Consider the following 144179-nt stretch of genomic DNA (forward strand, 5'->3'; position numbering starts at 1 on the left):
AAACGCTTATCCATATTCGAAGTTGCCTTCGCCCTAGACGTGAAAGGTTTAATTTCTGAGTGTTTGGTCCCAAATCTCTCTTTCAATTATTTGATTTGATTGTTTTGTTTATTATTTTCCTTGAAGTTACTAACGTGTGTATTTTGTTATTAGAAAGAGATACGAGGCATCAAAGTAAGTACTTTAATTGTTTTTATTGATGTTATGATGTAGAAATCATGTTTAGTTTGTTATTATGATATTCATAGTATCATGTCTAGGGTAACTTTAATATTAAATATGATTATTGCGATGCTTCTTATTCTCTTCCTAATATTTATGATTGTTAGTATCATGTTAGGGTTAAAGATTTGATTTTTATTGCTTAGTGACATGCTAGGGTTTGTTATTAATCTTGTTAGTATCATGCCTAGGATCTTGCTATTTTTATTATGCTTTAACATCAATATTATTATAATTATTATAATAATCATTATGATTATTATTGTTTTGATGATTATGAATATTATTATTATGATTTATATAAATGTTATTATGATGATTATTATTATTATTTATTATTATTGTTTTGATGGTAATGATGATTATTATTATGTTGCTTGATATTATTTATTTTTATTGCTTGATCACGCTTTTTATGCATGTTTAAAGGGAATTCGTACTTGTAATCACGCTTAATAAGATATTTAATAATCTTGTTTAGGGTTAATATGATTATAATTTCAAGTGATCGCCAATAATAGATTTATTTGTGCATTAATATTCAACCAACATAGATAAACAGGTTTAGTGTAAACCTACTGATTATATGTTAGTCAGAAAGCGCACATGAATACGATCAGAATAAAGTAGAGGCCTATTATTAGGGCAGGTTCAATCTCTTATAGGTTGGATTTGTACCTTCATCCCCGAACCCTTATTTGGTTCAAGACCTTATGGAGTTGACGATCTCTTAGATCGTTAAGGGGTGTAACCTTCACCGTGTGAACGGTTTACAAGTTCCTAAAACTTGTTGGCGACTCTTTTGCTCTATCTTCTTTCCCTTTGGACGCCACCGTACTTTAGTGTATGATCACAGCGGGGTTCAAGCTAGGGGTTTAACGCTTGAAATTTATTCCCTACAAGTGGGCACCTCAATCATCTTAGCGGAATTTCCCTCCATTTATTAAAGAAAGTAGTAAAGCCTTCATTCTCTTTTTGTCTTAGCATCTCAAGTTGTCTATAATCGGTTTCAACTTGAATATTGCACTTGTACCTATCGATGAAAGCGTTTACTATTGATTCCCAGGTAGAGGTTTTCTCTTTGTCAAGGGAGAAGAACCATTGTTGGCAAACGGTTTTAATAGATAGAGAAAATATAGAGGGAAACACTTTCTTATCAATACCCTTAATACTCATTATTGTTTCAAAAGCTCTTAGATGAAAATAAGGGTTGTCAGTTGCCTTGAATTTTGGGATTTCGTGGGCATTGAACTTATGCGAAAGAAGTTCTTTATCCACTAAGACCCCTTATGAACTAATGCCCTGAAATTTATAGTCACTAGATAGCTTGCTCAAGCTTTCTTGCATGAGGTTCAATTGTTGTTGCTTCACAGGGTCATCAATTTTGAGGGTTAAAGCCTTTAACACCTCAGTCACGTTATTCAACTGACTCCTAAGTTCATTAACTTCCTCTTGAGTTGCCATTATCTTTTTAATCTTCCTCTTTTGACGAATTGGTTTATCAAAAAGTAAGACTTGAATAAAGAGGTTATCCTTGATTAATCGCCCTTCTCTCCTCGACTAAGAACTGTGGAAAGGGAAATTAGGGATATTCATTGTTAATTATTTGACGCAACTCTATTCAACATGAATAGATAGAAGAAGGTAGGAAGAATTAAGGTTGTGATATGGAGAAAGCATGTAGAGAATGGAAAGATGATGTAGATGAAGAGATATAAAAAAAATTAGGAATAGAATGTACCCCCAATTCAAATGACGGAAAAGACCGACTCATGCATGAACATAGTCATGGTGTGAAAAGAGTGTGTACAAAGTGTGTGCTAAGACTAGTGAGTGTAGGTGACATGTTAAGACTCGTGTCATGACTATGTGACTAGACTCAAGCAAATATTAAGTTAAGACTTCACGTATATGCATTCAACTGGACAAACTGTGGTATTTTAGTCATAACTTTTGATCTGTGACTCTGATTGGGATGAAACCAACGCCAAATTAAAGATAAATCTCGGGGCTACAGATCCATAGTTTTTAAGACTCGTAGTTCTTCCTAAAACTCAGTCTATGACCAAAACAAGTTGACATTTGTGCAGTATACGGGAATAAAAATCCGGGTTGACTTAAAGGGACTATGACTCGATTTTAGACATATTTATAATCTCAAATTAATTAACTAATTAATTAAAAAAAATTCCTTTAGTTATTAATTAGTTTATTTAGGCTTAATCACAAGTCAAACCAAACGGTTAGGAAGAAACACATAAAGTATGCACAACAAATAATGCATAATTAGTCAAGTAGGCACAATATGATGCAATGAGTTTGCAACCTAACCATGGATCTAGTTCTCTAAAGTTCGGGATATGGGTTAGTCAATAGAGGGTCCATGGTTAATTGTCCGGATGCACCGCGCGGAAGCCTAACCGTGAAGGGTTGGCGCGAGTGGATGGGACACCGCGAGTTAAGAAAAACTCGCTTCCATGGTTTGGTGAATTCGACATTCTCGGATGTACCCTTTGTTGCTCAGAGCATTAAATCAGGTAGATGGAGCATGAATTTCCAGAGGGCTATGTCCATATGTATAACACATATGGGTTTCAGAAAAGTGAGAAAAACTCAATCAGGAAGTAGGATTGAGCAAACAATATGAAAACCTGGTCGAAATTAGAACGCATATTTCTGGCTCGGTATTGGAAGAATTTGGCGCCAGCAAACAGAGCTTGGCGCCAAGTTTTAGCTGTAGCGCCTGGCGCCAATGTTGGCGTCTGGCGCTACAGTTAAAAATATGGCGCCAATCCTCTAGTCGTCGACGTTAATTCCTACATGCCTCAGCAGCTTTCTGTGCTCGATAAAATTTTCCAGTTTTGCGCATTGTTATTTCGGTCCTAGTTGTGAAAGATATTTCTCAAATTTCCTGCGTGTAAAATCCAATGTTTTAACTCATTACGGATGGTCCTTCCAATGAGATCTTTTTTATGCATATGACAATAATGTTAATCAAAATTACGCACATGAAATACTTAGAACGTTTTGAGTCTCATCCACTCATTCTAAATCATTGCCGAAACAAATTCAGGAATTAAAATAGAAATCCTCCCCAGTGGAGTCACCAAAAAACTGTAGGGAATATTTTCAAGCGTTACATCCCTAGCTTGAACCCCACTGTGATCATACACTAAAGTACGGTGGCGTCCAAAGGGAAAGAAGATAGAGCAAAAGAGTCGCCAACAAGTTTTAGGAACTTGTAAACCGTTCACAGGGTGAAGGTTACACCCCTTAACGATCCAAGAGATCGTCAAATCCATAAGGTCTTGAACCAAATAGGGTTCGGGGATGAAGGTACAAATCCAACCTAAAAGAGATTGAACCTGCCTTAATAATAGGCCTCTACTTTATTCTGATCGTATTCATGTGCGCTTTCTGACTAACATACAATAAATAGGATTAGCCCTAAACCTGTTTATCTATGTTGGTTGAATATTAATGCACAAACAAACTATTATTGGCGATCACTTGAATTATAATCATATTAACCCTAAACAAGATAAATAATTATCTTATTAAGCGTGATTACAAGTACAAATTCCCTTTAAGCATGCATAAAAGGCGTGATCAAGCAATAACAATATATAATCAAGCAACATAATAATAATAATAATAATAATAATAATAATAATAATAATAATAATAAGTTATAATTAAAATAATAATTATAAAAATAATCATGTTAAAACATAATATTAATAGCAAGATCCTAGGCATGATACTAACAAGATTAATAACAAACCCTAGCATGTCACTAAGCATATAAAAGTCAAAGCTTTAACCCTAACATGATACTAACAATCATAAATATTAGGAACAACATAGGAAGCATCATACTTTTTAATCATACTTGATATTAAAATTACCCTAGACAAGGAATCATAATAACAATCTAAGCATGATTTCTATATCATAACATCAATAAAAACCATTAAAGTACTTACTTGGATGCCTCGTATCTCTTTCTAATAACAAAATACACACTTTAGTAACTTCAAGGAAAACAATAAACAAAACAATTAAATTAAATAATTGAAAGAGAGATTTGGGACCAAACCCTCATAAATTAAAACCTTTCACGTCTAAGGCGAAGACAACTTCGAATTATGCTAGGTGTGTCTAGTGCTAATGTATGAGGAATTGTGTTTGTAAAAAGCTAGGCTAGAAAGAGAGAAATAATCAAGAAATTATCGATGAGAGTTGATTATTGAAAAAGGGTAGATAAGACCTCTATTTACAGAGAAAAAAGAGGGTCAAAAAATCAAGAAAAGAATCCGAATTCGAATCGAAATAGAACTCGGTGGACAACAGTTTTTGCGGATTTTGTTTTTATCATATCTTTTGATCTAGAAATCCAAATAATGCATATAATATGTAGTTGAAAAGCTATTAAAGTCTACTTTCCAAACCAATTCGAATCAAACTAAAATCTTTTATAAATAAAAATAAATGGCCGAAATAGTAGGACGGTGTCAGTTTTGGATAGAGTTTCATATCTCATTCATATCTTTTTCGTTATAGCTCAGATTTAATATTATAATATATCATTGGAAATATAATTTCAAGATCTATCCAACCATATAAAATTTGGATAAATATTATGAGGCACGAAATTAAAATCAGACTTTCTTTGAACATCTTTAAATTCGAATAGAATTAGGATTTAAGAAAAAGGAAAGTTTTTATTTAACTCAAATTCTTTGATTTTATCTTTTTAAAAAGGATAATTAATATCTTTTAGAAACTTATAGAAGCTTCTAATTAATCCTAATTAGTTTAGGAATAGGATTAAACCTTTGGACCCTCTACATGATCATTGGGTCGTAGGTAAAATCCGGTTTGGGCCCAGTTTAGTATTTTGGCCATAACTTCCTCATTATTCATCAGAATTGGGCTTATAATATATCGTTGGAAAGGTCTTTTCAAGCCCCATCCAACTACACTATTATTGGACCCATATCATGGACCAAACTAAACTGGAATGCACGTTTTTCAAAAAATAAGGTAAGAAAAGAAATATTTTCAAAAACAGAAAGAAGAGATATTTTAATAAAAACATCCTCATCACTAGACTTTTCACACTTTCGCTTTGTTCGATAATAAAATGACATGAAAGGTATTCATCACTGGGTTTGGTTTTGGGGAGACACATTTGGGTGTCTACACCTACACTCACTACACTTACTAGTCTTAGCACACACTCTGAGTATATGTCACCATGACCATGTCTTAGGTTCATGCATGAGTTGGTTTTCTCCGTCATTTGAGTTGGGGGTACATTCTATTCCTAATTTTTTTCATATCTCCCCATCTACATGAGTTCTCCATATCACAACCTTCATTCCTTCCTACTTTCTTCTATCCTTGCATGTTGAATAGAGTTTGAATAAAATAATTAACAATGAATATCCCTAATTTACCTTTCAACAACACTTGGTCAAGAAGAGAAGGGCGATTATATATTAATCAAGGACAACACATTTATTCAAGTTCAACTTTTTGATAAACCGGTTAGTCAAAAAAGAAAAGCTAGGAAGATAATGGCAAGTCAAGAAGAAGTCAATGAACTTAGGAATCAATTGACTAACGTAACTGAGGTGTTAAAGGCTTTAACCATCAAAATCAATGATCCTGTGAAGCAACAACAAATAGATCTCATGCAACAGACGATATCCAATGACTATAAATTCCAGGGCATCAGCTCGCAAGATGTCTCAATGGACAAGGAGCTTCTTTCGCTGAATTCAATGCCACTGATATCCCTAAATTCAAGGCAATAGATAATCCTTATCTTCACTTAAGAGCCTTTGAAACTATAATGAACATTAAGGGGATTGATATGAAGGTCTTTCTTTCCTTGTTTTCTTTATCTCTTGAAACCGTTTGTCAACGATCGATGGTTCTTTTCTCTTGATAAAGAGAAAACTTCTACTTGGGATGCTATTGTAAGCGCTTTCATTGATAGATATAAATGTAATATTCAAGTCGAAACCGATTATAGACAACTTGAGATGCTAAGATAGAAAGAGAATGAACGCTTTACTTCCTTCTTCAACAAGTGGAGGGAAACTTCCGCTAAAATGATTGAGGTACCCTCCGAAAAAGAATCTGTGAGGATGTTTATCAAGAATCTCCAAGAGAAGTATTTAAAGCATTTGAATTATCAACATAATTTGAATACTTTCAAAGCCGTCTATGACATAGGAATCGAGATTGAAGATGACCTCGCAAAGTAAAAAGCTACTAACAATAATAACCACGGTAGCTGGAAAGGAAAGATGAATGACAATCCTTCTTCCTCCGAAAACGCCCACTCTAGTAACAATGTTAGTAACTTTGATCTCAGTGAAGTTTTAGCCATGGATAACCAAGGATCTAAGAAGCAACTAAGGAAAGACTTCACTCCCATTGGGATGAGCTACGATATTGTCTTCGATCGACTCCATGCCAAGGAACTCATTACTCCCATTGGACATATTCAAGATCCCGCACCTGAAAAGAGATTGCCTAGTTAGAATCCAGATGCACATTGCAAATATCATCAAGGTAAGGGTCATACTATTGAGATCTTTGGAAGCTAAAGGAGGGTATCCAACATTTGATCGATAATGACAAGCTTCCCATGCCTCCAGCTAGCAAGAAGAGCGAGTGATGATAAAGTAAACGACACAAGACAAGAGGCGAGCTTCAACGACAAGATTTCATGACCTCTTTTTTCTATTTCTTTTTCATTCTTCTTTTCCCCAATAAGTCTAGCATATGCACCTTTTTATTTTCCTTAGATTTTTAGTTTTGTATGTTTCTTTCTATTCCTATAATAAAATGAGCATTTATTTTCCTACATATGATCATTTCATTACATCGTTTTGCCATATCATACCTTTCATCCTTCAAACATACAATCATTTCTTGTCAAACCACTTTGATCCTCGTCTAACGACAGACCTTTCATTTTTCAACCCACATCTACTTAACCTTGGGATGGGACAGTGTGCAACTTATGCAATTTTTAAAAGCTTGTATGATTTCAAAAGATTAAAATTGATACAAAAATAAGCAAAAAATAAAAGTGTACAAAAAGGGCAAGTGTTCCAATGTCTTTGACATGAACATGTCTTTGATATGAACACGTCTCAGATTGCGTCTCTTATCGAGTGCTCAGTACCGTGCCTGAGAAACATGAATGCCAAGTGCGTTATAGACCGCATAATCGGGATTCCCCACACATATAAAAAAAATAAAATAAATGTTAAAGCAAAAAAGAGAGCTAAAAAAGAATAGAAAGCGTCAAGTATAAAAAAAAATATAAAGATTCAAAAGCAAGGTTGCACACCTTGGGGGTTTATCTAGGGTCTTGAGCCTTTATCCCTTTCTTCTATAACCTTTATCCTAACCACGTTACAACCCTTATAAAGACCTTTTTGAGGTATACACACACTTGTGCGAGATTCGGCTAGAGCTACGTTCGGCCTGATTCCTAACGGATACGTAGGCAACCTCACATCGAGGTGCAGCCGTAATAAAAATGCATTCACATTCACACATCATGATCATATCAAGGGGTCTCCTATGCTCATCTCTATCTACTTAGAGCTAGACTTGGGGGCTTGATCCCTACATCATTAGCTTACCTAGCCTAAGAGTCACCGCCATTTGACTCTTTTCAATATATTTTTCCACACACTTAGCCCTTGCGGCCTAACTTTAGTGTCACTATCACACATACATGACCAAATATACTTTCCTTAGGAACCCTTTGTCATGAAATCTTAACACAACACTGAAGCATGCCTCGTCATATCGACATCAATCATCATTACATCATAAAGTATGAAGTACTTAGCCTCCGCGCCTAAGTCACCTAAATACTTTCATTATCAAGTTAACTAGGATAGTCTAAGATATTATAAATCCTTGTACTGTGAGAGACAACATTAACAGATTAAGCTCATTCAACATGCACCTTTAAAAAATTCGCTTCTTTCTCTTTTCTCGTCTTTCTTTTTCGAGAGAAAGTCGGTACCCTCCACAAAAATGACGAATTTTTTTTTTTGTATTTAACACAATCACATTACAATGCACACACGAGTCATGCACACATTGATTCATGTCGTGTTATCGCATTAAGTCAACACTATGCACACACGAGTCACATGAAGTGAGTCATCATTGAGTCAAGTTTATACCTTGAGTCATGTCAAGTCAATGAGTCAAGCAACACTAAGCCTTAGGCCAACCCTAAGATAATTAAAGAGATGAGCAAAGTCCTATAGTCAAAATATAAATGCAGGTGCATCCCAGTAAGCAAGAGCATTCCCAGATTTTTTCGAAAAAAACCGCGAATATGACATGATATTCTTCTAAGATGAGCGGAGTTTGAGCAAAAATACACGGACCGGTAAATTAGAGATGAAAAGATTTAATATACAAAATATTTGAGCAGATTTGGGTGAAAGAAAACGACCAAGTTCAAAGTTCGAAGCAAAACCGAGCAACGAACAACATCAGCATGGGCAAAATAGGGAAGACCCGACTCCAGCGCTAGATGACAAGGCTGTCGCCTGGCGACAACATCTGTCGCCTGACGAAAGAAGAAAAATGCGGCGCCAGAGTCTTCCAGTGGGCGCCAGTACGATGACACAATGTGTGGCCCCTATATTGGATTATGCGGACCTCATACAACAATTTTGGGTTCCTTGGTACGCCAGTTAGCCCCTATAAGCAATTTGACATGATTTAGTAATCGGCTCGGTTACAATCACATTAAGTGATCAACCTGATAAAATATTGTCTTACTTATCTTAAAGTGCCTAAACATTGGCTCATAGAAAAATCACCAACATAATGGTTCATAAAGTGATAGAAGCACCGACATACATGTTGATAATTCAAAAGCACCGACATAATGGTTCACAAAGAATTCCTATGATAGAAGATTTCCAAAAATCAATTTGAAGACTTTAAGAATCATAGATATGGGTTCTTAAGAAAGATTTTCCAAAGATGGAAAGGTTGATTTGAAGATTTAAGATAACAAATCTTTCAACAAGGGGGGGATTTAAGAAAAGTCTCTCACTTAGATTTGAGAAGGGCAGTTTGAGATAAAGCGAGCTCGATAGCTTTCACTATGATTGAGGAGGTTAATATTTGATTTGAGAAACGAACGATTCAAGATGAAGCAGTCTTTGATAGCTTTCTCTAAGATTATGGAAGTTATCACTAAGATTTGAGAAGATAGCACGAGATGGGTGGTCTTCGACAGCAATCGCTAAGATTGTGGAGGCTGTCATCAAGATTCGAGAAGATAGCACGAGATGGCGGTCTTCGACAACATTTGCAAATATTGTGGAAGTTGTCACCAAGATTTGAGAAGATAGCACGAGATGGGCGGTCTTCGACGACATTCGCTAAGATTGTGGAGGTTGTCACCGAGAAGAGTGGTTCGTTATGAGGAGGTCTTCGATAACTTTTGCTATGATTGGGAAGGTTGTCACTATGGTTCAAGAAAAAGGCTCGAGATGCAGAAGCAATGATTGATAGCATTCCCTAGCTTATGGAAAGATGTCACAAAAACAGCAACAAACCAGTTACCTATAGAGACGTGTGCTCGACGATGCAAGATACGCGTTTCTTAACTCTCTTATTTGTTTTAACTAATGCTAGTTTGAAGGTATTGATGTTACAAGAATGATTTAGGATCGCAAAACGTTCTGAATCATTCTCCGTCCCTATCGCTACTTTGACTTTTGTTTTTGAAACTCGTGTTTCTCCAAACTCATTCAAAGTGGGAGCTTCTGTAGACACCCATTTGTGTCTCCCCAAAACCAAACCCGGTGATGAGTACCTTTCACGTCGAATCATAATCGAATGAAGTGAAAGTGTGAAAAGTCTAGTGTTGCGGTTAGTTTTTATTTTGCTTTTCTATCTCTCTGTTTTTGAACACCTATTTTAAGAAAACAAGCCAATCCAATTTGGTTTGTTCCATGGAAAGGGTCTAATAATAGTTTAGTTGGTTCAGGTTCAAAAAGAGCTTTCCAACGATATATTATAAGCCCAATTTCGATGAATAATGAGGAAGTTATGGCCAAATTACTAAACTGGGCCCGGTTTGATATTTATATGCGGCCCAATGATCTAGGGGAAGGTTCTTCTGAATCCTAATTTGATTAGCATTGATAAATTGACTTTAATTGACTTTTAAGAGTTTTAATCAGAATAAAAGAAGTGTTTTTAAGGAAAATACAATTTTACCCTCTCGTACGGTTAAATTTTATCAAAATAAGAAAACACGTGGAAAATTATTTCTAGCGCCATACGACAACTCTGTCGCCTGGCGACAGACCTGGCGTCTGGCGACAGATCTGGCGTCTGGCGACAGATCCGTCGTCTGGCGACAGGTGCGTGTTTGGCGCTACGGTCATGTTTTATTCTATTTGAAACTCTGATTTCATTTTTTATCATATCAAGCTGATTTTCTCTATAAATAGCCTCCTAAAACCTCCGTTTTCAATCATCAATTCTTATGAATTCTCTCTAATTCTCTCTATCACCAACTCTCATCAAGAATCTCTTGATTACTCTCTCTCTCTCTCTTATTCTAGACTAGCTTTTTCCACACAAAATTCCGCATTCACAAGATCTAGACACACCTAGCCAAGTTCGAAGTTGCCTTCGCCCTAGACGTAAAAGGTTTAATTTCTGAGGGTTTGGTCCTAAATCCCTATTTCAATTATTTAATTTAATTGTTTAATTTTAATATTTTCCTTGAAGTTACTAACGAGTGTATTTTGTTTTTAGAAAGAGATACGAGGCATCCAAGTAAGTGCTTTAATTGCTTTATTGATCTTTTGATATAGAAATCATGCTTAGATTGTTATTTTGATTCCTAGTATCATGTTAGGATGTTTTTCCTAGTATCATGTTTAAGGTAACAACTAAAAATTCCTAATATCAAGTATAATTTATGTGATGCTTCCTATTTTCTTTCCTAATAGCATGTTAGTATCATGTTAGGGCTAAAGCTTTGATCTTTATATGCTTAGTGACATGCTAGGGTTTGTTATTAATCTTGTTAGTATCATGCCTAGGATCTTGCTATTATTATTATGCTTTAACATGATTATTTTAATTATGATTATTGTTATTATTAATGATTATTATTATGTTGCTTGATATATATTACTACCTCCGTTAATTGTTTTGTGCAACTTTGAGTGGGTTCAAGGTTGCCAATGCAAAAAAATGGAGGGCATTGATTAAAAGATAGTTAGATGGAATTAATTAAATGTGGAGGAGAGAGAATAAATGGTCCCCCCATGTGCTTTAGTGGAGAAATCTGATTCCCATGGTAGGAAATCAGATTCCGTCCCTTTTTTTATCAAAATTTCAAACATTTTGAAAAATTGGGTGGGTTTAAAATTCCCTCCACCTTTTAAAAAAAAACTAGCATTCAATTCTTGACATGAACATAAATAGAGCAGCAATCGGCATTTAAGAGGATTATAAAAGGAAGCCCCCATTGTCAACCAAGCTTTGATAGTTCAAAGCATTAAATACAACCATCATCAATGTTTTAACATAACAACCAAATGTTTATCCCAAAAGTTAGACCCTAAATCCAAAAATTAGCCCCCATTAACCCAAAAAATTACAACCGAGGCTACATTAGTCCTGCACAGAGATATCCACCATCATCAAGAGTGTTGTTGCTCGTTCTCTATGTACACAAAAGTGTAGGGCAGCTTCATCTTCACAAAAAACTTCATCTGATCTGCCACCCCTACAGCATCATCAACAACCTGAAAAAGGAAGGAACCCCAAAAATGGCAGATTTCGATGAATCTTAGCAGTTTGATATCGATCAATTACTGACAGAGGAACTAATGGCAGAAATTTATTTTGAAGAGGAAGAACAAATTCAAGATGAAGACATAGATTTCTATGATTCTGACAATGAAAACATGCAACATGAAAAAGAGTCTACAGAAGGGACTCAAGAAACAAATGAGCTAGGTTAGCAAGAGACCATCCATCAAGATCAAGATCAACAACAAGGACAGAATCATGTAACAACTACAATCAACAGAAAACAGCTTACCATGTATCAGAGAAAAGAGATTGTTGATGCAATGTTGGTGAAGATGCAAGATGGAGCTTTGCCAAGAGGATATAAAATGCAACTTTCCACACAATTCAGAGTGCATAAATGAACAATCACCAGAATATTCACAGACATAAAAAAACAGATGGCGGAAGGGAATATGATTGATGTCAGGACAAAGAAGTATGGCTAGACAAGTCCAAAGCCAAGGGAATTCACATATGAATTCCTACAAGCAGTCCCTCTTTATTTAAGGCGGACAGAGAGGTCATATGCAGCAGCACTCAACATTTCACATGTCACTTTGTACTACTTGAAGAAAAAAGGAAGGTTGAGAACACACACAACAAGTTGCAAACCAGCACTTATAGCAGATCGCAAGATAGCTAGAATAAAGTGGGTTTTAAGTCATATAAACCCTGTTGAAGGAAATCAGGACCCCAATTTTGAAGACATGAGTTATTCCATTCACATAGATAAGAAATGGTTCTACTTGAACCCTGACAAAAGGAGGTTTTATCTCCTTCCAAGTGAAGAGGATTCATACATGGCACAACAGTCAAGAAGATTCAAGTTAAAGGCAATGTTCATGGCCATTATTGGTAAGCCATTGTATGGCATAAATGGTGAACTACTACATGATGGAAAGTATGGGATTTTCCCATTCACAGTCCAAGGCAGAGTAAAGAAATCAAGCAAGAATAGAGCAGCGGGAACAATGGTGACAAGGGCCCTTTAGAATGTAAACAGGGAGGTCATAAGGGACATGTTACTTACAAAGTAATTCCAGCAATCAAGGATAAATGGCCTGAAAGTCTGCCTAAGAATGTTGTCATACAATGGGACAATGCAAGGCCACATCAAATACCAAGAGATGAAGAGTTTGTTGAAGCAACAACATCCAATGGGTTTAGTATTCAATTTGTGTTCCAACCAGCTCAATCTCCTGATATAAATGTGTTGGATTTAGGTCTTTTCATGTCTATCCAGTCCTTACAGTATCAATCTTTTCCTAAGAATCTAGATGAGCTAGTTGAGAAGGTGATTGAGTCATACGACTCTTTCAAGCCAGAAGTCAATAAGTACATATGGGTCACTCTACAGAGATGCATGATCAAAATACTCAAGGCACAAGGAGGGAATAGATACAAAATTCCACACATGAACAAGAAAAAACTTGAAAATCTTGGCATTCTGCTAAATCAAGTGTATGTTCAGAAAGAGATAGTGCTAGAGGCTGTAGAGTACTTGAACACAATGTTCATACTAGCACCAGAAGAGACTCATGAAGCAGCAGAGACATGGAGGTGGATGCAGATTAGACAAGGGTACACATCAACTCAGGACAACAGCATATACTGCCACACATAACCATCTGAAGTTTTTTTTTTAATGTTTTGCAATCTAAATGAATAGGTGGTTAGGTGTATTTTGTGTGTTAGAGTGTCATATACCACTAAGGCAGTGATGTGAAAGCCCAAGTACTCATGTAATAGGCTTTTTGTAGCCACATTTTGAATGGAATGAAAATGGTTATAATGTGAAGTCAAAAAATCCATTAGAAGTTCATAAGTTTGTTGAATATAACAACTCAAATAAGTTTACCTCAACATCACTCACAAAATTGTGATTGATAGAGCAACATACTTGTTCAAATTGAAATTCAATGGAGTCCCTTCATATGGATTACACAATAACAACATACTCACAATAATAAAGGGACTCTACACCGAGTACTACAAAGGCAACAATGAGGGACTCACATTCAAGGTGTTCTCTTCCACAAAGGTCATTGAGAATATTATATGCAACACACAAGCCAAATTAGCCTCATCATTCATCAACCATATTCCCTTATAGGCCAAAACTAGTTCTAACATGGTGATCACACAAAAAAACATATATTTAGGGCCATTAACACACATCAGACCCAACATTTTGTCCACAAGCCATCATACACCAACAATCAACCAACAAACAGATACCACAACAAGAATAAAGCCAACAATTATACCAAAAATTAGCCAAAAATACTCCAGCAACAATATTCAGTCACCCATCAACACCCACAACCAGATTCAAGGCCAAAAATAACCAGATCCAACAAATTATCCACAACCCATCAACAAACACAAATAGCAACATTGAACACCAAAAATCAATCATTAAATTGGACTTCATCAACCACAATATAACCAGCACACAATCAAACAGATCCATCAATAAATAGGGACTCAAATAAAGTAAAGAATAAATTAGGGTTAGGAATCGTTACGAGAGCAGTCACTTAGAGGATTGAACCATAGGGTTCACCCGCCTCACGTAGCAGTGCACAACAGGGATAGAGGAAGAGGCAGCCTCTGGTTTCTTGGAGGGTGGTTCCTCATCAGCCTCCTCATCAGATGACAAAACGATGTACTCGTTGTCAGGGAGCCAACGCATCCTACGCAACGCCACACATGCCGCCTTCCTTGAAGTACGAACCTTTGGTAGTGGTCGTTCCCTCTCTAGATATGGGCTTAGTTGGGGCCACAGCACTCCCCTCTCCACTCTCAGCCACCAGATCTAGAGGAGCCTCAGAGAAATCGAGTGACTTCCAACGGGACTCACCCAGTCCTTCCTCCCTCTTCTGCCTTTCTTGCTCATCTAGGCTTTTAAGGACTTGACCCATAGCTCTGTAGGTGTATAAGGTACAGTAGGGACCTGTTTCACTTGACTCATAGAACTGATGAGGGAAGGGAGATCCAGTCTCAAAGCAATGGATGAGATTGGAGATCAGATTCTCCTCTCCTTTGTCGTTGGTTGCCATGTAAGCATCCTTTAAAGGATCCAAGTTAACCATTGTTGAGGAGGGAGTTGTGTTTGAGAAAGATCGAAGGAGAGAGGAAGTGGGAAATCGAAGAAAAGAGGAGAGAGGAAGTGCAGATCTAGAGAGAGGAAGTGGGAAATCGAAGAACACAGGAGAGAGAAAACCCCAATTGATGAACTAGGGTTCATCTGGAGAAATCTCCAGAAGAAATAGAGAAGATCAACAATCATCATTAATTGAAGGTGGTTGGGAATGTGAGTAAATGAGAGAGTTAAGGGGAATTGGGGGTAATAAATGGAGGGAATCATTAGATTTAGATGATGTGATTAGATTAGGTTAATGTGATTAGATTAGAGTAAGGGCAAAGATTTTAAAAAAAGTTAGTTAAGTAAGGGTAAAACTGTCATTTTACACATTTTTCCTTACAAAAATAGGAATAAATCTGAAAGTTGCACATAATACAAAACATCCCGAAATGACAAAAGTTTCACATAACATTTAACGGAGGTAGTATATATTTATTGTTATTGCTTGATCACACCTTTTATGCATATTTAAAGGGAATTCGTACTAGTAATCACGCTTAATAAGATAATTAATAATCTTGTTTAGGGTTAATATAATTATAATTCAAGTGATCGCCAATAATAGATTTATTTGTGCATTAATAATAAACCAACATAGATTAAACAGGTTTAGGGTAAACCTATTGATTGCATGTTAGTCAGAAAGCGCACATGAATACGAGAAGAATAAAGAAAAGGCATATTATTAGGGCAGGTTCAATCTCTTTTAGGTTGGATTTGTACCTTCATCCCCGAACTTCCAAGCATGGTTCCAGACCTATTGGAGTTGACGATCTCATGGATCGTTAATGGGTGTAACCTTCACCCTGTGAACGATTTACAAGTTCCTAAAACTTGTTGGCGACTCTTTTGCTCTAGCTTCCTTTCCTTAGGACGCCACCGTACTTAAGTGTATGATCACGGTGGAGTTCAAGTTTAGGGTAATGCTTGAAATATTCCCTACACTACCGTATCGTGGTGCATTTTGCCGTGTCACGGTGCATTTTGCCGTGTTGCGGCATTATTTTTAGGGTTTTTGTCTTTTTAGGGTTTCGTGTGTTCCCTGTGCTCATTTCCTTTATAATTAATACCCTCCTTTCCGTAGTTTGGGGCATCAAATCATTATCTCTTCCTCTCTTTTACACCAAAAATCATTATATTCTCTCTCTCCCATATTCTAAGCCTTAAATCTGTATTCCTAATTACACCATTCTTATCTTAAGCACTCCAAGGAGTCCATACTTAACCCGAGGTTCCGCTCTTAAACCAAGGCGTGAAAGGTACAAATAACTGAGGATTTGGACCAAATCAAATCTACATTTATTTAATTTAATTTTCATTTGATTTATATTTTTTCATTGAAGTTACTAATAATTTATTCATGATGTAGCAATTTTAAGGAACGCGCAGAATGTGAGTAATTATTTAATTTAATTACTCTTATTTTATTTTAATATTGCTAGCATCATGATTGGGTTATTTTATATTTGATTTGACTAACGCTATTATTGTTAAATTACTTCCAATACTAATGTTTATTTTATTACATTTATTGATCACCATATTGCATGTTAAAGGGAATATGTTATTGAAAATCACACCTAATAAGATAACTTGGACGACTGGTTTAGGTTTCTTTTTAATCTTATTGTTTAATCAATTGATCACTAATATTTTAGAATTATATGTTGCATTAATATTAAACCAACTTAGCATAATAGTAGTTTGGAGCGAATTGAATCTTTATTTGCATGCCTTTGAGATCGCAAGAATCACTTTTCACTATAAGAATCGAGTAGAGGCCAATACGGGCGAATGTGACTCCATGACTCACTTCGTACCATCATCCCCGATCCTCCTTTTGTGGTTCCGAACCATATGGAGTTAGTAATCTCATGGATTATGAATGGGGTGTAACCTTCACGAGTCAATCGTTGTTTCCTATCGTTATCCCTTTATTCGTGGTTGCCTTTTATGATCCGTGAACGGTTTACAAGTTCCTTAAAAACTTGTTGGCGGCTCCCTACTTTCCTTGTCCCTAATCGTTGTCCTTAATCGTATATGTCAATTCCAACTTCCTATGATTGCCAAGCATATTCACAACATGCTTTTAACGTAGGCGCACTTCGAATGACGCCTACAACGTCTTAAATCATTCTCCGTCCCTATCGACTACTTTGACTATCGTTTTCGAAACTGGCATTTCTACAAACTAAGTCAAAGTGGGGGCTTCTGTAGACACCTAAAAATGTCTCCCCAAAACCAAACCCGATGATGAACAATCTTTCACCGCCATTATTGGTCGGGTTTAGTATTTAATCCCGAGAGTGCTTAAAAAGTCATATTTAATTAAACTCAGTTTTTAAAAAGGTCAACAAATCATTCTTGATGTTTAGTCAAAGCATAGTTTAATTTTTATTTTGGCCCAAATATTTTAGTTCATTTTTTATTCTTTTTATTTATTTTATTTGTTATTTTAGCCCAATTAATAAATAATAAACCAGAAATTGCCCAAAATTATGAATCGACACTTAAAAAGGTTGAATGTAATTAGGGAAAAATTGTATTTAGACGGAAAAAGGGACACAGGGTCCGCCGCATCACGGAAAACTGTGCCATGTCACGGAATAATCTGTCACGCCACGGCATTGTTCCCCGTGACACGGGATAGTCCCGTGTCTTTTCCGCGTAAACCCTTCACGCGTTTTACTTCCCGTAGGTCATATATCTCCCGCGTCACTCCAATACATGCCACATCACACAACATTTTCCCGTGTCACGGCAATTTTTTCCGTGTCACGGCATATTTTGCCGTGTCGCGGCAGTGTTTTTAGGGTATTTATCCTTTTTAGGGTTCCGTGTGTTCCCTCTACTCATTTTCCCTATAAATACCCCCTCATTTCTGATGTACGGGGCATCAATTAACTCTCTTTTCTCTCTTCTATGCTCTAGCCTAAACACTAGCCATCCTATTCTTTCAAAATTCCTTCCTTAAGCACTCCAAGGAGTCCATACTTTACTCAAGGTTATGTCCTTAAACCAAGGCGTGAAAGGTAGAACTGTTTGAGGGTTTGGCCCAAATCAACTCTATTCAATTTAATTTAATTTAATTGTTGTTTTATTAATTATCCTTGAAGTTACTAACTCGTTTATTGTTTTATAGTTGCAAGCAAACTAAATCAAAGTAAGAATTATGTTCCTTTTATTTCTATTATTTTTCTAACGATTTTATATTGTTGGATTTATTGTTAAATTGCATCCAATATTAATGTTTATTCTATTATTGTTATTATTGATCACCATATTGCATGTTAAAGGAATATGTAATTGAAAATCACGCTTAATAAGATAATTTGGACGGCGGGTTTAGGTTCCTTTTTAATCTTGTTGTTAATTAAAGTGATCACTGATATTTTAGAATTATGTGTTGTATTAATATTCAACCAATTTAGCACAATATTAGTTTGGAGCAAATTAAATCTTTGTTTGCATGCCTTTGAGATCACAAGAATCACTTTTCACTATAAGAATCGAGTAGAGGCCAATACGGGCGAATGTGACTCCATGAATCACTTCGTACCATCATCCCCGATCCTCCTTTCGTGGTTCCGAGCCATATGGAGTTAGTAATCTCATGGATTATGAATGGGGTGTAACCTTTACGGGTCAATCGTTGTTGCCTTTCGTTGTCCCTTAATCGTGGTTGCCTTTTATGATCCGTGAACAGTTTACAAGTTGGCGGCTCCCTACTTTGCTTTGTCCCTAATCGTATTATGTCAATTCTCACTTGCTATGAGTGTCAATTATATTCACACATGCTTTAACGTAGGCGCACTTCAAACGATGCCAACAAATATTTAAATTTTTATCAAAAGACATTATTCTCTATACATTATTCTGATGTTGTCAAAAAAAATGGTTGGCTTCTTCCTTTAATTTTACAAGCTAAGAGGCACACGTTACACATGTATAATATAAGAAACTAGTGTGCGACCCGGGCGTTGCACCGGATTACCACTTTGATTAAATTGTTTCTTTGTGAAATATATTATCATCTTTTTTGACATGATGAAATATATTATCATCGATTATGTATGTTATGTATAAATGTTAAAAATTACGTTACTAATTGATAAAGAGTATAGAAAGATATTTTTAACACTCTATTGTTTTTGAAATGTTCATTTTATTTCTCTTTTTTTTTTAACTGCTTATCTCATATTTCCAATTTAATTGATGCATGTCATTTATAGTTATATTTATATGTATATAGATGGCATCAATTGTTATTGGCTAAGATGGTAAGGAAGTAGGTCTTGTTTCTTTGAGGTCTAGTGTTCGAAACCCATCAAAAGCTTTTTAATGCTATGAGAGGGGAATGACGTGGCACATAAACGATTTTAGGAACGCTTTCTAATATATATATATATATATATATATATATATATATATATATATATATATATATATATATATATATATATATATATATATATATATGTAGGGGGAAAAACAAAGAAATTAATAGACGTCCACCATCAACCTTGAATCACCAACCATGTGTAATATGAGTTGTGAAACTAAAAAAAAAAAGCATGGGAAAGAATGAAAAAAAAAAAAGAAAAAGAAAGAAAGAAAATCAAGTGTGTTTTAAATTTTTAGGGGGGTTGAGATTAACAGTTGAAGATATAAATTTATGTGGAAGAAATGGAGTGATTATTATAGGTTAGTAATGAACTTATGATATGATTTATTTATTTTGTTAAAAAAAATCTTAATTTTTAATTGTATTTGTAATAGTAAACAAAAAGTATTTTTGCAACTTGAGAAGGGGTAATTTAGGGATAATGAAATTTATCACCCAAAAGACGTTTTCATTTTATATAGGATATATGATAATATTTATAAGTTTTTATTATATTTTATTATTGTTTTGACAATTTAGTAATTGGATGTGGTTTGGTGACGATTTAAATTACGTCATAGAAAATAACTATCGGAGAAAATATTATATTAATAAATAAAAAAACATATAGCAAAGAAAGCTTGAAAAATCGGATATTTCTAATAATATACCAAAATTAGAATTAAATCAAAACTTATTCTTTTTTTGAAGGAAAATAAAAACTTGGTCGTAAATCAAGTTTGAAGTAATTGTGTCCTTGTCACTTGTGCAATCATTGAATATATTACGAATTGAATTATAAACATAATTAGTACGTTACTTTGAGTCTTCATTATATCTAAGCTAGAGGTAATAATGGTCTTTAGACTCATAAAATAGATCAAATTCTAATAAAACAGATCCTACAAGGCCAAGCTTCATTATAAGGGTTGAACATAAGAGGAAAAGCCCATAAAATGGGCTTTCCCTTGGTGTGACCAACCATATAAGGAGTAAGAGGGGTTTTGGGCTTTGGGCTTTAACCTAATTAATATTAAGAATATATAATTTGTTGTTGCCTAAGGTTTTATGCAAAGCAATCAATTATGCAACCCTAATTAGCAAATACTTTGCCTTAGCCTCTCCCCCCCCCCCCTCTCTCTCTCTCTTTCTCTCTCTCTCTCTCTCCCCCTCGCCCTCCTTGCTGATCATTTGTTTGTGGAAGGTGGTAGACATAGTGGTTCGTTGTCACTCGACCAATCCAATACTGGTAGATGTATGTGCATCACAAGCTTGTGTGTTAAGTAGAGGAATCGCATTTGATGCTTTATTATCCTTGGAGTCCAAGCTAATTGTAACATGGAATTCACAAATCAAAGGTATATATATTTTATGTGATTTATTATGTGTGTATGCCTGTTGATATTGGTTAGGTGATACGAATTAGATGTGTGAAATTCCTCTTTGAGTACCTAAATTTCTATAGGTTTGACAGCAACTCGAAAACAGTAGGTTACGATTAAGCAATTCTCAACCCGGGGGACCTAAGGAAACCCGACCAAAGTGACCTGTGTCCCAAAAGACCCGATCTTACCGACTTGATAAAAAGTAATAACTACAATACATTCAAAGTACCAACACGAGGCATCGCCTAGATCATACAATATAATACACCAATTATTATTTTGTATCAATTATGCAAAGGAATCAATATCATAGTTTTTGGAGAAATATATTGGATAAGATATTCAATCAATACATTTCCTTGCCGCGAGAATTTAAGGATTCATTATTCAAATAAATTATTTTTCTTACTTAATATTTTGGTCGCTTTAATTAACATGATATCATTTTTATTTTTACTCTTTTTCTAGATCACAAATGAATCAAGGTGATTCTTTCCTAATTGGATTACCCTTGACTTGTACAAATATCGAATTAAGATTGTTGTGTTGTTACCTCAATAGCTAATAAAGTTGAGCCTCATACAAAGTGTGGGTTATCAATAGACAAAATAATGATACGTGAGATGAGGAGAGAGAGATGGAGAGAATTGACGAATTTAATTAAAAAAAATAAAGAAATCATTTGTTACATATAATGTGTAACGACCAATTTTAGTAAATGTTGCACATAATATGAAATTGAAGTAGTTTATGAATATGTATTTTTCTATTTTTCTTTATTATTTTTATTACCAGTTAAGAGACAATCTATTATATAATTTTAAAAAAATAAAAATCAACTTTTCATACATCACTCTAAACCTTAATCATCTAATCATATTAACTTCCTTATTTTTTTTTATTTTTTTTAAAATAATACAAAATATCATAACTTCCAATAACAATACGGTAACTTCTCCTGAATATACAATAAATAACAAAAGTTACTATTCATATGTCCCATGCTTTAGCACATGTATGCTTTAGTATAAGTAATCTATCAAGCTCGATTTCTCTATTTTTTTTACAATATTATCTCTTTAATTCTAATTTAAAAACTATTAGTGGGTTAAATAATTGTTGATAAAAATATAATTAAAAAAATGTGTTATTAAAAGAATATGATGATGATGTCACATAGGCTAAAAAATTAAATTTGACTTCCCTAAAAAAAATTAAAAAGAAAAGATGGTAGTTTTTTTTAAAGATGGTAGTTTTTTAATTAATAAAAGAAAAGGAAAAAATAAAAGAGGTATTTTAAAAAAGTAAAATTTACCACCTAAAACCCCCTTTTCAGTTTATATATAAGACAAGCTAAGAGATACACGCTACGTACGCGTGTGTAAATTATAAGAAATTAGAAAAAACACGTCCGCCATTAACCTAGAATCACCAACCATGTGTATTAGAAGTTGTGAAACTCATAATACAGAAAAAAATATTTACTAATAGTATGATGAGAAAGAAAAAAAGAAAGAAAGAAGAACAACAAAAAAAGTTCCATAAATCCTTTATATAAAGTGAAAGGGGGGTTTTGGAAGATATTTTTCACTTTTCCAAAATACCCCTCTCATATTTTTAATTTTTTAATCCAAAAAAAAACCTACCATCCTTTACAAAATTACCATATTTTTTCAAAAAAAATTTCATCTTCCCTATTTAAAAAATTTTTTTTGAAATTTTTTTTTAGGGAAGTCAAATTTTATTATTCCTATACATGACATCATCAACATTTTTTTTGAACATATTTTTTATTATCTTTTATCAACAATTTTTGTTTTTTTATAACATACACTGATATTTTTTAATATTAGAATAATTAAGGAAATAATATTATTTAAAAAAGTAGAGATTTGAGAGCATAATAAATTACTTATATTGTGAGCATTATTAGGAGGAGCTTTTTCAAAAAGAAAAAAAAAAGAAAGAAAATCAAGAGCAATTTCATTTATTTATTTTTTAGAGAACATTTGAAGATAATAAATTTTTGTGGAAGAAAAGGAGAAGTTATTAAAGCGTAGTTATGATTGGTCATTTACAAAAATATATTCTTATTATTTATAATTGCGAATAAGAGAGATAATTTTGCAGCTTAAGAAGGGTAATTTGAGGATAGTGAAATCTATTACCCAAAAAGCCCTTTCAATTTATTATTATTATTATTATTATTATTATTATTATTATTATTTTATTATTATATTATTATATTATTATTATTATTTCTCAAAAACAAACGAAGTCATACAACCTAAAAAAATTAGTGGGAAATCGAGATACAATCTGGGCCCCCACTCTTCTAGCTACAGCAAATCCTACCCCAATAAATATATGCGCAATATCATGCGCCCCAATGTCTTGCGTCGTCGAGAAAATTTGAATTCCCTTAAGCAATGCAACAACCTTCTTCTCTAATTTCCCAAGTGAAAAAAAAGGAGAAGGGAATGAAACCATATCCAATCGTCTGACAACTAGATTCATATTTGACCCGCTTCCGATGAGCCGCATTAGCCACAACCTGGTTAAGAACAAATTCAGATAGCCCAGACTGTGTTAAAGGAGAAGACCTTGTCAAGTCAACACAAACATCGTGACCACGATCCCAGGAATAAAGTAGCACATGTGCAGGTCTGAGGGCACCGTCAATCCCTCCGGACAACCCAATGTCAGTCTCCTTTCTCGCTGAAATCCCAGATCGATACCAAACATCAGCAAGGGTATCCTGAACAACATTATGCTGATGCTTAATACCCACCATACCAACACACGAGACCGCATGATCACCTAAAATATCCCCAGGAAAAACCCTTGAACAAGCTGAACACAATGTCGATATAGAGAAAAATAGAACACCCAATCGGTAGCACAACACACATCAGTAAGTCTTTGGGTTCATCGTCTGACCCAACCCCAAAATAGGGACTGCCCGAAGCCAAGCAGAGGTGTGATCACCTGCTGTGATTTCCACAAGGCTGTTTGTCGAGGAGATAAAGAAAAGGTGGATTCTGCAAAAGCGGTTACCTTTGTAAAATATATATCTACCAACTTCATAAGTTTTGAGGCAACGACCTCACTAGGATTACTCAAAATGTCAGGCTCCACCGTTCGATTAAACAGAGTCGATGCATCCTCAAAATCTCGACCAAGACCAACAATACCAGCATGACGAAGAAGCTTAGTTTGCAATCCAGCAGACTATAATCGAGATGCAAGAAAAGCATAATGACGAACATCTCCTGCGGAATAAACACTAAGGCCTCCAAATGCAAATGGTAAGGTGGCAAGACTCCACTTCCAATCGCCAAACCCAGGCCCGAAGCCTTAACAATACACTCCAAGGAAGAACGAAGAGCCCCGTTGAAAGTGTGTTGAACCGCCTCAAAATTACTAAGAGGACAAGTACGCAAGGCGAAGTAAAGTTTATTATTATTATTATTATTATTATTATTATTATTATTATTATTATTATTATTATCATTATGATTATCATTATCATTATCATTATCATTACCATTACCATTACCATTACCATTACCATTATCATTATCATTATCATTATCATTATCATTATTATTATTATTATCATTATTATTATTATTATTATTATTATTATTATTATCAACAAAAACCTATAAAGTCATCTGAATTACAAGAAATTAGTGGGGAGTCGGATACAATCTAGGCCCCCACCCAAATAGTTATAGCGAACCTGATCCTGTTGAAGATGTGAGCAGTTGCACGAGCACTAATATCCTAAGTCTTAGCGAACGTTTGAACCCAGTCAACAATGCAACAACATCCTTCTCTAATTACCCTAACGAAGAAAAGAAGAAAGGAACAAAAACATAGTCAATAGTCGTACAATGCGACCCATACTTGTCCCGCTTTTGCTGAGTGCAACCGACACAACACGAACAGGAAGGAAGTCATACAACCCGGATTGTGTAAAAAGAGTAGACCCCATCAAGTCAACACACACATATCAAAACCTCTATCCCAAGAATAAAGTAACACATTTGCTGGTAGAAAAGTCTCATCGTTCCCTCCATTCAACCCAACGTTAACCTCTTTTCTTTTAGATTTCTCAAACAGAAAACAAATATCAATAAGGGTATTACAAACAATATTATGTCGATGTTTAATATCCACCATTCCAACACAGTACAAGTAACTGCACGATTCCCATAATTATAAATATCTCCATCAAAAATTCTTAAACAAGCAGAACATGGTGTCGAAACGGAGAACAAAGGAACACCCAATCGGTAGCAAAGAACACAACAATAAGTCTTACCATTCATAGGTCTTGTTCTTTTGAGATTCTGACATAATAGAGTAGGGATCCGCAGAGTAGAGTAGTCATACAGATGTCAATGGGGTAGGGCAGGGCGGGGCGGGGCTGAGGTTGGCCTTCCCATCTTCATGCCCACCTAAAATTTTCATCCCCATCCCCGCGACGAGTCCAAAATTCATCCATATCCTCGCCCCGATAGATGCAATTCCAAAACCATCCCTACCCCATCCCCACTTGGATATCCATCCCTACTAGTTTTTGCCCAGTGCAATGCACGAATTTATAATAATAAAACTTTTATATAATAAAAGTTAATTAAAATGAAATTAGTTTAAATAAAATGTCTTATAAATTATTTTTTCTAAAATTTGAATTTATTTAAGGTCTACCTTAAAAAAATTTTGTTAGATAACTTTATTCTTATCATGTTATTGTTTAATGTAAAAATAAAAAAATAAAAAAATATTGAAGGGAAAATTTTTGTCATGTGTGCGATACGTGTACTTTAGGAATAATGCTGGTGATTACTTTAGTATAGATTATTATTATTATTATTATTATTATTATTATCATTATTATTATTATTATTATTATTATATCTCAAAAACATACAAAGTTATACAACCTATAATTAGTGGGAAGCCGAGATACAATCTGGACCCCCACTCCTCTAGCTATAGAAAAGCCGATCCTAGTAAACATATGAGCTGCAGCAAGCGCCCCAATATCCTGAGTCTTCGAGAACTTCTGGATCCGCTTTAGCAATGCAACAACGTCCTTTTCTAACTCCCAAAGAGAAGAGAAAGAGAAAAGTAGGAAGCCATATCTAATTGCCGCATTAGTCACTACCCGTCCGGGAACAAAATCAAAAATCCCAGACTGTGTCAAAGGAGAAAACCCTGTCAAGTCAACATAGACATCACGACCACGATCCCATTAACAAAAGTAACACATTTGCAGGTTTGTGAGCCCTGTTGTTCCCTCCAGATAACCCAATGTCCACCTCCTTTCTAGCTGAAAATTCCTTACCGATAGCAAACATCAACAAGGGTATCCCAAACAACATTATGTCGATGTTTAATGCCCATAATACCAGCACAAGACACCGCGTGATCACCGAAAATATCCCTAGTAAAAACCCTTGAACAAGCATAGCATGGCATCGTGATAGAGAACAATGGAACACCTAACCGGTAGCACAACACACATCGATAAGTCTTGGAATTCATCGTTTGACCCAACCCCGAAATAGGGACCGCCCTAATCCAAGTAGAGTTGTGATCTCCTTGCTGTGATTTCCATAATGCTGATTGCCGAGGAGTTAAAGAATAAGCAGATTTTGCTAAAGCTGTAACCTTTGTGAAATACATATCTTCCAATTTCTTCATGAGTTTAGGGGCAGCTACCTCACTAGGATTACTCAAAATGTCGAACTCCACTATTCCATTAAACAGACCCAGCGCATCCTCAAAGGCTCGTCCAAGACCAACAACACCAGCATGCCGTAGAAGTTGTGTCTGCAACCTAACTGACTGCAAATGAGAAGTAAGAAAAGCATAGTGACGAACATCACCTGCGGAATAAACACCAAGCCCTCGAAACGCAAATGGTAAGGTGGCAAGCCGCCACTAGCAGTCGCTAAACCCAGGCCCCAAAGCATTAACAATACGCTCCAAGGAAGATCGAAGAGCCCCATCGAAAGTACACTGAGTCACCTCAAAAGTACTAGGAGGACAAGTACGCTATGCAAAGTAGAGTTTAGAAACTCCTGTACATGCCCTAAGTAACAATAGCTCAAACTGAAGATCATCCAGCATAGCGACCTTATCCATAAGGGCAATGGTCTTAGTCACCCTCTACATCACAAGCTCACCACTAAAACTAGAATCGGAACTAGCAGGACCACCAGGAAACTTAACACCATGCAAAGGTCGAGCAATTTTAGGTGGAAAGACACCATCATGTCTGCTTTGAGGGTCTTCAGTAGGCTAGAAAACTTCAGTTTTTTCCACGTTAAGATGTAACCCATAACGAGGCCCTTCCTCCATAATCAACTGTAAAACCTTCCCCATCACCAACGTGTCACCAATAATAGTGTCGTCATCCAAATACCAAGCCTGAAAACATACATCAAAAGTCTCTCAGATTTTACACACCAGGGGTTGTAAAACCAATGAAAAAAGCAAAGGACCAAGGGGATCACCCCTTGAGATGACCATAAGGTTTGGTCCCCATAATATAATCTGGCTAGATTAGAATAGCATAATTCAACCCATCGTGAAATGCCTGGACAACGGCGACGTACTTCATGTAACATGATCGAACGATCAACTAGATTGAAGGCGTTTTGAAAATCCACCAACAACATAGAAAGACCAACGTCAGAACCACGACCCTCCATCAACTGATTCACTGCATGATGAATTACCTCACCAACTGAAGAGACCCTAACACCAAATTGAAGACCATCAAAGTAACTCCCTAAAGATTGACAAACCATAACAACACCCACCTTCGAAACTAGACACCGCCAAACCGTACCCACAGCAATAGGACGAATACCACCACTGGGCTTATTAAGTGGTGTAAGAGGAGCATTAGCAATATACTCTCCTAATTCCATAGGACATCTTCCAGCTAGAAAGAGATTAACCACCCCGGTAATAGAGTATTATTATTATTATTATTATTATTATTATTATTATTATTTATCATTAAATTTAAATATTTGTAAGTATTATTATTAATTATTATTTTTACTATTATTATTAAATATTAAATATTATTATTATTATTATATCTCAAAAACAAAAGTCATACAACCTACAATAAATTAGTGGGAAGCCGATATACAATCTGGGCCCCCACTCTTCTAGCTATAGCAAAGCCTACCCTAGTAAAAATATGAGCTGTAGCACGTGCTTCAATGTCTTGCGTCGAAGAGAACCTCTGAACTCGCTTAAGCAACGCAGCAGACTCTTTCTCTAATTTACCAAACGAAGAAAAGGTGAAGGGAATGAACCCATATCCAATCGCCTGACAACGAGCCTCATACTTAACCCGCTTCCGATGAGCTGCATTAGCCACAACCCGTTCAGGAATAAAGTCAGATAACCCTTATTATTATTATTATTATTATTATTATTATTATTATTATTATTATTATTATTATTATTATTATTATTATTATTATTATTATTATTCATTAAATATTATTGTTATTGTTACTGTTACTATTAAATATTAAATATTTATTATTATTATTATTATTATTTTTATTATTAATAATTACTAATTATTATTAAGTATTATTTATTAAATAGTAATTATTAAATATTAATTATTATTATTATTATTATTATTATTATTATCATTATTAAACATTAGTTATTATTATGATTATTATTACAATGGTTTCAAATGTTAAGCCTCCAATAGTTAACTATTGTAATAACTCGCAACTTTAAAATCAAATTTGCATAGTAATGATCATGGCATAATCTGCAATCAACCCATCGTACCAGCCTACCAGGTGTTAGGAAATAGATGAGAATAAAAGATATAGGCTATGTTTTTCATATAGAGAACAAAAGTTAAGTCAAATTAGTCATTAGTTTGTAGGTTCATGTAGATATTTCCATTCTATTTGCATTTATAGGCAGCATATTGACTTAAGAGTTTCTAGTTAATGTAGGTTGTTTTTTCAAGTAGTACCTCATTTTCTTTGTCCCTTCAAAATGTATGACACTTCAATGTTTTGCAGGATATTGACATGTTCACAAAAGTAAAGGAGTTACAGAGATTTAACTCTCAGGACCTCAGTAAGTTGTTAAAGGACTCTGAAAACTTCTCAATTATCCATATTACAGCAAATGGTTTATCTCTGCAGGTGAGTTGATTATCTTAATTTTCACATTTTTGTAAAAGGGGTTTGGTAAGATGGGGTTTGATTGGTTAAAAGTGACAATATATATATATATATATATATATATATATATATATATATATATATATATATATATTACAATAAATGATTTATCTCTGCAGGTGTTGTTTGGTTGCACATAAAAAATGGCATGAAAGAACTGAAATTTTTTATGAATTTGAAAATGAGGGGCTTTGTTTGATAGACCATAAAAAGTGAAATCTGGAAAGTATACAATCATGAGAATTCTCAATGCCTATAAAACATGGAAATTTGATTACCAAGGTCTCGCTGGTAACTCAAAATTCTCATGATTTGTAAATACCTATATATAAATTTCACAAGTTTAGTTAATTCCTAGAACATTTAATGTGGGATTTTAAATTTCCATGAGATACAAATGCCCATAAGAAATCAATTCTTTTGTAAACCAAACAATACCTAAGTGAAGAAAATGAAGTTTGATTGATCACAAACTCACACAAATCAATGGTGACCCTCAATTTTTGAGACACGGAAATGGTGATCACCCTGAAAATGAATTATAAAAACGAAATTATAAATGGGCTAAAAACCCAGCTTAAAAAAAGCGCGCTAGAATTTATTTCGTGAAATAACGAATAACCAAAACGAAATAACATAAAAACATACCCTTATATATAAAAATACGGAGGAAAAGCATATCTATTTTTCAGTTTCAAAAAATCGCTCTTCTTTTTTCTCTCTCTATTTCACTATTTGAAACTCTTGAAAATTCTTAAATTGCATCCATCGAAGACAAAAATTCTCCTCAAGCATGCCCAAAACTAACCTAAAATACTTTAAACGACATCAAGAGAAGTAAGTATTTGATTAATTGTAAATTATTTTTTTATCAGCTTTATTGTTCTTCATCAATGGCGACTTTGAGAGCAATCGGAGGTAAATGCAGAGCTTTAATGGCGGCCGCGAAGGCTTCTACTGTTGCTTCTATTGAATCTTCAGCTACCAAGACGACTGCTGCTAAAAATTATTTTGCTAATTAGGGTTTAATTTTTGTTAATTTTTGAGTTGTTGCATTTAATTTGGTGTAGGAGATGATAATGAAGATGGAGATAAACAATGTGCAGCAAAGTTGAAAAAACAGAAGAGAAAAACTAACAATGATGATTACACAGAATGGGATTGCGGATTACAAACTAAATATGTAAGTACAACTCATGTTATTTTCATCAATCCTTTTGTTATTTTATTTTTCTAATAGATTTTGTGTTTTTTATTTTTCAGGAAGTGCAGCTCAAGCAGCTTAAAAAGCCATAAGTGCAGTAATATTATAATTCGTATAAAAATAAAATAACATGAAACTTTAAAATAAATAACATTAAAAAGATTCAACATAACATGATATATTCATGCATTAAAAATAACTTGCCCACATAAAATAACATGTAATTATACACGAGCTAACATATTCTAAAAATAAAATAATATGAAACACTAATCAGAATAACATGAACTAAATAATACTAAATATAATTACCTTGCCCAGTAATGCTCAAACTCTGCTTCTGTATCAGTATACTTCAAGACATAGTTGAAGATACTGTTAAATCCTTTCAAAGCTTTTAAGTGAGGAATATTCTTTGTTGCATTTTTACCAATATGCCAAGTACAAAGACGATGACAAGAATTAGGGAAAGCAATAGAAATAGCTTTGGCCATTGATTGACATTGATCCGTCATGATAGTTATAGGCTGAATTTGTCCCATAGATCTTAGAAATGTATTGTACAGCCAAATGAAAGAATCATGCTTTTCATTCAAAAGAAACCCAACTCCAAACATGACATTTTTATTGCGGTGGTTCATTCCCACAAACGGAGCACAAATCATGGCATATTTATTGGTTCGATAAGTTGTATCAAACACTAGCAAATCTGAAAAAATTTCATAATCTCGTTTCATAATCCCATCTCTCCAAAAGAAACTAATGATGTGCCCTTTCTCATCAAGCTCCAAATCATAGTAGAAGTCAGTCTCCTTAGCTTGCCTCTCAGCAAACATCTTTAACAACTGCTTAGTGTCACAACCTTCAATCTTCTTTCTCTTCTGCTTTCCTACTGCATTATAAACATATTTAACAACACAACCAACTGATTGAAAACCACCACTCTCTTTCCTAACAAATCGATATGCATCACTTACACCCATACCATTGTCTTTCCAAGAAGTGAACATATCCAATTGATCCTTACTTACATTTCTTTGAGATCTTAACCAATGTCTTTTATCAACATCAACCAATTTGTGGTTGTGGTCCATAACATGTCTTTTACAACGATGGACACCTGACTTATCAACAGCAAACAGTACATGAGCTTTGCATCCAGTCCTAAAATCTGTCTTAGTATATCGCTTTGGAAGACTTTGTTTTTTAAACCCTTCTTTTGAACAAACAAACTCCCTTGCACATACAGTCCCATCATTTCGAGGCCTTGTCTTCCCTTTCCGAATACTAAATCCAAGCCTATAAGCATAATTGTTATACAGATTATATGCTTCATCAGCATCCTTGACTTCAGCATCAAGCAATTCAGATGTATCTGCTTCTGAGTAAACGTGTTGACCAACTGAAAGAATCATCAAATATGCAAAATAACAAAAACTTCTTTTAGAATAACATATATACTTCATTAAAATAACATTTATTTGTTAATTAATCTGCATTACTAAAAATAAGATAATAACATCAATTTCTTAAAAAATGACATACGTTACTTACAAAATAACATCTAGTTCATGCAATTTAAAATTTAAGAATAACATATACTTTATTAAAAGTAACATTTAATTATTAATTGAAAAAAGAGAATAACATCAATTTCTTTAAAAAAAAAATAACGTAAGTTATCTACAAAATATCATCCAATTCATGCAATCTACAATTTTAGAATAACATATACTTCATTAAAAATAACTTTAATTTAACGTTACTGAAAAAAAAAGAATAACATCAATATCTTACAAAAATAACATATAATTAAAAAAGATAACATCCAATTCATGAAAATCACGATCAATTGATTTGAATAAAATTTAAAAGCTTCACCTGCTGATGATGAATCAAATTCATGGTCGTCCACTTGCTCTGCAATGATTTCCGCATCAAAATCAACAAGAGCAAATTCAGTACAACAAGCATCATCGGCCTCAATACCTAGCAAATTTCGCAAAATCATATTCAATTAAGAAAAGTAATTGATGAAAAGAGGAAAAAGAGTGATTGATTTGAGAGAAAAATCGGAGAGAAAAATTTGCAATTGAAAAAATAGAGGGAAAAAAGTATATCAAGAAGGGAGAAAATTGGGAAGAAGTGATAATGGAGAAAGAGCAGGTTGATTATATACTTAACGCCCCAGCAGCAGAAACGCCGTTGTTTTGGAACCCGGAGTACCATGCTGACGGTACTCCGGGAGTAACATAGAAATTGCGTAAAATTACCCTACTTATAACTTTATTTTCATCTTCATCCCTACCAAAACCCTAACCCCAGCCACCCCATCTCAATCGAAACCCTAATGGAGGTGGTTTGGGTCACGGGTTGTGGCTTAAGTCTTGGCAAAGGAGAGAAAGGGAGGGTCGTCATGGGTTTGGGTTTCGATCTAGGTGGGGGAGAAAGAGAGGGGGATCATGGGTTTGGCGTTCTGGGTTGGTGGTGGTCGTGGTCAAAGGACAAAGAGGGAAGAGTGATGACCTGGGTATGGGGTTCTAGGAAGGCGGCGGTCGGGAAATCGGAGGGGGTGAAGGGTCGAGGTGGGGGATAGGATATCGGGTAAGGTCACTGATGGGGGGAATGATTCCTGGGTGTTGGGAGTGAAGGGGAGGGGGAAAGAGTGGGCTAGCAGCAGGTAGGGGCAGAGGTGATGGTGGGGGTGGCTGGGTTGGTGGTTAGATTATTTTTTTATTATTTTTTTAAAATAAATCTAACCATAATTAATTAATTTTAATTCACTATTTATAAAAATAAGGTTATTAGTGAGATAATTTTCTTTTATAGGGTCAATTTGTACAGTTCATTTTCAAAAAGGTCACCATTTCCATTTCTCACAAGCTAAGGCTCCTCATCAAGAATTTCAATCAAAAAAAAATAGAGGTGAAATAAAAGTTTTATGTAGGGACAAAATTATTACTACCCCTGTTTCTTTTTTGTTGCAACAAATGATTTTTTTTTATCTCACAAATAATACCATTTTGTTACAACTAAAATGAAAGGAGGAAGTAGATGGAGTAATACTTATTTGGGGACGGATGGAGTAATATTCATAACCTCCCTTAGTTTCAAATTGTTCTGGGAAATTCAAAAGGGGCCTCAATGTAAGAAGTGATTCAATTTTCTTCTTAAGTTCTACGAGAGTACTAGTATAGTATATTACAGCTTAAATAAAGGATTAAAAGTAGGTTTGCATCAAAATTTACCATGATATTTATTGGTTTTGTCAAGTGACATACGCTACAAAATAGAAAGATTACTTAGCCTATTTTACGCTAGCTATTGCTCTGTTTGGTAGGTTGTAAAATGTTTTACATCATTTTCTCTTTCTTTACTTAGCAATTTTTTACCTTTCCTCCTATCTGTCCTTTCCCTTTCCCTTCCACTCTTTTTTCCCCAATGTATTTTTACAGTTTATTATAAAATGTTGTACATAAAATTTCATTTTACGCAAAAAAAGGTTTTACACCCTACCAAACAAAGTCTATAACCCTTTAGTATTGAATTTATTTATTTATTTATTTATTTTGCTGGAAATTTTCCCAGTTGTGATCCCTCTTTTTAAAAGTTACATAGTGTAACCTTCAAGTACAATTGAATATCAGTAGTAATCTTGACGTTATCCTACTGTTAACAGTCACCATTAATGGGTCCACTTTGTAGTTTTTTTTTCTCGATATGCTTGCTAGAAAATTCTGTTAAAGGTTTTAGGGACCACTTGACTCTTATGAATTCAAATTGAATCCATATTAGGAAAAAAAAAAGCAACCGTAAAAGCCTCAATTTCGAATTCAGATTTTTGCATTTAAAATTAAAATTCATAAAACAAGTCTTTTACGTTTATTTTTTTTATTTATTATTTTTTTTTTGTCAAATATGAGCTCAATTTGATTTCTTATGGTTTAAAATGACCCATAAAATCTTTAACAAAACATTTTTTTTAGCACTTAAATCGAGAAAAAAAAAATTTAAAGTGCAAAGGAGGCCCCACTAACGGTGACCGTTAATGATAGGAAAATGACAAGGTCATCATTGATACTCCCTCCGTTTTTTTTATTTGCATCACTTTTCATTTATGGATGTTTTTTTTTTAACAAAAACTTTTGCATGTCTCCGGTTTACAATAATTTTATTGTACATCGAACATTTTGCGAAAAGTGACCTTTTTTTTTTACAAAAGTGACCTTTTTTCACATAAAATGACTCATTTTTTTCATAAAAGTAATCATTTTTTCACAAAAGTGACCTTTTCTTGCATAAAAATTAGTCTCTCTACCCACAAAATGTACCCTTTTCATTCATAAAAGTTACCTTTTCAATTCACAAAAGATATCTTTTTATGCTCAAAAGTTACCCATTTTATACATAAAAGTGACCCATAAAAAAACTGAATTGAACCTTTAGCATCTAATGACTTCTTTGTACTCTTCTTCTTCACCATTGCAGAATCAAACACTATAAAAAAGTGAAAACAAAAACAAAATAAAAAAAATGGTTATCAAACCTTCATTACAAAACGCTGAACATGAGAAAAAACATTCTTCATTACAATCTTCAATAGGACACATTTTCACTATAACTTTTTTCTTCTTCAAAGATTTTTTATTTACCAATTGAGTTGATTCTACTAAAAAAATTAACATGAGAAAGAAAAAAGGAGAAAAGGTAAAATGAAAATGCAATGAAGAGGAGGGAGAGGATAAGGAGATTATAATTAAATAAAAACCACAAATATACTCATAGAAAGGAAAAAAGGAGAGAGAAAAAATTTAAAAAGAGTTTTAGGAGCAGAAGAAAAAATCAAAAAGAGATATAAATTAAAAAAAAGTAAAATAAAAAATCTCAAAAGCTGACAGTGAGAAGAGGGCAATAATTCCTCAAATTGGGCCGCGCCACACAATAAGTATTGTACACCGGCCATTTTTTAAAATTTGAGTTTTTTTAAATTCATCATTTCTATTTTTGGTGACTTTATACTACTCCTATTTTATCATTTATCTCTTTTACTTTAAACTCTACACAAATTATTTTATCATTTTTCTCTCTTTCATTTTCCCCACTTAAATACGTAGTAATAAAAATAAATTATCCACTCTCACATACTTCCTCCGTTTTTTTATTTGCATCACTTGTGTTTGCACAAAGTTTTTGGAGAGTAATATAATATTGTGAGTAAGTAAATAAAATATTATTAAAGTAAAAGTAAAATGGGTACCATGAAAAAGCAACTATGTGAGAGATGATATATATTTTTATTATTTAAGTGGAGACCATAGAAGAGAGAGAAATGGTTAAATAATTTGAGCGGAGTTTAAAGTAAAAGAAATAAATGAAAAAATATAGTATAAATTTACTAAGTATAGAAGTGATGCATTTAAAAAATACATCCATAAACAATAAGTGGTGCAACTAAAAAACAAAGGGCTTTTTCTTTTATGTCTTCATCTTACTTTTACTACGGTATAATAATTTATATAAAGAGGCACATATGGGAAAAGTCAATATTGTAGTTTTCTTTCAGATTAAAAATTTCCCACTCTTTGACAAATTTCCAAAGGTTGAATATGAGCCAAATTATGTGCTACATTTTTACATGAAGGGGATTTTTCTTTCAGATTGATATGCACAAACTCGCTCGACTCCTTCCTTCACACCTTACTGCTGTGCTATAGTCCTCCCAAGGAGACGAAGCCTCATTGAAACACTTATTATCTGGACTTCGGCTTTTATATTCTTTATGTGAAATAGCTACTCGACACTCTAAGCTTAAACAGGTCAGTAACATTTTGGTTAATATGTAACCTTTCAATTGTATACTCCTTTTGTATTGTCCCCTATAAATGTTCTTACTATTTTAAGAGTATGCCCCATTTTCTCGTAATGAGAAACTTGTTTTCATATGGCACGTAAATAAACCAACAATTTTGTTTAATTGTGGAGCCCATAATGATGAAAAAGCTGTTGATTTATTTACGAAAATACCCTCATGAGAAATAGGAAATTTTGTTGTGCCCACAAAATTCGTTAACAGGGAATTTCCCGAGCTGCCTAATAATCCTTTTGTTAGAAACTTAAAAAGTTTCCTTCATTTAAATGAGTTTTTGGAGGAAAACTAAACCGATTTTTTCAATAGGTTAAATCATACTAAAACATTGAGTTAACATGCATGGTAATGATTTCGTGTGTGTTAACAGTTGTTTCATTCTACAAATCTTGCTCGACGATATGAAAGTGTCAAAACAACTGCTTGATTTAGTGTTCTATGTACTCATTTTCTGCTGTAAACAGGTTCTCTACCTTCATTAACTCGATTAATTATGTTCATGATAATTCTACATCATATCCAAAATGCTGCAAGGAGATTCTTTATTGTTCCATTAAATCTTTTTACAAATTCTCAGTTTGGATTATGTTCCTTAATAAGACTTGTGGTCTATGTTCTGGTTATGTTATGATCATTTGGTGGCCCGATATCAACAGCAATAACATATATGATGTTTAGAACGAAAAAGAACTAAAGTGAAATACTTCCTCTGTTATATATTATTTGCAATTTCAGAGTATTATTTGTGAGACATAAAAAATTTCAAAGTTGCAACTAATATGTAACGTAGGAGGTAGAAAGAAGATCTAAGTCAGTGCATCTCAACCTTCTGCCTTCTTGTTGCTCCTAGTACTGGTTAATGTATATATTGAAATTTCAAATAATGAATAGCTGTTTTATAGGAAACAATTTTGAATTCTTGTATATATTTATTTATTAGACTATTCGATGATGCAACTGATATGTGAAATTGAATTTACTCTTGCATGATCTAGAGATATAGTTATGCTGGTGCTATACCACTTCTGTACTCGGCACTTGTACCTTGTAGTATGTATCTACTCACTGCTTGCATTTCGTCACAATGGAGTGATCTCACTTATGTTCTCCAGGCACATCCTAAGGTATAATGTTGTACTCCGTCAATTTGATGTTAAACAATTCAAAGCTGATAACATTTTGACATTAAGAATGGCTAAACAAGTCTTTCTTTAAAGGCTGACATATATATAGATGCAGCCTTTGGAGCAGTTCGCGTGAATATCAACTTCCTTCAAACAAAGTTGTCAGCAAAGGAGAATGAGTTTCACTCGAATTCTAGTCTAGGCATTGAAAAGGCAGTCAACTTCTGTTGCCAGCAATGTGAGGCTTCTTTGTAGTTTCTCCAGTCATTATTCCAAAATAAGTCTTTTCAAGAATGCCTTCTCAAGAATAAGGTTTTCACTATTTCTATATTTAAAAAAAAAACATTTATTAATCTATTATATTATCCTGTTCTCTTTCAATCATGCTTGGTGGCTGGCTTTTTTCAAGTAGAACCACATCTAAGAAGTACCATCTCACATGAATATGTGGCAAGGATGACTACACAAGAAACAAGGAGCTTTCCATTTGCATATCATTGTGTTTTCATTTTAAAGTAGCTATGGTGTTTTGTTCGAAGCACATATGAGCTTCGCTTGATTTGATGGTTCCTGACGCATGTTTAAACATTTAAATGTAAAGGACAAATTTCATGTGTCTAGCTTCTCTTTGATGTCACATTGGTTGTTTTCTTGGGTTGTTAAATATTGCAAAGGAAGCATGATTAATAGGCTCATTTTTTCCAGTGTTCTTCTCTAGTATACATTTTTTGTCAAGGTATGTATCCAGGGAGCTTTGACCGTGATGATATTTTATGTTATGACATTTAGATATGAATGGGGGGTAAGAGGAAGCTATGGTGAAGTTGCTGGTTGTCATAATATCTAGAAGGATCAGACATCAGTTTATTAAAAAAAATGAATGAAAAAGAAAGAAATTTCGTACTTGGCATTTGTAATCCTTATGATATTTGTTTGAAGTGATTTTCTTGCAGATAGGTATTATTTTTATTACTGGAATTGGACCACCATGCTTTAATATTTCTTACAAAGTTTTGTATTATGTATCAATGTAGGAGTTATATATGGGAAGGGAGGAGTCCTTCGGCTAGTTCAAGCTACCTTGAAATTGAATATCTCACCAATTCTCAAGGAGCCTCTGGCTGTGGTAGCTGCTGTTTCTAGGCTAAAAGCTCGAGTTCTATCAATTGTAAGTCCAAAAAGTGTAGATTTCTCCAAGTGATCCTCTAGAATTGGACTTATAATTCCACTTCAGTTAGTTCAGTATCTGTAGTTTGGCTGAAAATGGTAACCAGTGAACTTCAGATTTGCAATTGCTAAGAGGGCTATTGATTTGACTTGAGAAGCATTGGCTTTTTGCAGCTGCTGCATTTTTGTGAATCAGAAAGCGTATCTTATCTGGATGAGGTTGCCAGCATTCCCGAAAGCCTAGAGCTAGCAAAGTGTGTTGTTGTAGAGGTATTTTTTAAAGCAATTTACATTAGTCACATATGACTTTTAAAACCAAGGATCTACTATATTTCGCTAATGATCCATGAATTGACTAGGTTATTACATTGCTGAAGACCATGCTTAGCAGGGATCTTAAACTACGTGTGAATCACTCGGGTAAAACACACCCAAGGGGGCTTTTGCAGCTCAATATATTGCGCCTGACAGATATCTTCTCTGATGATTCAAATTTTCGTTCCTACATTACAACATATTTCGTGAGCTCTCTCATGCCTTATTGTTTTATTAATTATTCAATAGTACACTTAACATATGGTTTCCCCTTTACCCATAGTCGTTTTCAATTTATACTTGGCGATTTGGCATGTTTAATTTGTACATGGTTATTTGCAGAAATAGGGGCAAAATTTGCCATATAACATGTTTCAAACTTATTATACTTTTATATTAATTGTCTTATAAACCACTTTGCATTTATATATTCAATTTGATGCCTAATTTTCTCTATTCGTGTCATGCACATCATTTTTTGTCCAGGCTGAATTGCTGGCAGCAATCCTGTCAATTCCTTACCAACAGTTTTTGGCTAGTTGGTGTTCATCTGACTTGCCTATAAAGGAAGAAGATGCTTCACTGGAATACGAGCCTTTTAATATGGTTGGGTGGATTTTGGACTCGTCTTCAATACTAGATATGATAAATGTAAAAACATATGAATCTAACTATATTCCAACCAACAATGCCCAAGCATCTTATGCCCTTCAACGAACTTCTCTATTGGTTAAAGTGATTTCCAATCTTCATTGTTTTGTGCCTAAAATTTGCAAAGGTCAATTTTTCTTAATCTAATTTTTTTTCATGTACATCAAAACATTCATCTAAAAGTTCATCAACTTACTATTATTTGTAGTTAACATGTAACTTGTGCTTTCAATCTAAATTACATACAAGAGAAGAATTTATTTCTTCACAAGTTTCTTGAACGTCTGAAGATGGATTGGCGCGATCCAAAGGTTGGATTTACATTCATCCCTGCACCTCAAAAAGCTGCTACTATATGCAAGAATCTATGTAACTATAACTCCCTGACCACCTCTTTTAGTTTTTGATATAAAAACTTCTGCATAATTTATGAGTATCTGGTATAATTTGTGTAGGTTCATTATTGAGTCATGCAGAATCCTTAGTCCCCACTTTTCTTAATGAGGAGGATGTACAGCTATTAAGGTAATTTGGCGTCTTACATGCAGTGTGTTAAATGATCTAGTACCCTAGAATTTGCTCCTTGTGCTTCTATTTTCTTAACCAATTCTCTACATCTACATCTACTAAGCAGGTTTTTAACCTGAATGATCTATGTTAATTCTTCCTTGCGCGCTACTTTGGCTATCTTTAGTTAAGTATGCCAATGTGGAGATGAATTATAGCTCAAAGCAAAGAGTCATAAACCATGAAGACATTATGTTAAATAAATCATTCGTTCCGTTTTTTTATTTTCTGTTGCAGGCTTTTTTTCTTTCGATTGCAGTCACTTATTGGCCTGGTTGATTATGAAGTCAATATAGGACTGGTAAATGTCGTGTATCTTTGACATGAAATGGAAGGAACTGTTTGCAAACCTGACCTACCTATCTTGACTGCACAATTCTTGACTGCTGTTATAATTGCTTTTCGGAACTTCAATATTCGAGAGGTTGTACAGCTTCTCTTCGAGGGACTATTGGTTTTGATCATAAGTCTCGACACTCTAAATTGAGAGAAGGTAATTCAGTTTTTCCAGGAGTGGACGATTCTTGCATTATCAACGTTGAGGATATTACTGAAGCAGATGATGGTGCAAAGCATGATCAAAAGACAAGTAAAGGTAAAGCTATCAAGGCTCTAGCTGAGTGTATAGTCGAGACTGAAAAGGAGATTTATAATGTAGAGACAAGTAGTGGATCAGATTCAAGCACTACAAGAGGACAAAACCCCAATGAGAAAGTTGGTGATGATGAATATACATCGCCAAATGAGCATTTACATAGAAATGAAGGTGGAGGTGTTCAACAAGATGAAAGGGTTGAAAGTGTACATGGCGAAGAGAGTCAAGTAAGGAAACGTAAGAGAAATTTAATGAACAATATACAACTATCGTTAATTGAAAGGGTGTTGCAGGATGAACCTGATATCCATAAGAACATTGCTTCTTTACAATCATGGGCTAACATATTAAGTTCACATGTAAGAGAATTTAAGCTAGGTTTTTTAAATAATTATTTGATGTTATTATGCTTTTGATAGATGGTTTATATATGTGATTATTATCTTTGGTCCTTGAAGGGTTCAGAAATCACATCTTTACAACTTAAAAATTGGTGAGCCAATTTTCCCTTACGAGGTCTATATACATTATCGACTACCTTATTTGTTTCTGATTAAAACTTAGAGATGTCTGTTTTCTCTTCAGTTGTTTATCCTGCGTTGTTCAGCTAGATTATTAAGATGATGCCCCTCCTTACCTATCCTAATTCCACTCTTTATAATATGTGCTTGCTTAATTGCTGCTAAGCGTTGCTTAGTTCACCTTATTTTTGTTTATCTGATCTGATCTGAACTTAATTTTTCTAATTAATTCTAATCCGAACTTGAAAAAAAGTAAAATATAATGTGTGCTATGATCCATATCTAATAAATCCTTGGTAGACTATTAAGATAGCAATGCTTTTCATTAATGGTAAGCTTTGCATTTCTTAGTTAACAAAGGTGTAATTTCCGGAAGCCTAGGTTTGTGTAGATATGCCATATGCAGGATCTTATTTTAGACTTTGATATTTTGTTTGGATAAAATGATGAGAAAGAAAAGAAGGGGAGGGAAGAGAAAGGGAGAGGAGGGAAAAAAAATGAGTTTTCTATTCAAATCGCATCATTGTTGGAAAGATCAAATTTTTACAATTTCATCCCTTCATTTCTCTCCCTTCCAATTCCCCATTTGTTATCCAAGTGAAAGATAATTAATCCCTCCATTTCTCTTCCCTTCCTTTTCCTCCATTTCCTTCAATCTAAACAAAGTATGAAAGTGCTTCTAAGCCCAGCGATACCTCATATGGACTTCTTCATTCAGGACCTAACTACACAATAAGAATGTAAACCTTGAAAAAAAAATGAGGGTCAATTAAGAAATTATGATTGATGATTTTGTGATTTTTCTAATAGAACAAACCAAGATATTCAATCACATACTACGTAAGATTAACCACATAAATATTCAGCTTTAAAGTCAAAAAAATAGCTAGAAGAAAATACGGGTACAAATTTTATACTGAATATTAAGCAATTAAGTTACTCCCTCTATTCTCGAAAATTCGACTCACTTTCCATTTGCCAATATTTCATGTGCGTCTTAGAACATAAATATATTTAGTTATGTATAAGTTAAAATTTATTTATGTATAACTTGTGGCTTCTTGAGTAAGCCTTGTGCTGGTAACCCTTGGTGAAAGTAAGGATAAGTCAATGCAAAAAATCAGAAAACGCAAGAGAAAAACTATTTGTTGCCAAACATTCCACCTTTGGATCGTCCTCTAATTTGGAAAGCTTGTTTTTGACATCAAATGCTTCATTTTGGATGGTCGTACGTTGTTTTGATCATTGGTTTCAGAATTGTTGTTGGACGGTCTTGGCATTTTTAGCTGAATTTTACACCTTTTGTTCTCTATTTTTGATCTCTTATTGTTTGGTGATTGTTGGTGGGTTGTGAATCTTTGTAGACTGATTTGGGGTTATTTTTCCCTCATTTATCGATAAGAGAATTATAGGGTGGACTCTTAAATGATCCTGTGGTTTTTATCCTTCACATCAAAGGGGTTTTTCAAGTACAATTCGTGTGTGTTGTTATTATCATTTCTTGGTTTTGCTATTGCATTATCACTGTTTTTATGTGTTAATTTAGTCGTGTGAAAATTTGGGTTGAACGGATTAAATTGTTATGTAATTGTCTTGTGTGTGACATTGTGGATGTCATAGTGACCCCTTTCTGATCCTTACACCAAGGATGGTCACCCATTATCGGAGGAAAATTTTATAGTTGATACACAAGTTGGGCCCTTTGTGCAGACGGCTTTGGATTCTCTTGAGAGTCCTATGGAGGACCAGACTGCTTCTGCTGCTGCTAATGACCACAGTCCTGTATCGGTTGTACAAAGAGAGTTTAGGGATAAATATGAACCCAAGTCTTGAGACTTCCTACCCCAAAAGTTCAAGCAGATTAAGCATCCAAAACGAAGGTCTGGCTACATATACGAGTTGTGTAAACTTTCTGGAAGTTCGAGCTATTTTACTTATTGATTCCCTAGGGAAAGACATTGCAAAAGGAACTGTATATCAGAGTTCTTGTATAGCATCTTTTACGCTTTGTTTGGACAACAAAGAAAGAAGGAAAGGGAAAAAGGAAAAAGGGAAGGGAAAAGAAAGGAAGGGGGATGTGAGCTCCATTTTCCCTCCAAATCTCTTCAATTTTGGAAGGATTATGCTTATTAAATAGAGAAGGAAAATGGATCTTTCCCTCTCCTTCCCCTTCCTTCCCCCAATTCTTTATCCAAACAATAGACTTTATCCCCCTCCCTTTCTCTTCTCTTCTCTTCTCTTCTCTTCTTTTCATTTCCTTATGTCCAAACAAAGTGTTATTGAAAAGGTGTGCTCTTAACAATGGCATTTCGTAAATGACTAATGTTCGATTATATCCTAGAATAATTATCATGTATGCTTCAGAGTTCTGACCCTAGTGTACAGCTCTTCCATCTTATATCTATGATCATTACCATTTTTGCTACTACCTCCAGACCGTACTATATGTAACTTTGGGGGTATTATTTTTTAGATATAAAAAATTCCAAAGTTGCATAAAATACAATCTGGAGATAGTATTTATTTGTCGTTTAAGAGTATGTGGGTTAAATTGCATACTATGTTTTAGGTAAGATAATCAGTGTCAAACTGTCAAATGGCTGAAGAAAACGAGGAAGTATAAATGGAGTGTTGTGAGACATGGTGAAATGTCTCACAACTATTAAAATAACATAAAAGTATAAGGAAGAGAGAGAAAGGAGGAGAGAGATAGGAAGAGTAAAAAAGGTGATGTGTGCTCCACTAAAACTTTTCAGACATATATCACGTGCAAAAACGGACAAAAATTTATGAGGACAATACCACTGAGTTTATATTTTGTTCCACTAAAACTCTAGTGGAGTTTTTGAAGTAATACTGAGACAATATTTTTTACCACTGAGAGTGTATTTTGTACCACTGAAACTGTGATATTATTTGATAATTCAATGAGACAACTTTAAACTGGCGCCTAAAATGCCTACATTACCCTTGCGAGACATGACTTTATTGTCTCACAACCCTCTATTTGGAAGCCCTCGAAAAAAAATCACTTACACTCCTCGTTCTCCTAGAATCTTCGTAAAAGGCTAATGAAAAAAAAAAAATCAACTCTTAAAATTAGACAGTTGGTTAGGTTGGGTTTGGGTCACTAGTCATTTTGGAACAGATAATTTTAGATCCCGAGTCATAAATTGCTCAACCCTGACAGGTGTTTTGGGGTTCAGGTCAACCTTACGGGTGAATAATATTTTTTTTTAATATATAATTTATTTATGTGTTATTAGTAATATCCAATTTTTCAAGCTTGTTTTGCTATTTATTTTTCAATTTTTTAATTGAATCTTCTTGCCAATATTAATTTAGCCATTACATTTACTACATAATTTAAACATCATGTTTTATGTGCAGTGTGACCGCTCGTCAAAAAAGTAAAGTAATCTATGAAACACTAAACCAAGAAACCACTATAACAATGTCCGAGTAATCCCTATAACACTAACAAAGTAACCTCCCATTTTGTGTGTCCAGCCACTTATAAAAGTGGGTGTAATTTATATCTTGATATAATTCCTTGATATCACTAACTTCAAATTATATAGTCCGTATTTGATGATGTTACGAAGTAATATTTATGTGTATATAATATCTTTGATTAAGTAATAATATCCTTATAGATCGAGTTGTCTATTATCTCCCTAACCTAATTTAAATCATTATGTTATCTTCAATAGTTATCTTTTGTATATAGACTCGTATTTAAAGTTTATTAGTGTAATACAATCAACGATGTTGGTTATACAAAATCTGAATTAAACATCATCTGATAGCGAATAGTGGCGGTTTATGTGGGCTATGCGGTCAATGGCAGCGTGGGTAATCCTGGGCACCGTGCCGTGCCGGGCCGCCGCGGGCCGTGCCTGGCGGGCCGCAGGCTGGTTCGTGCCGTGCCGGTCGTGCCGGCGGGCCCAGGATTTCGTGCCGTGTCGTGCCGGCCATTTTCACAGGCCAGCCCACGGCACGGCACGGCCTCGTGCCTGGCGGGCTCGTGCCGTGCCGACCACGTGCCGGGCTGCGGGCTGGCCTGCGCGGGCTGGTGCAGTTTTCATTTTTTTTTTTTTTTTATTTTTTTAATGACAACATTATTAATTAATAAGTTTATAATGTATATAAGTTATAAAATTATAATTATAAGTTTTATAAGGTAACTTATAAGTTTATAACTTATAAGTTATAAGTTATTAAGTTATGAATTTTATAATTATAAGTTGAATATTTATGTTTTATAATTTGTATATTCAATATTTATATTTATATATTTACTTTATACTATTACTTTAAAATTTAATGTTTATGATTTATTAGTAATTGGTATAATTTTATTTTATTTTAATATGAATTTACAAATTGTAACAAAACGGGGAAAAAAGGCAAATTGGACTTTGGATGTGAATAATGCGTACTTTATATTATTATTACTTGAGTTGAGAAAATTATACAATGATAACAATGATAAAAATCATACAATGATGGTATTAAACAAAAATTGGAAAATGATAAAATTGATATTTTTAAAATCGTACAATATACAATAATTGTCTATTCTTCTTCTCCTTCTTCTTGCTCGTCTTCGTCTTCGTCTTCGTCTTCGTCTTCGTCTTCGTCTTCGCCTTCGCCTTCAAGGTCATCAGCTAGTTGCATAGATTGGGAACTAGCCGAACCTGAACCGGAAGCGGAGGTTCCTTCTTCGTTGTCGTTGTGGTCGTAAGAACGGTCTTGTGAGCGATTTTCCGCATCCAACCAATCTTTGAAACACACGCACATTTCTAGTGTTTCGGGTTTTAGACTTGTTCTTCTATCGTCTAAAACCCTTCCGGATGCGCTGAAAGCTCGTTCGGAGGCGACGGAGGAAACTTGGATAGCAAGAATGTCTCGTGCCATTGCCGCCAAAGTTGGATGCTTCGAGCTTTGTTGTTTCCACCATGCAAGGAGGTCGAGGCTGTTTATCTCATCGTCGTCCATGCCTTTGGTGAAGTCGTAACTCAGGTACATCTGCAACTCCGAGACGTCACTTTGCGTTCTCCTGATTGATGAATCACCTGAAAACCTTGAAATCAAGTTAGTAGCTTGTGAAAATAAATGTTTGGCCTTCTTACTTACGTTTTTGGATGGTTGGGAAGGCCCTGAGCGAGGAACGGTGCCATATTTGGCTTCATAGACTCTATATAAAGCAAAAAACTGATCCTTCACATTAGTCTTATAGTTTTCTACATCATCGTCAAGAAACATGCATTGAAAGTAAATGTCAACTAACATAAATGTGTTTTCATACTTTTGCCTAGGATCTAATATGGAAGCAAAAATATAAATCAAAGGAATCTGACTATAATATTTACGCCACTTTTTTTCCATTGCTGGAAGATACTGATCATAATCACTTTGATCGCGATGATCAGCGAAAAGTTGGGCGAGTAAGCATGCATTAGAAAGAAAGTTTTGAGCACAAGGATTGTAAACAGTAGAAAAACAATACGTCATGTTATATAATAACTGTAAAAATTGCATATATCTTTCACAGTTATTCCAATCATCATCATACAAAGCATTTTGTGGAAATTTTTGGTTGTAAAATAATGTTAACGGGCCCTTGTACTCAATTGCCTTTGTTAACATGTCATAGGTGGAATTCCACCTAGTTGGGCAATCGGTTCTAATTTTTATTACCCTTATCTTTTGTTGTTTTAGAAAACTCTTCCATTCTTGGTATCTCATGTTAGAGCTATTAATAGACATAATAGCATCTCTGATTTTGCTGTAGTATGGGCCAATTGCCCGAACTCCATCCTGTACACATAAGTTAAGTACATGGCAAACACATCTAGTATGAAGAGCTTCACCGTCTAATAGTACATCGGTTAAGTTTTGTTTGATAAGATTAGCTGTGTATGTCATAGAGGTTGCATTATCAAAAGTCATAGACATCATTTTATCTCGAAGGTTGTATTCGTCTATTGCTTGCATTAAATGGTGAGCAATGTTAATGCCGGTGTGTGGGTATTCCAGCATTTTGAAATGTATTATTCTTTTTTGTAACATCCATTGATCATCTACCCAATGGCAAGTCACACATAAATAGTGATATTTATAACCACTATCCCAAGAATCGGCTGTTAAAGATACTCTACAGTTAAGGTTACTCAATTCGGCTTGTAACCGGACTTTGTACTCTAGGAAATTTTTCATTGCGGCGGAACGAACGGTTTTCCTAGAGATTCTTTTATGTTGGGGTTGTAGTGCTTTGTTAATGTAGGTGTTGAATGCGTCACTTTCCGAGAAAAGAAAAGGTTGTTCGGCGTGTACTATCATTTTTCCTAGTTCATCCCTATCCCTCTCATAGTTGTATGTAAAGCCGTATGGATGGAATTGGGAAATTTTGGGCTGGGTTGGATCACTAGCTGGTTTTGCACAAGCTTTCATGTGTCTAGATAAGTGTCCCGTCCCGTTTTTGGTAACTGCCGTGAATACACTATTACATGTTTTACATTTTGCCCATTGTTCACCATCTTTACTTAGGACAAAATAACGCCATACCTCACTCCTTCGGTTTTTCAAAAGTAGCATCTCAGTTTCGGTTAACCATTCATGATGTGTGTGATGGTTAGTAGGGGGACTAGTGGGAGTGGCAGTAGAAGGGGTAGAACCGGAGGGAATTCGGGTACTTTCTTGGCTACCTTGGCTAGAACAATAGTTTTGTTGATTACCGATATAATTAGGTGGAAATTGGTATGGTGGTAGTGGAAATTGGTTTAGTGGTGGTGCTGGAAATCCCGACGTATTATATGGCTCATAGCCCGGGGGGAAGTAAATGGGGTCATTGGTTTGACTCGTAATTTGGGGGCTCGTTGTATTTGGTGGTTCCCTAGAACTACTACTACGGATAAGTCGGCCTTTCCCCCTAGACCTAGATGATGGGTTGTTCGATGCCATAATTAACAATTAATTTTTTAATAAAAAGTGGTTAACTATAATAATAATAATTAATAACAACAATTTTAACAATAAAAATATCAATAATAATAATTAATAACAACAACTATAACAATAACAATAACAACAAAAATAAATAATAACAACAATTGTAACAATAATAATAATTAATAACAACAATTATAACAACAACAATAACAATTAACAACAATAATAATTAAACAAGATTATTCAAATAATAACAATAAAACAATAATAAATTTAAGATTAGTTTAGATCTTACAACCGTGCTTCAACGCTCCACTAATTACGATTACGAACTTTTTAATTTTTTCCGATATTAGGAAAATAATTAGAGAATTTAAGAGAATAATTAGAGAATTTAAGAAAATAAGGATTATTAGAGATTTAGAGAATATAAGAGATAAGAAGAAGAGATTGTGATTTTGTGATTTGGGAATGAAATGGAGGTGAGTATTTATAGAATTTTTGGCAAAAAACTAGCCGTTTATAGCCGTTTAACTAGCCGTTGGCCCGCGGGCCGTGCCTGTGGGCCGTGCCTGCGGGCCATGCCCGTGCTCGTGCCGGGCCGTGCCTGGGAATTCTCCACCGTGTCCGTGGCACGGCCCGTGGCACGGAAGTCGAACTTCGTGCCGTGCCGGGCTGCTCCGAACGGCGGGCCGTGCCGGGCGGCACGCGGGCCAACCCGGCCCGTGCCCAGGTTTAAGTGCGTGGGGTATGCGAATCTAGTTGGTGCGGGTTGATAGGTTGGGTAGGTGGCGATTGGTGTTCAATTGTTCATATAAGAGAGAGACAGATGAGAGAGAAATGAATATCAAATGGTAGACGGATGATCAAACCCAATAAAAAAACTGATTTTTATTTTTCAATAAATAAATTTTTGTATTTTTATTTTTCAATATATATATTTTTGTACCAAGCAGTGGCGGATTTAGTTAAAAGTTTTTTTTTTAAACAAAAATAAAGGTAAAAATAGAATATTTGTGTAATGTAAAACAAGAGGTTAGTGTGCAATAGTGATGTCAGTGGGGAGATCAAGTAGGAAAGCCGCCTCATCCGCGCCCTAGTGGGGCAGGGATGAGTCCCGATTCGAGTGGTGGGGATAAAAACCATACCCACCATGAGTGATAGAAGCAGGGTGGATTTATGTTGTACCCGTCCAGCCGCCCCAACCCCACTTCCTACCCACCCGCTCATAGCCTCCCTATCCCTTTTATACTATTTTATTATTATATATATAAATATACAACACATTGTAAATTATATTATGTAGTATTGTTGTATTTGGGAGGCGGGGATTAAGTGGGTCTTAGGTGGAAATTAGGCGGGGATGGATATCCATGTGAAGATTGGGGTGAAGATGGTTTCGTACTTTTATAAGGGCATAAATGGGGATGAACTTAAAACCCGTCACGTAGATGGGGATGGAAATAAAAATATTAGACGGGAATGGGAATGAGAAAACCAACATTCCCCTTGCCTTGCCCCGTTTAAATCCTCGGTAGTTAATTTTCCCTTGCATCCTAATTCCTAAGTGACTGATGGCCTAATGGGCTAGTGGAGATCAAGGTTCGACTCTCAAAGCCTCATTTTTTTTCAGACTTTCAGTCTTTCACTCTTCAGTCATTTCACTTCCCATTTTCTAACTTTTTTTCCCCGAAATTCCCAAACTCAACTCCTGATACGCCACTGCAGCGTCCACCGGCCATGACACCGGACCGGAGGACTGCAGTCCGAGCTTCCGTCTGCTCGAGTACTCGATACATTGTAAGATTGTAAGTTCAATTTATTTTTTAATTGATATATGATAATTGCTATTTTGCTAATTTGAATTATAATTGAATAATTGATTTTGAATATGTGGAGTTAGTTTTTTTGTTGTTGGGGTTTTTTATTTCATGGTTCATATAAAATTGGTTTAATTTCTTGATTGATTATTTGATTATTGTCATTTTGTGTGTAATTGATTTATTGTGTAAAAGCTATAAGTTACAAATTTACAATGGAGTCAAACGAGAATGAGCTACCAGTTCTGAGCAGCGCTACTATACCTTAACCTAATCAATTCATCCACTGCTCTCAAATTAGCAAAAATATTGACAAATTTCAGGTAATCTCTTTAACTATTTGTTGTATATGTCATTCCAGTTCCTCTGCTATACCCTCATTTCTCATCAAATCTCTTTAATTTTCATTCAAACTGGGATTTCGTTGCCTGTGCTCAATTTTCTCTGCATATTATTTGCATTTGATAAGATTTTTTTGTTATTCATTTTTCGAATACTTGATTTCTCTGTTTTGTTTTTTTTTTTTTTTTTGGTTAATTTTCTGGATTCTTTAGTTCTGAATTATTATGGTAATTTCTAATGTTTTGTTAGTTTGAATTTTTTACTAGTTTTTTAATTTAATTTTTCAGGATTCATTCGCATCTGGGTTTTTATTTTGAATTTTCTGGGTTTGAGTTGCCTCCTTTGAGTAATAAAGAGGGTACTTGGCAGGAAAAGTTCTGTAGAATACATAAAAGTCTTTACTATTTTTCAATTGTAGTTTCAAATCTTTCAAATTTTGCTTATATTTGTATGATGATGACTTGTAGGAATATGAGCGAGATTGGCATGGAAGTTTGAAAATTTTGTGAAACTACTACCTTCTTGTCACATAGAAATCAAAATTTGTCAAAATTGAATGTTACAATTACGAGTGAGTAATTATAATCAACTCAGCTAATAAAACATTGAGATATACTATGAAGTAAAGTAGTCCAAGCTGTATAAACTACAATGATTCTTTCTTATGCTCACTCAAACAGTTGAATTTTGAGCTGTATTATACTATAATTACATTCATTATCAAAAAAAGTTAGCTGTAAAACCATGCTTCATTTTAATGAAAGGGCCGGCAGAATCTGTTCATATAGACTTTTACTTGTGCTAATGAGATACACTTAAGTGTATATTGTAGGCATGGATGATGCAATAACTCGCAAGTCCCGGACTTTCCAGTATAAGTCACATTTCTCAGGCTATAATTTACCGTTGAAGGTACAAATTAGAGATAGACGTTGACAATAGTGAAAGCCATTAGAGAGTTTAGGGTTTGGGGAGGTCCACATGTATGTAATCTTACCCTTATGAGTGAAAAACCATTAGAAAGTGTTTATGGGAGACCCTCAAATATATATTCGTTAATTATGAATTAAATTGCCTTTTTGTTGTTTCCCTCATGACTTAAAATGTTAGGATTTTTTTTTAAGCTCGTGTTGCTTGAATAAGATGGAAGAATCTAAAAATGATGAGAAATTTGAACAAATGTGGTATATATTGTGGAATTAACTATGCACATTCAATTTATTGAAAATTGCTCACAAGTTAGATGAATTGTCATTGAGAATTTTTGGATTGTAATTTTTTAGTTTGCTTAGTTCAATTCAATTATCTTCAATTAAATTATCGTTTCTTGTATAGTGTCACCTTATTTTCACAGTTTGTGACTTGTTGGTTCAATACCTACAGTTTTTTCCGTCCGGATTTTACTTGCTAATAGAGTAATAGGGTTCTAATTTTAGTTAGCAATCAAAGGGTATTTAATCCAGTGAATATCTTGGTCTTCTTTTTTATTAAGCATTGTGGAGGCTTTGTGTTGGGGAGAAGGTGGTGGAAGTGGATGAAAGGGCAGAATAGGTGTTGCTGATGATTCTGCTCGTGGTCATGGAGGTCCATGAGGATAATAGAGAATTATATGCAACCTTAACATAGTGTAATGTTTTTGTGGATAGGTACTGTACTCACTGTTACGATGATGCTCTTGAAGGACATTAAACCAGCTGCATCAAACAATATAGACACTAGATTCATACTGTTGGATAAAGGCAGGATATCTGCAGAAGGCCAAAACAAGACTTGTTTGGCACTTGTGGCAGATGAGACTGCTGCAGTTCATTTTCAGCTTTGGGGACAGGAATGTGATTTTTTCCAGACAGGCGATATCATCCACCTCTCCAATGGCATATTTTCTTACCAGCGTAAAAATCTATTGCTGAGAGCAGGCAAGAGAGGAAAGATTCAGAAGGCAGGGGAATTTACAATGTCCTATGTTGAAACACCCAATATGAGTGAAATTAATTGGAGTCCTGATCCCAACAATCGAAAGAAGTATATTCAGGGATCTGTGATTTCTAATTACTCCCGCATCTTTCCTCCGGTTCGTTAGCTTTTGGATTCTTAAAATGTGCTACATAGTTGCCCATATCAAGCTTGCCTTCTGTGAGACCGACTTTGTTAAGCCTTCCTGCTGCATGAGTGACACATGATGACAAATGTTTGAGAACTCTTTCTTATCACTCTATCTAACCAGCTGCAGGTTTGTGGTTATCTGCAAACTCTTTCAAGGATAAGGATGAAAATGTGTCAATTATGTCTGGTAAACTGAGCTGCTTTAGGAGCGTTAATCATGCTGCATATCTGCTATGGACTCTTTCAGTGACTTGATTAGACTCTAAATAACATATCTTGTTGTCAGTAGGAGTAATTTTTTATTTCTGGCAGTCCCTTACACTGTTTCCGCAATGAAAATACTGGTAACATCACTCTGGTGGACACTACTGTTCTTGTATATACAGAGAAGAGAAAGGGAGAACCTTTTAGCATGCACTATAAGGAATAGGACCAATAATCACTATTTTAAAAACTGGTACGTGTATTAATTAATTATTATTCAAAGTAATAAGTTTTGTCAAATGATATCCATAATGAAATGAGGACGTATATAACACAACATACCCAGTGATCATATACTGGTATTTTTATATGATACCAAAAGCAGATTCAATATCATACACCAAATGCCAATAATACACTTGTTAAAAATAAATTAATTACAGATAAATATGATTTCATTTTACAATTAATGAACACTCAAATGGAAAGCTTCTCTCAACTGCTTCTGTATCTCTCCTTATGGCCTGCCTTTACACTACAATTCTACAAAAACAAAGTATCTATGGCTTAATGCATATGCTAACAAAAATGGAACTAACTCTTCAACAATACCGAAGCTACATGTACAGAGGATGAGATTTATACTACTCGTATCTAAAAATCTTTAATTTAAATGAGGCTTACAGCACAGCACTGTAAGGTGTATAATGAAGGTTGGTAAAGCATCTGCTTTGGCAATTAGGGACTCTGAGTGCAAAGAGGCACATAATGCTGATGAAATCATACATTCAACATTAAATATAAGCAAGTGAATTGCGGTCATGATCAGGCTGAGGCCGACCTCTAGTAGGAGTTGGTGGTCTTTGAATGTTGAGTTCCTAACCATTCAAGAAGAAATATCAGCACAAAGAAAAGAGGATAGAAGAAAGAGAGAGCTCAGCATACAGATGGTGTCAGGAATAAAAATAAAAAAAACTCCCAAGGTTTTTGTGAATTATACCTGCATCCATGTATCATCCATGGAACGTTCTGGAGAAGTCTCAGGTGATTGCATAGGCGGTGGCAAGGGATGAATCAACTTTGGAACCACTACCAAACCACGGCCAATAACCAATATTGCTCCAGCATTGTTTGCAGTCCCTGAAGCAACTTGCAATTAGGATACAAGCTAAAATAGAACAGGAATAATTATTTCAAAACACAATTAACAATTGTAGTTACCACAATAGTTCGTAGCAGAAAAGAGTGTGATCAGCTGCCCTTGAGCAAATCGTTCAAAACCATCCATCACGCACTCATGGGCCCTAATAATGAGCTGCAGTTTGTTCTTTTTGCAAAACTCTGTGACTCGGTCAGGCTGTATATGAATCAGTTCCAATTCATTTTAGTAACAAATAAGAACAAAACCTTTTCATTGGGAAAAAAAATTAACAAAAAAAAAAAAAAAAAGAGAGAGAGAACAGCACACAAACTTCAGATAGGCTTGGAAGTCAGATATTACACTTCCTAACGAAGCAAATTAAGATGGCTGTAAAATAAATCCCCACAAATTTTGATAGCCAAAACTTGTGGTCATGCAATCAAGTTTTATATGATTTTTCAGTGATATTTTGTTTAACCAGACATCCAGTTAAATGATACTTCCAAACTGCACATCTAGAAGACCAATACCTTTCCACCCCCCTATAATATTATCTGGGAAAGCCCCATTCAACTTAGCTTATAAGACAGGCAAACTAGGTTGACTTCAACCCATAACTGAACAGAGCAGCAATGCCACCAAAATTTCGTCAGTTCTACTCTAGCTAGGTTCTTTACAAAATAGACATCATTGCATTTCTGCAGAGCAACTTTTTCTCCTTCCCCCCACCAAAACCCACAATACAATCTAGAACCACTCATGTATATTTGAAGGACTTAGGAAAAAAACTCATCATACACCACATAACAGACAACATTTGAATATTTATCAAATATTTTCCCGATGACATTTCAACATAGTAGCAGTACATAACTAAGTCCGACAATAACTCTTCTTATACATATTCCTGAAATCAACAGTCACATGTACGGATGTACCCCCCAGCACAAATTGTTACCAATCCAAATACAGTAAGGTTTATGATTTAATGTCACAATATCCTGAAATCAACAGTCACATGTACGGATGTACCCCCAGCACAAATTGTCACCAATCCACATACAGTAAGGTTTTATGATTTAATGTCACAACATGCCATTTTCATAAAAAGTTCCTTGTTAACTTTTCTGTTGCCAATCCACAAATTTAGGCTTGTTTGGCATTGTTTTTGGTTTTCAGTTTTTTTAAAAACAAAATTTCAAAAATAGGAAACAAGAAAAAGGTGTTTCCACTTTTCTGTTGTCTATTTTCAAAATTATCATGTTTTTAATAAGTTTGAATAATTTTTGATTCATTTTATGACATGTATCATATGATTTTGAAAAACAAAAAAAGAAAACCACAACAATGCCAAATGAGAAGGTTTATGATTTTATTTCACAAAATTCCATTTTCATAAAAAGTTCCGTGTTAGTTCTTAGTATTGAAGGATAGGGACAATGTGACAACATATCTTGGATGGAAGTACATATATACAACAACAACGCCTCAGTTCCAAAATGATTTGGGGTCGGCTAACATGAATCAAAAGTACATATTTACACATCACCATAAAAATTCAATGCATCTTTCACATACGATGTGACAAAACTAGAAAATGTCTAACATCTTTCACGTACAATCCATCCAGATCAATTATACAATCTACCCCATCTCACCCACTATAGCCAAAAAGCCAGCATCATACCTTTTTCTCAACTGGAATCTGAGAATGTAATTTGAGAGAACATTTACACAAATCTATATACAAATCTTATGTATAAGAATTTAATTTCCAAACACACCTCGCAATTCCAGTCTCATTTTCTACTAAAAAATTAATTCCAATGACACTTTGTTCAGAGAATAGGTGTTGGGTATTGGTTAATAGCACATCGGAGAATAGAAAATAAACCAATTTGCTCCAATTACAAGTCAATAGGGATAGAACTATTGCTGTAAGTTGTCAAGGCAATTTGCCACTTTCCTAAAGTCCAAGTTATCACCTACATTAGCCATATATGTATTGTGCTCTAAATCAGAACTTGTACTACCATTGATGCAAGAAGGGATTTGGGACCGCAAAAAGAAAAAAGAGGAGACCAATAAGTCAAACATGATTCCACAAAAAGAAGTAAGTTAAATATCCAACTGATTGTGCTTTCTCCATTAAAGCAACACCCACAGAAAATAAAAGAGAATTTGTTGCAGTGTACCAACACAAAGTAAAAACACCTCCTAAACTTGTGCACTACAGATTTATCATTGAAGTAAATGGGAATAATTCCACTGAAAATTTCATTATAAGTAATAAATTATTAAAATAAATAATTAAAACCAAAAAAACAAATGGCTAGTTGCATGCAAATTACTCCTTGTTCTTCAAGGATTGTGGATACACCACACAAAAGAAAAGGAGTGCTCAAAATGTAATTGAGTAATTAATGTCAAAATTAGAACAGTAAAACATATGAAATGTAGCTGCATAATACATACCCCAAATGTAACTAATCCAGGACCTCTAGCATTTGGTCTCAGACCTTCTATACTATCATTTTCTGTGGGATCAGACCTGCATAAAAAAATGCTGTGAGGCATCGACAGAGGCAGTAGAAAGAAAATATAGGAGATACAGCATCAAATTCAGGTATACCACAGCAAATCCATTAGAACTATAGAACCAGCATCCATTGTTATGGGTCTCTCAAGTTTTTCTATTTGTTCCACTGCTTGAATAGACCTTCCAATGCCACCATGCATACAGATAATTTTCTTCTCAATAAGGGCAGCGAGTGGAAGATAGTTGAATAGCTGATTAAACCGTGTCCATGCCCATATGCCATCATTTTCCCCCTATAATTTGTTAAAATGTTAGAACATCTAAAAATGGTAGTGCTTTCTCACTCTGAAATGAAGTTAATGTTGCACAATTTCTAGACTTGTTAAAACCTGCCCATGTTAGAAAGTGTGTTGTATGCCAAATGATCAATGGTGAAAGGTGCATATCTTAAAATACTAAAATCTACCTAAGCCCTATTTACTAGCTCCGTTTTCAATTTTGGGCTATCCCAATTTACTTGCACCATTTCCTTTATAGGAGACTATTTCTCTTACACCTTGGGTTGGGTCCCAGACTCAATCGTATTAATTGTTGCACATGTAGCTATGGGGCAAGTAAACAAGGATGAAGGAAATAACAATGATTATTTTGAAAAAAAAAAATTTGTGGATCCGTTTTTAAAAACCAAATAATATACGCAAAACTTAATCTTGGGCCTCAGGAGTTTAAAAAAATAAAATAAAAGTCAACATTACCATTCTCTCAATGCATTCAAGACGAAACCCAAAGAGTGCGTTAATATCAGCAGCTTCATGATTCCCACGTATCAAGTGAACATTTTCAGGATATTCAATCTTCAAAATAAATTAATTTATTAGTTTGTAGTGCACCACAAGTTTATTAAAATAAACCAAGCTATCAAGAGAAATAGAGCAACTATACCTTCAGAGCAAGAAGTAATGTAATAGTCTCTAAGCTATGTTGCCCACGATCAACGTAGTCACCTAAAAATAGATAGTCAATATACCTGGAACAACAAACATTGACAAATTAATAGCCAACTCATTAATGCAAAACAGCTGCAAAAGCTAATTGACATTTAAGTCAGATTCACAGGACCAGTACAAGCAATTGAGATCATTGACAAGCATTCTTTGAAAGTGTGGAAAAAGAAAAAATAGAACATGAACCTATAAGGATATCACATATCTTAGCATTGACTTCAAAGAAGTTGACTAAAGGGCTAATTCTCCCCCAACCTCGTTAGTCGTAATTGTCCATTTATCATCCCCCCACCAAAAAAAAAAAAAAAAAAAATCTCTCATTCTAATATAAGCTAAAAAAAACAACAATATTAACTATTCCCAATTTGGACCAATTAACTCAAAATGGATTCAGCAATGCATCATATAGTGAAAAGATTAATGCCAGTCTAAAGCATATATTGACAGAAGCATATAAGGCACCATCCAACCTAAGAATCACACCCCCCCCCCCCTTTTTTTTTTTCTGAACTTGAAGTTTGGCTGGATGCCAGTCTAAAGCAGAACTTTGAGGGTAATTCCCCCCCCCCCCCACCCACACACCAAAAAAAAACACAACAACACTGGGATAGGTCCTCTGGGCCAGCAAATAAGCAGATAAAAAAAATAAATAAAATAATAAAATTAAAAAAAAAGGTAGAAAATAATTCCACATGAAACAAATACAAGCCCCTTGATCATAGTATACTATTTGGTCTTAGTATAAGGATAAACATTTCAAAACTCAATGATTTCAGTTTCAATAATCTCTACAATTTTTCGTGTTAGATACATTACAAGAAACAAGACAGGAAGGTCTGTTGGTCATGCAAAATTCAGAAACCATTACGTAAAAGCTGTAGAGCTATAAACATGATTGAATTTTCACCAAAAAAAGGAAGAACTGTTTGATTATATCCATATCCCTCACCTCGGTTTTAGTAGGTAAAACCATAATTAATGTACTATAATCTATAACTTCCAACTAAAAGAAAAGAGCAATAGCTTACGTAATGTCACCAGCGGTTGAAGGAAATCCATATTCATCAAACAATCGCATCAAATCTCCAAACTGTCCATGAAGATCACCAAACACTTTGATCGGAGCTCTCAACTGAAGAACACTTGGCTCATGCATAAAAATTTGTTCTGCAGCATGGCAAATCTCACCCACTTCATAAGAATCCAAGAAAAATTTCCTATTTACTGGAGGTTTCCAGTTTCGTGGTCTGAGCAAAGTAGAGATAACCTGACAAAAGTTAAAGAGCAATGAATACGAATGACATATTTCAGTTTCCCATGTCCGCGATTGGAAAAAATTAAAAAAACATTTTGATGTCCTACTTTTTTATGCAAACCCTGAGGAGACTTGGGTTTCACGAACTTTTTGCCAAGAGTTGACTGGTCACTGGTGACAGGTATCATCCTCCTGCTCTCATTTTCAAACTGGTCAAGTGATAACTGCCTCACCATTCCACCTAAGTTCCCTACAATTTCTTTAGCAACTACAACCTGTGCCAACCAAAAGTCAATACTGGAAACCAAAAGCACAATTAAAACATAATAATACTGAAGTAAAAGTACATACTGCTCTAGGATGGAGGCGAACATCACCATCAGCATCACTACCATCTGAAGGAGTATCTGTGGTAGGTGTGCTGCCTTGCGACAGAGGAGATTCATCTGGTGGAGATGAGGATGCAGCTTGAGCAGCCTGCCAGACCGTTCTAACTGCTTCAACCTCAGCAGCAGATGCCTCCACAAGTTTATCCACAGATTTTTTTCCGGGGCTGGAAGCAGAAGTTTCAAAGTTCAAATATATTCCACCAAGTCACTCAACCATCATAAATATTGCTTCCTTCATTTTTTTTAAGATGCATCACTTTCAATTTAGGAAAGTTTCAATTTAGATGAATCAATTTTTTCTTTCTCTTTTAGGTAAGGTTTTGCTTATCAAATTACCCATTTGCCCTTGCTAACTTCCAAATTCTTATATTGTTCTCCCATTGCTCCTCACTACCCTAAATAAACTACCCCTACACCCATTTAAAATCTCTCACCAAAAAATACCTAAGAGCCCGTGAAATCCAAAGTGATGCATCTAAAAGAATCGGAGGAAGCATTAAAGAAAAGCCAGAAACTTCTACCTTACAACACAAGGTAGATTTTTTTCATGACTTCCATCAGATACATTTATAGAGGGCGACGTAGAAATACTAATATTAACTCTGGGATCAGTTAGGCTCGGAGCTCTCTCCGATGTCAGTGGTGGGGAATTATCATCAGACTGCGACACCATATTCTCTGTGACCAGGAAGTCATCCAGCAATACATCTGCATGAAAATCCATACTATTCAACATCACATATTTGAGTCAAGATTTAAATTCACTGTGCAGCCATGTTACCTGTACACGAGTATAGAACATGGGTACAAAATCCAGTGTCCGATTGTAAAAATAAACAAAATATAATGGGGATTATAAAGAGTGCAACCAGATAATATGACACAAAGCCTTAAATGACATTTATTACCTCTACCCCAATACACGCCTTAGTCTCCCTAAACTTATTTAAGTCCCCATTATTCCAACGCTCTACTCTCCACACCAAAGACTCCATCTCAATAAACATGACACCATTCTATTTTGTTTAAAAAGACACTTAATAGCAATCCTAAAAAAACATAAAAAATATATATAAAAATTGCCTTCAATCTCAAAGGCACATTATGGCCTTGTAATTTTGCCGAAATTCGACTCAATTTTACTCAGCAAATATTATTTTCTTGATCAAAACTATATTTGTTATTGTGTACAACAAGCTGTGCATACCTGATCCTCATCACAGTAAACTCCTCATCCAATGTCAGCACACCTTGGTCCTCATCTCAGTTGGTTCTAGACTAGGTTTACTTATGCTACACTTAAAACTTTTCAAGATTTTAGCTTGTCTTTGTAGCTCTCAAAACTAGCATTGGTCCTTAATATCCATCAACCAGAATCTGATAGTCATAAGCTCATTCATGAAATTTACAAGGCGCTGATTACAAATCCTTAAAGTAGCCCCGTACTTTTTATTCATTAATAGGTAATAAAATTTATAAAAAAAAATTAGACAGACACCATGGAGGCGCCCATCACCCATATAGAAATAAGACTAAGGAAAAAATAACCTCATGCCCTAGAGCCATCACAACCCAACTAATCAGCAACATTTTTGGAACATCAAGCATCTCTCAGGACCCCATAATTTCTGCGGACTTTATAATTTCCATGTACACCTCCAAAAGATACTGTGATAGTGAAATAGGTTTGCCAGCACATGACAAAAAGGCAAGATATGACAGCAGGGAAGATATTTGCTTGTAAATCAAACGCAGTAACTATAACTTGTTTACTACACAATCTATTAGAAGTATCTGAGCAGTGTAATCTAGCAATATTTTTTCGTAAATTATTTATCATGGATGCTCTACCCTTGTATCATTACATTTTTCTTTTTATAAGCTACCAGTTCCTTCCTCTTCATCCATTCATTACCTAGGAAATAATATTCAACTTCACGTGCCAGTCTACTGCTTGATTTATATACAAGCATGAAATTTTCTATAGCAAGCAAATAATCTAATAAACCAACAGACATAATATCTCACATCTAATTCAGAAGGACAACATAGTTCTGCACAACTGCTCGAAAATTTCAAACGAAATGACATCTCATATTCTCTCAAGCAATTCATTCTTAACAAAGAAATTTTAGCACATCAAGAGCCACTTAGAGATAAAGCATCAGCATTTGAGATAAAAAAAATAATAAAAAAAAAAAAAACACACACACACACACACACACACACACACTCTAGCATGCGTATGTACATCAACCTTTTTTGACAAATTCATCCTTACCTCCCCTAAGACCACCATAAATATATATACGAACACCAACAGAAGAAGAAGCATGCCGACAGCGACGCATCAACTCCAAGGAAGGATCGTATTCTGTTTGTCCTTTATTGCCCTTTGAAGAAGTCACCAGTCCATTCCTATCCAACCACACTCCAGCAGCAGTGTCCAAAACTGGTATACATTAAACAAACAGACAGCGCCCATTAATTATCACAGTCCATTTCACATGCTCAAAGACTTATCAACACAAGTCCTGGGGTTACCTGCAACAGCTGCTTCACCTTCAATGGCACGTCCTCCCCTAAGAGCACCCCCAGTAACATGCAATCTAGTGCCTACAAAGACCTAATAAGCAACAAATTTAGATACAAACTTGTCTAAGTAAAATCTGGAAAACTCAAAAGATAAATAAATATACAGATAAAAAAGAAAAGAAAAATTCTGCTATGTCACTATTCATATGATCATATGTTGACTTTGTCCATAGTTTTTTACTAACATAATAGCGGAAATAGTCGACGTGTGTCGGTTATTAAAAAAGAGAGGAGATCCCCTCTTTCAACCTTTCAACCCGTAATCAAATGTCAAAAACTATGTTACTCGGACTCTTTCATTTACCTCACGTGTCCGTGTCGACACAACTCGTGTCGGACACCGACACCGACACTTGGACACTTCATTTTTAACTAAAAACAAAACTTTTTTCAAGAAAATGGGCGAGTCCGATACTTGGACACCCGTGTCTAATTTGACACTTCATCCGAGTCCAAGTAACATAGGTCAAAAATATGAGAGCAGCAGCAGCAACAGAGTACAAGTTAAGCTAGAAAGGAGAGCAGCATCTATACCTAATAAAAGACAGCAACAGAAAAGAAGAGACACAAAGGTGGATGTAAAAGATGAGCCCATTTTAATTGACTTTTTGAGTTCTAATTCCTAGCAAGAAGTTAAGTTTCCCTTTAAATTCCCCTTATTTTATATGCTGTACATGCTGAGGCTTTCATTGCTACTCATTTCCAGACAGTTAACATTCACTTAGTTTCTTCCCTTCAAAAACAATTTCTCAGGAGGCAGCAAAGCACCTCATGCTACACTTTAGGCAGCCTGATGCATTGAGAGATCATTCACTCACTAGTCACTGCAACACCATAGGAGCCTTTATAAAAACATGTTGGAAATTATCCTAACATCTCTCATTTAACACTGTTTGGGTTATTGTGGTAAAAGTTGTATAGATTCACTAATTACAATAACCCTAATTAAATATCTCCCCTGCTTTTCATTCAAGGAAAAATAGGCAGCTTTGAATTGTTATAACTCATTAACTCCCATCCTTACACTCAAGTCCCAAATCCATTATTTCCAAACCCGCAAAACAATGAAACTATATCCCATTCCTACCTTCTAAATCCCATAAACAAAAGCTTTGTAAATTAATGAACCAAAAGCTTCCATAAACAGTTATACGGGTAATACCACAAAACTTACCGCAGCATGTTGGTACCTTGGAGAGGGAGAAACACCAGGTGCTAGAGTCCACTCCCACTGACCATTTCTATGCATAAGTAGTCCATATGCATCTGCAAGGGGCTGTATATGCACGATATCAATCAATAACATATAAACTCTTTCTCTGTAAACCTCTTAGAATCCATTCATAAGAGTCATAGCAAATTGGAAGAACAATCATGTAGCTTTACAAACCAATATGCAAAAAAGATAAGTTCAAAATGAATGTATACGTTCCACAAGCCATGGAATAAATGCTACATGTGACAAAATATGTTTAAGATCAACCAGTGATTATTAAATTTGGGGGTGAACTGACAGAAATTTAACCATTTTGCCTGAAAAGCAGAAGTTATGCACAATTTTATACGTATTCATGAAGAAGAAAAAAAGCAATAAAATAATTCAATGAAATCTACAACTATTTGCACAAGAAGCTCTTTCACAAATCAATATGGATCACATAAAGGCTGTTCTTTGCCCCATTATTGTCATCCTTGAATCTAATCAGTATGCCTTACAATAAGGCAATGGGTTCATTTAAGAATGTATGACAGGTTCTCAAAAGCCAGAACTGCTCCAGGCAGTAAAGGGTCACCACATCTGCTGCACCAGGTACAGGCATATGCATATCATTCGTGTATGGCTTAATTTTCTGCAAAAATTAGTAATTGTTTCAGACCTTTCAGTTTTTATTTACTAATTTATTTTGGTGAAATGCTGTTATGATTTATGAAAGTGGCCAGGGAAATGAGGAGTACCCTATTAAGAAAGTATGAATGAAGCTAGGAACAATGGGTACATATTATTGTTCATATAGTTCACACTGTTGGGTTAAAGCCTCAACAAGCTTTTTTTATCCAAGTATGTACTAAAATATGTATAGAAGATGCACAACTTACATACACTTTTTCTTCTACCACTAAGAAGAATACATACGCATCATTAAGGAAATATCCATATTGAACCCATTTGTCTCAGCTTCCACATCTTCCACAAGAAACAAAACAAATACGGTATGCATAAGGAGAAAAACTAGACCTACAAGAGCTTTATGAGGCATTGTAAGAACTACAAAGACATTATAATAATATGGGACCCTTACAAACTTCTACAGATCAAGGCATGGAAAGAGAGCATAAATCAATCAATCAAAGCTTTAATCCCATAAGAGAGAGCATAAAGACGGGGAAATAGAGAAATACGTTGTGCACAAAGAGTTCAGAAATATCAGAACAGACAATCCTATGCAAAAATAAGGATGCAGTCAGCAGTAAAACTTCCCACAAACAGAAGCAACATACCGCGCCAGTTGAGTCTCTTCCGCCACATAGCAAAAACATGCCGTCTGATCGAGCACTTGCAGTGGCATACCTACACATTGTGCAACCATATTGTCGAATATAATTAGTAAGGTTTAAGCTGTATTGTGATGTATATGAAGCATCAAATAAGTCAATTTCAAAACATCTGGACAACCAACTATTAATGGATCCCTGGCAAATTGAAAAGTCGTTGATGACTGAACATAACAAACAAGCTTTCACGTGATACATTAAAAATCATCTTCTCCATCAGTTTATCACCCTCCCTCCAAAATTTTCATTGCTATTATATCTACAAAATTGATATGAATGGGGTTATCTATCCTATAAGTGTTAGAGAGAGAATGTTTGTTATTACATCTAAAGAATTGTTATGACGTGAACCCCCGCTCCTTATTCCATTTTCCCTCTTATTAGACAAACTCAACTAGTTTGTATTTAGGCATCTCTTAGCTGATTTCTTAATTATACTTTATACAGTCTAGTGCACCGATTTCCCAGATCATCTTAGCTCCATAAATTATTAGTACTGACTCCTACTGTTTTTTTTTTTTTTTGGGTTTTAGCCTTCTTTTATAAATTTTTTTTATATATATATATATATGATTCTCGTCTTTGGCCTTCTTTTCTGTTCACAAGGGAGGAATTTTGGAGATAATCAAGTTATAGCTCAGTGTATATATTTTTATTGCAGGCTCTTCCATAGGACTATAGATCATATCTAAGTTTGACACTGGTTGAGTATTTATGCTTCCATGAAACCTCTTCTGCAATTCTGATGAGTTTTTTGACATGACTTCTATTGTGGTGATTTAAAATTTTTAATTAGCCTGATTTGTTGGGTGGTGGCAGCCATGGATGCATCTTTGCAGGAGGAAGATCATATTTTGTGGAAGGTTAATTTTGTTTTTTACTTTTCTCCATTTTACTCCTTTTGTCCTAATGGCTTACTACTTTACAAAATACAAACTTTACTTTCAAGGTGTTCCCAGATTAGTTTACACACTTTCCCTCACTAGTAATTGCTTCATTCAAAAAGCACTATATATGTGATTTAAGTATAGATCATTAGTTCGTGAGAAAATGCTTTTAGAGGTTTTCAGATTTCTGATGGAAACGAGAGACCATGGTGATCATAATTGATAATTCACCAACTTTGCTGATGTTGTTGACCTTTACCATCTATTGAGTATCAGTCAATAAAAGCCATAGTAGTGATCTAAGTGGCTTTAATGGTTAGCAAATGTATTCTTCACTTTTGCACTCAATTAGAGCAATATCATCAAATAGAATATTTGAGGGTAGTCTCCACTTGTCATATACTAGGTTCTGACTTCTGAGAAACATTTGGTATTAAATTTGTAGAAGACTTGCTTCAATAGAGTCAAAATATTCTGGGCATGAGTAGTTTGTATTTAACCCTACTTCAGTAATTGGTACAAGGGTAATTGACTGGCATACCTATATCTCATAGTGTTGTATAGATACTATGCACTTTACTATAATTGGATCCAAAAGTCACAATGATAGCTGGAGGGAGGGGGTAGGAAAAATATAAAACAAAAAAAAGTCACCTAAAAAGAATAAATTTATTCAAGGCAGTAATAAAAGCAAGTTTCCACAAGCTAAAAGCATAGCCCTTTTACCTTTCAGACACCACCCAAGACAATGGGGGTATATATATCAAAAGTCCACAAAATAAAGACGGAATGTCGAGTAAATAAATTTTTTTAACCATCACAGCTGTAAAAATAAATTTAAACCAACTACTTGATTACATGCCCAGTTGCCCACATTAACAAACTAACAAGCCTTTAAAGTTTAAAGTTAACTACTAGAAGCAGATATAAATTTACACTAAAACTAGCAAACAGAATAAACTCACATTCTAGCAGATGGTCTATCACCTTCAGGGTTAAGCCTCTGCCAAACATATGGCTTTTGAGCAGTATCCAAAACCCAAGCATCTGACAGAACCCTTTTCCCTGAAAGAGAAAAGTATATTTTACTATCTATATATTATTGGCATAAGAGCACCAATAAACAGCGTTCTATAACTACAAATAGCAAGATAAGCAATGTAGCCCAAAAGGAATTAGCATAGTCAGCAAATTGGCAACCAGGTAGTTATATAAATGCAGTAACAGAAGTGGTTTCTCAGTTCAGACGAGGCCTTATCTGACATATTATAACTATCGAGTGGCAAACTATCCATTAATACCAGCATTAACACAAAGCAAGAACTAGCACATTTCATGTAGAAAAAAAAAAAACAGAAATGCACATGGTTAGCTGGCTGTATACAAAAAAATGTACACACAGAAACTTTGAAACACAAGGGTCAAAAGTAAACATGACCAAATTACAAAAAGTTAACTAGTGAAAATGATATGGAACTAAAACTTGTCTGTTCCATTACATGGCAACCGTTTAGTAACAGATTTTGAACATGCCCTTCCACGAAAAAAAGAAAAAAAAATACATCCTAGCCGAACCATCAAATATGACTCACCGTGTAGTTTTTCATGGAAAATGGTAAAATGAGAGAACACTTACAGACTGTTTAGAAGAGGAGAAAATGGAAGTGAAGATAAAGAAGGATTAAGGAGAAAGCCCAAAGAGGTTAATTAATCCCATGAAGATAGAATTCCCATGCCAATTCATCTCTCCCAATTCCCATTCCAATTCATCTCTTCCAATTCAGCCTTCTTTCTCTAATTCTCCAATTTCTCATCTTCTTCCTTAAATTTGACATTAATTTTCTTTCTTTATCAAATTTAATAAATCAATTCCATTATTTCTCCTATTTCCATGGAACTCTGTTAATTACATTAGGAAGTTCAAAAGGTTTTCCCCATATTCAAACTGAGCAATGGGTATGAACAACAATTTTTCAATTTTTCAAATTTTCTTTCTAAATTTCTCCCACATCATCCAATTCTAATTTGTTTATCAAAAAATTAAAAAAAAAATTACATGAATTTAGATAAACTACAAAATTACCTAAATCTTTAGGTTTTATTATTCACGATTTATTGTCATCATTGATTCGTCTTGCAGTTGCCGAGCACTCTCGATTTCAATTCACCTCTACAACTCACCAACTTCCAATATTGCGGGGCAAAGTAAAAGTAAGTCTTTCCTTAAAAAAATAAATAAATAAATAAATTGGGCAAAGTTTGATTACCTTGATTGTCTCATGATTCTAATAGATTTATTATAAGGTTAAATTAAATTAAGTGAGAAACGAAGAAAGATGGCACTTGAGATTTGATAAGGTTTTTATTTATTTCAAAGTTACTACCATTATACTTGTTGAATTTTGTAATTATGCCCCCTAAGATCAGAAGGTTGATAAATAGTTCAAGTTGTATCAAGTTAAAATATCCGAATATATTTTTGTGCCTAATTTGATATATGTAATCATTATATCATAGCATATTGTAGTATATATGCTGTTTAATTTTAGCCTGAAATTTTTTAGTTTGTATAAGTTGGAAAATATGATAGGCCCATATTGTAATTTAAAACAGGGCCTTAAAATCTTCAAAATGGCCTTGCATGAAACCATATTCGATTTTTGACACTTTAAATGTTTATCTTGATAAGATTGTAAAATTCAACAATTTTAACATTCTACCTAGGTCACGTATATTAAGGATCATAAAATCGTAAGATTCTAATATGAATAGCAATCATCACAGCAATGATAGCTGGTTGTAAAGGAACTTAAATGGCTGTGGGAGGTTAACCACAATTGAGCCCATTGTCGCATGTGTTTGCATGTTGAAGCCATATCTAACTTATATTATCGTGATTTACTATGTCAGGCTATGCCATGTCATGCTTCTCCAAAGAAATGTGGCTTAGATTGTGTTTACCGAGCCATGTTTTTTTCATGATGTGTCTTGTCATGCCATGGGCAGCCCAGCACACTTGTATAATATAAATTTAACATATCCAGGAACACACACTCTCCTAAATCTAGAAGAATCTGAGATATTTGTGCCAAAAATAAATCTAATTTGGACCATGAAGAATACGAAGGATTGTGAAAATAGGAGAGAAAAAGTCCAAGAAAATCAATTATGGCCCATGAATTTTTTTTTAGCATCCAGCACATCCACCTTTTCAACCAAAGTTGATGATGAGATATGAGGTTTTTTTTTTTTTTTTTTTTTTGCATAATCAACTAGCTCATGTGGAACTTCAAAAGTAACAATCAAAAAATCCTCGCAACAAATAACTCCAATGGCATAATCAACTCCATTTAAAATGCATTGCCAATCCAGGTAATTCAACCATTAAATAACACCAATTCTAATGTGTCGAGCCCTCCATAGTCAATAAGCGAATACTCTATCCATTTTTCTTTGTTCTTCCTACTATCCTATTACATCGGTTAATTTGTTATCCTTCTTTACTTATAATTAAAGTCTTTAAATTTCTATCTCCACATCATCCGTTTGAGAAAACATATTCAGAGGTTTCTTGAACATCCCCCCTCAAACCCTCGTACAAAGTAACTTCACAAGGAGGGTATAGATAGTAATAGTCCTTGCCCGATAAGAGTTTTTTCAACGACTCTACTTAGCGTCAAAAAAATTTAAAATGCATCAAAGTAAACACAAGATGAAGAACTAACCATCATTGCCACTGACTGTTACGAGGTATCTTTGAGCAACCAGGTCCATTACATGGCCATATCTAGGTCCAGGTCCTTGACCTTGGACAACTACTCTGCAAACACACAATCAAGGAAAGAAGATGAATGAATATCCACAAAACGAAAGCTCGTGGCATCAAAGGAATTATTTTTCTGCCAAAAATGTCACTCACCTATGCCATTTATACTTGTCATTGGTCAAATCAAGCACATATAGATCATCTGTCGAATGCCCAGCAGGTCCTATACCACCCTACTCTCCACTCCAAAGCACAACACCACATCAATAAATAACACTACCAACATTCATCCCAAGCAAAAAACAACTAAAATTGAAATGCCATACAAACACTCACCTGAAATACAACCATAGTTCCAACTGCGGCAGCTGCGTGAGCCGCCCTCGGAGAAGGCGGGTCACCAGCCGGTCTAATCCTATTGTTCAAAACACCCAAACACAATCAGAATTCAGAAACACCAAACCAAAAACAGAAACAAAATCAACAAATAAGGTGATAAAACATCAAACCTGGCCCATTTCTTAGTAAGAACATCATAGGAATGAACAGAATTCGTAACCCCAGCCAACCCTAAATCACAAAACCAAATCAAACCAATCGAACCCAACAATTCAATCAACCAAAATCAAATCAAACAAAACGAAAAACCCATTAACTGATTCCAGGAGCGGAAGAAGAAGCGCCGCCTTCAATGGCGGTTGCACCACCAAAAAGAATAAGACGAGGACCCTGAGATTTGGTAGCTGCGACGGCGGTAAGGGTATGACCACAACGAGGACCAGGCGCATCTTCGTCGGAATCCCAAAACGATTCCAAAGGGTTGTACGTAGGAGCAGGTTGCAGCCATGGCTTGGACGCCATTGATGAAGAAGAAGGAAGAAGGAAGAAGAAGAGAAGAAATGGAAAACCCTAGGAGAGAGAAAATGGAGAGAATTTGAAAGAGTTGATCATGGCGCTGGTTTGGTGGTGCTAGAGGTGGTGGGTACCTTGGATACTGTGCATTGAAATTCCAATTCACAATCACAATTTCTTTTTTTAATTGTAAGGATGAATTCAGAAATTCCAGGGGTTTTATTTTTTTTTTGTTTTTGTTGTGATAATTATTTATATTATTTTCTGGGTTTTGATGTGAATACTATGAAATGAGGTGTAATTGGGTGCCAAAAAAAGTCAACCGGTAATGGTATTGGTTTTGCTTACTGTCAACTGACCCACTCTAGAAGAGGGCCAGCCTGGATGATGATCTTGTATTTATCATGGGAATCGTCTTTTTTGGGGAATAAATGGAAGCTTGGATTCTAGATATCAAATATAGTTGGATAGTTCCATCACTTTATATTTATCAACTTGGGTGTTTTATATTCACTACTCTATTGTATTTGATTTATGGGTGTCTATAAATGAACTTGTTGCTTGTTCGAAGATTCACCCGATTTAATACTCGTTTATTTGGTTCGTTATTTTCATTTGGCTGTGAAAACTATTTGAATAAGTAAATTTGGATAGAATTTTTTATATAGAATCTTATGGCTACATGTGTTATATATATTACGAGGATAACGAATTATAGTAAAATGCATTTTTTAAGATTTACTTTTCTTACTTTTCATCATTTGGGGAATCACCTTTCACTTTCATCATTAAGGATTTGTTGGTTGCATAATTAAAAAAAAAAAAAAAAACATCTCATTTAATCACAAAACTACTCCCACAATGTGTTTTAAGTACAACTTTCACCATAAGGAAGTGTTTACAGGCTTCTAATAAATTTCTTAATATGTAATCAATCAAAGAGTTATTGGCTCTACAAAATAGCTACTTTGCTTTCACGAGATATATATAATTTGTTTCACATACAAAAATTTCAATATTCTCCGGCTCAGAATATTTCAATCTTGCCTATATGGAAAAAAAAATTATAAAAACTCTCCTTAAACCTTGAAAAAGTTCAAAATTACTTAAAAAATAAGCGTAATTGTGTAAATGAGTAATGTGAATTTTTAAACACAATAGTGTTTTGATCATTTAAAAAAAATGTATATTGTAATACATATTTGATTACAATAGAAAAAACAAAATGTTGCAAACAAATGAATAACACAAATAAACCTATATAATCTTTTATCATCAAATTAGGAAGACACCTTTTTTAATTTCATACTAGTGTGTATCCCGGGAGATGCTCCGCATTGCTAGTTTGTACTTCTTTAATTTGTTAATTATGTTTAACTGTTGTATAGTTAGTGAGTGATTTGGGTGTCATCTCGGATGTTACGATTTTTTTTTACTTCATATGTATTTATTTTCTAAGAAAAATAAATAAATTAAATAACCTCTAATTTAAAAGGAATATATAATGTTAAATATGTGAAATTTAAAACACTAATAAATGTTGGTTGAGATGGTAAGTGTGTAACATTTATTTGTTTGAGGTTGAGGGTTCGAATCTAGATAAAACCATAGCACCGTCCCTTTAAAAGGAACACCTTTTAAACCGAATTGCAAAATTACGCTTGTATAAATATGGATTTCTTTGTTTTTTGAAGTTTAGCTCAAATAGTTACTACTACTTAAAATTAATTAGGGAGACTTTGTATTAATTAATTAATGACTTAATGTTGAACTATTTATTTTAAGGAAAAATTGCCAACAATAATCCACCTTTAATTTGGGGCGTCCGCGAAAAATAATCCCACCTTTGGGATATTTTTAAGGATAATTTGAATTTTAGTACCTCAAATATGGGGGTAATTGAATTTTAGTACCCATCTAAAATTTTATTTTAAATTAGTACCTCAAAAATGACTAAACTATAGATATCAGTACCTCCGTCCATGTTCCGTTAAGTTTTCCGTTAGTGGGGCCCTTTATCTAATTATTTAATAATTTAATTTATTAAAAAAAAAAAGAAAAAACATTTTATAAAAAAAAACTAAAAAAATAATTAAAAAAAAAAATCAGCCACACCGGCGCTGACCACCCCTTCCCCGAAACCCTAGCGCAACCACCACCATCTTCCCTCCCTTTCTCATTCCTGGCCGCGGCACCCCACCCCCTCCCTTTCCCTTTCCCTCCCTGTTTTCCCCTTCCCCTTCCTCGTTTCTGGCCGCGGCGATGTGGTGGATTTCAGATAAGGTGGGTTTCGAATTTGGGGTTTTAGGGTTCGTCGGTTGTGGGTTTTAGGGGTTTCTGGGTTCGTTTGTTGTGCGGTGGTGGGTTTTAGGGGTTTCTGGGTTCGTCGGTTGTGGGGTGGTGGGTTTCTGGGTTCGTCGGTGGTGGGGTTGTGGGTTTCGGGGGTTCGTGGGTGGTGGGGTGTGGTGGGTTTCTGGTTTCGGGTGTTCGTGGGTGGTGGGTTTATGGCACCCCTGGGCTTCCTGCCTGGCCGCGGCGGCAGCTGCTGTGGCTGGGCTTCCTGCCTGGCCACGGCGGCAGCTGCTGTGGCTGGGCTTTGCTCCAGGGAAGGGGAAAACAGGGAGGGAAAGGGAAGGGGTGGCCGGCGCCGGTGCCAGGGGAATTCGGCCACCAACAGCCGGAAGCCGGCGCCGGCGCTGGTGTCAGTGGCTGTTTTTATTTTTTATTTTTATTTTTTAAAGTTTTTTTTTTATAAAATGTTTTTTCTTTTTTTTTAATAAATTAAATTATTAAATAATTAGATAATGGGCCCCACTAACGGAAAACTTAACAGAACTAGACGGAGGTACTGAAACCTATAGTTTTGTCATTTTGGAGGTACTAATTTAAAATAAAATTTTAGATGGGTACTAAAATTCAATTACCCCCATATTCGAGGTACTAAAATTCAAATTTTCCTATTTTTAAATAATCCGACCTTTATACTCCATCCGCTCAAAATAGTCCCAACCGGTCATGTAACCTGTTATAACAAGTTACATGACATGTGGCGGCATGTGATTGGTAAAAAAAATAAAAATAAATTAAATAATTTTTTTAAAAAAGTTAGATTTTTTAAGGAAAAAGTAAAGTAAATAAAAAAATAAAAATAAATAAAAACCACCCACCAGCTGCCCAAGCCACTGTCGCCGCCGCCTGAGCCAAATCCCTGCCCGCGGCTTCGGCCACCCAGGCTCCAACCAGCGCCGGCGCTGGCGTCGCAACCGACCCCCTCCCCCAAAAGCCCCTTTCTCGTCCCGATCCTAGCCCCCTCCCCTCCAAAACCCCTATCCCGTCCCGATCCCAGCCCCCTCCGCGTCCCCCTCAACCACCAAGCTCCTTCAATTCGAAACTGTCCCTATCCCGACCACCCACTTCCTCGGCCACGTTTTCGCTCCCTTCCCCTTCCTCTGTCCCTTATTCGGCCTCATCTCCCTCTCCTCGGCCAGATTTGGCCTTCACCACCCTTCCCATGCCTTGATTTCGACCCCCTTTTCCCCGCCTAAATTTCGGTTAGAGGAGGTGACAGAATGGGGTAGGGGAGGGGCGGCGACAGGAGTGAGGGAAATGCGGTCTGGGCGGGGAGGAGGTTGGCGGCTGGTCTTGGTCGACGGTTGGGGCCGGAGAGGTGGCTGGTGCTGGGGCTAAGGCTGGTGGTGGCGATTGTTTTACTTTTTTTAATTATTTTAAGAAAGTTAGATTTAAATAAGTTAATTAATGTTAATTAGTAATAATTATTTTAAGACCAATAATATTGTGACAGGTTATGGGGAATATTCCAAGCATTACCCCAAACTTAAACCCTACTGTGATCATACACTAAAGTACGGTGGTGTCCAAAGGGAAAGAAGATAGAGCAAAAGAGTCGCCAACAAGTTTTAGGAATTTGTAAACCGTTCACGAGGTGAAGGTTACACCCCTTAACGATCCAAGAGATCGTCAACTCCAATTGGTCTGGAACTATGACTGGTAGTTCGAGGATGAAGGTACAAATCCGACCTAAAAAAGATTGAACCTGCCCTAATAATAGGCCTCTACTTTATTTTGATCGTATTCATGTGCGCTTTCTGACTAACGTGCAATCAATTGGATTACCCTAAACCTGTTTAATCTATGTTGGTTGAATATTGCACAAATAAATCTATTATTGGCAATCACTTGAATTATAATCATATTAACCTAAATAAGATTATTATTATTATTTTTTTTGACAAAAGCAACTTAAAGAAAACTTACAACGAGAAATTAATTAAATTACATCTACACCAACCCGCAATATTATGCGCTTTTGTTAGCTGATCCCTACTCACTTTCCAGATAGTACACATATCCAAAAGTCCACCCTCCTTCACTAAGACACCAGTAATCCAAAGAAGTCTCACCTCCCGTCTGTTGGGACAACGTAAAAGCTGAATGAGAGCCATCGAATCAGTGAAGATTGTGATGCGGCGGAAACTTTTTAGGCGAGCCCATTTGATGGCTTCTATACAAGCTAAGAGTTCAGCATGTAAAGCTAAAATGGCTTTACCATAACCTCCTCCCCCATCCTCGTAATTAACTGCATCCAAAGAATAAGCCCAGCCAAAACCCGCATTCCCGTTATGTTTCTGCCAAGAACCATCCACCATGATAATTATCTCCATATTCCCTTCTAGAGGGGTACCTGGGAGAAAATTTTGTCTTCCAATGTTGAATATGCAAAAACCCGGTGGCTGATCTCCTGTACTTTCCAGATTACGGGGGACCACCCTATATCTTCCTGTAGGATTTAGGAAAGTGTCAAGACTACTCATTGTTTGGTCATAATGTCTGTAGTAGTCTGCTAAGTAACCCCGCTCGTTTCTAAAGGCCCTCCCATTCCTGGTTAACCATAGACTCCACAATACTCCTATGAAAGCATGAAGTCTCTTACTATGCTTCCCATCCTCGCTATGAAAAAGCAGGATATGGTGCTAAATCCAGTGTCCCAAAGGAGTAGATTCATCATTTTCAAAGCTAATATGCAAGTCACAATTCTGCCAAGCATACTTCGCAAAAGAGCACAACCGAAAAAGGTGTTGTAGGTCCTCCTCCTCCATTTCGCAAGAATCAAAATCTTCGTCTGTATCCACCCCTCGATATCTCAAATTTGACTTGACAGCCAACCCATTCAAAACTAATTTCCATAAAAATAAGCTCCACTTTGGAGGAATATTTAATCTCCAGATTAGTTTGAAGAAAAAATAGTCTTCCTCCTGCCCCTGCTCCAAAGCATAAGCATGTAAAAGGAAAGCATACCCAGACTTCACAGTGTAGTTTCCTATTGGGTGGAAATTCCAAAATAGGAAATCTTTCTCATCAGTTTCTGTTAGTTCCATATCGAGAATGTTTATTGCCGTCTCCCACTCAAATCTTTCCCGGACCATAGCAGCATTCCATTTTCTTGGATTATTTAATATTAGGTCCTTAACCTTCCCAGAACCAACATCCCGGAGAAGCAAGTCCGACCTCAATTCAGGGACAGCTCCCTGCACCCACTTCATATTTGCAATTTTAACTCTTTCTCCATTACCAATCTTCCAAGCATATTCCCGGATCATTTTGTTCCCCACATCTCTAAAACCCCTCCTACCCCAAGAGATGTTTCCTACTATGCCATCCAAAGTAGCACCAGTGCAAATCGAGCACCTATGAAGGGGCTCCAACACTCGAGCCACAAGCAACTGGGGATTAACATGCATCCTGACGACCTGTTTAAATAAGAGAGCCTCATTTAAACACACCATAGACCTAATGCCTAACCCTCCCATGCCTTTTGGGAAGTGTAACTTTTTCCTCTTCACCCAGTGCATGCCTTTATCTCCTTTATTAGCCCAGAAGAACCTAGCAACCAAAGAGTCAATCTTACTAGTTACCGAAACTAGAAGCTTGAAACATTTCATAACATGTGAAGAGATACTAATCAACACGGTGTTGATCAGAACTAATTTGGCCGATTGGGACAAAGATATAGCATTCCAAGACATAATTCTCCTGGAAACATTATCAATCAAGTACTTAAAGGTCTCTTTTTTGCTTGCAGAGAAGTCAATCGGCGCCCCCAAGTGTCTTTCCATTTTAGCAACCTGGCCAAAACGAAGGATATCTTTATATTCTTCTATTTCCGAAGCTGGGGCACGCTTGCTGAATTTGACAAAGGACTTGGTCAAATTGAGCTGTTGTCCGGAAATATCCCCAAACCTGCGCAAAATGTCAACCACGCTCCTACAGGAATTTGCATTGGCCTGAAAAAAATAACATAGCATCATCAGCAAAAAAATAAGTGGGAAATATGAGGAGATCTCCGGGTTGCCCATAACCCCTGAATTTGATGAATATTCTCCGCCATAGACAGCATGCGGGATAAAATATCCATACAGAAGAGAAACAGATAAGGTGACAAAGGGTCTCCTTGTCTTAACCCACACTCTGGTTTGAAAGTTTCAGAAACTTGACCATTTATAAGGGTTTTATAAGACACCGTAGTCACACACTGGGAAATCCACTGGACCCACACCGGGGGAAAACCATACACCCTTAAGACCTCGAGCAAGAACACCCAATCGACCCGGTCATAGGCTTTGGACATATCCAGCTTGATCACCGCCTTTGTAGGCACTCCATTACTCGTATTTATCAAATGAAAAAGTTCATGACTCAAATGAACATTATCTTCCATATACCTTCCTGGAACAAAAGCATGTTGGAACTCACTAATCAGGGAAGGAAGAAGATGCTTCATTCTATTTACAAGGCATTTGGCTATGCATTTGTAAATAGTATTACAAAGGATAATAGGACGAAATTGTGTAGCCAGCTCAGGAATATCCACCTTAGGTAACATAACCAGCAAAGAGGCATTCACCTCTTTCAATAAATAACCTGTAGAGAAAAAGGATTGTACTGATTCAATAACCGTAGCTCCCACCGTATCCCAATGTTGATGAAAGAACTCTGCTATAAAACCATCAGGCCCCGGGGCCTTTAGATGATGAATAGAAAACATCGCCTTCCTAATTTCCTGCCCAGTAAAAGGCCGAACGAGCTCGATTGCGTCAAACTCTGACACCGTGGGTAAATCTAGCTCCCGAAGGACTAAATTAACCCGTTCCTTATGATTATCATCCATCCCTCTTGCCGGGATATAAACTTCTTTAAGAGTATCGTGAATTAAACACTCCAGATTCTTTTGACCTATCACCCAATCATCATCTCCTTTCCTTAAAGTGATAATCTCTCTTCTCTTTTGTCTTTGCTTAACTCTGTTGTACATCATAGTTGAAGAACAATCACCTTCTTGGATCCATCTATCCTTCATTCGTTGTTGCCAATAGTGAAATTCCATAGTGCTCTTAAAGACCCGATCGTTGATAGATTGCACATAAGAAACCCCTTCTTGTAAGGAGTTTATATTTTCTCCTTGAACTAGCAACTCTCCCGAGTACTTCCTCCAATTTATTCCCCAAATTTTTTTGTTATTCAAACACCACTTTTGGATTTTACGCCTCAACCACTTACCCCTTCGAACTTGCTTGAACATAGTTGAACCACTACATTCTATACTCCAAACTTCATGAATGAACTCCCTAATTTCCGGAAAAATCAGGCACCAAGTTTCGATTTGATAAGGCCTATTTGATTTCAAAACCAAGGGGTTTGAATCATAAGTAATTGCCGCATGATCCGAAACCGTAATAGGCTCATGAATTACCCTTCCATTTGGGAATTCATTAAACCATTAAGAAGAAGTATAAGCTCTGTCTAGCCGCTCCATAATCAGATCCGTGCCAAGCCTTTTGTTCGACCAAGTGAAACGAGGACCGGAGAAAGGAACTTCAAACAAATCAGTTTGAAATCTCCAATTTAAAAAGTCATCCAGCCCTTTAATCACACTAGACCCTCCTAATTTGTCACTAAGCGACTCCAATTGATTTATGTCTCCCATAATCAACACATTAGGAGTATTATGCACAAGGGAAATTAAATCATCCCACTCCTTAGACCTATCTTCAACCTTAGGCGCACCGTACAAGAACAAGACATTTCTACTAGATCCATTAACATCAACCAACTTACAAAAGATGTAGTTCGAAGTCGAGGCTAAACAAAAAACTTCACCCGAATACCAACAAAACAAAGCTAGACCTCCTTTAGTACCAACTGAGTCTACCCCAAAAGAAAAATTAGGGGCAAACTTTACAAACATCTTACTAACATCACTAAACAACATCTTAGTTTCTGAAATAAACATAAAAGACGGTAAATTTGAAGCTAACAACCACACTAGATAAGGATGAGTAGGGGATAGTGGGTCATTAGTCCCCTACAATTCCAAGTGATTATCTTCATATATCCTTCGGGTGCTGAGTCGGCGCAGCATCCTCACCTTCTGGAATAAACATAGAGTCCATAAGCACTTGTTGAACTTCCATGTCAAAAGCATCAAGGTCCTCATATAAGTTCGAAGTAACCTCTTCACTTTGTTGTTTCTTAGATGGACCCGAGGAAGCCGAAGAGGTTGTAGCCGCCCTCTTTCGGCCCCCTTTCTTGAACAGATCCGAGCTCGCACGAACACCATGAAGGCGCGCACTATCCACATCAGTTATGGCCTTCGATTTGAACTCAAAAAGCCCATCTTTGTCACGCATCCAAACATTAAAACCTCCCTTTTCTGCCCACCGATGCAAGGTTTTCAACCGCTTCTTCTCAACCCAGCCCAAATCATACGAGCTTGCCCTAACATTCTCATCATCACAAGAGTTAGCAGGTGAACACTCAATATTTCTCGGCCTTTTTCCACGAGCCTTACTCAAACTTTGTTCCAGCAGAAAAACATCATTATCAAACGAGCAAGGCTGCGAAGTTGGCGAGTTTGGGGGATCGAGTTCGTTGTTATCAAGGGATCCCGGTTGTGGCACAAGTGAATTTGGTGGGTCAAATTCAGTGAAAGGCAAAATCTGAAACTCGCCACCAAAGGAGGTTGGAGAATCCGGCAAGAACAAGGCTCTCACACGGTCAGGATACACTCTCCGCGCGCGCGAGAGAGACAAAGACTGGATTATTAATTATCTTATTAAGCGTGATTACAAGTACCAATTCCCTTTAAACATGCTTAAAAGGCGTGATCAAACAATAACAATAACTATCAAGCAACATAATTATATTAATTATAACAATTATAGAAATAATCATAATCATGTTAAAGCATAATAATAGCAAGATCCTAGGCATGATACTAACAAGATTAATAACAAACCCTAGCATGTCACTAAACATCAAAGATCAAATAAATAGCCCTAACATGATACTAAGAAGATCAAAACACCCTAACATGATACTAGGAATCAAAATAATAGCCTAGACATGATTTCTATATCATAATATCAATAAAATCAATTAAAGCACTTACTTGGATGCCTCATATCTTTTTCTAATAACAAAATACACGCGTTAGTAACTTCAAGGAAAATAATAAAGCAAACAATTAAATCAAATAATTGAAATAGAGATTTGGGACCAAACCCTCAGAAACCAAACCTTTCATGTCTAGGGCGAAGGTAACTTCGAACTTGACTAGGTGTTTCTAGATCTTGTGAATGCGGAATTTTATATGAAAAAACTAATTTAGAAAAGAGAGAGAGAGTAATCAAGTGATTCTTGATGAGAGTTGATGATAGAGAGAGTTAATGATTGAAAACAAAATTTTAAGAGGCTATTTATAGAGAAAATCAGCCGGATATGATAAAAAAACGAATCAGAGTTTTGAAATGAGTAAAACACGATCACAGAGCCAAACACGCGCGTGGCGCCAAACGCTGAGTGCAGCGCCAAACGCTAAGTTTGGCGCTAGACGCTAGGCTTGACGTCCGGCGCAGCAAAACAGTTTTTGCGGATTTTGTTTTTATCATATCTTTTGATCCAGAAATCCAAATAAGTCATATAATATGTCGTTGGAAATTTCTTGAAGTCTACTTTTCAATCCATTTAGAATCAGATTAAAATCTTTTGTAGATAAAAAGATATAGACGAAATAGTGGAATGGTGTCAGTTTTGGATAGAGTTTCATATTCCATTCATATATTTTTCGTTATAGTTCGGGTTTAATATTATAATATATCATTGGAAAGATAATTTCAATATATATCCAACCATATAAAATTTGGATAAAGATTATGAGACACAAAAATTAAATCTAAATATATTCCACTTCGTACAAAACAAGGATTCTTAAAAGAAGTAGTTTTATTCAATTTCAAACTCTTTGAAACATAATTATCAATCCTAACTCCATTAGGATTTAAAAGAACCTTCTAGAGTATTCTAGAAGACTATAATCAATCCTAATAGCTTTAGGAATGATAATTAATAATAGGTCATCCTCTAGATCATTGGGCCGCATATAAAAACCAAATCGAGCCCAGTTTAGTATTTTGGCCATAACTTCCTCATTATTCATCGGAATTGGGCTTATAATATATCGTTGGAAAGGTCTTTTCAAGCCCCATCCAACTACACCATTATTGGACCTTTATCATGGACCAAACTAAACTGGAATGCACGTTTTTCATAAATAAGGTAAGAAAAGAAATATTTTCAAAAATAGAAAGAAGAGATATTTTATTAAAAACATCCTCATCACTAGACTTTTCACACTTTCGCTTTGTTCGATAATCAAATAACATGAAAGGTATTCATCACTGGGTTTGGTTTTGGGGAGACACAAATGGGTGTCTACACACGTGTAGATTAGGCTTAATTAAAAAAAGTACCTATTCAACCGGTTGCAAGTCACTTGGGACTATTTTGAGCGAATTAAGTATAAAGGTCGGATTATTTTTCATGGACGCCCCAAAGGTGGGATTATTTCAGCATTTTTTCCTTATTTTAATCATGATGTTGAAGATTTGTATTTACATTAAAGCTTAATTTTTATAATCATATTAGGCGCTAAAAAAATAAATTATTATAATTCGGATTTTCGGATCGGATCCAAATAATCGAATTTTAATTTGGATTGGATTGGATTGGGAGAGAAATTTGGATCGGATCGGATTGATAAATTGAAAACCGAATTATATTTCGGATTTGGACAAAATCCAAACCGAAAACCGAATGGACACCAAACAAGGGTAATCGTGTAAATGAGATTGACCATAATTTTTTTAACTAATCCACATTATCAATGATGCTAGTTGTAAAAAAGTTAAACATAAATCAATTAAATTAAAAATAAAATAATTACTTCACCAAAATTCTTTTAATACCTACTTGCAGTCCCTTAATGATGAAAAATAAAATGGTGCATTGTAATAAAGCTTTTAAAAGTTTTTTTTTTTCGCAAAATGGGGCATTTAAAAGGTTTTTTTTTTTTTTTTTTTTTTTTTACAAATTTTTCAAATAAATATGATAATGTTTATACGCAATAAAAATGATTTTTGAGCAATTAGTTATATTTTGTTATATCATCTTCCCAGTCTAATTTGAATTTGTTTTGGAATATTGTGGTGTCAAAGAATTACACTCCTCTTTCCTTCTAATCTTTTTATAGAGAATCTACTTCACAAGTCCAAAGAGGTTTCATCTCAAAAGTATATGTCAATAGAAAAAAAATAGCCCATAGATTCCATCCCAAAACTCTATGACAATAGGAAAACAACTCATTAGCCTTATAAAATGATTTTGTTGGGTTAGTGTGACCCAAATTCCATAAGCCCAATTTATTATGTCTCGAGATTTCTCTAAATTTCTAGAAACTTCTACAATATTGAGAAATTGATGGAGAATGGTGGAAGAATCTAGAACTAGTGAATGCTCTTGAAGGTTCTAGATTTATGTAGAAAATTTAAAGAGCTTGTGTGTAGAAAATTTCACAAACTTCCTCCACCTCCATACATCACCTATAAATATAAGACGTCGGGCATTATTTAAGAGCAATGTATTCACCTACATCATCCTCCAAATACTCACTCTCCTTAATCCGCTATCTTTATTTTGTACTACTCTTTTTGAGAGTTTTTTTTTTTGTGAGAGTTTTCTTGTAATATTCACCAAGGGTTTTTGTACAATCCTATTTTTCATATAGTGGATTTATTTTTAGCGCTCATCGTTCATGGTTTTTTTTTTTATAATTTTTTCCATGTTAAATATTGTGTGTCCAATTCTCTATTACTGATCTTGACATTATCTATCTCCTAATTATTTATCAATCTCTACATATTTAATTTGTTTTCGCTGTGCACTCACCAACTCTAATTGTTTTACTCAGGGCGGCCTAGACAACCCAACAACATAGGGTCTTGGATTTCTTGGGCCCAAAATCTGAAATTTTTATATAATAACAGTATAAAAATATATTTATTAGTTGTGAACAATTGTGACGTTTAAGTTGGCTACAGTCGCCGCTGCTCGCGAACCTTGATCTTCCCCTTGTCAATCTTAATCTCTAGCTAAGTTTTATTAGTTTTCAATGTTTCTTTGCTTTTCGGAACACCACTTGTTGTAATCACAAGTTATTGATCTCAAATTTTGTGTTTTATAGGAGGTCATTAACACTACTTTATAGCCCAACCTCTAATTTTGTTAACGAACTGGGTTGTTGTTTGTAAAATGCTTAATTAATTAATATTATCGTCTTTTATAAGTTAATAAAAAAGTTGGTTGAGTTTGTGAGTTCAAATCTCATTTGTGTCATTAATAACACTTAGTACATGTATGTTATTGACTAATCTTGTTTGTTATTTTATATTTTCTCTATTTTTTTAACAGTTGGTCTTGTATGGACCTAGTTTACAATAAATTATTGTAGACCCAAAATTTGACACTTTCAAATAATATAATCACATTTTGGATGATATAATCACATTTTTAGATGATATAATTATCTTTATGTGAGTCATATTTTGATGATAATCTCGTAGTAAATCATTTAATGAGATTATATAATTATCTTTATGATGATTTGATACTTTTTATAATGAAAAATTCACTTTTTGAGTGATAAATTTACATAACAGTTTCAGGATGATATAATCACTTTTGTAGTAATATAATCACATTCGTATGATATACTAGAAGGTTGGGTCTACAATAAGTTATTGTAGACCAGGTCTATTATAGTCTTTACCTTTTTTAAACTTACAATACTTACAACACACTATAATTTTATTATTATTATTATTATTATTTTTTTTTTTTTTTTTTTTTTTTTTTTTTGTTAAAAGTTGTACTTGTATTCTCCTTATTTTATTCTCGTGCCCCACTAATTTATTCTCCTAACCATCTTTCACACTATTTTAAAGTGTATTACTCCGTGAATCATATGAGCCCACTACTAAAAACCAGTGAATTGCGACCGGTTGCGATCGCCAGTGCCGGTCGCAAATTGTATGGAAAAAGGTCGCAATTGGCAATTGCGACCGGCACCGGTCGCATAGGCGCAGTCGTTATTTATCTGGTCGCAAAAACAAAAAATTGCGTCCACTTGGCGGTCGCAGATCAAATTGCGACCGTTTTTCATATTTTCAACGACCGTTTTTTAAGATGACGTAATTAGTTATTTGAGACAGGTAGAGCGGTCGCAATTATTGAAAATTACGACCGCCTAAGACGGTCGCAAAATCCTGGGATCTGCGACAGGGCCTAGCGGTGGCAATTTTCAGAAAATTACGACCTGTCGCAAAATCCTGGGAACCGCGACATGGCAACAGGGGGTTGCAATATTTAGAAAATTATGACAGCTAAACGGTCGCAATTTCTAAGAGAATTGCGACTGTTCGAGACGGTCGCAATTTATTATATCTGCGACAGGTACAGACGGTCGCAAATATGATATGACAATAATGCAATTTTCATATAATTACAATTTGCATTATCGATGTCATCCTAACCTGAACCATAACCTGTTATCATATGAATTAATTTTAAAATTAATATAAAATAAAAATAAAATGCATAATTCGTATAAATAATAATATTAATAATTAAAAAGTCCAACTTCGAACAATACATACAATAACAATGTTCAAGTTAATAATAATAGTAATTAGTTAGTATTAGCTTTATAAGCTTAACTTAAAAACTAAGTTAGGCCTATAGAATAAGTAATGGCCTATGTTCATTCAAAAAATAGATAAGGCCAACATGTGACAATATAATACCAATTTAAGGCCTATATTCCCCAAAAAAATAACGAAATGACCTATATCCCCCCAAAAAAAACCTAAGGCCTATATTCCAAAAAAAAAAACCTAAGGCCTATATTCCCCCAAAAAAATACTAAGGCCTATATCAACAATACTAATCTAAGAGCTTTATGAACAAAAACTACGACACCGGAGTCTGGTGACCAAGCCCACCACCACTCATGTCCGGGTCATCTTCCCTAGGAAGCTGAAATGGAGGACCACCTGAACAGTTAGAGAACAAGTTCTGCAACATTGTCTCCATCATTCGCTTACTCTCAATTGCCGACTCCTCCCGCTCCTTCTTCAATGCCTCCTGCAATTGCGTAGCAAACTGTGCCTCCATCTATGCCTGCATTTGCACTTTTGCCTCCTTTATTCGCTCGGCAACCTCGGCTTGCACACGTTCCTCCAACTGTGAAGCTATAGAAGGATTGTACGATTGTGAGCCTTTATCGGAAGAGGGGTTGTAAAACAAACTAGCACTTGCACCTAGGCCCTTCACTACACCCTTTTTCCTACCACCAACAACCTCCCAGTATAGCTGGTTAGGGTCCGGTTGTGACCCTTCTTGAGTGGAAGACTCGTCAAGCTTCTTTTGGTAGGCTTCCTGAAATCAAACAACTCATATTTAGCATATTAAACATGTTTATAGGTTCAAATTGCTAAAAAATACACATTTTCAAGCATTTACAAGGCTATAGGTTTACAACTTGGCTAAAATGGCTTAAATGGCCTTCTAACTTACCCATTTTCTTTGTTAATGCTATATTCTAAGAATTTGTCAATCAAATAACTCATATTTAGCATACAAAACATGTTTACAGGTTCAAATTGCTAAAACATACACATTTTCAAGCATTTATAAGGCTATAGAGTCATAACTAGGCATAAATGGCATTCTAACTTAGCCATTTTCTTTGTTTATGCTATATTTTAAGATTTTATCAATCAAACAACTCATATTTATCATATTAAACATGTTTATAGGTTCAAATTGCTAAAACATACACATTTTCAAGCATTTATAAGGCTATAATGTCATAACTAGGCTAAAATGGCTTAAATGGCATTCTAACTTACCCATTTTCTTTGTTTTTGCTATATTCTAAGAATTTGTTAATCAAACAACTCATATTTAGCATACAAAACATGTTTATAGGTTCAAATTGCTAAAACATACACATTTTCAAGCATTTATAAGGCTATAGGGTCATAATTAGGCTAAAATGGCTTAAATGGCATTCTAACTTAGCCATTTTCTTTGTTTATGCTATATTCTAAGATTTTATCAATAAAAAAACTCATATTATCAAGCAGAGCAAAGTGAATTCCTGAAAGTCACATTTTTAATTCCAGAAATTCACATTTTCAACCTAATTTTGAAAAAAAAAAAATTACAGCTACTAACCTGACTTAACTCGACGGAAAACGGAGGAGGGACGGAGAGAAGAGGAACACGACGAGGCGGCGACGGTAGCCCTGCGAAGAGGTTCGATTGTGACCCAAATTTAGGGTTTTCACCCAAATTAATTAAATAAAAGAAAAAACAAAATGCATGACTTACCTGAGTACCGGCGTCGGAAAACGAGGAGGGACGAGCAGGAGGGGAAGCCGGCGACGGTGGTCTTGCTTAGGGGTAGATTTCGACCCATTGTTAGGGTTCACAATTAAGTAACGAAATAAAAAAAAAAAGAGAAATTAAGTTAAACCAACCTCGTGCAGTGTCGCCGGTCGAAGAATTCTCGTCGGAGGGAAGAACGAGTTGAGAATGCTCGTCGCCGGAGAATCTCTTCGTTGTTTCCCTCTTTCCCCTTCTCTGTTTCTTCTTTCCCCTTCCCCTTGCAAATGAAATACGACTACACTGTTTTAATTTTAAATTTTTTTAGAAAAACTTGCAACCAGTTCTACGACAGTTAAACTGGTCGTAATTATTTTTTTAAAAAAGATTAGATCACATATTTTCAACACCGGCACAACGGTCGCAACAAAATAAAAAACGGTCGCAAAAAATTAATTTTACGACAGTCTCTTAAACGGTCGTAATTAATATGAATTGCGACTGTTTTTATACCAGTCGCAATACATCGGTCGTAAAATCACCGAATTTTAGTAGTGGCCCACTTTTCTTAAATACTGTGAAAAAGTGTGTTACAAATATAAAGAAACGAGAAAGCATTTTTTTATTTTAGCAATATGTTGTATTGTTGTTACATACTTTGTATGTTATAAAATTTAAATGGATTATTACCTAATATCGACATATAACTAAAGAAATGCAAGGTATTTCAGATTAAAATGTTGGATTTTTTTTCCATACAGTAGCATAGGGACCCTTAAAAGTTTACGACAGTTTTAGTTTAAGGGTCTGTTCACATTTACTGAGCTGAACTAAACTGAACTGATTGGAGCTGAACTGAGCTGAAATGAATATTTTATGAGAGAGGAACATTAGGAGCTGAAATGAACTGATTGGAGCTAAACTGAACTGAACTGAAATTAAGTAAATGTGAACAGACCCTTACTATCTTTTCTTTTCTCAATGTGGGACATTTACTGATTTACATGTGTTGTTTGGGAAACCTATATCAACACTCCTCACATGTAAAACCCCTTTAATTCCGTCACATGTGAATATGAAATATTTTATGAGTCTAGAGTGCAATTTTTTTTGAGCATTTGTGATCCTCACGCTCCATGAGGGGATGTTAAAAATCTCAAGATAGAGTTTAGGAATATATATTCTATCATAATATATTCTAATGTATATTTTATCTTAGGAATAGCTTGACTTTTCGGTCCGGTTTAATTTCGATATTTTTAATAACATTATTTTAAAAAACTTTTTTTTGAATAATTTTTAAATAACTATATTGTGATACGTGACTACTTCCAAGTCTAATTACAGATTTATGCGTACTCATTACATACATATGTATAGTAATATATAAAGAGAAAGGCATTTTGAGTGATAATTTCACTATCCCCAAATTACCCCTTTCAATTATAGTAAAATTAAATATTAATTTTTTAAAAAATAAAATAAAAGATTTGTTTTTTTTTTGAGGAAAAAAATAAAAGAGTAGTTATGATAGAGCAATTTTTTTAAAAAAATAAAATTTATGTTTTCATATCTAATAGGAGAGGTAATTTTTAATATTGAGAAGGGCATTTTGGAAAAACTCAAATTTATCACCCAAGATGCCCTTTCTCTTTATATATTACAATAGATACAAACTAAAGGATCACACTACACATTTACAATATAAGCATTTTATATTGTACACGCGTGGCGTGTACCTCTTAGCTTGTAAGAATAAAGAGGAGAATATAGTTTAACTAGATGAAGCCTGTGCGATGCATGGTTTGTTTGAATTTTTAAAAATATTTTTTTGCATGTATGTGCTAAAATTTGTTATATATTTGGATAAAATTCATAATATCAAAAGACTATATTTTATATTTAATTAATTTAAACTTAAAAATCTCATTCGCAAATTTTGCTTACATGTCATTTAAATTATTTTATTGGCTACAATTAAAATTTATAATCCTACGTGGTGCGTTATACATATATATATATATATATATATATACATATATATATATAGGGGAGGGATCCGGTGAGAATAGGTCTTTATATGAGAAATCTATCATATATGAGAATACATCACAACCCTAAATAGAACAAGATCCAAAAGCTGAGATCACTCCAAGAGTAATGGCAAAAGTGTAAATTTGCGCTCAAATAAAACCCTTCCTACCCAGACATTCAACTCATCCTCCAAACCCATGCTCAAATTACCAGCTTCTCTCTCTCCATAAAGCTTGACTTTCTCTCTCCTCTTGTTCTTAGGTAAGTAATTCAATTCTTATGATTCAATTCTTTTTACTCATTATATTCTTATGATTTTTGTTGTGATTTGTTTGAGCATTTTTATGCGATTTTTCCCAATTTTTTAATCGATTTTTTGCTTTGATTTTTATGCAAATTTTCTTAGTTTTTTCACAATTTTTTCCCTGATTTTGGCGATTTTTATGCTCGACTTTGTTCGTTTTATGTTCGATTTATGTTCGATTTTTGGATTCTATTCGATTTTTGCGATTTATATGCGTTTTTTTTTCAAATTTCCATCTTATTTTCGAATTTTTGATTTAAATTTTATTCTTACAATCAAAAATATGGTTTCAATTTTATTTTAAATTGATATATATATATATATATTATATATATATATATATATATATATATATTTAGGTTAAATTTATTGATCTTGATTGCTTGGATTGAATTTGTGTATATTATCAGTGTTTCATTTGAAATTTGTAATCTGAATTTTTGCAGGTTCATAATATTAGGTTGAAAATTATGGATGAACAAAAATCGTAGAACATGGTTGAAATTTTTCTAACATGTATGTACAAATTTAGAACATGTTAAAAAAGTTAGGGAAAGTAATAACTGAGGATGTAGATGAGTAAAATTTGATGAATAATTTAGAGCATTTGATAAATAATTTAGAAGAAATGAGTAAAATTTTGGAACATGTTCTGATTTTTCTAAGGGGGTGTCTAAATAACAATGTAGAACGTATGAGTCATAAATTAAAACATATAAGTAAAAATTTAGAACAAACATCTTAATTAGGTTAAACTTTAGTCTTGAATTTATGCTCTATATATAATAAATCTCTTTGTTTTAAATCAAATTTGCATGTACACTTTGAATTAATTATTATAAATATTGTTCTAATTTCATACTCATATGTTCTAAATCTTAAATTGTTTTTTCTAAAAAACTTACATGATCTAAGATTGTTATTCAAATGTTCTAAAAATTGTTTCTAATGTTCTAAATTTTTAGTCTAATGTTCCAAATTATATTTTATATGCTCATAAGCTTTAACAACTAACTCTTCATTCAAATGTACTTAACAGTGATTCTTGATTAGGGGATTTTTATCCACCAATCAGCATCCGACACGTGGGCCAGCCAGGTTTCGCCACGTGTCCTTCATGTAGGCCAATAGGAGCCTGCCACGTGTCATCAAGAGATTCGTCCTCCTTGCACCAATTGCAATGTGACACGTGTCCACCCATTCCAAATGGGAAAACCGGCCAGCAAGGCCCAATCATTGTGGGAGGCCTAGTCAGCCTTAGGTTTAACCTAAACCTAGTACTGGCACGCATCCCAAGGCATATAAATATGCCCATTAATCCTCATGAAAGGGGATTACGCACATTTAACACTCTCACCTAGAGAGACCCAATCACTTTTATTTCCGCATTAATTACTTCTTAATCAAGTACTAACTTGACCGTCGGAGGCGGATCTCCAATCGTCCGGAGCATCCGTTTGTTTTGCAGGTACAGGCGTCCGGTTCCAGTCTCAACTCTCCCGCAGGACATCAGAAAACCCCGAAACATTTTGGCGCCGTCTGTGGGGAGAGTACTTCTGAGATGGCATCCACGTCTGTACCGACTCCTGAAGAGAGGCGTCCCCTGGACAACCCTCAAGTTCAGTCGGACCATGATACTGAGGAAGAATTTGAAGTTGAAGCTCACACAGCTTCACACGGGACCCTAAGGGCCCGACGCACCCGTCATACCGAAAGGAGAGAACGGGGAGATCTTCAAACTGGAATCAGGGATCGAGCCGGCGCACCGCCTGTTCAGCAGCAGCCGGCTGATGGGTCTGCTCCCATTACAAGAAACAAACTCATGACCTTCATGAGGGGCTTCAAGGGAGATATTCAAGAGTTGCTCAACAAGAAGCCGCCTGCTCTGGCCAAGGAGCAGTCGGCTAAGAAACCTTCCTCTTCAGGGAAGAGGAAGCCTGTTCAAGGGCGAGAGGCAACCCCTCATCCTAACTCTAGGAAGTGGGAGCCGCCTGTCCTTGATTTCACAAAGTACCGCTTTCCTACTCCAGGAAAGAGGAAACATGTTCGTCATATTCAGGCGGACGGGTCGAAGAAAACATACACAGATGCTCGGCTATTGCTAGAGCAGAAAAAGAATGACCGATTGTCAGAGTCGGCCTCTACTTCAGAATTCCAAGACAGTCTACGCAATACCTCGATGAGGTATACTCAGTCGCATCATGAGAGTCAGTCAGGCGGTACCTCCCGTCAGTCCGGCTTTCATAGTGACCAGACGATACCAAACTTACCATTTGTAACGCAACAACAATATTTCTCGCAGCCACCTCTGTTTGGAGGGCATGCAGCAAAGAATGCCCAACCTATGGACTGGCAGCTACGGTTGCTTAGACTTAGGGAACAGCCGTCGGCCTTCTCCAAGGAAATTACTGAAGCCGCTCAGCCGGCCAAAGTGAAAAATGTATTAGTAGGCGCCTATGACGGCACTACTAACCTAGAAGACCATTTGATGGCATTCACCAACCTGATGTACCTTCAAGGGTTGGATGATCCCACTTGGTGCAAGTGTTTTCCAGCGACTCTCAAAGGAATCGCGCAACAATGGTTCGGCAACCTGCCGACTGGTAGTGTAAACAACTTCAGGACGCTTGCTTACTTATTCACCTCCAACTTTGCCATGAACATACCTGCGAAGAAGACGACCCTTGACTTAGGAACGATTCAGCAGGGCGAGAAAGAGGGGATTCGTTCTTACATCAGGCGGTTTAACCTGATGAGAATACAGATTCAAGGGTTACCGGATGAGGTAGCCTATACTGACTTTTTCAGAGGCCTCAAAGACGGGTCGACATTCAAATTTGATTTGGTTCGAAAGAGGGTGGCGACTCTTCAAGAGGCCTTGATTGAAGCGGAAGCCTATATACAAGCGACTGATCTTTTTAGTACGGGAAAACAGTCGGACGAGAAAAGGTTCGACAAAAGAGAAGGACGACAGAAACAGCCGTCGAACAAAGATGAGAAGAAGAGAAAAGAGGTCTGGGCGGCTGATTCCTCTAAACAGCCGGCCCAGAAGAAGAAGAAAGAATTCAAACCATACTCCCCAAAGTATGCGTTTAACAAGGATAGCCAAGCTATCCTAAAGGAAATCAAGGGACGGATCTCAATTGAGAAGCCGGTCCCCATGAAGGGTTCTGCGAGCAACCGGAACCAAGAAAAATTCTGTGATTATCATGAAGATGTTGGTCATCACACCAACGAATGCATCAGTCTCATGCGGTATCTAGACCGCCTGGCTGAGCAAGGCGATCTTGACTCTTATGTCAAGAAATCTACGGGGAACACTTCCTCGAAAAAGCAGTCGGCCAAAAAGAATCAACAGGCCGACAGTTCCGATACAGATGATTCAGTCGTCTACACCATTGCAGGCGGCTTCTCAGGAGGCGGCCCCACTATTAGGGGCAACAAAGACAATATCAGACGGTTAGATGTAAATTCCGTTCACCAAAAACGACCCTCCAAATATTCATTTCCTGAGATTGTCATCACTGAAGAAGATCTAGGAGGGGTAAGAGGGCCGCATGACGACCCTATCGTTATTGAATGTAAAGTGGCCAACCAGAGAGTTGTTCGAATCCTCATAGATACCGGAAGCTCCTCAGATCTCATTAGTAGCAAATGTCTGTCGAAACTAAAATATCAGACTGATTGCATACATCCGACATCCCACCCTTTAGTAGGGTTTGGAGGAGGAGTCGTCCACCCAGTGGGACGAGTGGATTTACCCATCCGCCTGGGTGAAAAAGGGGAAGGACGACACATGGTAGTCCGGTTCCTGGTAGTGGAAGAACTCTCGGCCTACAACATGATTCTGGGACGACCAACGCTGAATAATTCCAAGGCTGTTATAATCCCATCTCTTATGTTGCTCAAGTTTGAGAGGGATGATGGAACAGTCGGGTCCCTAAGGGGAGATCAGAGGATGGCCCGAGAGTGCTATATATCGGATATCAAGCCTACTGTTATGGCCGCTGGGTCCAGTGGTGGAAAAACAGACCTTGACAATGTCAAGGAGAGTGCGCCTGTTCAAGAAGCAGGCGGCAAGAAGAGAAAGGCAGCCCAGACGGGGGCCGCAAGAAAAGACAAAAAATAGCAATCATTGGCAGAGGAGCGGTCGGATGAATTCCGTCCTCAGCCGGCTGGTGAGCATACGAACCTGATCTTAGACGACTCGCGTCCTGACCGAACAGTCAAAGTTGGGACGACTGCTCTGAGAGTCCTGGGTGACGACTTTCACAAACTATTGAAAGAATACAAGGACATCTTTGCATTCGAAGTCCACGAAACGCCAGGCATTAGTCCTGACCTGACAGTACATAAACTGGCTGTGGATTCGAAAAAGAAGCCGGTAAGGCAGAAGAAGCGGAACCATGGCGAAGAAAGAAGTCAGGCGGCAGCCGCCGAAGTTAAAAAATTACATGATGCAGGGTTCATTCGGCAATGTTACTTCCCAGACTGGGTTGCAAATGTGGTGCTTGTTAAAATGCCGAATGGCACCTGGCGAATGTGTGTAGACTACACAGACTTAAACAAGGCGTGCCCCAAAGACAGTTACCCTCTGCCTAAAATTGATAACCTGGTCGACTCAACAGCCGACCATGCTTTGATGAGTTTTATGGACGCCTACTCTGGTTTCCATCAAATTCCTTTATGGAAGAAAGATCAGGAGAAGACGGCCTTCATCACTGATCAAGGGTTATACTGTTACACGGTCATGCCGTTTGGTCTTAAGAATGCCCCGGCCACCTTCCAGCGAATGATAAACACTGTGTTCTTTGATCAGATTGGGAGAAACGTCGAGGCATACATTGATGATATGGTTGTCAAGTCTAAGCTTCAGATTGATCATCTTTCGGACCTCCGAGAAACTTTCGCCACACTCAGGCGACACCATGTCATGCTCAATCCCAAGAAATGTGTATTTGGAGTTGAGTGTGGGAAATTTCTCGGATTCCTTATCAATCAGAGAGGAATAGAGGCGAACCCTGAGAAGGTGCAGGCGGTCATCGACATGCAGTCGCCTCGTACCGTCCGAGAGGTTCAGAAGTTAACAGGTTGGGAAGATTTCTAAGCCGATCAGGCGACAAATGCTTATACTTCTTCCAAGCCATTAAGAAGAAGGCAAGGTTTGAATGGGGGCCGGATGCTGAGGCGGCCTTCCAGAAATTGAAAGTTCACTTGCATTCCTTGCCGAGGCTGGTCAGCCCTTTGCCCAAAGAAGTACTCTACATGTACCTGGCCGTCTCTGATCATGCGTTAAGCGCCGTTCTTCTTGCTGAGAGAGACGACTGTCAGCTCCCGGTCTACTTTGTCAGTCATGTACTAAAAAATGTCGAGTTGAGGTATCCCTTAGTGGAGAAATTTGGTCTTGCACTCTTCATGGCTGTTAAAAAATTGAAGCCCTACTTTTTGGCACATGCAGTCGTCGTGTATACAGATCAACCTATCAAGCGGCCACTGACCACCATGGAGTCGTCAGGCCGGATGATCAAATGGGCCATAGAAATACAGAGCCTCGAAGTTACCTTCGAGCCTAGAAAAGCAGTGAAGGGGCAAGCCTTTGCTGACTTTATTGTTGAGATGACTCGTCCCCCTGATTCTCGAGATCCAGACCAAGTCTGGAAGGTATATGTGGACGGAAGCTCTACTTCAAATGCTTATGGAGCAGGCGTCATATGTCAGTCGCCAGAGGGCGACAGGTACGAGTATGCTCTACGCTTCAGTTTTCAGGCCTCAAACAATGAGGCAGAATATGAAGCTTTACTAGCCGGAATCCGCATGTGCAAGGCGGCAGGGGCACGAAAGATAGACGCCTGTTCCGATTCACATTTGATAGTGAGTCAGTATAATGGCGAATACGAAGCAACCCATCCGGCCATGATCAAGTATTTACAGGCGGTACGACAAGCAGTCGGATCCCTTGAAGATTTTCATCTGACTCAAGTGCCGAGATCAGAAAACAACCAGGCGGATGCACTTTCAAAATTAGCATCATCCGCCTCTTGTGATATTCCTCGAACTGTTTTTTGGGAAGTAATGGAGAAGAGAAGCATCGAGGAAGACCCTATTGGAATCCTAGACAAAAGCTCAACCTGAATGGATCCAATCAGGGCATATCTGACAGACGGTACCCTGCCGGATGATCATCACCAGGTGGCAGCGCTGAAAAAACGGGCAGCCAGTTTTGAAATGATAAGGGGAGAACTTCACAAAAGAGGGTACCTTCAACCCTTCTTAAAGTGTGTTACTCCAGAAAAGGGACGAGAGATACTAGACGATCTTCACTCTGGTTACTGCGCTTCCCATATAGGCGGTAGGTCGCTTGCTCAACGGACAAGGCGGCAGGGCTACTTTTGGCCTACTTTAGAAGCAGATGCAATGGAGATGGTGAAAAAATGTGACAAGTGCCAAAGGTTTGGCAAACTAATTCACCGTCCGGCTACTGACCTCACTACCATTCATAGCCCACTACCGTTTGCTAAGTGGGGCATGGGTATTCTGGGTCCCTATACGCCTGCTACAGGCGGAAGGAGGTACATACTTGTTGCAGTCGACTACTTCACTAAATGGGTGGAGGCGGAGGCTGTAAAGGGAATCAAGACGAAGGATGTAATTTCATTCATCTGGAAAAATGTCATCACTCGGTTCGGGGTTCCCATGTCTATGTTTTTTGATAATGGTCCCCAATTTGAGACGCCTGTTCTCAAAAGCTGGTTGGGTGACCAAGGAATTGCACACCACTTTGCATCAGTCGGCCTTCCACAAGCAAACGGCCAGGTAGAAGCCTTTAATAAAATCATCTCAGACGGTCTCAAGAAAAAGATTGAACGAGCAGGCGGCCTATGGGCGGATGAATTACCACATGTTCTCTGGGCCATTAGGACGACTGAAAAAGGGGCGACTGGAGAAACTCCATTCCTCCTAACCTATGGTGCGGAAGCTGTTCTTCCAATTGAACACTACGAGCCGACTCTTCGAGTAACGCTATATGACGAAGAGGCACACTGGGAAGCCATGCGCCTGGCATTAGACTCACTCCCAGAAAGGAGGGGCAATGCTGTCTTGCGCCATGAAATTTACCGCCTGAGAATGACCAGATCATACAACAAAAGAGTACACATGCGTCCACTCAAAGTGGGGGACTTTGTACTTAGAAAAATGGAAGCAGTTGGTAGGGATAATGAGTCTGGCAAATTAACTCCCAACTGGGAAGGACCCTACCAAATCTATGAAGAGGTCAGGGACGGTACCTACCGTCTGGAAACACCAGACGGCCAACCGTTGCCTCGAACCTGGAATGTAGATAATCTTAAGAAATAATTCTTTTGAATGATGTAAATAGTCGAGGGCTACTTAATAAAAGTTTGTTGTTTCATTCAATTTTGTACTAAGAGGGGCATGCCTACTGACAAACAGTCGGCTACTCTCCATGTTTAATTTTCATTTTTACTTAAGAGGGGCACGCCGCTTGTTCCACACAACCGGCTACTCTCCCATAACACAGTTCACCAAGAACTATCAAAGGCTCATGGCTGAAATGATCAGACCAGGCGCCAAGCCAACTGATCCAAATATAAGTTTAATTCGACCTGTCCCAACATTATAGCAGGCGTCCAACGACATCCATCCGGATGAAATTCGTCGCAGAGAGCAGCTCCCTTTTGGGTGGAACATTGTTCTATAAAATCATTACACGGCACCTATACGAATGTCTAACCAAGACAACCACGTAGCCGTTTCCCGGACAAGGATACCTCTCACTTAACTGACTAATCAGGTCAAACAAGTGTTCGCAGTAACCATCCGTGTCAACCAACCGACTGAACTACTTGGGATAAGAACATTCAGTATCTTATGAGTTAATAGCCAACAAACATTGGCGAATAAAGGGGAACAACCGGTACCCACCGCTTGAAACCTCTACTACTCAGTCACTCGGCGACTAGGTAACAATCATGTTTACTTGGTCACTCCTTAACAATTTAGTATGAAACTAAAAAGGTGTATAGTCTCTAGCCTAAAAAAAAAAAACAAAACAAAACAAACAAGACAGGTAGGAAACCACCTTCTTACTTGGTTGAAGGGGATCCAGTCTTTAAAGTGGCCGACTGATCGCTTAGCCTGGAAACAGACAACCAGTCGTCCAGGGGCATAGGTGGCGTGACTAACTACCTCGTACCTGTCCGCAACTATCGGCCATGCAAAACAGTCGGTATAAGTATGCAATTGGATATCAGAGTTTCGATACTTAACAAATTCGAAACGAAACAAATTCGAAACATTTTGGAAAAAAGGCATCCACGTGGCATTAACAGCCGACCAGAAGGACCGGCATAAATATTCATACCCCCGGCCCCTTGGCCGGGTAAAAGATACAAAAAGAAGCCGGTCATTAAGACCGGAAAAATATTCAGAACCCCGGCCCCCTGGCCGGGTAAACAGAAACAAACGGCACGCTGGCCGCAAAAAGAAGACATAAAGCTTAAGAAGGGGGCATATCTTCAATAATAGCAGCTGCCGCCTGGTCAGCACTCTTTTTGCTGGACTCGGCTTCAGCTGCATCCTTCTTCGATGCATCCACCCCAAGCGGCACAAGCGCCACTACCGGCTCCTCCTCCTCCAACGCCTCGTCCTCAGCAGCCGCCAGGATCTCTTGATTATATCTATCAGAACACTGGCGGTACGTTTTTTCCAATGAGGAAAATTTGGCATTGGGGAAGAGGCGGCCCCAGGTCAGGCACTGGATCTGAGCAGAGTCTTCCATCATCTCTCGGACCAGCTCCTTCTTTTCTTGCTCGGCCTTTGCCGAGAGCTCCTGAGTAAGACTCTTCTCCTGGGTCACCAGGCGTTCCTTAACGTGTGCCAAGGATTTCTCCAAGGTGTCGTATGAGGACATTTTTTGGCGAAGAGGTCTCAGCTCGGCCTTGAGATTGTTGATGGTCGCCTCCAGCTCATTATTTTTCTTCTAGGCCGCCTCTAACTGAGCCCGGATAGCAGAAGTAGCCTGCGCCTGATAATAAAGAATATCAATTGTCAAAACCTCATTTTGGGCAATTTGAAACATTGCCTTATCACAGTCAGAGGCGGCCATAGCTTTTGCAGCCTTTACCTCTTTGTTCTTCCTGTCAAGCGGCTTGCGAAGGCCGTTCACTCGGAGCAGGGCCTAAGTAACAGGGAACAGGCGTCTGTTTTCAAACAAAAAGCAAGCGTCCTGGAATTTAAATAACCAAAAATATGCTAAGTATACCTCAGCAAGGACCCCTGCAATCCCGTCTAGGTCAAAGGTGCCGACACCCCTAACCGCCTCCCTCTCAGCCGGAGGGACGGATTTGATCATAGACTTGGCCACCTCAACCAAGTCTGGCTCCTGAGGGCCGGCTGCATCAAGCATAAACAAACGAGTTAGACCTAGTAAAGAAGGGAGCAAGTCTGAATTCACAAGGACAGCTTCATACTTCTAGGCGGCCCGATTGGAGTTTTAGAAGGAGTGGACGGCTGTTTCTCAGCCGCCGCATATTTCCTGGCAGTACTAGGAGAGCTCGCAATAGTCGTCCTTCGGGTCTTGGAGTCTGGCTGTTGGGAAGAAGAGGCTCTTGGAGTGCCCGTCTTAAAAAAAAAAAAAAAACACTCGGTCAGTATATGCATAAACCCAACTCCAAAAAGAGAGTGAAAGGTTCGGAGCTTACCAAGGGCGCCCCCTTGTTGGGGGATTCGGTTGAGGATTGTTGCATGATGGAGGCTCGCAACATGGCCGCCGCAGTTTTAGAGGCGGTAATTTTGCTCATGGCGTCCGCTGCAAGAACAAATAGCAAAGTTAATAAAAAGTCATAACAGTAATGCATGGAAAAACAGTGTATTCGACAGGCCGGCTACCTCTTGAGCACCGACTGCTGAGGCCACAGGCGGCCAAAAAGTACTCGTCATAGAGCCATTTGAAGCTTGGGACGCAGTGCAGGGGTCCTTGCTCTCGTACCCCTGTAGTAGAGTCGACCCTCGACTCTACTTTAAAGAGTCCTCTATCCAGGATCTCCTTCTTAGCCTTGGGGGGAACAGGCGGCATGCTGCGGCCGCCTGCAAGAAGAGGCGGATTCCTGTTCCACCTGTTGAAGCGCTTGTTCAGCTCTGTGTCTGAACTTTCAATGATAAGGAAGGTGCTTCGCCAATCCTTCCACTTGTTTGCTTTACCTCTTGTCATGAGGTAGCCTCTGTGGCTCGTCAATTGATACCAGCCGGTACCGCCTGCCTTAGGGGTCCGGCTAAGGTAGTTCATGTGGGCGAAAGCCTCGAAGTTTGGCTCCACCCCGTGCAGTTCGCACCCGGCCACATAGTCGAGTACGTTGACCCAGGAGTTTGGGGCTAACTTCCATAACCCCAACTCATACCCATCCAAGATCCGCTGAACAGCCGGATGTAGTGGGAAGCGCAGCCCAGCCCTGATGGCTGCCTCGTAGCAGCTAAAGCAGGCGCTATCATAACTAGTACCAGCCGGCCAGACGACTGTGTCTTCTGGATCCGACACGAAAACTAAAAAGTCGGGGCCCATTGTGTGGTTCGCAATAAAGCTCCCTACTCTCTCTTGCATGGCCGTGATCCGGCCCCGTGGAACAGTGCAGTAGTAAGGGGTATTTTGCTCTCGGTAAAAGGCGGATGGCTCCGCCCAATTGTCCCCCTTCTCAACTGCGTGAGAAAGCCTCGCCTCTTGTAGGCGGTTGTTTTTCTCTTCTGTGTCCAGAGAAGCATGACCAGAAGAGCTAGACTCCTCCCCTCTCCCAGAGGGGCCCGCCTTCTCTCCTTCAAAAGGAGTAGGAGAGAATGTAGACATGTCAACTGTAAAATGGGAAGGGTTCACCTTGACCCCTCCCTCAGAACTGACGGCTGTCAAGCCGCCTTGGTTCACTTCCACATCTGGCGCCTGGTCAGATGTTTCACTAATCGGCACCCTGTGGGAGGAGCCGTCTCAGTTCGAGATCCTAGCAGTTCTTTTTGTTCTGGCCATCATGTTCTGCATAGACACAGAGACAGTCGGACTTTGTATAAAGGGCAAAGATGGGTCCGAAAAAGTGCAGGCGGCACTCCTAGTCCTAGATTCAGCCGTCCCCGGTGACCGGCTGATCACTAACCTAGGTCGTGTCGTGTGCCTCCGTGGTGCCATTTCAAAAAAGAATAAAATAAAGAGAAAATTAAGAGTAAGAGAACCGACGGTTACCTGAACGAGTGAAGTTGACGGAGTTCTGAAAATCCTGAGTAGCCGGCTTGTCAGAACAGGCGGTAGGCAGAAAGAGTCCGGAATGTCAGAGCAAGTTCAGGGGTCCGAATGTTCTCTCTAAAAAGTTCTCAAGTGTGACACGTGTCCACCCATTCCAAATGGGAAAACCGGCCAGCAAGGCCCAATCATTGTGGGAGGCCTAGTCAGCCTTAGGTTTAACCTAAACCTAGTACTGGCACGCATCCCAAGGCATATAAATATGCCCATTAATCCTCATTAAGGGGGATTACCCACATTTAACACTCTCACCTAGAGAGACCCAATCACTTTTATTTCCGCATTAATTACTTCTTAATCAAGTACTAACTTGACCGTCGGAGGCGGATCTCCAATCGTCCGGAGCATCCGTTTGTTTTGCAGGTACAGGCGTCCGGTTCCAGACTCGGAATTGTAACTCTCCCGCAGGACATCAGAAAACCCCGAAACAATTCTTATGTTCCGATTACAATTAAATAAACTTCATTATTGAAATTAAGCTCTTAAAAATTAGTCTTCTGTTCAAATCATATGTTCTAAATATTTAATCACGTGTTCTAAAATTTTTTATCATATGTTCTAAATTTTATTCACATGTTGTAAAATTTATTTTTAATGTTATAAAGTTTTAGTCTAATGGTCCAAATTATGTTTTATAAACTCATTACCTTTATGCTCTAAATAATTAAGTAAACTTCAGCCTTAAATCTATTCTCTAAATAATGTCTTCTGTTCTGAGTTAATTATGTGTTCTAAATATTAAATCATATGTTCTAAATATTTAATCACGTGTTCTAAATAGGTACTGCTATATTTCGTGTGTAATGAAATTTGATCTTCTTGTTCTAAACAAGTACAACATGTCATTTACTCCATTTACAAGGGTTGATCATCACAAGAGTTGCATCACTTTTGCGGCTGGTTTCATAGCAAAGGAAGATAATGAATCATTTGAGTGGTTGTTCAAAACATGATTGTGTTAGTTTGGCAGAGGGCGATGATGAAGATATCAAAGACCTTGTGATTAATCTTCAATGATTGAGGCTGAATTTGGAAGCTAAGAGGAATGCAAGAAGTAATGTTGAAAATAATGCTACTAGAATATGTTGTGGGGAATTGAGTCACCATGATATTCAAAATTGTCCAAAGAAAGTTAAATGATACTTAATGATTTTAGAACATTTTTTGAATATGTGTATTGAATAACACTTTTTTTGTAGTATAAAAATGATTATAGTTTGAATTTAATACATATACTTTGTATGTATTGAAGTTTAGAACATATGACTAAAAATTTAGAACATATGACTAAAAAATTAGAACATATGAGTTATAATTAGTAATCATGTGTGTTGTATGTTTCCGATGCGATTTCAAAATTTTAATTTAGACCATATGATTAAAAATTATCACTTAAATTCTTAGTTCTTGAATACATAAGTACTATTTTTTAATTCATGTGTTTTGTATGTTTTCGATGGGATTTCAAAATTAAAAATTTAGACCATAATGATTTAAATTGGTGGGAGGGTGTGCTGCATGACTTTAAATTTCATTCAGATGTATTTGGGTGGGAGGATATGAGTAAAAAAAATGGAATATATGAGTTTTAATATAAAAAATATGAGTTATAATTTAAAACATATATAAACATATAATTTAGAACATAAGGCTAAAATTTTAGAACATATGAGTAATAATTTAGAACAAATTTATAAAAATTTAGAGCTTATGGGTAAAAAATTAGAACATATGACTAATATTTTACAATAACATGCTATATTTTTGTTCTATGGGGATTTCTAAATAGCAATTTAGAACATAAAAATTTATATAACATCATATATTTTCACATTAATATTTATAGCATATGGATAAAAATTTGGAACATATGAGTATTTTTATATTCTTGCATGCATAACAATGAAGTAGATCAAAAGAAAGACAAAACAAGCTTATATATTCGAATACAACCTTTTAGAAAAATAGTTTTAGTATAATTATACTATATAAAATTCTACATGCTATTTCTTAAATTTTATTACAAATTATTTTCTTTCGCCCATTTCCGTGATCTTGAAGTAATCTCATGATGTAGCTCATTTTCCTTGTGTGATAATATTATAGCACAAAAATCCACCCTCAATTTCTTCATTTGATCGATCTGCAATATAATAAGATAAAATCATTAGACTTTGGTATCCGCTATCCCATTTTTTACATCATTATAAAAAAATAAAATAGATTTACACAACTTACATGATTCAATTAAATCTGCTACTTACATTATACAATTTGGAACTTATGAGTTTAAATTTAGAACATATGTAAAAAAATTTAGAACATATGGGTAAAAAATTTAGACATATATAAAGTTGTAGCAAAAATTAACAATTGAACTAGAATGTATATATACTGCATACTCAACAAAGTTCTAGTAGAAAACATAAAATGTGAGTAAAATAAGAATTAAAATTAGAATTGAATTAAATTTAGAACATACAAGTAAAGTTTTAGAACATATGAGTAAAATTTAATCTCAAAAAAAAAAAAAAAAAAACATATGAGTAAAATTTTAGAACACATCTAACATTTATAAAAAATTGAACAATATCCATGGATGATAACCAACCTTTGAATTTGATAATTGTTTATAGCTTCTAGTAAAGATGACTCCACAATTGGACTTCTAGACCACTGATCATCAATTTTTACAGCTTCATCATCACCATCACTTTTTTTCTTTTTGACAAGTGCTTCATCACCATCTCTATTTGAAAAAAAAAGTATGTTAGAAGCTTAAAACAGAGATTAAAAACAAGGTTACACTTGCTAATCTAAGCTAAGATAGTCAAAACAACAATATTGATTTACATAATCATACACGCAACATGCAATTAAATTTCAGCTTGCCATTTTATCGAATAGGTTATGAGCATCTAAAAGTGATTTCTAAATTTGCAAAAAATCAAACATCAAGAATACTATTGCAGATTATAAACAATGATGATAATGAAGAAGAGAGAGAAATACATCATAATCATATTATTGATCCATTAAATCCAATAAGTAAACATCCCAAAATAAACAATCAATTTCCTATAAACTAACAGATTCAAGAACTTAGCTTTAGAGCACCAATATTATTATCCTTCAATTTAAATTGATACTACCAAAATTCACATAAAAACAAAGTAAAATGCCCAAAATCAATAAATTGATACTTACATCCTTCGTTCATAAGTAGTAATAGCTTAGATTGAATCCATTTGATGAAGAATTTGCGATTTCTAGGGTTTCAACAAAATCACAAAAACCTTATTCAATACAAAAATTTGAACATTGAAGCCAAATATCAAAGGAAAAATAGTTAAAACAGCAAATACCTAACAATATTTGTAGATTCAAGTCAAAATTCAAAGATATCTTAGCATTCAGATCGATCAAACCAGTGTTCGTTCAGAAATTTTTGGGGAAAGAAGAGGGAGAAAGGGAAGAGCTGGTTCAATTTCTAGAGAGAGAAAAAGCCGAACAATTTTTTAAATTTTTCTTGTATACAATCTAAAATTTACAATATTGCCATTATTTTGACCAGGGTAGATGTGGAGCGTTGGATCTTGTTTGATCCAATGGTTATAAATTATTCTTACATATAAAGTGTTCTCATATAAGAGAGGTGTTCTCACACACACATATATATATATATATATATATTAGATTAGTTTCATATATACTGATTAGGGGATTTTGCTCCCACCAATCGGAATGCGCCACGTGGGCCAATCAGGTCCTGCCAAGTGTCCCTCAGTTGGAACTGTCAGGGCTTGCCACGTGGCACCCGCTTATTCGTCCACCTTGGACCTATTATGTCATGACACGTGGCATACTCCATGCCTAATGGAGAAACCGGCCACCCAGGCCCAACTTCCGAGGGAAGCCCAATCAGCCCTAGGTTAACCTAAACCTAGGATTGACACGTTTCCCGAGGTTATAAATACCTCCCTTAATCCTCATTAAGGGAGATTACATGAATTACATGCTAAAAACGCAGATTACACACATTAAACACTCTCACCTAGAGAGACCCAATCACTTTAATTTCCGCATTAATTACTCCTTAATCAAGTACTAACTTGACCGTTGGAGGCGGAGCTCCCACCACAAGGAGTCTCCATATACGCCTGCTACAGGCGGAAGGAGGTACATACTTGTTGTCGTCGACTACTTCACTAAATGGGTAGAGGCGGAGGATGTAAAGGGAATCAAGACGAAGGATGTAATTTCATTCATTTGGAAAAATGTCATCACTCGGTTCGGGGTTCCCATGTCTATGGTTTTTGATAATGGTCCCCAATTTGAGACGCCTGTTCTCAAAAGCTGGTTGGGTGACCAAGGAATTGCACACTACTTTGCATCTGTCGGCCGTCCACAAGCAAACGGCCAGGTAGAAGCCTTTTATAAAATCATCTCAGACGGTCTCAAGAAAAAGATTGAACGTGCAGGCGGCCTATGGGCGGATGAATTACCACATGTTCTCTGGGCCATTAGGACGACTGAAAAAGGGGCGACTGGAGAAACTCCATTCCTCCTAACTTATGGTGCGGAAGCTGTTCTTCCAATAGAACACTACGAGCCGACTCTTCGAGTAATGTTATATGACGAAGAGGCAAACTGGGAAGCCATGCGCCTTGCATTAGACTCACTTCCTGAAAGGAGGGGCAATGCTGTCTTGCGCCATGAAATTTACCGCCTGAGAATGACTAGATCATACAACAAAAAAGTACACAGGCGTCCACTCAAAGTGGGGGACTTTGTACTTAGAAAAATGGAAGCAGTAGGTAGGGCTAATGAGTCTGGCAAACTAACTCCCAACTGGGAAGGACCTTACCGAATCTGTGAAGAGGTCAGGGACGGTACCTACCGTGTGGGAACACCAGACGGACAACCGTTGACTCGAACTTGGAATGTAGATAATCTTGAGAAATATTTCTTTTGAATGATGTAAATAGTCAAGGGCTACTTAATAAAAGTTTGCGTACTTAATATTCAATTTTGTACTAAGAGGGGCACGCCTACTAACAAACAGTCGGCTACTCTCCATGTTTAATTTTTACTCTTCAGAGGGGCATGCCGTCTGTACCTCTACAGTCGGCTACTCTCCATTGAGTATTTTACTCTATCTTCAGAGGGGCATGCCGCCTGTACCTTTACAGTCGGCTACTCTCCATTGAGTATTTTACTCTCTTTAGAGGGGCATGCCGCCTGTACCTTTACAGTCGGCTACTCTCCATTGAGTATTTTACTCTATCTTCAGAGGGGCATGCCGTCTGTACCTTTACAGTCAGCTACTCTCCATAAAAGAGGGCCGACTGGTTCCAAACACACAGCCACCCCCCTTATACTTAACTAAAATTGATCAGGGCCTGGCCGACCCTGTGCCTAACAGGCGGCTACCCTCCTTTTACTTAGCACCTACGTTCACCAAGAACTAACCAAGGCTACAGGCCGAATGATCAGACCAGGCGCCAAGCCAACTGATCCAATCTTCAAAACTAATACGACCTGTCACAACATCATAGCAGGCGTCCGGCGGCATCCCTCCGGATGAAATTCGTCGCAGAGAGAAGCTCCCTTTTGGGTGGAACATTGCTCTATAAACTAATTACACGGCACCTATACGACTGTCCCCAAGGGCAACCACGTAGCCGTTTTTAAGACAAGGATAACTCTATCACTAACCAAACCAGTGGTAGCAGTTGACATCTGAGTCAGATGACCGCCTATATTACTTGGGATAAATGCAGGGGGTACCTCTTGAGTTAATAGCCAACAAACATTGGCGAATCAAAAGGATTAGCCGGTCTCCGCCGCCTGGTACCTTTACTACTCAAGCAGGAGTGAAGGCGACTGAGTAACTCCAAAGTTAACTCATAGTCACTCTCTCACACTTAGTATGGAGCCTAAAAGGTATGAGTCGTCCGCCTGTTTTTAGCAAACAGGGGCTCTCAACCACTACTCCTGCTAGGTTAACAACCTATGAGTTAAAAGCCAACGAACATTGGCGAATAAAGGGGAACAATCGGTACCAACCGCTTGATACCTCTACTACTCAGTTACTTGGCGACTAGGTAACAATCATGTTTACTTGGTCAAACCACTTTCCTACTTGGTTAATTTTACAAATGACAGGACCGACTGCCTAAAGGGGATCCAGTCTTTAAAATGGTTCGAATACCGATTGGATAAATGGCCAACTGATCGTCTAGCTTGGAAACAGACAACCAGTCGTCCAGGGGCATAGGCGGCGTGACTAACTATCCGTACCTGTCTGCAACTATCGGCCATGTAAAACAGTCGGTATAGTGTACAATTGGATATCAGAATATTCAATACTTGAACAAATTTGAAGCAAAACAAAAATATTCATTAAAAAGAAGCCGGTCACTAAAGACCGGCAAAATATTCAAAGCCCCGGCCCCCTGGCCGGGTAAATACAAAACAAACGGCACGCAGGCCGTGGAAAGAAGACATAAAGCTTAAGAAGGGGGCAGATCTTCAATATTAGCAGCTGCCGCCTGGTCAGCACTCTTCTTGCTGGACTCGGCTTCAGCTGCATCCTTCTTTGATGCATTACCCCCAAGCGGCACAAGCGCCACTACCGGCTGCTCCTCCTCCAACGCCTCCTCCAACGCCTCTTTCTCAGCAGCCGCCAGGATCTCTTGATTATATCTATCAGAACACTGGCGGTACGTTTTTTCCCATGAGGCAAAGTCGGCATTGGGGAAGAGGCAGCCCCAAGTCATGCGCTGGATTTGAGCAGAGTCTTCCATCATCTCCCGGACCAGCTCTTTCTTTTCTTGCTCGGCCTTTTCCGAGAGCTCCTGAGTAAGACTCTTCTCCTGGGTCACCAGGCATACCTTTACGCTCGCCAAGGATTTCTTCAAGGTTTCGTATGAGGACATCTTTTGGCGAAGAGGTTTCAGCTCGGCCTTGAGGTTGTTGATGGTCGCCTCCAGCTCGCTATTCCTCTTCTGGGCCGCCTCTAACTGAGCCCGGATAGCGGCGGTAGCCTGCGCCTGATAATAAAGAATATCAATGGTCAGAACTTCATTTTGGGCAATTTGAAACATTGCCTTATCACAGTCAGAGGCGGCCATAGCTTTTGCAGCCTTTACCTCTTTGTTCTTCCGGTCAAGCGGCTTGCGAAGGCCGTTCACTCGGAGCAGGGCCTAAGTAAAAAGGGGAACAGGCGTCAGTTTCCAAACAAAAAGAAAACAGGCGTCCTGGAAATCAAATACTCAAAAATATGCTAAGTATACCTCAGCAAGGACCCCTGCAATCCCGTCTAGGTCAAGGGTGTCGACACCCCTGACCGCCTCCCTTTCAGCTGGGGGAACGGCCTTGATCATAGACTTGGCCACCTCGACCAAGTCAGGCTCCTGAGGGCCGGCTGCATCAAGCATAAACAAACGGATTAGACCTAGTAAAGAAGGGAGCAAGTCTAAAATTTACAAGGACAACTTCATACTTCTAGGCGGCCCAACTGGAGTTTTAGAAGAAGTGGCCGGCTGTTTCTCAGCCGCCGCATGTTTCCTGGCAGAACCAGGAGAGCTCGCAACAGTCGTCCTCCGGGCCTTGGGGTCCGGCTGTTGGGAAAAAGAAGCTCTTGGAGCGCCCGTCTAAAAAAGAAGAAGTCAGTATATGCATAAACACAACTCCAAAAAGAGGGTGAAAGGTTCGAAGCCCACCAAGGGTGCCCCCTTGTTGGGGGAGTTGGTTGAAAACTGTTGCATGATGGAGGCCCGCAACATGGCCGCCGCAGTCTTGGAGGCGGTAATTTTGCTCATGGCGTCCGCTGCAAAAACAAATAGCAAAGTTAATAAAAGTCATAACAAGAAATGCATGGAACAACAGAGTATTCGACAGGCCGGCTACCTCTTGAGCACCGACTGCTGAGGCCACAGGCGGCCAAAAAGTACTCGTCGTAGAGCCATTTGAAGCTCGGGACGCAGTGCAGGGGTACTTGCTCTCGTACCCCTGAAGTAGAGTTCACCTTCGACTCTACTTTGAAGAGTCCTTTATCTAGGATCTCTTTCTTAGCCTTGGGGGGGAACAGGCGGCATACTGCGGCCGCCTGCAAGAAGGGGCGGATTCCTGTTCCACCTGTTGAAGCGCTTGTTCAGCTCTGTGTCTGAACTCTCAATGATGAGGAAGGTGCTCCGCCAGTCCTTCCATTTGTTTGCTTTACCTCTCGTCATGAGGTAGCCCCTGTGGCTCGTCAATTGATACCAGCCGGTACCGCCTGCCTTAGGGGTCCGGCTGAGGTAGTTCATGTGGGAGAAAGCCTCGAAGTCGGCTCCATCCCGTGCAGTTCGCACCCGGCCACATAGCCGAGTACGTTGACCCAGGATTTCGGGGCTAACTGCCATAACCCCAACTCATACCCATCCAAGATCCGCTGAACAGCCGGATGTAGTGGGAAGCGCAGCCCAGCCTTGATGGCCGCCTCGTAGCAGCCAAAGCAGGCGCTATCATAACTGGTACCAGCCGGCCAGACGACTGTGTCTTCTGGATCCGGCACAAACACTAAAAAGCCGGGGCCCATTGTGTAGTTTGCGATAAAGCTCTCCACTTTCTCTTGCATGGCCGTGATCCGGCCCCGAGGTACCGTGCAGTAGTAGGGGGTATTTTGCTCTCGGTGAGAGGCAGATGGCTCCGCCCAATCGTCCCCCTTCTCCACTGCGTGAGAAAGCCTCGCCTCTTGCAGGCGACTGTTTTTCTCTTCTGTGTCCAGAGAAGCATGGCCAGAAGAGCTAGACTCAGAATCGTCCTCTGACGAGTCCGAAGAGGACGACTCCTCCCCTCTCCCGGAGGGGCCCGTCTCCTCTCCTTTAAAAGGAGCAGGAGAGAATGAAGAATTGTCAACTGTAAAATGAGAAGGGGTCACTTTGACTCCTCCCTCAGAACTGCCGGCTTTCAAGCCGCTTTGTTTCACTTCCCCATCTGGCGCCTGGTCAGATGTTTCACTAATCGGCACCCTGTGGGAGGAGCCGTCTGAGTTTGAGATCCTGGCAGTCTTTTTTGTTCTGGTCATCATGCTCTGCATAGACACAGATACAGTCGGACTTTGTATAAAGGGCAAAGATGGGTCCGGAAAAGGGCAGGCGGCACTCCTAGTCCTAGATTCAGCCGTCCCCGGTGACCGGCTGATCACTAACCTAGGTCGTGTCGTGTGCTTCCGTGGTGCCATTTCAAAAAAGAATAAAATAAAGAGAAAATTAAGAGTAAGAGAACCGACGGTTACCTGAACGAGTGACGATTGATGAAATTCTGAAAATCCTTTGCAGTCGGCTTGTCAGAGCAGGCGGTAGGCAGAAAGGGTCCAAAATGTCAGAGCAAGTTCAGGGGTCCGAATGTTCTCTCACAAAGTTCTCAAGTGTGAAAATGACTGAAGTCAACACTCCCTTATATAGGCGAAGTGAGAAGGCGAAGGGTCACTTCCAGAATTCATAATTTGGGCGGGAGAATCTCTCGGCCTTTCGCCGAGTGACACCTGTAGCAGGCCGTCGCCTGTTACAGTGCGACACCTATCACAGGCAACACGTGACCAGTCACGTGCCACCTGTGAGGGGCAAATGATTAGGGGATTTTGCTCCCACCAATCGGAATGCGCCACGTGGGCCAATCAGGTCCTGCCAAGTGTCCCTCAGTTGGAACTGTCAGGGCTTGCCACGTGGCATCCGCTTATTCGTCCACCTTGGACCTATTATGTCATGACACGTGGCATACTCCATGCCTAATGGAGAAACCGGCCACCCAGGCCCAACTTCCGAGGGAAGCCCAATCAGCCCTAGGTTAACCTAAACCTAGGATTGACACGTTTCCCGAGGTTATAAATACCTCCCTTAATCCTCATTAAGGGAGATTACATGAATTACATGCTAAAAACGCAGATTACACACATTAAACACTCTCACCTAGAGAGACCCAATCACTTTAATTTCCGCATTAATTACTCCTTAATCAAGTACTAACTTGACCGTTGGAGGCGGAGCTCCCACCACAAGGAGTCTCCGTTGTTTTGCAGGTACAGGCGTCCGGTTCCAGTCTCGGAATTGTAACTCTCCCGCAGGACATCAGAAAACCCCGAAACATATACTATGTATATATCTATAGTAATACATAAAGTGAAAGGGTTTTTAGGTGATAAATTTTTCTTTCCCAAAATACCCCTCTCATCTTTTATTCTATTTATCAAAAAAAAAAAAAAAAAAAAAAAAAAAAAAAAAAAAAAAACCCTACTATCCTATATTAACAAAAAAAAAATTAAAAGCTACCTAATTTTTATATACTACCTCCGTTAACATATACTTGCAACTTAAGAATATTTTATGTCTCTCAAATAATACCCAAACTTGCAAGTAAATGTTAACAAAGGTAGTATTTTTTTTTAAAAATAAGGATATAGTACTTTTTTTTTTTAGGGAATTCATATCATTCTATTACCTCCATGATTTCATCAAATTTTAATCTAACTACGATTCGTATAGATTTTTTGTAATGCACACACGCAATAAGTGCGTGTGTCTCATAACTTGTATTTTTTTAAAACCAAGAGCAACTCCAATGGTTGTAACTAGGGACTTGCTTGCAATTTCAACAATTTCCTAGTTACTAGCTTGACCATTGGAGCTAGAAAACTCAATTAACTTGGCTAAGCAAATTAGCTTGAAGCTAATTTGCTTGGGAATTAAACTTGCCAAAATAAAATATTCATTGCACCAATTAAGCTCTTTCCATGTATTTTCTATCCGACAATTACTACTAAGATAATAGCTATGCATTGGAGCAAAAAGTAGCTAAAATGATAATTAGCTTAAAAGCTTATGTTGCATGACAAGCTAATTGTCAAATTAGCTTGCCATTGGAGTTGCTCTTATATAGTACACACACGCAATTTTTTACTTTGTACGAATAATATGACTAGTTACAATTCAAAATATTTTGCCAAACTGAAACAAAACGGCTAGCTTCATGGTTTATCCTATTACAAGTCTTATAAGTTGCAAGCAAAGCCATAATTTTAAAGGCCAAAAATAAATTAATTTAAACACAAAAGAAAATTATCTCACACTACCAATCCTAGGGACATGGATTTGGAAATCTTGAATGAACCTTGTTTATCTCAGCAACTACTTCAGCTGATAACTCAATGCGACATGCATTAACAATCTCCTGAAGCTGCCATATCTTGGTTGCTCCAAAAACAGCACTTGCTACAAGGGGGTGCTTCAAAACAAAAGCTGCTAAACAGAAGTCATTAAAGAGATTAGTACTTTGTAATTGCCAAAAGTAGATAAATCTTAGAACTAAGAATTAAAGTGATGGACTGACTAAAGTTAGTGCATGCAATACAAATGCAGACAAATCATATTTTACTAGCACCATAAAGGAAAGGAGAGGGTGAAAATGGGAGATATGGCATACCAATTGCCAAAGAAACTGGATGAAGGCCGTACTTTTCTGCTATTAGAAGGTACTCCTGCAGTAAGAGTGAATACTTTAACAACTCTAGTTGTCGGCACAAAAATGCCAAGGCTCGATAGCATATCCAAAAAAATATTAAACATTTGACTGCTTTGTTATCAGCGGAGAGGTAGCTATAGGTTCCAAGAACCACGTCATAATTCACGATCAAACTAGTTGTTGTTGCATGTTGAGTTTAGAAATTTGTGAACAACATAGAGCAAGAACAGGTTATCAACAGGAGCAAGTCCTTCTGAAGCTGGAAAAAAAATATGTACCCTAGTGGCTAATTCTGTAGCAGCATTGGACAGGCTATATCTGGATTCCCCTTCTGAATATCTTCCTGCTTGCCAAAAGTGCAAAAGACATTATACATATTACAGCGTATAAATCAAGTCGTGTGATGTCACATTTTTTAAATTAGAATATGAAAACCTCTGAAAAGATTCAATCGAGCATCTGCAGGACCTCTATCATCTCTAAAGTATTTACCAGACAGTATGCCCATAGCCAAAGGACTGTAAGCTAACAAGAAGATGCTGCAAAGGGTTGAACAGGAATATCACGGTGAATTTCAAGAGAAGCTTTTAAACAGAAAGAACGAAATGCCACATAGAAGTAGCAAGTTAGCAACCTAATTATATATAACTGACAGATAGAGCTTAGTAACAAAAGTTGAGAGAAATTTCGCAGCAAGACAACATGAAGCAAAGCTTACAAAAGATATTCTAAAAGCAAAAAAGGGGTTTGATGAGTAATGCTTGCTTAAATTTTATGACATTACAGAAAAATAGGCAAACACCTTAATGCTAATAGTAACGATTAGTATTTTAGGACATTATTTCTTACCACAAAATAAATCTAACAAAAAGACTTGCGTGGACCTGGTCCACAATAATATTATTGTGAACCCGAGGTCTATACACACGCAACTGACTTTATATTAAACATAGTGACCATTATTTTTAACATAGTAAACTTATTTTTAATCTAGTAACCTTTATTAAAACTACTACAACGTTTAATAATATTGTGAACTTGAAATACGACGCTATTACCCTAATTTTAACATAGTGGCCTTTATTATTCATATTGATCAGTACATAAAATATTTCATTACAAAAATAACCACTTAGGCCTATATATTACCAAAATGATTTTTATTTCAATATAGTGACCTTTTTTTTAATTATAGTGACCCTTTTTTTTATAAATAAAACAATCATACTTTCTCTAATGTTAGTGGTCCACAATAAATTAGTGTGAACCAGGTCCATTTAAGAATTTGTAATAAATCTATCAAAATTTTATCAGAATATTATCCATCTCAGCATTAACCAACAAGAATCTGTCTACTTCACATGCATAGAATTGATTCAAGATAGTATACCTCTCATGATGACAGCACTCAGCCAATGCAGAATCAAAAGTGCGGCAGAGCAAGCTGTATGAGTTCTGGTAGACCAAGATTCACTGTTAGGACACATCTTCCACAGTTTTAGAGCAGCAGGATAGATTCAAAATATCAACTTTCTTTAGTTTCCTACTTTTTTAGTTTTGTGTATTACAGAGTTTATACTTTATAGAAGTAGGAGGAAGGGGAGGGAGGACCACTTGGATATCTTAATTCAAAAAAAGAGCAGATAGATTTTGCAGGACATAAGCCTTGTTTGGCAAATGGCTGTTGGCGGTTGGCTGTTGGCGGTTGGCTATTGGCTGGTTCACTTGGCTTGTTTGATGACTTTGAAATTGGACGTTTATAAAAGTGTTTGGTAAATTAATTGTTGGTTGTTGGCTATTTATTAGATAATTTATGGGCCAACAAGCCAAAAGCCAACAAAAAAAGCTACTCAAAGCAGCCTTTTCATTTTGGCTTAAAAGCCAACTTTTTCGCTGACTAAAAAGCCAATCACCAAACACATTTTTTGACTGTTTCACCACATAAAAAAGCCAAAAGCTAACCAAAAAGCCATTTATCAAACATGGCCATAGTCAAACAAGGATCAAGCCTTCTTTGAGGTAGTAGAATGGAACCTGCAAGGAGACAATTTTTGGACAGCCATCAATTCTATCCGCGACTTGAACGAACTTCATCACACCATATGGTGTTTCATTACTAAGTCCAATATGTCTGACCTACAACAATTAAATACCACTAACATGTAAGAAGAGCATGCAATGCTGTTAGAAGTTTGACAAATAGCTTAACCTACAATCTCTACCTTGCCAGCATCAACAGCTCTGGTAAGTGCAAGAAGCTGCTCCTCAATAGGGGTTGAAAAGTATTGTCTACTTGAATCATACTCCGTTTCTCCAAACATGGGGACATACCTATAAAAGGACAACACAAATGTAACTATAACATGCAACCATAATTTGTTTATTATGAAAGCGAATTTCTGCAAGACACCTAGAAAGAGATTATGCCACCAGTTATAACTGAGAGGACAAAGAAGACAACATACAAACCGATCAGGCCAGTGAATTTGATACAGATCAATGTAATCAGTTTGTAGACGCAATAGGCTGTGCAATGTTAATAAGAACATTTGTTAGAGCAGATTAGATAAAACAAAAGAAGAAATGAAACACAAGCAGTCACAAACGACCACTGTGGTAGGAAAAAACAAGAAAGGGAAAGTACGAGAGCATGGAAACAAACCTGTTATCTATGGCTTCTGTGATGTTCTTTGCATCTAAACACTCTGGCCCACCTCGAATCCATGTCATTTGCCCAGACGGCCCAGCAACCTGCAGATTAAACAGAGAAGGGGAAAAAAAAACAAAACAAAATCCATTTGAAAATATGCGACAAAGCTACAAACAGGGTGAAAAGAAAATTCTATCACATTAATAAAATCTCTCTAGGCGGAAGGTGGATTTAAAGAATCAATAAATTTGTCAACAATTAAAGTTTTTGGAAGGTGTGTCATGATGGAGTTCTAATGAAGGATTATACAAGTTAAGAAATGCGAAGGAAAACTTTGAAGAACAGTATCTATCAGAAGGCTTAGTCTTTTTTTATAAGAGTTTTGCTTTGAAAAAAAATGACCACCCTTATAAAGACCACTAATAAAGGTTGGTTGTTACAAAGGATTTAGATAAAGACAAACCTTCTCATGTCAATAAAGGTCCTAAGTCAATAACATGCGATTCCTTGATTTAAACAAAAAAAAAGTCCGGCAATTAAATTCTTGAAATATATTTACTACTAAAGGGCATTATTAAGAATATTAGCGCTATAAGCAAAGCTTGTCTTTGGCATGGCAGTGTTGACATTTTTGGAGCAGGTTATCTTAATTAGGAGACCCTCTGTTACCCCAAAAAAGTTAAAGGGCTAAGTTTCAGGCATGAATGGAGCAATGAAGCTGCAGTATGAAAGATTTGAATGTAGCCAGGAAACAGGATTCACTTCAGGTTAGATGTGTCCTTTGTGTGTACAGCAAGGACCAAGTTGGGTGGGGGTATGAGCCTCCAGCAGAAAATGCCAGCTGGGCAAGAAAATGTGTATGCAGGATCAAGAATGTGTTCAAAGATGTGAATCATATGAATAAATAGGCCTGATAACTGGAAATATTCAATGAAAAAAACGCTTCAGAAATTTCTTGGTTTACACACGACTTGGACCTATCATGTACAGGAAGGCTCCAAACAAAAGGGAAACTCTGTAAGTTTGGAATTTGAGCAGACGATTGATGTTTGATTTGTAATGACTGTTCTGGGACACAAGCATCTACTCTGTGATTGTATTTTCAGTACCAGGTGCATAACTAGCGTGTTATCATGACTGCAACTAAGAATAACCAAAGATCCATCGCTCACCTTCTTATCTGTCTGAGAAGATCATATAAGTGGTCTACATTTAAGGGGAAACTAGCTGCTGCAGCATTAGTTGCTATAGCTTATACTATACAGCAAGTCAGAAAAAAGTACTAACGGGATTCAAAAGATTTTGAACATTAGCACAGCAAAATGTATAAAAGCATAATTGTACAAAAACAACGAATTTTAGAGAGTCAAGTCAGTAATGTGGACAGAGCTTGGCTGGGCAGCAAGTAGATGTAGTATAAGTACATGTTTTGGCCCATGAGCTGGAAACACCAGAGAATTTCCTAGAAAGTGCGTCCCTCGCTCCTCCACTACACGAATGATAGGTTGTAATTGAATTTTATGTGGTAATTACGGGGCAAAATATTTACTCACCAAAAGAACAAAAATCTACATTTTAGCATCTCTCTAAGCTTAATTAATGGAGGCAGAAAAAGTGATATTGGTAGCTTCAAAATAACTGGAGGAAGCAACATTAATGGTTTAAACAGTAGCTCTTAGCTAGTCTTTACAAAATAAAAAATTAGCATAGTGAAGGGGATAATGTGTGAATCATATAACCTAATAAGTAAATTTCACAGCTCCCTTGAGAAACTGCAAACATCATCTTTCATACAGTGATTGATGCAGCGGAGAAAATAAGAAGTCTTTCGATTTCAACCATTGCAGCAAGAAACGAAAAAGGCAATAGACTTCTAGCTAATGTTTCTTTGCTATCAACCAAAGGATGCTTTACATTGACCTTATCTTTGAGCTAACCTAGCCTTACTTTCCTAATCATGCTACTCCCTTCTTCCCAAAACAAGGCGCGTTTCTATCCAAGCGTGTCCCAAAATTAATTCGTAATTCAATTTGTGCAATCAAGCACAAAATCAGACAATTAAGCAAAGACAATCACAATTATGCACAGACAATTCACAGAAATGCCAGAAGCTTAGTATATTAACCTTAGTAGCCAAAACAATACGGTCCCTCGGAATGTTCCGGTCTTTAATCCATCGTCCCAAATACTCTTCACTCCTTCCCTGGGTCTCAGCAAGCTGCGGCACCGGATACCTAATCAACAGGCATTCACACACACCAAATTCAAACACAAACAAAATCACACAGAAAATCTCAAAAACATATACATAAATAACTATAACAATTAGCAATTGAACTATAATTTTCATAAAAATGATGAAAATTCAGAAGATAATTACATTTCAGCAGAATCGAAGAAATTGATGCCGGAATCAAAGGCAGTATCAAGAAGACGAAAGGATTGTTGAAGCGAGTTTTGTTCGCCGAAAGTCATGGTTCCGAAGCATAGCTTAGAGACGGTGAGATTTGGAGCTAGATTGAAGAGAGGAACTGCCATTGTTGGGGGAAAATTGGAAACCCTAATTGAAGCAGGTAGCTATGGCGGGAAGTTTAATTGGGAATTTGCATTATCCGTTTTGGTGGTTAGGGGAGAAACTGGAAAAAGTGAAAGTGGTTTTACCAAAAAAAAAAAAACCCAAAAAAGTAAAATGGAGATGCAGGGTATCGAACCCTGTACCTCCCGCATGCAAAGCGGGCGCTCTACCATTTGAGCTACATCCCCAATTGTGAAGTTTAGTACGTATATGCTGAACATTAACCAATTCCCTCTGAAAAAGGTTATACTACGATTTTTTTTTTTTTTTTGGGTTTTTCTCATTTATACCCATGTGGTTTGACGTTTTCTCATATGTACCCAAGTTTTTTGATATTTATCATTCGTACCCAATCGCACATAACCAATTTCATTAACTAAAATGATAATCCTCTATTAAGTGAGCAATTAAAAATAAAATATAACTAACTATGGTTAATTACCATGTTTAATATAATAAAAAACAAAATTAATTAATAAAAAAAACAAAATAAAAAAAAAGTTGCAACTGGTGGGGGTGGGGATCGGGTTGGGCGGGGAGGGCTGGGGATTGGTCGCCAGGGGACGGGGAGTGGCCGAGAAGGGGCGGGGGTTGTCGGATTTGGGTGGAAGGGGGATAATTTGGGTCGGGTTTAGGGTGGGGAGGGGTGGAAACGGGTCGGGGAGGGTCAGGGGTTGTCGGTTTTGTGGTCGGCGGACGGTGGGGAGGTTCGGGGAGGGGTCAGGTTGGTTTGGGAAGGTCGAATAGGGTGTTTGATGTGGTGGTTAGGGTTAGGGTTTAGATTCGTAGGGGGTTTTGGTGGTTGGGGAGGTTGCGGCAAGGGGTGGGGGGAGATCGTCATGGTGGGGCTGGTTGGGGGTGGGGGGAAGTTACCGGGGAGTGGGGGAGGTGGCTGGGGTGGTGCGGGGGCTGGGGAAGGTGGCTGGTGGTGGGGTTTTTTTTCTGTTTTATTTTTTATATCCTTTAAAACAATGGTTTTATTTTTAATTGATCACTTAATAGAGGATTATCATTTTAGTTAATGAAATTGGTTATGTGTGATAAATTGTTATAACCTCATGGGTACAAATGAGAAATTTCAAAAAACTTGGGTACAGGTGAGAAAACGTAAAACCACATGGGTACAAATGAGAAAAACCCTTTTTTTTCCGAATTTCTCATTGGTAGTCATGTAAAATTGCACATTCTCAATGGAAACAAATTTGGGAGAGGTCACCGGCGCGAGGTGGAGGTGGGGAGCAGGGTGGTTGATTTTTTTTTTTAGGTTAATTTATTGTTTAATTAAGCTAATTAGTTGCTAATTGTAAAATTAATGTTATATTTGAGAAACTTGTAAAAATTAATTATTATTATGATATATTAAAAGGCGTTTCTGAGCAAAGCCTACATGCCACGTGGCGCCTATGTGTTGTACAAGATTTGAACTCACAATCTTAAGGTTAAAAACTATGGTGTCAACCACTAAACTATTACCATATTACTCCGTACATGTTATTCTGCCAAAATTTAATATAAATAAAGATTTCAATATGGAATTAATGCAGTAACTCGGGGCATCACTCGAGTCTAATCACTAGTTTTTTCCTTAATAACCGCGTAAAATCATCAAACGTAACTTACAGAGGGAATAAATAAATTAGGAACAAAAGAAATTCAAGTACCTTTAATCTACAAAAAAAAATGAAAAAAAAATATACTCCCTCTGTCCCATAATATAGTTCTTGTTTGTGTTTTTTCACGGTATTAAAGAAATAGGAAGAGAAACTAGATAAAGTACATTAATAAAAGTGAAAAGTATAATCATAGATAAAAGTTAGAGCGAGAAAGTAGAAAAAAGTACAATACATGTGCAAAATTCAAGGATAAATTCGAAAGTCCAATGATCAAAGTTAAAAAAGTGATAGTATAATAGTCTTTACATATTGTCCAAAAATAGAAACAGGAAAAATATTTTGGATCTCCAAAATAAGAAAATAAGAAATATATTATGGGACGGAGGGAGTAATACCTCGATTTTTTAAATTTCGACATTTTTACTATATGCGATAATAAGAAAAATAACTTTGACCACATTTCATGTATACATTAGAAATCAATTAGCATGTGGAATTCCCCTTATTATAAATTTTCCATGTAAACTTTATTCATGGTCAAATATGTTTATTGGAGATCAAGCAATGCAAATACAAAGTGAGTCGAACTTTCAGGAATGGAACGAGTATATAAGTTCTGAATGTTCAAAAAATTCTATGCTTGTAATAACTTTTTTATTGAATGAACACTCTAGAGATAAAAAGCAATTGCACTCATTTAATACAATAGTAATAAAACAAAGGAAAGATGGTATGACAATAACGAGGCGTTTGATTTGAGGGATAAGGATAAGACTCTTAAGAGTCGTAAGAGGAATAACAAGGGATGGGGACTTAGTAATGGGGATTTTATAAAAGCTGTATATGTCCTTTGTTTGGCATGGAAATGAGACTTCATAAACCTTTCCTTGTCACATGTTTGGTATGGTAGACTAAAATATGGGGATAAATAATATTATTATATTTTCACGAGAAAAGACAAATTTCCCAACATACAATACATGATGTGTATCTTAATGGGTCAAAATTTTCATTTACAGTGAATAACTTATGTTATTTTTGTAATTATGTTTAAAAATATATTTGTTTTTTCGAGCTATAACAGAAGGCTTTAATGGAGGAGGGAGCACTAAAGAACTTCAATGTAGAAATGGAAGAGTTTATAATAGGGTCGTCTTAAGTAAATTAGAGGCCCAATTCTAATTTTAAAAATTGAGCCCTAATAATAAAATTTTGATTTCAAAATCATATTCCAATAATCTTCTAATCCCTGTAAAGTACCAAAAACCCAAATTACATTGCATAATAGAGTCACAAGGTAATTTTGACTCTAAAACTCCAAACTAATACTATAAGTGAAACTAATTAATGAAAAAAGGACCAAATTAAAAACAGATTTAACTTTGATTAGTCTAATATGACTAGACTTTTTTTTTGAGGAAAATATGTCCCATATTTTAGTACTCCTTTTAATATGTAGCTAAAAAAATAAATAAATAAACAACAATTACCTAGCTAATAGTCCACTGCCCCACTACCAAAAATTGAAGAAAAGAAGTCAAACATAAACTCAATGAGAAGAAACTAATTGTGTTCTTCCATGGATTATGGTTTAAGGATCAAGAATTGAATATTATCAATATTCCATTGTTGATTTATACCAAAAATGTTGAGAGGAGAAGATGAGTGTTTGATGGATTTTTTATTTTATTATTTTTTTAATAGCAAAAATATTTCATTAATTAAAAGTCATACGACATCTAAAATAGAGATTCGACGTTAACAGATACATAAGATATTGAATCAAATAGGATTTTCCTTCATAAAAACTACGACCGTCGAGTAGATCTTGCACTTTGGAGCATCTCCCGCTTATATCGCTGAAAATTACAGCCTTGTTGGAGAGACAATCTAACAATCCTTTGTAGCCGTGAGGATGTTTTCCTTTTGATTCATCTGTTCGTATTTGAAAACTTGAAAACTTTTTCACCAATGAAATAATTTCACGACAATCCATTAGATCTACTACCATGGATTCAAAACTAAGAAATTTCTCCCTCGAAAAGAGGAGATAAACCTTGTCTTTCGAAGGAGGTCGAAAAACCCTTGTTTTTCAAAGGAGATCGGAAACCCTTTCTTTCGAGGTAGAAAAATTCCTCCCAAAAGGTGGAAGCATTATTATAAACCTAAAGAAACAAGGATTGGGGCTTTCCACCGATTAAAATCGATGGAAGCCCCTTCAAAATTTAACAATAGAGGCTAGGGTTTTGGAGAGAGAAAGGAGGAAAAAGACGAGCTGATAAACCTAACGGTGGATTTTTTATTTTAAACAACCCATTAATGATAAATTGATGAGTTGAATATGGAAGGTTTAACATTAATGCCTTTGGGAATTGCAATATTAATGGGGAGAGAGATTAGGGAATAGGTCTTGATATAGTGCTGATATAATGGAGGTGAGAAAGTTTAGAGTAATCAGCGTTTTTTCAATAATAATAATAATAATAATAATAATAATAATAATAATAATAATTGGGCTCATAATTCGAGCCCTAACAAATTGGACACCCTGTGCTTAGGGTCTGTTTGCACAGCCTCTTAGCCGACCTTGGCTTATATGGAGGACGACCTAATCCTTCCCACAAGGATTAACATTGTCCTTTTTTCTCCCTTAGTTTTACATATAAAATTAGGGTTTTCGTTTAATCTTATGCTAGTGATAGTGGTTGTTCACGACTCTCTTCAATGGAGGAGGAGGAAGCATGAAGAAGATGAGGGCGAAAAAGATGGGGCATGACGAAGAATGAATCATAAAGAAAATAATATAGATTTTTTTTAAAAGATTCATATAATTCCTTTTTTTTAGAAACACTCATGTATCTCGTGTTGAGCTCTTGGAGCTAAGATGAGGGTCGGGCTTAAGTATAAAAAGAAAAACTGTACTTCCTCATATTAAATATTTTCATTATTACAAATAAATAAAAATATAACAACATATTAGTTACGCTACAAATGTTTTTCTCTACTCTACTAACAAAACTCTCAAATATTGGTTTTCTAAGAATTTTTTATTTTATACCTCACTTCCAAGTTTTTTTTTATTGTATTAGATAATAATATATAGAAGATAATTACTTGGGTATATTGTTATTTTTTTGGAAAAATTCAAGTTTCTATTCATGAGAAACTTTATTTATCTCAGAGCAAAAATGTATTTTCAAATTATAAAACAAGGGTCTTTTGGGTAATTCATGCCTATTTACTTTGTCAATGATGGATTGAAAATGGAAAAGCTCCAAAACAGCTTCCATGGAGGTTGGGCAACTTGTAGGGAATATTTCAAGCATTACCCCTAGCTTGAACCCCACTGTGATCATACATTAAAGTACAGTGGCGTCCAAAGGGAAAAAAGATAGAGCAAAAGAGTTGCCAACAAGTTTTAGGAACTTGTAAATCGTTCACGAGGTGAAGGTTACACCCCTTAACGATCCAGGAGATCGTCAACTCCAATAAGTCTGGAACCATGACTGGTAGTTCGGGGATGAAGGTACAAATCCAACCTAAAAGAGATTGAACCTGCCCTAATAATAAGCCTCTACTTTATTCTAATCGTATTCATGTGCGCTTTCTGACTAACATGCAATCAATAGGTTTAACCCTAAACCTGTTTATCTATGTTGGTTGAATATTAATGAACAAATAAATCTATTATCGGCGATCACTTGAATTATAATCAAATTAACCCTAAACAAGATTATTAGTTATCTTATTAAGCGTGATTACAAGTACAAGTTCCCTTTAAAATGCATGAAAGGTGTGATCAAGCAATAACAATAAATATATATCAAGCAACATCATAATAATCATAATAATAATAATTAAAATAATCATAATCATGTTCATGTTAATATTAAAGCATAAAAATAGCAAGATCCTAAGCATGATACTAACAAGATTAATTACAAACCCTAGCATGTCACTAAACAATAAAAATCAAAGCTTTAACCCTAACATGATACTATTATGAATATTAGGAAGAGAATAAAAGGCATCGCAGGAATCATGATTGATATAAGCAAATCACCCTAAATATCATACTAAAGAAAGCATCCTAACATGATACTAGGAACATCCTAAACATGATACTAGGAATCAATAAAACATCCTAACATGATACTAGGAATCAAAATAACAATCTAAGCATGATTTCTATATCATAAAATCAATTAAACCATTAAAGTACTTACTTGGATGCCTCGTACCTCTTTCTAATAACAAAATACACGCGTTAGTAACTTCAAGGAAAATAATAAATCAAACAATTAAATTAAATAATTGAAATAGAGATTTGAGACCAAACCCTCAGAAATTAAAAACCTTTCACGTCTAGGGCGAAGGCAATTCGAACTTGGCTAGGTGTATCTAAGTCTTGCGAATGCAGAATTTTGTATTTGAGAAAAGACTAGTTTAGAAAAGAGAGAGAATAATCAAGAATTTCTTGATGAGAGTTGGTGAGAATTGGTGAATCAAAACGGAGTTTTTAGGAAGCTATTTATAGATAAAATCAACCAAAAAGATAAAAAATCAAAACAGAGTTCTGACGCAAATAAATTTTGATTAGCGGCGACGCTGGCAATTAGCGTCGGGCGCTAACGCTAGCGCCAAGCTTAGCGTCAGGCGCTAATGCTGGCGTTTGGCGCTAACTTAATTGTTGACGCGCTTTCTTAAAATCAAATAGAAATTGATCGTATGGGAGGATAAAATCGTATTTTCCTCAAAAATATTCTTTTATTCTAATTAAAACTCTAAAAAGTCAACAAAAGTCAATTTATCAATGCTAATTGAATTAGGAATGAAAAGAACCTTCTAGAAGAATCTAGAAGGCTAAAACCATTCCTAATTGCATTAGGAATGATAAATCTATATTAGGCCCTCCCCTAGATCATTCGGCCGCATATGAGGCTCAAACCGGGTCCAGTTCAGTAAATTGGCCATAACTTCCTCAATATTCATCGGAATTGGGCTTATAATATATCGTTGGAAAGCTCTTTTCAAACCCTATCCAACTACACTACTATTGGACCCATATCATGGACCAACCAAACTGGATTGTCTGTTTTCTTAAAATAGGTTTTCAAAAACAGAGAGAAGAGAAAAGAAATTAAAACTATCCGCAAAACTTAACTTTCCACACTTTCACTTCATTCGATTATGATTTGACGTGAAAGGTACTCATCACTGGGTTTGGTTTTTGGGGAGACACAAATGGATGTCTACAGAAGCCCCCACTTTGACTAAGTTTGGAGAAACGCAAGTTTTGAAAACCAAAGTCAAAGTATCGATAGGGACGGAGAATGATTTAGAACGTTCTGCAATCCTAAATAACTCTTGTAACGCCGATACCTGAAAACTAGCGTTAGTTAAACATATAAAAGAGTTAAGAAATGCGTATCTTGCACCATCGAGCACACGTCTCTAAAGGTAACCGATTTGTTGCTTCTTTGCTGTTGTGGTGACAACCTTCCACAATTTAGGGAACGTCATTATGCTGTTTTGATGTTCACTCGCCTCTGAACAATAGAGCTTTTGGATATGTTAACGCGTCTCTGAACAAAGAGCTTGATAATAGGATGCCCACGCGTCTCTGAGCAAAAGAGCATGAAAGAAATGTCAACGCGTCTCTAACCAAAAGAGCTTGAAAGAAATGTCCACGCGTCTCTGAGCAAAAGAGCTTGAAAGAAATGTCCACGCGTCTCTGAACAAAAGAGCTTGAAAGAAATGTCCACGCGTCTCTGAACAAAAGATCTTGAAAGAAATGTCCACGCGTCTCTGAACAAAAGAGCTTGAAAGAAATGTCCACGGGTCTCTGAACAAAAGAGCTTGAAAGAAATGTCCACGCGTCTCTGAACAAAAGAGCTTGAATGTTTAGTGCGATAATATTCCGAAGAAAAATTTCCGAAGACCAACGCTTGTCAATCTCTAAAGCTCGCTTGAACTTTGCTTCCGCTATGCCAGTACGTCGGCGGTTTGCTGCTTGTGAACCATTATGTCGGTGCCTCTGCTGTTTATGAACCAGTATGTCGGTGTCTCTGTTATTTATGAACCAGTACGTTGGTGTGTCTGCGATGAGCCAATGCTTAGGCGCTTTTAAGCTAAGTGAGATGATCTTTCGTCTGGTCGATCACTTATTGCGATTGTAATCAAGCTGGCTACTTGATCATGTCTGTAACACCCTAGAAATTCCTTTATTTTAAAATACCTGTTTTGCCCTGTATAAAACTTTAAATAGGAATATCTAAGACATTACCGCCACCGTGAAAACGGTTAAGGCAAATATCAAATATACACAACGGAAGAATAATTTTAAAAACATTTCCAAAACAACCTAACATGAAAAGCTAACCAAACGAAAGTAAAGTTAAAACCAAAATGAGCGAAGTAAAAATGAAAATCAACCTACAACTTGGAACCATTAAAGGCCCTTATTAAAAACCAAACCAAATCCAAACTTGATGTTAGCTCCACATATAAATATTAGCATAAATAATTAACGTAGAAACACATTGTAACTAATATAAACTAGCATGATTCGCTCTTCACTCTGCCCCATCATGAATATGCCTCAATACCTGAAAAGCTTATCTCTACTTGTCTCCACTACTCTCTATTAAAAATTGGTCATCATAGGGCCAAGATAAAGACATGGCCAAAACACACAAACACACACAATCAGCAAAACTGAGTACATAAGCGTAATTAAACACACTAACATGCTTTCACCTATCAACACACACTTACCTCATTGCACCTGTTCACAAGCACACACACCAATCAACAAGACACAATGACTAGACACTAATTAATTCATTTTGCATTGATTACGCATCGAACGGGTTTCCACCTATTAACCTCCCCCAAATAAATTTGAGGTTAACTGGCACGGGAGCTAACTGTGCCATCGACAAAACCACACAAAGGTGGCGGAATTCCTGCGCATAATAATAAATAATAAAAAAGGAATATACAACGTCCTGTACTCCATTGGAAGTTATGGTTAAATATAAAACCCCATAACTCCCCCCATTGTTCATACTCAAGGTATATACGTTCCAAGAGTTTTGGTGCGTAATCTCTTTCACTTTACGTTATTTACATATTATTAGACTTGGTGATGACTCTCAAAGCATAATAAGTCAATCAACAATAATTATACAATCAAACAAACATACCAATTTAATTCTTGAATAATTAGTGACCACATATTATTTATTGTTGAACCCTTTTTAATTCTACCTCAGTGTCAAAGACACCTTAAACGCATAATGCGCCAAAAATCCTATCCCTCGGTGTTAAAAACACCTTAAATGCACAAAGGCACCAACATACAATTTATTCCTTGTGTACATAGACACTTATATAGCTCCTTCCTCATGCTTAAAGCATCAATAAAAATTATTTGAACCATAATAAAATTCCTTTTCAATATTACAAACATAATTAAACATGTAGTTTAATTAATCATGCCTTCTAACATGCCATAAATAAAAATGTGGTTCAAACACAACATGCCCAAAATATAATCTTCCAATCTATAACCATCACAAATAATTCATGCTTCCCAATTCAACCACAAACATCATAAATTCACAATTCCATACATAAACCTTAGCATGATACTACTTGTAATTAATTGAAATCATGCCTAGCATGATTCGACATCATCAAAATATGCTAAATATGCGAACGTACCTCAATTAAGCTCTTAAAATGGTCAATTACACTACAACACCTCTCGAACCAAGTCTCCTACATAAAGAAACAATAAACCTATTAATTACCTTAGTATACACAAATTTCCAACAACTTTTAAACATTTTAAAACCTCACTAACAAGCTGAAATTTTGGTTTAAAACCTTTAAAACTCTCTCCTTAAGAGAGTAATTAAAACCACAAAGTGAAAACTCAATTATAGTGTTCACATAAAAATTCCAGCATACTTTTTAAGGCTTAAACCCTTTTTAAAAAAAATCTGAAAATTATATTAAAACCACTTAAAATATTCTCTACTTATAGGTAATCAACTCCCTTTAATTAATACACAAAAGTAGTACGTAAATAAAAATTCCAGCATTATTCTATTAACAAAAACCCATTAAAATTTCATTAAAATTTCATAAAGATACAATCTTTAAGCTTTATTACCACTTACAATCAATGGGTATATAAAACCCCCAAATCAATTGTAAGTTAGAACCCTAAAAAATCAACACTTTAATAATTAAAACCTTAACTTATAATTTTATGAAATCTGAAAATAAAACACTTTATTATTTAAAATTTACAATCTTTAACCACCAAAATATAATTATGATACTAATCAAACATACTTTGAATAATTAAAACCAAAACCCATAAATAAAATCATCAAAATAGCTAGAATGAAAAGAGGAGAGAAAAGGGAAGAAGAAGGTGACCCGTGGTGGTGGTGGTCGGCTGGTCGCCGGCGGCTGCTGGGGCGGCCGGAGTTCCGACTGGATTGTCGGACAGCAGTGGGTCGGTGGTCGAACCCACGTCATGGCTGGCTTGGGGTTCCTACGTGAAAACAAAGAGGAAATTAAAGGAAATAAAGAAGAAAGAGAAAAAGAAAAGAAGGAAAAGAGGAGAGGGGGCGGCGTGGCTGCTGGGGTCGCCGCCAGTGGCTGACCGTTCCCGGCGGCGGCAGCAGCGCGGGGTGGCGTGGCTGCTCTATTCTCACGGGAAGGAGGAAAGGGGAAAGAAAAGAAAAGAAGAAGAAAAAAAAGAAAAGAAAAGGAAAAGAAAAGAAGAAAGGAAAAATAGTCCATTTTGACTATTTGACTTTTTGTGTGGGGAATTTTGGGGATCTAGTAGATATATATAGTGTAGGGTAATTAGTGTAGGTTTGGGCTTCATATAGTCATGGACTTAAAATAGTTAACCCAAATACAAAAGTAGGATGAATTAGTTTATTGACTTAAATATAAATACTTGCTTTATTAATAATCCAATAATTAAAGTAGTTTGACCCAAAAAATATATTTTATAATTAAATAAATAATTTATAAAATACGTTAAAAATACGGGGTATTACAGTTTACCCCCCTTAAAAGAAGTTTCGTCCCCGAAACTTAGGTACGAAAACAAGAAAAAGCTCGCTTGAAAACGAATAAATGTTTGCAAAATCTGAAAATTTCCTTAATATTTTTAGTTGTTGTACTTTTTGATACTTCCTTTCTAACTCATCTATTCATTCACACACAAACTAGTGTGTAAAGTAACCAACTTGTTGACCTTCTTACACAAAATAATGTGTAAGATAACAACTTTATTAACAAACTTACACAAAATAATGTGTAAACTATTAGACTCTCTAACAAACTCACACTAACATTAGTGTAAGATCAACTTTGGTAATAAACTTACACATCTTAGTGTGTAAAATAATCAAACTTATCAACTAAATCAGTGTAAAATTGACGAAAAAGCACTTTAAAATGCCAAAATTAAGGAAAAAGCGCGTAATTCTATCGCACTCTACCCCCCTTAAAGAAAACGAGTTACGCCCCCGTAACTCCACTTAACTCAACTTTAGAATCATGTTGATCTTTTCTCATTCCATCCTTGGTAAGGTCATAACACTTTTCTGTATGCATTCTTTGTTGCAAACCAAAATTCTTATTAATTCCTTACTCATTATACCAAAAATAATCAATTTCCATCTATACTATCTTTCACCCATCCTCTAGTAAAAGTATGAAGCACTTTGATATTCGAAACTTTGTTTTCTCCAGCTTTTTCATGATCAAATTGGCTAAACTCAATAGATCTCTTTGCAACTCATACATGTAGTTAATGTTCTTTCACAATGACTTATGAAAATTGTCTTATACTTTACCAAGGTCCGATAATATGCCAAGTTATTTGCCACTTTACCAATTCTATGCAAATTCATATATATTTCTATATACTTTGGCTCAAATTTTCTTTCTTACCAAAATTCATCTTTTGTCTTATGGGTTACACTTTCAATAACACTTGTGCCTTGTCCGTTGTTTAACTTGCACTACTCAGATCAAATCCATTCATGTATACTTTTCTTGCTTCGGTCACTAATGTTTCCCAACATAGTGAACTTTCATGGTTCTTTTATTCCAACCTCAAAATGTTGCCATATCAATGCTGGCTTGTATGGTGACTTTGTTACATCCTTTTCTGAAATTGCATACGCTTGTTTTCTGCATAAATTCCCCTGTCAAATATTATTTCGTTATTATACCAATGGGTGGAGGTTGTAATCGTCTCCAATGTATTACCAAAGTTCTCATGTATACCTCCTTCTAGGATTTTGAAAGAAACTAGGAATTTTTATTTGACGTGATATTTTCAGGAGCTCCATGTAATCTCACAACGAATTTGATGTAAGCCTTCGCAAGTTACTCCATCTTCGAAGTCTCCTTCATCGGGTTTTAAACATTGCGGACTTAGACAATCTATCCACCACAATCCGAATAAATTAATCACTCTAAACCCTCAATACACCTTTACCAAATTATTTTTGCAGCTTGTCCTTTCCTGGTTGTATTTCACTTTCCTTCCATTATATTTCCTTTAAACTTCTTACTCTTACAAAGTATACTCAAGCTTTTATCTCCATGAATATTTAAATGACATATCCTCTTACAAATTCGATCAAATTCACTCTCTACTTGATTTTTTTTTTTCACTTCCTCGAATATTGTTGGTCACATGCTGTAGTTACCCCAACATTTTTTTTAACTTTCCTTTTCCAACACTTTCGAGGAGATTAATTTCCTTATTTTCCCTTAAATTTAACATTATTAGCAACGTATTTGCCCAATACATTACTTCCCTTTCAATGACATTGAATGTCTCTTCCACGGTCCTTTATCAACTCCAATAATTTCTTGTTACATATTTAAATCCTTATGTGTGAGAGTCTATCTCAAAATTTAAACTTTAAAATTCATTCGCAAATAATCATTAATTTATACAAAGTTATTTCACACTTATTACTTTCCATGAACTTCCAATTACTCTTCGCCAGGGCATTCACTTGTTAATAATCCTTTCGAATCTATCAAAATCTTCCACACCGTTGTCCAACTTAAACCTCAACTACAATTGTTTTATCACGGAGTCCATAATTCACCGCTTCTATCCCTGTTACATCAACTTTTCCTCTTATTGCGAGGTTTCCCAAAATGGTCCTTTCTCAATCACAACTCACACTCGGGAAAAACTTGCGTGCATTTGCTTCTCTCTAAGAATCAACACGTTTTATTACAGATGTTACATCGTCCTTTCCTTCCCATTCTTAGAATTCATCAAAATACCTTCAATGAAAATACTGAATTCCATAAGTCCATGGAAATTATAGGTGATTCATTATCCCAAAAGGCAAAAATGAAAACTCGAATCATCCAAACCTTGTCATAAGCGCCAAATTCTAAATATCCTCTTTCGAATATTTTTACTTAGTAGTTTTATCCTCAAGTCTAATCTCGAAATTATATTTGCTCCTTTCATTTGATCAAACAAATCGTTGCTTTAAGGCAAAGGATAATTATACTTCTTTGGCACATTGATCAATCCCCCATAGGCACTTTACAAACACTTCCATCCCTTTCTTTAACAATTACATGCGCTCTCCAGGGTGATGTAACCTTCTTTCAATGACTTCAATAGTATCTTTCAACCCCCTTTAAGCAACGCAACATTAACCCTTTCTCTACACGCAAATATGTCCATATAATACCTCCAACTTCACTTAACCTTTATATCCTTGCTTATATTTCCCATGCTTACATTTTTCCTCAAATTAAATCCATAATCTTTCTTCTAGCATCCCTTGAATAAATCTCGTGACCCCTAAATAATCTCAATTTCAATCACCTCATATACAATCCTTACTCAAGTTATTTCAACACAACTAAATCAAATTCATAAATCTTGTCATAAACTCTTTCTCCTTTATGACATTCTTACATCCATAGTTCAATATTCTCGACACTTTCAAGTATACATCGTCTTCTTAATTCAAACTTCCTTAAGTTTCAAGAGTTACTCAAGTTTTTTTTTTAAAAACTTTTTATCATTTCCAAAATATTCCTTTAAAGCTCTTTAGTCATTTTGTTGAACTTTCGCCTACCTTCTTTCTTGATTTGATTCCTTATCTTTATTTTTGATCTCACCTTTCTTTTAGCTAATATATGAATTGATTATTTATAATTCAATTCAATCAAACTCCCAAAGACTTTATGTCTTGAAAACCACCCTTAAATTCATAGTTTGCCATCCTTCAACTCATTCCCTTAAGTTTAAAGCAACATCATTTCCTTGAATACCGAGAGGTCTTAACAACTTGGAGTACTTCTCGAAACCAAGTAATCTTTTCATTTCCACTTAATTAAACCTCACTATCTGTTATTTCTATCTGCATGAAAAACTGGTAAAACTTATTTCGGGTTTGTTATCTCAAACATCTCCAAATAAGATCGAATGTATTCATAACTTGTTCGTTCCCACTGACATGGTAAAAATCAACTCTCTCCAGTACTTACCATACAAACTTTTATTCACTCTCAAATTCTCAAGACACAAATTGTTTTTAAATAACTTGTATAACTCTTTAAGTCAACCGTCTCTTTGGTATATATATAGTTTTCACTTCTTAACACCATCTTGTTTAACCTTTTTCCCACTATGGGATTGTTGGTGGTTATATCATCCTTGCCTCCTTGGCAATCTGTCAAGCTTGCCTTACTACCTTGTTCAAATAATTCCATTATTAAAATTGCTTCTTGTTACCATACTTTCTTGATGATAAAACTGGTTGCTATATAGGTTGGGTTGAAACACTTAGCTTCCTCTTATTCTAATCAACTAACACTAACCACTAAACTCAATCAAGAAACAATTATCATTTAATTCGAATTAAGGTTTGAGGTAAAATTCTTTTTTTTTTTCCTCATTCCCAATAATTCGAATACATAAAATCTTGATTGATAAACAACCAAAATTCATATACTTAAACAAACAATCAAAAATAAAAAATTTATATCCCCATTAACTGCTACTCACAAAGGGAAGAAAGAAATGAGCAGCACTTGGAAAACAATAGAAATCATAAGGTTGTTGAACAACTCTAAAAGATTAGGTGAATAAATTCAAGAATTTTCTCCAAAATGATAGCATTGCTACCCATAATGACTCCTTGAAGTAAAATAATTATCCTCATATCCCAAGTGAAAGAATAAATACTCATAACTCCTAAATAACATATGTCAATATTCTCAAGGTTGAACATGTGACAATGTATTTAAGGTCCAACATAACAAGAGTCCTCAATATTCCAACAAGATCATAACTTCTCAAAACTCCAACCATATATTAAAATATATATGCTCAATTCTCCATCCCAAATTAAATAACTTTAATCATAAGAAATGATAAGTCACTAAGCATAAAATGTCAAACTTCAATTGATCCGCATTGAGTATCCCTCAACTCGTAGAATAACTTTCATCATTACTCATCTCTAATCAATTCCTATGCTCACCTCATTTGGGCTCTTCTTCAATTTTGATTTCAATTCAAACTCATACTCAAAGACAAAACATATTCCTCAAAATAGATAATATCCCAAATGATTTCATCCTTAAGCTCCTTAACCATATGCATTAAAATCAATCTCTTTATCCTTATAACTTGGTGTCTCCATACACAAGTGTACAAAACTCAAATTACTCATTTTTAATACCTAGACAACGTATCTTAACAACAAATTATCCCAAAAACAATACTCACATTCATGTGATGATGTGCATCCAAAATTTCTTCGAAAATACATCTCAAATAAGACCATCGAAGCGAACCATCCTAACATAAGCAATTGAACTCTCAAAATCCTTAACATTCCTCAAAATTCTCATCATAGAAACTCACAGGGTATAGGTTTAGGGATCCTACAAGAAAACGGGATCAACTACCAATAACAAACCCTTCCTATAACCATATAATACAGTTCTTGCAGAAAATTAAGTTTGATATTCAATCAAACAATCTTGATAGCTCACATATAATGATTCACATATTACATGTTGTCATCAATAAACATTTAGTCATATAACATGCTTGAGCACCTCTTAAAAAAAATACATATATATATATATGCACATAGGAAAGAAATTAAATTCTAGTCTATATGCCCTTTCTTCTCCTACCCAAGCTCACCAACATGCTTATAAAAGCTTTTAACACATATTTCTTACCTCAATCCTTGCTTTCCTGCAACATGAACAAACTAAAAAATATATATATATATTTTTTATACTCCTCTTTTTTTTTTTTTAAAGAAATTCAAAAATCAGCTTTGAAAAAGACCGAAAAATTTTCGGCTTTCTTAAAAAAAATTCGGACATCCTTAATAAAAAAAAATTGGATGTTCTTCATCAAAAAAAAAATGGTCATTCCTAAAATAAAAACAAAAATAAAATTCAAAACAATTTAGTTTAACACCGTTTAATTAAATAAGCACTTGGCCAAGTTTTAAAACAAAACACTTTAAAATACATTTTTTTTTTCTTTAGTGGTAATAAAATCTTAACCAAAGCTCCCAGATACCACTTTGTAACACCCTAGAAATTCCTTTATTTTAAAATACCTGTTTTGCCCTGTATAAAACTTTAAATAGGAATATCTAAGACATTACCGCCACCGTGAAAACGGTTAAGGCAAATATCAAAGATACACAGCAAAAGACTAATTTTAAAAACCTTTCCAAAACAACCCAACTTGAAAAGCTAACCAAACGAAAGTAAAGTTAAAACCAAAATGAGCGAAGTAAAAATGAAAATCAACCTACAACTTGGAACCATTAAAGACCCTTATTAAAAACCAAACCAAATCCAAACTTGATGTTAGCTCCACATATAAATATTAGCATAAATAATTAACGTAGAAACACATTGTAACTAAAATAAACTAGCATGATTCGCTCTTCACTCTGCCCCATCATGAATATGCCTCAATACCTGAAAAGCTTATCTCTACTTGTCTCCACTACTCTCCATTAAAAATTGGTCATCATAGGGCCAAGATAAAGACATGGCCAAAACACACAAACACACACAATCAGCAAAACTGAGTACATAAGCGTAATTAAACACACTAACATGCTTTCACCTATCAACACACACTTACCTCATTGCACTTGTTCACAAGCACACACACCAATCAACAAGACACAATGACTAGACACTAATTAATTCATTTTGCATTGATTACGCATCGAACGGGTTTCCACCTATTAACCTCCCCCAAATAAATTTGAGGTTAACTGGCACGGGAGCTAACCGTGCCATCGACAAAACCACACAAAGGTGGCGGAATTCCTACGCATAATAATAAATAATAAAAAAGGAATATACAACGTCCTGTACTCCATTGGAAGTTATGGTTAAATATAAAACCCCATAACTCCCCCCATTGTTCATACTCAAGGTATATACGTTCCAAGAGTTTTGGTGCGTAATCTCTTTCACTTTACGTTATTTACATATTATTAGACTTGGTGATGACTCTCAAAGCATAATAAGTCAATTAACAATAATTATACAATCAAACAAACATACCAATTTAATTCTTGAATAATTAGTGACCACATATTATTTATTGTTGAACCCTTTTTAATTCTACCTCAGTGTCAAAGACACCTTAAACGCATAATGCGCCAAAAATCCTATCCCTCGGTGTTAAAAACACCTTAAATGCACAAAGGCACCAACATACAATTTATTCCTTGTGTACATAGACACTTATATAGCTCCTTCCTCATGCTTAAAGCATCAATAAAAATTATTTGAACCATAATAAAATTCCTTTTCAATATTACAAACATAATTAAACATGTAGTTTAATTAATCATGCCTTCTAACATGCCATAAATAAAAATGTGGTTCAAACACAACATGCCCAAAATATAATCTTCCAATCTATAACCATCACAAATAATTCATGCTTCCCAATTCAACCACAAACATCATAAATTCACAATTCCATACATAAACCTTAGCATGATACTACTTGTAATTAATTGAAATCATGCCTAGCATGATTCGACATCATCAAAATATGCTAAATATGCGAACGTACCTCAATTAAGCTCTTAAAATGGTCAATTACACTACAACACCTCTCGAACCAAGTCTCCTACATAAAGAAACAATAAACCTATTAATTACCTTAGTATACACAAATTTCCAACAACTTTTAAACATTTTAAAACCTCACTAACAAGCTGAAATTTTGGTTTAAAACCTTTAAAACTCTCTCCTTAAGAGAGTAATTAAAACCACAAAGTGAAAACTCAATTATAGTGTTCACATAAAAATTCCAGCATACTTTTTAAGGCTTAAACCCTTTTAAAAAAAATCTGAAAATTATATTAAAACCACTTAAAATATTCTCTACTTATAGGTAATCAACTCCCTTTAATTAATACACAAAAGTAGTACGTAAATAAAAATTCCAGCATTATTCTATTAACAAAAACCCATTAAAATTTCATTAAAATTTCATAAAGATACAATCTTTAAGCTTTATTACCACTTACAATCAATGGGTATATAAAACCCCCAAATCAATTGTAAGTTAGAACCCTAAAAAATCAACACTTTAATAATTAAAACCTTAACTTATAATTTTATGAAATCTGAAAATAAAACACTTTATTATTTAAAATTTACAATCTTTAACCACCAAAACATAATTATGATACTAATCAAACATACTTTGAATAATTAAAACCAAAACCCATAAATAAAATCATCAAAATAGCTAGAATGAAAAGAGGAGAGAAAAGGGAAGAAGAAGGTGACCCGTGGTGGTGGTGGTCGGCTGGTCGCCGGCGGCTGCTGGGGCGGCCGGAGTTCCGACTGGATTGTCGGACAGCAGTGGGTCGGTGGTCGAACCCACGTCATGGCTGGCTTGGGGTTCCTACGTGAAAACAAAGAGGAAATTAAAGGAAATAAAGAAGAAAGAGAAAAAGAAAAGAAGGAAAAGAGGAGAGGGGGCGGCGTGGCTGCTGGGGTCGCCGCCAGTGGCTGACCGGCCGACTGACCGTTCCCGGCGGCAGCATCAGCACGGGGTGGCGTGGCTGCTCTGTTCTCACGGGAAGGAGGAAATGGGAAAGAAAAGAAAAGAAGAAGAAAAAAAGAAAAGAAAAGGAAAAGAAAAGAAAAGAAAAGGAAAAATAGTCCATTTTGACCATTTGACTTTTTGTGTGGGGAATTTTGGGGATCTAGTAGATATATATAGTGTAGGTAATTAGTGTAGGTTTGGGCTTCATATAGTCATGGACTTAAAATAGTTAACCCAAATACAAAAGTAGGATGAATTAGTTTATTGACTTAAATATAAATACTTGCTCTATTAATAATCCAATAATTAAAATAGTTTGACCCAAAAATATATTTTATAATTAAATAAATAATTTATAAAATACATTAAAAATACGGGGTATTACACTGTCAAATTGCTCATATGGGCTAACTAGCGTACCAATGAACCCAAAATTTGCTGAAAGAGGTTGAAATAACTGCTCTGAGTGGTTGAGCGTTCTGTCGCTGCTGAAATATCTCTGGCGCCAAGAATTGGATATGTCGCCAGATGCTGGGATCTAGCGCCAAGCGCTAAAAATTGTTGCCAGACGCTAGATGTTTTCGTCTGGCACTGGAGTAGGGTCTTCCCTATTCCGCTGCACCTGTATTTATTTTGACTATAGGACTTTGCTAATTTCTTTAATTATCTTAGGTTGACTGTAGGAGTTTATAGGTACTACGCAGCGGAAATACATGAATCATATTCATACAGTACCTAATCCCAAGATCTAATGCATAACACATAAAGAACATATAATCGTACCTTTGAAGCGTGATTCCACGTGCGATCGAGCAAGAACAATGGGAGATAAAGAACCCCAAGCGTGATTCCTCTACTTAGTCCACGAGCATGGATTAAACCTCCACTAATGCTAGTTAGTTGTGACTAAACACTTCAATCAACCTTCAACGGAGATTTGAGCCACGAACACACCACAACACCACCCACGCACCACCACACGCGCCACCCAAGGAGGAGGGCCGTACGGACAGGGAGGAGAGAGAGAGGGCCGAGTAGAGAGAGAGAGAGAGAGAGAGAGTTAGGGTTTTTGGGAAACCTGGTTGCTTGTGTGACAATTCACTGTATGTCAATTGTTATGTAACACAACCCTAGGCATGATTTATATTTATAGATCATATCTAGAAATAAAACCATGTCAAGTCCAAAGACCCATTAGACTCTTTTAACTATCCAAGCCCAATTATCAACATGGTATGTCATGAACTCATGAGGCCCAATAATGGGCCTCTAACTTGTTTAACCCAATACTCTTATGTGTGACCTTATAAGATCCATTCTTTAAGGCTTTGGGCCATTAAGCTAGCCTAAAGATCAATTGTCATATCTAGCAACAAACATTGACGACCCAATAGAATGAACTAATTATCTCCATAATCGTGATCCTTGATATATCTAGTAATTGCACTTATCGAAGACATAACTCCTTCAATCTCCCACTTGTCTGAGACAAGTGCACAATATTTAAATTCCTTAAGTCAATGTGTGTCGATTTGATAATATTATTGCATCTCATGTCGTGATCATATTAGTATACAAATCTTTTCTTGAAAAACTGAGTGAGATTCACAGAACAAATGATTACTATGTAAAGCATTTGAGCACGGCCATGCATTTTCTGAATTCTCCCTCTTCAAGGGGCCAAGACACATTCCTAATTAAATAGGTAGACTCAATCCAATCTTGTGGCAACCAAAGCTCCCACTCAACTCATGAAGCAACCGGGAAACACCCTTTATAATCCTCAGCTACGGCTGAACGTTTGAATGTACCACAGTTAAATCAATCATTGAATGGAATCCGTGTTCCACTCATGTCAAAGGAATCCACTAATATATCCGGAAGTTCTATACTTGAACTTCAAAGTAGGTCAATAGTTCGATCATGCATCATTCATGCATATCCATGTGATTGATCGAGCGTCATCACTATGCTCCTATAGCCCATGAAACTGCACTATCCAATCCATCTTACATGCTAGTCCATTAATTGAAATCATTTATGTCCACTTTAATGATTTCGAACTAGGAACTTAAATAATGTATGAATTTAGTTCACCTGTGGGGTTTCATTCACCAGGTCATCAACCTGATGAGCCCATCAATTCATAATTATTCTGGACATTTTATTTAATCTTGAAACCACGATTAAATAAGATTGAAACTTTGTCTCAATTGATAAACATAATTCTGTAAATGAATGTATTACATATGTAACTTGTTTTTCTCCAAAAACAAATACAACTTCTAATTACACTATTTGCCTCAATCCAGTTTCTTTAGTATGTTTCTCATGCTTTGGAAATGGAAGGGGTTTATTAAGTAGAGTTCATGAGACATTCTCAAAAACATGAATTTTGCAATTTCTAAATTTTAATAATATTCATCTCCATACACTAAGAATCTTCTTTAATCCCTTTACTAGGAATTTTGGAATTTCTAATTTGTATTCCAACATCACATTGGATTTCGATTGAAACCTATTATCACTTGTTCTAAAAACACGTGAATCAAATAAACGAGTATAGTCTATGGCATGCATGATGCATCCTTTGCGAATTGCATAAGGATCATCACTCAAAACCTTAGTCTCATCAACCTTTCTCAAAGTATTGAATCATTAAGAAATGTGTCATGTTACATGGGATTGAAACTCCTTTCAATATAATGTTGAACCTTATAAGAATCTTATCAATATAAGCTTCTTAACCAAATTCAAACATCCATCAAAACCTATCTCTATAGATTTTGAATCCCAAATGTACTCATCATTCTCTTCAAGGTTTTTCATACAAAATGCATCATCCATTACTTGACCCTTCAAGCAATGAATAATTTCTCTTTATACTAGACCAAGAAGACTTCATAGCTCCCACTAAACATCTTGTACACACAAGACATTTTCTTCATTTTACGAGAACATCAAACAATTTGATTTACTCACAAAATTAAGAACACTAACTCCATGATGCTATGCATCCCCAGGATTATTGGATCTTCAAACTTTTGATTGTATCATATACAAATCTTCTTTCATGAACAATTTCAATAAAGTGTTTTGAAGTCCATCTACAAAATCTTATAAGGTAGTAATCACTAAAATATCTTTAATAGATCTTTGCAACATGACTAATGTAAAGTTTTCGTCGTAGTCATAGTCATACTATGAATTAGTTGAATCCTTTAACAAGTCTTTGCTTACTTAGAAAACATTTTTCTTTCTTGTTTGTTTTTCTTATAATGGGGCTCACCCAATTAGGCAAATTATACAAGTGTCATACACTTGCTTACAGACTTAGAATCTATTTCAGATTTCCTGGTTTTTAAACCACTTGGAGTTATAACTTGTCAAATCATCTTTATTACTTGCATAATCATCATGTTCCAAAACGAATGTTTTAGAAATCTTAATCAATATGAAATCATGTTTCTTTGACTAAGTTTTACATATGCTAGTCATTGTTGTGGGTTTGATGCAACAATTGAAACTCATACAACAACTTTGTTTAGTTTTCAATGAGAAACGAAAATAGAGGATGTGCACTTGGAATGTACTACCTTCGACACATGGTTATTATTCCCATTACACTTAATGAGACCATGCGTTGTCACTTGTAACATGAGGTGAATCATGCTCATATTGTTGCTTTGATTCGATTACTTCTCAAATTTCTTCAAGATTTTCGAATTCACTTTTCTTGAACTCTTTCAAGGCTCTCGAACTTTTCAAGATTCTTATACTCCCACTTGCCTTTTGAGGAGGAATATTTAGCATAGGGTGAACCAACCATGGTTTGAGCCATGTTTGTTTGTTGCTTTTTTCGAACTCTTTCGAGATTTATACTACTCCCGCTTGACCTTTTGGAACAATTTCCATAAGGGCACCTACTTGAGCAACAAACATTTTGTGCTAAGTATGATTTGTGTAGTAGTACCCCGTGCTCTGTATAGGAATTGATCGTGCATTAAATGATTTAATACATCTCTTATTCCTTGCTTTGTAGAAAGACTTAATAATAAATTTTCTTATCCATATCACATATGAAGCCTTTGCTACAATTTGATTTGACCTATGTAGTTTGTTTAGTTTTGTAGCTCTTCTTAAAAGTATATCCCTTGAACAATGGTTGGAAGATAGGTAATTTACATCCATTATCAAAATGTATCTCATATAGATTGATAGCTCCTTTCATAAACACTTCACAAGGTTTTCTTTCGGAGTTTGTCGTAAAACGATTTCACAACTCTTGGATGTTCATCAAGGTCTTGACTTAAATTCTTATTATTACGATCATATCGCAATATTTTGAATGTGTTGCCAAGTATATGTCTTGACTTAAATTTTCACATTTACAATCATATTGTAATGTAATCATTATCTTGCCAAGTTGATACTGAACTTCATACTGAACATTTTGAACTTTTCAAAATTTTCACTTCCATGCTTCAAATAAGCATAAATAGTGATCATATCACAAATGAAGTTTTATTGTGTGTCTCTAGTCTTTGAACCTTTGGTTTTCTTACATCAATATGTATTCGACCTTGAGTTCACATCATCATTTCTCTAAATGGTGATTTTGTCAAATTTTCAAATTAGAATGATAATTACATATATCAATGGATTCATAATCTAATGATATTGAAAGTCCATCCCTTTGGATCTTTCGCGTTCAATGTTCATTTTTGTTCGAATTATTTGATATTTTAGAGACAATTCATTTATAGAAATGGTTCAATTATTTCTATCATATATAACTATGAACCTATTTAGCAACTCAAAACACATTATGACTCAATGAAGCATAGAATAACATTTATTCCACGTTTTTGAATCTTCGATGCTTAGTCAGTACTAACATCGAATGGTGTTTTGATGATAGCAAGAATGAATAACATTTATTTAATTCTAGCCAATAACAAGGTAAGGTGAAATATAGGCTCTACTTGTAAAGTTGCAACTTTTGCTTCCAGACTCGTAGACTCCACTTGTGAAGTAGCAACATTTGCTTCTAAACTTGTAGATTTATTTCTCCTTTAGTCATACTTATTCATTTAATTCAACCTCATTCTCAATGAGAGAGAACTAAATAAGACATCATATGTCCAACAAGTAGCAATGTGCTAAATCAATTTCTATAATATACTTCTTAAATTTGGAACATTTTCCATTCTTTTACCTTCCAACTATATGAGGTAGTTTCTAATCAATTGGAATTGGTCCATTTAATTTGAAACATTTGTTGTTCATAACAACTTTTAGCATATAAGTAGTTTTAGGTTTGAGAAGTAACAACTTGTTTGCATTTCTTGGCCCATAACTTCTTAACGCAATCCTCATATATTCCTAAAACTTTCCCATTTGAGCCACGTAGAACACTTCTCTTAGGTTCAAAATGATACTTTGCTTAACTACTTTAAGCACATTTCATGATTTTGCTAAGTCTATTCAATCATCATTCATATTAGAGTTTAATCAACTATTTAACTCTTATATAAAGTGGATGAAGAATAGCGTCATTTGATCAACTTTTGATCATAGAGATTTCCAATCACTTTCTTATATTCAATCATATTGAAGATAAGAGATTTTATTAGACTTCTATACTTGTCTTTTAGAGGGTTTGTACCTCCCATCTCATTATATCCCTTGAAACACTTTTCAAAATGAAGATGTGTTGGCATTTTACTCAAACATTTTGAATAAAACTAACCTGGACATATGACATAGGTTTCTAAAACTTGCCTTTTAGAGCCATCTTAGCAAAATTGGAATATAGATTTATGGATTATCTTTTAACTTTTTGAGAACGTTTCTCAACTTTATTTCCAATCGAGGAGATTATATTTAATAATAAAATTAGAACGACATGTTACTAATAAGTAAACGCAAAATTCAATTATGTTTAATAAAATTTAAAGTACTTTAAGCGATTATAAAACTGGTAACTTTTAAACATTCATTCAATTTAATTGATCCATATTGAATAGAATGATTCCAAGATCCTTTATTTGTGCAATAATTGACCGGACTTTGGCCCTACCATCAACTATTACATTTTCAAGGTGAGTAAACTCTTTACTGATTACAACTCTTTGTAATTCTTGGTTGAATAATTAACCATCACATGTTTAATTATTACCCTTAGCTTCAAGGTTCTAAACTCTTTAGGTAACCTTGTTGAGTATAACCAATCAAAAGTGTAAAATTTGTTTTACCCCCACTCCCCTAAGATATAATATGACACCCTGCTTTGGCATGAACCATCATAAATATCGAAGGTTTCATCGGGTTTTTGATTGGAAAAGCTACCTCAATATTTCTGGGACCTAGATTAATTATGTTGTGATTATTTAGTGAACTCTAGCGCATCATTAAACAACATAAATAAAATCTAACATGCATAATCTACTAATGCATAAATAAAACATGACATAGTATGACCCCTTAATCCTAAGAAAACTAATAAAGCAAAAGCTCCCACTTAACCTTCATGGATCTCATCCATCTTGCACCTTTGGGCCTCCACTCCATGGATTCTTGGATTAACTGCAACCTGTAATACTATTCTATTCTATCTACTACTTAAATAAAATAAATTAAATTACAAAAATACTTAACGGTACGCAGACCGTATTTAGATTACAAAAATACGAAACGATGCGCAGATCTTATTTAGAATCTATGGGCCATACTAGTCTGTATAGCAATATATAAAATCATATATTATAAAATGCCATATAATAAATCACTCATCATGCTTTCCTAAACTACAACATCGAATGTTCACAGTAAAGGAAACATGGCTCCTAAATATCTCATATTTAATTAATTACTGTAATTAGATAATATCATATATTATTCATAACCAATTATAAAATATCATATATTCTAAATTAGTCATGAGATAGAATCAAATCTTATTTTAATCTTAAAAGATAAATCATATTTATCCTCAAAGATTATCCTAACAAAGTTAGGAAATTCTATCCTAATTACTAGCCAATCACAAAATTTTAAATTAATTATATCCAATGTTAATTATGGGATAATCACATTATTTAAATCAATTATTATCCTTTTGGAATATGCTCAGAATATCCTAACAAATCTTATCCAAAATTAACCACTTTAATTATGGATAATTACTAATTTAACAACTTTAAATATGGATAATATCAAATATAACAACTTTTGAATATTTGATTTTATCCTAAAGTAAAAGATTTTATCCAAATAAAATCGATTTTATCTTTCAAAATAAAAGATCATATTTTCAAAATATTTTATCTCATCCAAAATAAATCATATTTATCTTGAAATTTTTTTTTAAAATATTTTTTTTTAAAAAACCGTGCACCAGCCATCGTGGTGTGTCCAGCCAAAGCCGGCCACGGTGGCCGTACACCGTGAGGTGTATGCTGCTCTGCAGCGGTGCACAGCAGCAGCAGCAGCAGCAGTGCCGCGCAACTCTTGCACGGTGCTGTTGTTGCTGCCTTTGCTGACCCGTTTTCCTGCCCCACCCCGCCCCTCCCTCCGAACCACCTGCAGCCGCAGCCGCCGTGGCTGCGCTACCCAGCCGCGGTTGCCGCTGCTAAACCCCCCCTTTTTTTGAATTTAATTTAAATAAAACAAAACATATTTTGTAAAATTAAATTAATGTTAATGTGGTCCAATTAATTTCAAAATTAAATCACATTCAATCTTGAAATTAGGGTTGTTCATGAAATTAATCCCCAATTTAATTTAACACTTAAATTAAATAATTTGATCATGAAAAATTCATAATTTATCATGAAATCAAATAGATTAAAATCATTAATTACATAGTAAACAAATTAATTCAAAATCAAGCACAAAAATCATATTTTAGGGCTAGGATTTTCGAAAAATTCGAAATTTAGGGTTAGGGGGTTCGAAATTTTCGAACATATTAGGGCTAAAAACGGTCATCTTCATGGCTATTTGAGCATAATTAAATCACATTTAATCAATTCCAAAATTTTAATCACATTAAAAATAATAATTGAACTATAATTAAATTAATCTCCCTCCTAATTGAATTAAAATTGTGGACTATCAAAGAATTATAGTCAATATGCGTAAATGCAATAGGCTAACTGATACCACTGTAGGAGTTTATAGGTACTACGCAGCGGAAATACATGAATCATATTCATACAGTACCTAATCCCAAGATCTAATGCATAACACATAAAGAACATATAATCGTACCTTTGAAGCGTGATTCCACGTGCGATCGAGCAAGAACAATGGGAGATAAAGAACCCCAAGCGTGATTCCTCTACTTAGTCCACGAGCATGGATTAAACCTCCACTAATGCTAGTTAGTTGTGACTAAACACTTCAATCAACCTTCAACGGAGATTTGAGCCACGAACACACCACAACACCACCCACGCACCACCACACGCGCCACCCAAGGAGGAGAGCTGTACGGACAGGGAGGAGAGAGAGAGGGCCGAGTAGAGAGAGAGAGAGTTAGGGTTTTTGGGAAACCTGGTTGCTTGTGTGACAATTCATTGTATGTCAATTGTTATGTAACGCAACCCTAGGCATGGTTTATATTTATAGATCATATCTAGAAATAAAACCATGTCAAGTCCAAAGACCCATTAGACTCTTCTAACTATCCAAGCCCAATTATCAACATGGTATGTCATGAACTCATGAGGCCCAATAATGGGCCTCTAACTTGTTTAACCCAATACTCTTATGTGTGACCTTATAGGATCCATTCTATAAGGCTTTAGGCCATTAAGCTAGCCCAAAGATCAATTGTCATATCTAGCACCAAACATTGACGACCCTATAGAATGAACTAATTATCTCCATAATCGTGATCCTTGATATATCTAGTAATTGCACTTATCGAAGACATAACTCCTTCATCGACCTAAGGTTTAATGTCGCTTGACTCATTGACACGACATGACTCAAGGTATAAACTTGACTTGCTGTGATTGACTCGAGGTTGACTCGACTCGAAGTGAAATGACATGTGTGACTCATGACCCGTGTGTGCATTGCATTATGATCGTGCGACTCGAAAATGCAAAAAAGCAAAAATTTCCGTCATTTTTGTGGAGGGTACCGACTTTCTCCCGAAAAAGAAAGACCCAAAAAGAAAGAAGCGAAGTTTTTGAAGGTGCATGCTGAATGAGCTTAGTCAAATGTTGTTTCTCACAGTACAAGGATTGTAACATCTTATACTATCCTAGTTGACTCGATAATGAAAGTATTTAGGTAACTTAGGCACGGAGTTTAAGCACTTAATACTTTGTGATGCAATGATGATTATGATTGATGAGTGATTTTGACATGACAATCCATGCTTCAACGTTGTGTTAAGATTTCATGACAAAGGGTTCCTAAGGGAAAGTGTATTTGGTCATGTATCTGTGTAGTGTGTGAAAGTTACACTAAAGTTAGGCCACAAGGGCTAAGTGTGTGGAAAGATATTGTTTTTTAAAAGAGTCAAAT

General features: G+C 36.1%; 4 protein-coding genes, 1 non-coding gene and 1 pseudogene across 8 annotated transcripts; 2 read left to right on the plus strand and 4 right to left on the minus strand.

Moving 5' to 3' along the window:
- The first annotated feature begins 29103 nt into the window (after positions 1-29103).
- LOC110709950 lies at positions 29104-43129 on the plus strand (annotated as a pseudogene).
- Positions 29617-33147, minus strand: LOC110709981 (protein FAR1-RELATED SEQUENCE 5-like). The gene is made up of 3 exons (XM_021888238.1): positions 32372-33147; positions 30803-31892; positions 29617-29814 (listed from the first exon to the last, which is right to left on the minus strand). Exons 1-3 carry the CDS (start codon positions 32499-32501, stop codon positions 29634-29636), a joined length of 1401 nt encoding a protein of 466 aa, XP_021743930.1. The 5' UTR covers positions 32502-33147; the 3' UTR covers positions 29617-29633.
- Positions 43130-49588: 6459 nt separating the features above from the next.
- LOC110709961 (SOSS complex subunit B homolog) lies at positions 49589-52878 on the plus strand. Of its 2 annotated transcripts, none has more exons than XM_021888215.1 (3): positions 49589-50058; positions 50266-50393; positions 52059-52878. In XM_021888215.1, exon 3 carries the CDS (start codon positions 52079-52081, stop codon positions 52490-52492), a length of 414 nt encoding a protein of 137 aa, XP_021743907.1. In that variant the 5' UTR covers positions 49589-50058; positions 50266-50393; positions 52059-52078; the 3' UTR covers positions 52493-52878. The 2 variants fall into 2 exon arrangements, with proteins under 2 accessions (XP_021743907.1, XP_021743908.1); XM_021888216.1 differs by having other exon boundaries at positions 49589-50050.
- Positions 52879-53046: 168 nt separating this feature from the next.
- LOC110709960 (serine/threonine-protein phosphatase BSL1-like) lies at positions 53047-70179 on the minus strand. Of its 2 annotated transcripts, XM_021888213.1 has the most exons (21): positions 69505-70179; positions 69358-69418; positions 69185-69263; positions 69002-69081; positions 68808-68902; positions 66048-66147; positions 64142-64211; positions 62817-62918; positions 61592-61673; positions 61329-61499; positions 59569-59755; positions 59010-59211; positions 58766-58933; positions 58432-58670; positions 57342-57426; positions 57155-57253; positions 56493-56692; positions 56336-56411; positions 53941-54076; positions 53720-53859; positions 53047-53597 (listed from the first exon to the last, which is right to left on the minus strand). In XM_021888213.1, exons 1-21 carry the CDS (start codon positions 69707-69709, stop codon positions 53514-53516), a joined length of 2661 nt encoding a protein of 886 aa, XP_021743905.1. In that variant the 5' UTR covers positions 69710-70179; the 3' UTR covers positions 53047-53513. The 2 variants fall into 2 exon arrangements, with proteins under 2 accessions (XP_021743905.1, XP_021743906.1); XM_021888214.1 differs by lacking the exons at positions 69358-69418; positions 69505-70179 and having other exon boundaries at positions 69002-69091.
- A 39806-nt stretch (positions 70180-109985) lies between these two features.
- LOC110710008 (protein tas-like) lies at positions 109986-116201 on the minus strand. Of its 2 annotated transcripts, none has more exons than XM_021888272.1 (11): positions 115671-116201; positions 115416-115524; positions 113303-113391; positions 113110-113166; positions 112863-112971; positions 112675-112776; positions 112031-112095; positions 111076-111179; positions 110919-110983; positions 110602-110656; positions 109986-110420 (listed from the first exon to the last, which is right to left on the minus strand). In XM_021888272.1, exons 1-11 carry the CDS (start codon positions 115826-115828, stop codon positions 110257-110259), a joined length of 1077 nt encoding a protein of 358 aa, XP_021743964.1. In that variant the 5' UTR covers positions 115829-116201; the 3' UTR covers positions 109986-110256. The 2 variants fall into 2 exon arrangements, with proteins under 2 accessions (XP_021743964.1, XP_021743965.1); XM_021888273.1 differs by having other exon boundaries at positions 109986-110417; positions 115671-116196.
- Positions 115981-116053, minus strand: TRNAA-UGC. The gene has a single exon. It is a non-coding gene; the product is annotated as a tRNA-Ala (tRNA).
- Positions 116202-144179: the final 27978 nt, after the last annotated feature.

Source organism: Chenopodium quinoa, unplaced genomic scaffold (genome assembly GCF_001683475.1).
Source record: "Chenopodium quinoa cultivar QQ74 unplaced genomic scaffold, ASM168347v1, whole genome shotgun sequence".
Taxonomy (NCBI): domain Eukaryota; kingdom Viridiplantae; phylum Streptophyta; class Magnoliopsida; order Caryophyllales; family Amaranthaceae; genus Chenopodium; species Chenopodium quinoa.

Excerpts from the sequence above, each read along its gene's own strand:
- LOC110709981 (XM_021888238.1), bottom strand. The coding sequence starts at position 32,501 with ATGATTTTGCGAAATTTGCTAGGTATTGAGGCCGATGATGCTTGTTGT. Across the intron at positions 31,893-32,371 it reads ATTTGATTCATCATCAGCAG|TTGGTCAACACGTTTACTCA; the intron begins GTGAAGCTTTTA and ends TGATTCTTTCAG. Across the intron at positions 29,815-30,802 it reads TTTGAGCATTACTGGGCAAG|GGTGATCACCATTTCCGTGT; the intron begins GTAATTATATTT and ends ATTCATTTTCAG.
- LOC110709961 (XM_021888215.1), top strand. The coding sequence starts at position 52,079 with ATGATGCTCTTGAAGGACATTAAACCAGCTGCATCAAACAATATAGAC.
- LOC110709960 (XM_021888213.1), bottom strand. The coding sequence starts at position 69,709 with ATGGCGTCCAAGCCATGGCTGCAACCTGCTCCTACGTACAACCCTTTG. Across the intron at positions 61,674-62,816 it reads CAAGGTACCAACATGCTGCG|GTCTTTGTAGGCACTAGATT; the intron begins GTAAGTTTTGTG and ends GTTGCTTATTAG. Across the intron at positions 56,412-56,492 it reads GTTCTAATGGATTTGCTGTG|GTCTGATCCCACAGAAAATG; the intron begins GTATACCTGAAT and ends TTTTTTATGCAG.
- LOC110710008 (XM_021888272.1), bottom strand. The coding sequence starts at position 115,828 with ATGGCAGTTCCTCTCTTCAATCTAGCTCCAAATCTCACCGTCTCTAAG. Across the intron at positions 112,777-112,862 it reads GAGCTGTTGATGCTGGCAAG|GTCAGACATATTGGACTTAG; the intron begins GTAGAGATTGTA and ends TAATTGTTGTAG. Across the intron at positions 112,096-112,674 it reads CAAAAATTGTCTCCTTGCAG|AACTCATACAGCTTGCTCTG; the intron begins GTTCCATTCTAC and ends TTGGTCTACCAG.